General features: G+C 44.1%; 6 protein-coding genes, 4 non-coding genes and 1 pseudogene across 10 annotated transcripts; 7 read left to right on the top strand and 4 right to left on the bottom strand.

Moving 5' to 3' along the window:
• Positions 1-1,920: 1,920 nt before the first annotated feature.
• On the top strand, positions 1,921-2,664 carry LOC134492216 (histone H2B.v3-like). The gene has a single exon (XM_063296403.1). The coding sequence runs from the start codon at positions 1,921-1,923 to the stop codon at positions 2,368-2,370; it is 450 nt and encodes a 149-aa protein (XP_063152473.1). The 3' UTR covers positions 2,371-2,664.
• A 7,806-nt stretch (positions 2,665-10,470) lies between these two features.
• On the top strand, positions 10,471-10,579 carry TRNAL-CAA (transfer RNA leucine (anticodon CAA)). Its single transcript has 2 exons — positions 10,471-10,508; positions 10,534-10,579. It is a non-coding gene; the product is annotated as a tRNA-Leu (tRNA).
• A 492-nt stretch (positions 10,580-11,071) lies between these two features.
• TRNAE-CUC (transfer RNA glutamic acid (anticodon CUC)) lies at positions 11,072-11,143 on the top strand. The gene has a single exon. It is a non-coding gene; the product is annotated as a tRNA-Glu (tRNA).
• A 4,120-nt stretch (positions 11,144-15,263) lies between these two features.
• LOC134492215 (histone H2B.v3-like) lies at positions 15,264-15,778 on the top strand. Its single transcript, XM_063296402.1, has one exon. The coding sequence runs from the start codon at positions 15,264-15,266 to the stop codon at positions 15,711-15,713; it is 450 nt and encodes a 149-aa protein (XP_063152472.1). The 3' UTR covers positions 15,714-15,778.
• Positions 15,779-16,949: 1,171 nt separating this feature from the next.
• On the top strand, positions 16,950-17,021 carry TRNAE-CUC (transfer RNA glutamic acid (anticodon CUC)). Its single transcript has one exon. It is a non-coding gene; the product is annotated as a tRNA-Glu (tRNA).
• A 3,142-nt stretch (positions 17,022-20,163) lies between these two features.
• LOC134492214 (L-amino-acid oxidase-like) lies at positions 20,164-38,277 on the bottom strand. The gene is made up of 7 exons (XM_063296400.1): positions 38,226-38,277; positions 32,542-32,756; positions 28,186-28,298; positions 26,856-27,057; positions 24,474-24,542; positions 22,575-22,711; positions 20,164-21,124 (listed from the first exon to the last, which is right to left on the bottom strand). Exons 1-7 carry the CDS (start codon positions 38,236-38,238, stop codon positions 20,323-20,325), a joined length of 1,551 nt encoding a protein of 516 aa, XP_063152470.1. The 5' UTR covers positions 38,239-38,277; the 3' UTR covers positions 20,164-20,322.
• Positions 38,278-48,210: 9,933 nt separating this feature from the next.
• On the bottom strand, positions 48,211-48,319 carry TRNAL-CAA (transfer RNA leucine (anticodon CAA)). The gene is made up of 2 exons: positions 48,282-48,319; positions 48,211-48,256 (listed from the first exon to the last, which is right to left on the bottom strand). It is a non-coding gene; the product is annotated as a tRNA-Leu (tRNA).
• Positions 48,320-65,418: 17,099 nt separating this feature from the next.
• LOC134489940 (uncharacterized) lies at positions 65,419-86,993 on the bottom strand. The gene is made up of 13 exons (XM_063292816.1): positions 86,040-86,993; positions 85,306-85,432; positions 84,615-84,752; positions 80,894-81,954; positions 79,321-79,534; positions 78,242-78,709; positions 72,939-73,006; positions 72,584-72,806; positions 71,603-71,952; positions 70,870-70,996; positions 70,195-70,332; positions 68,962-68,966; positions 65,419-67,777 (listed from the first exon to the last, which is right to left on the bottom strand). The coding sequence occupies exons 1-13, from the start codon at positions 86,619-86,621 to the stop codon at positions 65,648-65,650; spliced, it is 5,631 nt and encodes a 1,876-aa protein (XP_063148886.1). The 5' UTR covers positions 86,622-86,993; the 3' UTR covers positions 65,419-65,647.
• Positions 86,994-90,651: 3,658 nt separating this feature from the next.
• LOC134488988 (zinc finger protein 773-like) lies at positions 90,652-96,426 on the bottom strand. Its single transcript, XM_063291368.1, has 4 exons — positions 95,835-96,426; positions 95,101-95,227; positions 94,416-94,553; positions 90,652-91,776 (listed from the first exon to the last, which is right to left on the bottom strand). The coding sequence occupies exons 1-4, from the start codon at positions 96,414-96,416 to the stop codon at positions 90,713-90,715; spliced, it is 1,911 nt and encodes a 636-aa protein (XP_063147438.1). The 5' UTR covers positions 96,417-96,426; the 3' UTR covers positions 90,652-90,712.
• Positions 96,427-111,547: 15,121 nt separating this feature from the next.
• Positions 111,548-112,468, top strand: LOC134489939 (olfactory receptor 2T4-like). Its single transcript, XM_063292815.1, has one exon. The coding sequence runs from the start codon at positions 111,548-111,550 to the stop codon at positions 112,466-112,468; it is 921 nt and encodes a 306-aa protein (XP_063148885.1).
• A 480-nt stretch (positions 112,469-112,948) lies between these two features.
• On the top strand, positions 112,949-142,901 carry LOC134489938 (L-amino-acid oxidase-like; annotated as a pseudogene).
• Positions 142,902-143,319: the final 418 nt, after the last annotated feature.

The raw sequence follows: 143,319 nt of genomic DNA, 5'->3' as shown, positions 1-143,319 counted from the left end.
GCAAAGCTCAAAGCCACAGTGGCTTTCTCAGGTGGAAAAAGCTGAAACAACTTGGAGATGATTGGGGCAATGGCTGCTGCTTGCAGATCAAGGCGTCGGACTCGGTTTCCAAGGAGAAAGAGGCAGACCACAGGCAGGAGGAGAGCCCACCGGAAGCTGTTGCCAAGGTACAGAAAGCCACATAGAAGACAAGGGAAGCAGGGACCAAGGGTGGTGAGAAAGCCAGCTGGGCCCCAAAGGCCAGGTCTGAAGCGGCCTTATGATGAGTTTATTTCCAAAGTCCTGCGTCGGCTGCATCGGGACAGAATACCTATATCGACCAAAGCGAAGGGGAAGATGATCTCCTTCATAAGGAGGTTCTACAACAATGTGTCTGAGAAGGCCAAGTCCAGCAAGAAAGTCAGGCGGAGTTGCACCATTGGCTCCAAGGAGTTACAAAACGCGCTGAAGAGAGTGATGCGCAAGAAGCAAGCCATGGATCTGGTCCAGACTGTACGCAAAGAGCCACGACGCCAGTAGAACCGCTCTTTCCTGTTTCCTTTGGCTGGCACTTGTGACATGCAAGAAGTGAGAGGAAGGGAGAGCGAGCCAGCCTTCGAAACCACGTCCCCCCCAGTCCAGCTTCCACCTGATGATACCCTAACAATACTGAGCAACTCTTCTCTTTAGAGGAACATCTCACCTAAACCCAGGAACCAACGACTTTCCATCCCTAAGAGCCTAACAAGGAATCTGACCTGCCAAAAACTCCCCACATCGCTGGAAAAAAAAACTTTGGAAAAGAAACATCTAATTCTTAGGAGTATAATAAAATGGGGTTTTACCAGGTCATGTAATTCTCATATGGTTTTCTTTCTTTTTAAATTATGTCGGCTGTTGGGGTTGCCACAGTGTGAATTGAAAGCAAACCCTCTTTTACACTGAACTTTAGAGGACAGGGAGAGAAAGGTGGATGCAGGATATGTAGCTTATTTCCTTGGGCTGATAACAGCATGTCGGAGAATTGTTATGAGACTTGGAGGTTTCATATGAATCATCTTTAAAGGAGCCCCTTGTGAGTTGTGGGGGTGGTTACCTGAATGGAAGGTTTCTTCCTTGCAACAGAACCTGGATATCTGAGTTTATTCAGAAACAGGAACAGGATTACTAGGTAATTAATGCTATGAGCCCTTCAAACACAGCCTGTATGTGGATGAAAATGATTGGCGTACTAACCCTATCGCTGGCATATGGTCAGTGCTGAAATGCAGCTGTTAATAATTGTGGTCATCTATTGAGAAGAGAAGGGAAAGCATTTCCAAATCCAAGCCACCTCTCTTCCCCAGTTTTCCCTATGAATGATAGCTTTAAAGCAATATTTAACCTTTGATACACTTATGCCATGTTTCCTATTACACTTCCATATGTCTTCATTAGTTACCACTGTATAATCAACACATCCATTCAACCTCTGCGCCAAGGCCATTGTACAAGCTAAGTCACAGACCAGGGGTCTGAAAGGACAAAAATGTTTGGATTGAGGCAGGGCCTGGCAATATGCACGAAACAGAAGGCTTGCTAACAGGGTAGTAATTTGCCACTGTCCGTGTCAGTTCAGTTGCTTCCTGTCTGAGAGCTAGAGAACATCATGGTAGCAACCTACTCATGAATGAATAGCAAAGTATGCTGTAGCTTAGAACGTATTGTAGGACAGCTGATGATGGGGTGATACTGCATGGCATTATATTGTTGTATAGAAATGGCCATCAGGCTTTAGATCACAGACCATTTTAATGTAACAATGACACCCTGGATATAATAAAGACAAAGACAGCCAATCAGGTCTCCCTGTGTAGCTCCATTTGCATGTTATTGTCTATAAGTGATATTGCCTCAAAAGCCTGGCGACATTTCAGGCAGGGGCTTCAGGAGAAAAGAACAATGGCTGCCAAACAGCAGGGCAAAAAGAAAGCCAGAGACACAAAGAGGAAGAAGATCCAGAAGAGGCACCAACTAGCTAAGCGGAAGCAGAAGAAGCTGCAGCCCAGGAAGCAGAAGAAGCACCAGGCTCGTCCCAAACGCCGGGTCAAGCGGTCCTCGGCCGCCAAGTCGGAGAACAGCGGCCCAGAGAGGGTCTGCTCCCCGCGGCTCTTTGCCTCCAAGGCCCTTCGGCAGATGCCCAAGGTGCGGATGGAGGCCAAGGCCAGGAGCCTGATGAAGACCTTGCTGACCGACGTCTACGACCAGGTGGCCACCGAGGTGGAGACCTTGAGCCAGAAGCACGAGCTGTCCGACATCAGCGGGTCGGATGTGCAAGCCGCCTTGAAGGAAGCCATGACGAAGGAGCTGGCCAAGCACTCGGCCGAGCCTACCAGCACTGAATGTGCTTAGAGGAACATGCCTCCCTTCTCCCGCAGGGACCCAAAGGGAGAAGAACAAAGATCGTAAAAAGTATCCGAGAGACTTTAACATATTTTGCTGCCCTTTTAAGTATAAGAAATCCTGCACTCTACATTTCCTAAGGCACCACCTTTCATCTCCCACAATTGTTATTCCCAAACAATATGAAGGAAGTTAAAGTGATGACTGGACAATGGCCTGTATATTCTAAGACATTTTCATCAGTGTCTAAGCCAGAACCTAAATGCTAAGAAAGCCATGATTAAGTAAATATTTGAAATAATTGTTTGTAAGGTGTTTCCAAAAGGCAATCCAATAAACCAGGATTTTAGCAGCTTTATTCAATGAATTGCATGTATGATTTTTTAATGTTTTCTTCTCCCTTTAGGGGATTTGTCTCTGGGTTTTTGTTTTAAACACAGTTACCTACAATTTTGACTTATAGTCATCCCAAAAGGCTAATATTAAGTAGAAACTGGATAATTCACAATACAGCAGTCATTTATTTATTTTCTATCTCACCTTTATTACTTTTTATTATAAATAACTCAAGGCGGCACACATTCCAAATACTCCTTCCTCCTCCTATTTTCCCCACAACAACAACCCTGTGAGGTAGGTTGGGCTGAGAGAGAGGGACTGGCCCAAGATCACCCGGCTGGCTTTCATGCCTAAGGTGGGACTAGAACTCTCAGTCTCCTGGTTTCTAGCCCAGCACCTTAACCACTAGTCCAAACTGAGGAATGTGTCTTTTCTGTCACTGCCCCTGCCCTCTGGAACAGCATCCCCCTCAAGATATGGATGGCGCTCACTCTTCTGGGATCCCAGAAGGCCCTTATGGCCTGGTTCTGTTCCTGGGCCCGGGGTTAATCTGTCTGTGGATCCCTGTCATGTTTTTGATTGCTGTGATTGTTTTTCTCCAGTGTCCTTATCCTTTGTTATATTTTCTGGTTATGCTTTCGTTGTTTTTCATTGTATTTCATTGTAAGCTACCCAGGGTCTTTTGGAATGGGGAGGGTCTAATAAACCTAAATATTTTTGCTATGGTTGCAAATAAACATACTAACAACATGCTTAAAAAATAATAACAACAATAACAACAACAACAATAATTCAACATTTCACAAGTCCAGCAGCCCAGGATAAAATGGCCTTGGAAGGCAGTGACCAGTGACCAGAAGGTGCATTCCTGCTCTGCTGAACAATAGCCCAAATGGGGTGGTTTGCCTCTGATGAAATTGAGCAGAGCAGCCAAACTGGACGGTCTTGCTTGAGCTGGTCCAAGCTGTAAAATACTACTTTTGATGTAAGATGGGCAGGACTTGCCTTCATGGCGAGCTGGGGGCAAGCAAAGGCTATGTTTTTCATTTTTGCCCTTGAGAAACAGACAGTGGCCAGTACTCATGCTGGAGCAACCTGGTTGTGTGGCTCAGCCCTAATTATTTAGGTGCCAGTGAGTCAGGCCTGAGGCCTGGTGATTGTACGGACAAAATGCCTATTAATCTGCAGCTCTTTTAAGGACACTGTGGGGACCTTCTTTACCCCATCCATCCATATTATCCATTGTCTCCCCTTCTATTTTCCTCAGCCTAGCCAAGCATGATCATTTTTTCTAGTCCGTTCATGTCACAGGCCCAAAGGATGTGAGTTTCTGCTTGCCGATCATTGCCTCAAGAGAGAGGCCTGTCTGTTTGATCCAGAACTGGCTTTTCTCACAGTCTACGAATAATTAGACTGCCTAGTTTTGTAATCTAAAGGCATCTACAGGTAGGTCACGATTAGTGTGGTTAATGACTCCCACAGAATGGCTGCATTATTTGAATTTGCACTATTTGGAGTGATATTTCTACGGGAAATAGGGTAATTGGTTCCAGGTCAATGGAAATAGGCAATTAAAATTTTTAAACATAATGCTTATATGATTAGTAATGAAATAACAGTAAAAGAGGATAAAGCCGTATCCAAAGCGTACCTTCTATCTCCTGCATTCTGCTGTGGTTCTTCAAAACGAGCCTCTTCTTTTTTGAGCTTTCCTTGACTGGAACCTTCTTTTTTCTCCATTTTGCACACATGATGATGATTGTCTAAAATCCCAACAGCAGCTGTCCATGCGTTAGCTTCAGCCACACACTAATTGAATTTTGACTCACGTTATACACAACCTGGTATCGATTTATAAGTCACACTAAATCGAATTTTGCACTATAGTATTTGAACTTGACTTACCTGTATTCTCTCTCTTTCTCTCTCTCTCTCTCTGTCCAGCCATACATTCACACTGGAAAACTGTTTAACTATTCTCCTCTTTGTTACAGATCTGTTCTTAGCATTCATGATCTTGTCTATCGGCTTTTTCTCCTGGCCAATCTCCACTCATCCTTGCACTGGCAGAAACTATCCCAGCCCATCAGTGACTCCTTCCTTTCACTGCCAATGGCTATCCTGCCAGTTCAGTATTGCTGCCAAATGATGGTGTCCTTATTTACAGTACAGCACATGGGGTGGAACATACTAAGGAAATGGAATGGTGGAATCCCATGGCGTTCTTGCCCTTCCTACTGAATGCCACCAGCCAGCAGGAAATAGCCATCACTCACTCTCCTTAATGAGAGATGGGGCTGGCCTGGCCTGGGCCTATGAAGGAGCTGAGTTTTGACAGATGGGTAGACTGGGTTAAGGCTGCTTCAGATATGAGATAGGGACTTGACGACAACAGGAGAACAGGACAGGAGAACACGCTTGCTGGAGCATAGGTGCCTGTTCCTAACCACAATGATGGCAAAATGATGCCATGACATAAACTCTGGCCTTTCATACTTAGGTTGCAACATCACATGCAAGTAAAGAAGGGGCAGAGTTTTTGTTGCAACATTGCAATGCAAATTTTGAAAAATGCTCAAGATGGAGTTAGACAGAAGATGAATTTTCAGACATCAAACTATATGTGACACCTTTCTTATTGATCATTTACATGGGAGGAAAAATAAAGACCACAGGAGTGATAAAAGTTGATGTAGAACTTAACAGTAAAAAATTGCTGTCTGGATTTGGGTATTATTGAGAGTCAAGGACTGGTAATGTGAAGGTGAGAGAAGTAAAGAAACTAATCTTGATGTGGAATTCTGCAAGGATGCTGTGGTCAGTCTCAAACTCTTCTCCATAAGTGAAGGAACTTACAAGCTTTTCAAACTAAACCACAGTAGTATTTCAGAAGAAAGCTGTATCAAGTTGGCGCTCAACTTGGAGCTTTTTATTGTATTTGCAAACTCATGCACCAAGTAAAATTGGTATGTAAGACATTTAGTAGATTCATCATGATCTGCTAACAAGGGAAAGATAACTGCAATCAACAACTCTCTCTCTTTCTCTCTCTCTCTCTCTCTCACACACACACACACACAACACACACACACACACAAAGTTATCCTACACAGACACATACCCACCATGTCCCTGAAATATGCAAATCTTGCCAAGAGTCCATTCAGGACACCTGGGGGTGATAAAAATAGGACTGGTTAGTAGTTTCGTATGGTGGCCAAGAAGATCAGCAAATAGAAGAAGTAGGGATGGATTGTATAAGCCTCGTGTGGCGCAGAGGGGTAGGCAGCAGTATTGCAACGGAAACTCCCCACGACCCGAGTTTGATCCCAATTGGAAGCTGGATTCTCGGGTAGCCGGCTCAGGTCGACTCAGCCCTCCATCCTTCCAAGCTTGCTGGGGAAGGTGACGACTGGGAGAGGCAATGGCAAACCACCCCACTATAGTCTGCCAAGAAAACGTCGCAAAAGCAGCATCCCCCCAAAGGGTCAGGCATGACTCAGTGCTTGCACAGGGGACCTTTCACCTTCACCAGGCATGGACTGTGCAGGGTATCAACTCATATAGCACCAACTTTAAACAGCCCCCCTATGCTGCTGGGACTGGCCACCTGCCCCTTGGCAACATGTGCCCATTGATTTTGTAAGGCCATCTGGAGGATGGATGTTTTTGATGCTTGTTGAAGCCTTTGCAAGATGGCAACAGTTTTTTGTATGAAAACCATTACTATCTCCCAGGGAATAGAGATTCATCGAAACTGGTTTGCTAGGACGGGAGTACTCATACAAATTGTGAATGATAATTTACTAATTTATTTTACAAGACTTGTATACCATATTGGAGCCCCCTTCTGAAGACTCTGGATCAGTCATCTTGCATGGGTTTATGGAAACTCAGTTGTGGACTCAGGTCACAAAACACGATATTAGCCAAACATCTATGAACGCTTTGGACTGGAAGATACATCAAGTACAGGTTGTGACTGCCTGGCTGATCAATGTTGTAGATGAAACTACTTGTATTTGCCCCAGGTTTTATGCCTACAAAGCTAGTGCATTACATATACCAGGATGATAATGTCCTTGGATTTATTCTTCACAAAGCAAGAAATAGCCAACTAGGTTGGAATAGGTCAACTATGGCCTATAGGATGTGTGTGTCTCCCCCTCCCCTCCAGTAATTCTGAGATTCTGCTTTCCAACTGTACTGGCACAATGATCAATTTTCTGCATCCCACTGTTCATTTTAAAATCAGTGTTTCTCAACCTTGGCAACTTTAAGATATGTGGACTTCAACTCCCAGAATTCCCCAGCCAGCATGGGTTGGTGACTGGCTGGGGAATTCTGGGAGTGGGAGCCCAAACATTTTAAAGTGGCCAAGGTTAAGAAACCCTGCTTAAAATGCTTAAATAGAGATTATAGTGGGTGCCTGAAATCTCTTTGAGATAAAAGTGACCCATTTCCAACCTTAAAACCTCTCCCCACCCTTGAAAGATTGAAAATGGGTAGAAATGGTTCTGTCCTGCCAGGCCTAGTGTCACTGGAAGGTCTTCTGCAGCCCTCCTGCTGTTGAAAAAGAGAGAGTGCAGACCAAAACAAAGGATTGCTTAGCCTTGATGTCATCTGTAGAGCTAGGAGGTTAAACTCCAAGGGCCATTTGTTGTTGTTGTTGTTGTTGTTGTTCAGTTGTTAAGTCATGTCCGACTCTTCGTGACCCCGTGGACCACAGCATGCCAGGCCTTCCTGTCCTCCACTGTCTCCTGGAGTTTACTCAGATTCATGTTCATTGCATCAGTGATGCTATCTAACCATCTCATCCTCTGCCGTCCCCTTCTCCTTTTGCCTTCAGTCTTTCCCAGCATCAGGGTCTTTTCCAGTGAGTCTCTCTTCGCATTAGGTGGCCAAAGTATCTGAGCTTCAGCTTCAGTATCTGTCCTTCCAATGAACAGTCAGGGTTGATTTCCTGTAGGACCAAGGGCCATTAGATGGCAGCAAAGGCCAGATTTTATGCAGCCCTTTGCTGTAACCAGGCAATCAGCAGGGTTTGCCCAGAAACCAGCCCAAATATAATACTATATACCAGCTTTTCTCAACGTTTTGATCCCAGAGGAACCCTTGAAATATTTTTCAGGCCTGGGGGAACCCCTGCACATTCAGGCTCAAATATAGGCCAGAAGTTACAAAATTATTATATTTGTTTCATGGGTAGTTCTGTACAGTATATATGCATTAATGGTATTCCTAGACTAAAAATAAGGAATGAAACTTACCTCTTTAATGTGAAATTGCCTGAATTTGGAATAATTTTTTAAATAAATTGTGATCTCCCAGGGAATCCCTAGTGACCTCTTGTGGAACCCAATGGTTCCATGACCGCTGTAGGAAGTTTAAAAAAAAATGGATCTGATCACCTGATAAATGTAAATTGTTCCTGTCTTGAACCATTCTGACAATTGGTCCTCTGCTATAGGCCACTGTTCCAGCTAGTAAAAATGTTGAATAATTGACACAAGTTGAATATTTATAACCAATGGGAAAAGGTTGGAGCCCAAAGAAAGAGTGGGGAAACTGGCTGGCTATATATGGATTAATAAAACAGAAATTATTGAAGACAAAATGCTTTAGTTTTTTGTTGCTTAGCTGTTTTGCAAATACTTTAAAATCCATAAACCAGCAGTTTTTTGGGGGGAGGAACAACTGATTAAAAAGTACTTCAATTCGGATAACTGGAGCGTAGCTGATTTTTTTTAATGAATGGAACTTACATGACATGTTGCATGGAAGAGAAGGGTTCTGCATTCATAATTGTGTCATTTACAACTACACAGCTTCAGCTTGGAGGATATTATCTGAAAAGCCTCACATTTCAGAGTATTCTTTCCTACAAAGATTATTGTGATGTTACCTATTGCTCCCTGTTTCATGGCAACAGAGGCATGTACCATTTTTTTCCTTTTAAACATTTAATATTTCTGTTTTGTTATTTAATATAATACACAGTTTGAGAGATTAACAGCATCTTTCAAGAATTGAGAATTTGCCCAGAGTACTGTATGGGCAAAGATGAACGCTAGTCAGAAATGCAATTTGTTGATTATGTAGTTGCAAATCTAGACGAACTTTTTAAATAATACCTAGTGGGGCCGCTTCCTAATTCACTGATATTTATTAGTAGTATTAATAGTAATTAATTTTGCAAGTTTTGCAATTTCATGGTTTCACCATGATTGGTTTATTTATGGAAGCCATCCAGAGTCTTCAGAAGGGGGCTCCAAAATGGTATACAAATAGCATTCGTCTTAGTCTTAGTATATTAGTATTAGGAGTGGACAGTTTGGAGATGTTTGGCCAGAACTAAAGATTATATGGAAAAGTGGGGGTTTCTCCCTGAGGGCAAGGATGTTTGCTGCGAATGCGGCAATATTCAAAGAACTACCCATCTTTTGCAGTGCCCTTTGAATCATTTTGCAATAAATATTCTTGCAAATATCAGAATCATTTTGCAATAAATATTCTTGCACTGTCATATCTGGAAGAAAAATATCATTCTGTGTGTTCTGGAGAGGCCAACCTCAATTATTTGATTACCGCTAGGAAAGCATATGAGATTGGCAAGAGATGTGCCATAAGAGCCGATCACGTATCAAGCATGGTAGTACCCTCTTGAAAATCAGCTTTTCTTTTTTCAAAAAAGTTTTGTTTTGGCAAGTGGTGTGTATTTTGGCTGCAGATGAGAAACAAAGGTGAAGTTCATGGGAAAAAAAAACACAAGGTATTAAAAATCCTATAACTCTGATCAAGCCATCCTTTTTTTCTTTTTGTTTGGTTTTCCATTTTTATTGCACCAATATAGATAATTTAAATAGATGAAACAATGCAATTTAAGACATTTCATTTTAATTTTAAATTAAAATTTTAACTTTAGATGTATAAACTTAGATATTTAATAAATACACTGGAGTTCCACAGCCAATAAATTAATACTAATACTTGTCGTTTCATGTCAGAAGTGCAAGAAATAGAAAGGGGGAGAGTATTAATTAAAAGTTAAAAAGTTAAAAACATTTAATAAAAATATAAAATTTATATAACTAGCCCAATGTTGGGCCACATTGATGGCAGAGGTGTTTCTGATCAATTGAGTCATTCTGTGCGCATGTCGGTCCCAAAGGGCACTGCAAAAGACGGGTAGTTCTTTGAATATTGCCGCATTCGCAGCAAACATCCTTGCCCTCAGGGAGAAACCCCCACTTTTCCATATAATCTTTAGTTCTGGCCAAACATCTCCAAACTGTCCACTCCTAATACTAATATACTAAGACTAAGACGAATGCTATTTGTATACCATTTTGGAGCCCCCTTCTGAAGACTCTGGATGGCTTCCATAAATAAACCATGAAATTGCAAAACCTGCAAAATGAATTACTATTAATACTACTAATAAATATCAGTGAATTAGGAAGCGGCCCCACTAGGTATTATTTAAACAGTTCGTTTTGCAAAAAAAGAACCCAGCTGGAACTGGCACTGTTTGGCTCCAGGAAGTATAAACTTCGTGCAAACGTCTGGCGGCTCGATTGGATGTTTAGCTTTCCGTCTGCGGTGCTGTTACGCTTTATGGCTGCCGATAGTTCCGTATCTAGAGATTTACCGCGGCGCATTAATTTTCTGGGGCTGCGGGAAGGAGTCTGCGTGGGAAGGCGATTGCTGGCTGTTTGCGGAGCGGAATGGAAGGGTAAAGGGCCTTCCTGCAGAGACTCAACCGCGAGTGTCAGGATGGCCGAGTGGTCTAAGGCGCCAGACTCAAGGTTCGCTCCTTCCCCGCGCTGGGTGTTCTGGTCTCCGAATGGAGGCGTGGGTTCAAATCCCACTTCTGACACATCCCTTTTTTCCCCCCGCTCTATATCCCTCCCATAAAAAATGCATCCAGGTTGTATGTCTAGAAAACAAGTGAAAGATACATTTTAAGCATCTAGAAAACAACTGAAAGATACATTTTAAGCATTTTCCTTCCTGGTTATTTTATGGACGCGTTCACGTTCAATTTCACTTTCGACTTCCCTTTGCCACCGAAGAAGTATTTTGCGGGATAGAGAATTTGAGGCCGGATGCAAAGGAGAGAGTCCCGCTCCCCATTCCCCTGTCCCCCATCTTCCCCCCCCTCCCCTCCCCTCCCCTCCCCTCCCCTTTAAGATTCTGTTCGCTGGAGTTTAGAAATGGGAAAAGCCCAATTTTAAAACTTCTGAATTAGTGTAACAGTATATTTAGAACTGAGTCTCACTGCAATTCTACAGAAAACTATTGCGTTTATCACCGGGAAATATGTTCCATTTGGACTCTGTTAAAACTAAAGAAAGCTTTTGGAACAGCTTCCCTGGTGGTCTAGTGGTTAGGATTCGGCGCTCTCACCGCCGCGGCCCGGGTTCGATTCCCGGTCAGGGAATGAGTTTTTTCATCACCCACATTTCAACACGACGGGATAACAATGATGTTTGAAAATTCCTCATTTTAAAATTTGTATTTAAAACTCTGTATTTATATTTCGAACCTCAGGAATAAACCTATATTTTAAAAAGAAACAAAGTTTTAAAATTAAATAAGAAATGAATATGTATGCGTATTTGCGTGCAAAGTAGGATGGAAATAAATGCACACAGATGTTTTAGTAAGAAAATCCTCCTTTAAATATAATTAAAGAAGTAAAAGCTCAACAAAACTATTTAAGAGATTTAATATGATTTTTAAAGTAACATTAAATGCTCTGAGATATTGCTGCCAATCAGATTTGGGTGTGCGTTCCAGTTTCTTCTCAATTATGTCCAATGTCCAATCAGGAAAATGATAAACATGTGAGATCAGACAAGTTTGTTACCACATTGTGTATTTTCTTTTATTTATGTAAGGAGGAGTTATATATAAAATTTATGCTTGTAAGAACTTCTTTTAAAATGACAAGGAAACTGTACAGCAGTGTGATGTACAATAAGAGAAAATTTAAAAAATGATTTCAAGAGGTTTAACCATTTATTTCAGTGTATTGGTTCTGTTGCTTATGTTCATGTTTTCTCTATTTACTTGTACTTCTAACACCCAGACACACAAATAAATAAATAAATAAATAAATATTAACATTAACATTAATATTAATTAATTAATATGGCCACTCAAGCTGAAGATACAAAGTGGGGCAAGTTCCTGCAAATGTAGAAACTGACAGCCCACAAAGAGGATTGCAGATCCTTTTTTTTTTTTTTTTTTAAAGAACATTAGTTTTACTGTAGCTTCAAATACTCCAATGATCAGTTTAGCTCCTGAACAGGCACCGGCATGGGATCATCCAGGTGTGAACTGATTCTGGAATGGGGGCCACACCAGGTATGGATGTGCCCCCAATCAACACTGTTTGTGCTGGTTTACAACTTTTTAAACATGGTGTATAGTCTTGGTACAGTCTGGCAGATGCTTTTGAAGTTCTTCCAAAGTATTCTTTTTGGGTGATTTTATTTTGTCTTCATTGGAAATATATCCTCACCTGTATATCTACTCGCTGGACCCATCATTTGATTAGAATTCAGCTACTTGACAATAGTCACTGCGTGTGAGTTAGGCGACCATATACATTTACTAAATAAGTAAATAATAAGCAGGAAAGGACAAAATTCGTTCGTATTTAAAAGGGCTGGCGCTTAATTTCCTGGACCCCTTATGAGCCGTGCTTCTCTGCGTCACCCAGATTACAATTCCCTGAAAACTGCTGCACATCACGAAGCTCATGAAACTCAGAAGTGGAAACAGGTTGAAAATGCATCCAAACCCCATTTCATTCAGAATGATCCTGCCAACAGAGATCAGTCTGGGATTTTTGGGACTGTTCAGTGAGGGGATGAAAATCATACACACAGCATGACTGTCAAGTTTAAGGTTGATGAAGGGGAATGATGATGATGATGTATATTGCCCAACTCCCAGGACTCTGGGAATGTTTATCTCCTCCAAGTAGGCTGAGGATCATGGTGGTAATTTTACTTAGAGTTGGAACTGTAACATTTATTGCTGTGAGCCGCTGAGCTATGACACCATCAGACCTCATAACTGCCCAGATCATAACCACACCTGGGGCGATAATGGTTTCTTTGTTACAGCGAAGTCTAGTCCTACCCAATCAGCACTTTCAGTGTAATTCCTTCATTTGCATGCTGCTGCCTATAAATGGCCACGCCCACAATGGGTTGGTGACATTTGAAGGCAGAAGCTTGATGAGAGTAGGTCAGGAAAAAAAAAAAGAACAATGGCTGCTAAACAGCAAGGGAAAAGAAAGGCCAGAACTGTGAAGAGACACCAGCTTCGGAAGAAATATCAGCACATCCGGCAAAATCAAAGGACTCAAAAACAGAAGAAACTCCACTCTCACCTAGAACATGGGGTCAAGCATGCCTATGCCACAAATACTGTCAGCAGCAAGGTGGTGAGATTCAGTTCCCCCAAGCTCTTTGCCTCCAAGATGGTACGACAGGTGCTCAAGGCCTATATTGAAGCCAAAGCCAAGGGCCTGGTCAAAACCTTACTAACAGATGTGTACAACCATGTGACCATGGAAGTAGAGGGCTTGAGTCAGAAAACCCAGCCCTCCACCATAAGCTGCACAGATGTGCAGACTGCCTTGAAGGAAGCCATGACGAAGGAACTGGCCAGCCATACAGCTGAGCCCATCAGCAGTGAGTGTGCTTAGAAGAAACCGCCCTCTCCTCTCCTTCGAAGTAGCCCCCGTAGGGACAAGAAGGAAGAGGATCTTTCCAAGAAAGACCCAAGAAACATTAAAATATCTTGCTGCCTTATTATATCCAAGAAATCCTGTGGTCTTCCATTTACTATCAGCTTCACTTCCAACAGTCTTAGTGGCCTAAAAAATGCAGTTTCTGGGATGTGCATTCAGCCAAATTACCTGATGATGAAGCAAATGCTGGACTGCACTGTCTCTACTAGAGATATTCCATACCATAAAGAAGAATCAGAACAACCAGCGTGATTTCAATTATTTGCGAAGTGGTTTTTTGAAAGGAAAAGGAACATCGTATATATCTTGTTTTGCCAATAAATCAGGATTTTAGCAGCTTTATTCACTCTCATGTGTATATTGTATTTATTTAACATCTTGTACACCATTTCCAGTTTAAAAATCAATTGAACTGATTACCATAGATTCAATTAAAGGAGTGAATTAAAACAATAGAATCTAAGGAATTGTGGGCTGGCAGATGGCGGTTACAAACCTAACTGTATCACGCACTGAAGGTACAACTATCTGAAGAGCAAAATATATCTTGAAAAAGGGAATGCTTTAAAGATACATAAAAGCTTAATGGAGTTCTTTTGCTTTTGTCATGAAATGTAAAGGAACATTCATACACAGGCAATACTAACTGGGATAAGCACTGGGAGTCATTCCTAGCACCGACATAGGTTTGCTAGGGGTACTTACTTGGTGTACAACATTTCAAAATGATAGAGAGAAATTGCCAAAATTCTCCAGGAAGCTAATGTGTAGGTAGTGATAAAGCTGGCCCTTGCAGGTGATACAATGAATGTTGTAACTGCACTTTGCATGTAAGTTGCCTGGTGATTTTGGAATTTCTGTAGAGAATGGAATGCTTGTTTAGATCGTTATGATGTAGTTATTGGGAGCCTTGTTACAGCTATTGCCCATCTACAAATCAGAGAGTTAACTCCATCAAATGTGGAGTTGAAGTATGGGAAACTTGCTGTCCATAGTAATTAACAATTGGAAAGAACAGGAGGTGGTTCAAACCTGTTGTTAAGCATATAAGGGTAGCAATTATTCAAAGTCTGGCATATATGTGTCTTGGAATTATTACTGCCTTTTATGTTTATCTTAAAAGTATCTGAATAATCAGCAGCTCCTATTTCTTGTTTTCAGTTTCCCATGAAGGAGGAACAAATGCCTTTCTTGATATTTGCCTGTGTGAAAAATGGTTTTCTGTAGGTTTTATCTCTAATTTCTTTCTAAGGAGATGCTTTGTCTATTGAACAGCTCACTGACTGCTAAATGTAGCAGAGGCACTTGGTAAGATGGTATTCACTCCAAATATCAGGCTACTGCAGACTACCACTTGCAGAAAGCTAAGAATATGGTAAACAAGTTGTAAAGATGCCCATAAACTCAGACACTATTTTGTGCTAAAAAATAAACAGTCACATAGGTTTTGGGAATAACAGCAAGGTTTGGGGTTGAAGATAAAAATCTGGAGGCTCAGGTATTGGGTGAGGATGCTAAAAGTGTATTTTCATTGCAAAATGTAAGTATGGACAGGATATCCTTGGAACCAGGCAATGGTGGCAGAGGTAAACTTCATTTCCTGAAGATTACAAAAATTAGATCACAATCATGTCCCATGTAACAATGGTTCCATGGATACAATGAAGGTAGGGTTACCCAATCAGCACCCTCCATACAGATCTCTCATTTGCATGGTATTGTCTATAAGTGACTTTGTCTGGCGAAAGCCTGGCGACATTTCAGGCAGGGGCTTCAGGAGAAAAGAACAATGGCTGCCAAACAGCAGGGCAAAAAGAAAGCCAGAGACACGAAGAGGAAGAAGATCCAGAAGAGGCACCAACTAGCTAAGCGGAAGCAGAAGAAGCTGCAGCCCAGGAAGCAGAAGAAGCACCAGGCTCGTCCCAAACGCCGGGTCAAGCGGTCCTCGGCCGCCAAGTCGGAGAACAGCGGCCCAGAGAGGGTCTGCTCCCCGCGGCTCTTTGCCTCCAAGGCCCTTCGGCAGATGCCCAAGGTGCGGATGGAGGCCAAGGCCAGGAGCCTGATGAAGACCTTGCTGACCGACGTCTACGACCAGGTGGCCACCGAGGTGGAGACCTTGAGCCAGAAGCACGAGCTGTCCGACATCAGCGGGTCGGATGTGCAAGCCGCCTTGAAGGAAGCCATGACGAAGGAGCTGGCCAAGCACTCGGCCGAGCCTACCAGCACTGAATGTGCTTAGAGGAACATGCCTCCCTTCTCCCGCAGGGACCCAAAGGGAGAAGAACAAAGATCGTAAAAAGTATCCGAGAGACTTTAACATATTTTGCTGCCTTAGGAAATCCATGGAATCCTGTAACCTATCAATATCTAAGATGCTCATCTTCAACCATCTTTGTAGACAACACAGACATCACGTTTAGGTGACACCTTGGGAACAGGCCCAGCAAATTCTCCCCACTGTCGAATGGAAGCGGAGATAGCACAGCTCTGGGCAGAGAGATGTGAAAGATGTTTTTGAGGGAGCTTCCAACAGAAAAGAAATCTAATATTGTTTTTCTGGCCAGCAGGATTTTAGTGGCTTTATTCATGTCTTCCAAATAAATCAGGCTTTTAGCAGCTTTACTTAATTGAATTTGTTTTTTGTTTTTTTCTTAATGGCTGGAAATGTATGCTTCGTGCTGAACAACCAAGATGATCACTGATTAATAGTAATAAATAGGAGCCAGATGACTAAAGTTTCAACTCTAATAAAAATAAACGTCTGCTTCAAGGGGTCCCCGACTCCTGACTACTTCAGGTAGCCTTCTTGGCGACCTCTGCATTCTCCTATTGAGGCATAAAAAGTACGATTTGAAAAAAGGGGAGAAGAAGGAAATTAGTATAGGAAATATAGAAGAGGTATGAAATGGGAATCACAAATGGAAGACATAAAACGCTTTCAAAATATAGCAGTGAGAAAAGGGTGTTCTAAAAAACATTTACTTTTGAAACTTATTTGGAACCTGCCGTTCGACAGGCGGTATCCAGTTTTTTCTTCAAAGACGGCATTTGGAAACGTTAATCGCCATCCCCAGAAAGGGTGGTCGCCAGTTCCACGCCTTGCCCGATGCATTTTTTTCCCAATCAGTCGGTCCATGCGGGAGTGGATGTAGCCGCCTCCGAAGAAACAGGCAAATATCTCCTGAAAGGGAGTGGATGAAAACAGGGCCTCTTCCCACTGAATTCCTTTGTAGGCTGAGGTAATATTCCCCGAACGAAAGACGTAGCGTAAATAGATAATTCGGTGAGTTTATTACACTGGCGATGCCTTGTTTAGAGATTTCTCTCGTTATGTTCTTGTGCTTCAAAATAACTTAGTTGGAGGATAGCGAATTTTAGGGGAATGTTGCTAAAAGAAGGGAGGAACAATTTTCTGAAAGGCAGGTAAAGATTGCAACATTGACTAATAAAGGTTTAAGAAGCTGTTTTCGCAACTTCCCTGGTGGTCTAGTGGTTAGGATTCGGCGCTCTCACCGCCGCGGCCCGGGTTCGATTCCCGGTCAGGGAATTCGTTTTGGAAAGCTGGAATCTTACCTTTTATGACACAGGGGTAATCCTTCAAGATCCTCAGCGTGTTCATTCTGTAAGCGCTGCTTTTCAATTTTCTGTTCAAATAAAGAATAAGAACTTCAACAGAATTCTGGAGACTTAATTAGTTAAATGTGTAAATTTTGTGCGCGTGAGAATGTTTTGACACTATTTGGGGGCTGGGTTATGATTTTTCCTTAGTCAGCAGAATTTTTGTTTTACAAACTTCTATCAGTCCTTCCTTTCAGAGCTCACACCCAAAATGAGGCATCAAGGTAGAGAATGAAACACTTAAAGCAATAGTACTTAATATCTACTTAATGGCACTAAATATCAACTAAAAAAGAAAGGCCAGCTAAAAGAATGGCCAAGTTTGCATGCTCTGCATGGCATTTTTCCTGTAGCAGGTAATTTTGCTAGAGTATACAGGTAGTCCTTGCTTAATGACCACAATTGGGACCAGAATTTTGGTTGCTAAGTGAAGCAGTCATTAAGCAAATCCAACCCAATTTTACAACCTTTTTTGTAGCAGTCATTAAGTGAATAACCACAGTCATTAAGTAAACCACATGGTTGTTAAGCGAATCACACAATCCCTCACTGATTTTGCTTTCCAGAAATGCTGGAAAGGTCAAAAATGGTGATCACATGACCACGGGACTCTGTGACGGTCATAAATTGTCATTCTTGGGGATGGCTGGCACCTTAAAGCGGTCCTCATATATACATGAATTGAATTAGAACTTTTAACTGCCATCTGGATTCTATTTTATATTTTATATTTATATTTATATTTATATTTATATTAATATTAATATTAATATTTATATTTATATTAATATTAATATTAATATTAATATTAATATTAATATTAATATTAATATTAATATTTTGTATTTATATTTATATTTATATTTATATTTATATTTATATTTTATGTATTATTGTGGTTTTATTGTATTCTAATTTTTTAGTTTTATTGTAAACTGCCCAGAGTCCCTGTCTTGGGGGCAGATGGGTGGTGGTGAAATTTGATAGATAGATAGATAGATAGATAAATAAATAAATAAAAAATGCAAAGTGGTTGCCAAGTGCCCACATTGTGATCACATGACCGGGGGGACACTGCGACGGTCATAAGGGTGAGGACTGGTTGTAAGTCATTTTTGCCAGCACCGTTGTAAGTCTGAACCATCACTAAATGAATGATCATTAAGTGAGGACTACCTGTAATTGTAATCTTGCAAGAGTATAATTCCCCTTGTTCAGTAGTTCCAGCCTTTCTGCTCCAATATATGCATGAAAAAAAAGAATAAAATTGCTAAAATCTCAACGTTTTACCTATAAACATTTCAGAATTTTGTATGAGCATTAGATTTTTGGGAATCAGCCTTCAGTTCTTTTTTTATATACCATTAGTGGCATCTCAACCTTGTTATCTAGTGAAGAGAGTAGCAGTAGGTTTTAAGTCTATTCATACTCTCTAAAATACTGGATCTATATGCTAGTCATCCATGCCATTTGTCCATCTAGCCCTTGGTCACCCAAAACATGAATAGTAACAATGATAATGGTAATCTGGGCAGTTTGCAAACTCTGAAAAACATTTAAAACAAGAAAACAACACAACACAGACAAAAAAAGAACAAAGATGTCAGAGGTAACAAACTCAGATGGGAACAAAGAAAAAGAAGGAAAGGGGAGGGGCTTCAGTCATGCCTGCCAAAGGCCTAGGAAAAGAGCCAAGTCTTCAGTGCTCTTTGAAACAGCAGCAGGGTGGGGGCTGTCCAGATCTTGGGGGAACTTCATTCCAGAGGGCAGGCGCAGCTACAGTCTGGATAGGTGGCATTGTTTAATTGAAGGAACTTGGAGCATGCCAAACCTAGCAGATCGGATCGGCCAGGCAGATTCTATGGGAGATAGGCGGTCCCTCAAGTAACCAGGCCCTATACCATGTAGGGATTTACAGGTGGCAACCAGCAGCTGAATTGCACCTGGATGCAAACTGGCAACCAGTGCATCTCACAAAGCAGAGGCATTACATGGGCACACTGAAGCATGCCCATCACTGCCCATGCACTGCCAGTGAATGAATGAATGAATGAATGAATGAATGAATGAATGAATGAATGAATGAATGAATGAAGCTATTAGCTGTCCAAAGTTTGTCCACTTCTTTTTAAACATGTGTCTGGGCAGTAAATTATGTATCATGGTTGCTTTGTCATATAGCACATGGCAGCACCTAGCCAATCTTGGCTAATCTCAGAAAGACTAAGAAGGGTTAGACCTGATGAATGGACATGTCCATGTAGTCATCAGGAGTTGAGATTGACTTGAGGGAGATTGGACTTTACTGTTACATGAAGAACCAAAAACTGCTAAAATAGGATCACGTTTGCATCCCCATGAGCAAAGTGGAACCACAGATAAGGACCATGAAATCATGAGGCTGACTGGAACAATTGTCTTTATTGGCACACAAAGCTTAGTACATGAACAACTGAGAAATAACTTTGTACAATTAACCTAATTGCGCAGGAACGTAAGAGAGTTCCTCCAAAACAAAAGAATTGCTTTATGGGTAGCTGTTTGGCATTCTTCAAATAAGAAGGTCATACAAGTTATCTATTAATAGAGCAAAGGTAGCCATCCTGGGCATACAAAAATCCTAACTGGGCAACAACTTTATCAGAAAAACTCACAATTTCAATAGCACATCAGCTTGTTTAAAAGTTGTTCAGCAGACAAGCTAACATGGTTGAAAGTTAGGATAAAGAAACATGGTTGTGGGGAGAAACCTCAAGGAGGCAGTAGCTTCCCCTATTTTGGCTGTTCATTGCTGTCCACTCGTGGGAATTCTGAAGGCTGGTCTGCATAATTGGACTGTGAAAGTTGACACCATGCAATATTAGCCAAATAACTGTGTCTCTTTGGGGGTATAGTCTCCATTTATTTATTTATTTTTATTTATGATAAAACGTCCTTGAAGAAATGGGGTGCCGTGCCATGCCTTGAATCCTTTTCATTCTGTGGTTTATTTTGGCTTCCTCTGAAATGCTCTTATATAGTTTGACATGTTTTGGCTGATATAGATAACTTTTGATAACTTAGTCAGGCCGAATCAGCTTACTCCACCCTGGTTCCAACCTCCTAGGGCTGTAGTTCCTAGAATTCCCAGCTGGTGTTCTGGGAATTTTAGTCTGAAAAATCTGGAAGTTGCCAGAATGGGGAATGTGGCTCTAGATCTCTGTTTAAATCTCCTTTTGCTGACCTTCTTCTTAAGGTGTATTGTCATTGCGCTGCTGGATTCCGGATGGCTTCTCAGAAGCAAGGTTCACATCCCTTGCTGCCCTCAGCCCTGACTTAATTGTGGTGTCCAACCAACCATGAAGCTTGGCGGTATGCTCCCCTGCAAAGTGGATTCTGCCTTCTGGTTTAGCGAGCGGTTCACTATAATCTTGAGACTGGTAGGGAGTGAAGGAAGTTATGCTACCCATGGAATACTTATCCAGGCTCCATTTTTTTACCACTGAGGGGTAACAGAGGGACTGGATTACTTTTCTGGGCAGCTGATGGATGGCTGAAAGGTCATTCAGGACAATATTAGCAATGTCCTTGTGCTCAAGGGCTTGAAAGAAATGGGAATCATCAGCAATGACGTAGGCCATAATAATCCCAATGCCACTAGTAAAGTTATGGTTGATGTAGTAGATGAATCGTGATGGAAGATCAGTTGTGGACTTTCCACCACTAATGCCCTCATCTTCCCAGAACCTCCTAGTGCAAGTGAGGATGATCTTGGTGGCACTTCTGTAGTGGGTGGACCGCAAAGCATGTGCTTTCTTAGGCGAAAGGGGTGGTTCAAAATAGATGCGACGGGTGGCCCTTGATGTGGAGCACACAATGACGTAGTCAGCTGTCACATATGCCAAGGTCTTTGCTGGTGTTTGATACACCACTGTAACATTCTCAGCATTCTGCTCTATCTTGGTTACTCGAGCATTGAGATGCACCATTTCTGCAATACTTTGATATATGGTGTTAGGTAGCTGATCGAATCCACCAACGATTTCATCAAATCTGCAAGACCAAACGGGACAGAGGAAGTAAAAATCTGCTCTGTTACAACTGGATAAGGATATTAGTGAATAAAACATAGAAAATTGTCCAAGAAAAAGACATTTGGTCCCAGGCCAGTGAAATGAAAACATTTCTGGAAAAAAGTTGGCAGCAGATTTGATAGAAAGCAAACAACATTCTTTATTCTTATTTTGACTTGGCTATCTAGTGATTCCCTATAAGAGGATCTCTCCAGAAAGGGCTGTTAAACAAAAGACATTACCATCGTAATTTTTTCGTTTAATTCTTAGATAAGCCAATCTCTGGAATATGACAGAAGAGTGATTAAGAAAGACATTTCACAGTTAATGGCAATATCGTTTTATCTATGTAAATTTATCCCAGAAAAATATACATTGTTAATGGCATTCTACATTTTTTACATATATTATTTATGTAAAAGGATATTTTACATTTGGGAGAGAAGATGGCGTCATCCCAAGTTGTCTACTTATATGTATCTGTCAAATATGACTAAATAGGAAGAATATAGAAAAGGCACATTTATGCCTGAGCAGCAATGAACGACTTAGTTCCTATTTGGTTGTGTATAGTTTGGATAACCAAGCACTATACAAGCCTTGATGTAGAAGCTGACTGTGTGAATATTTGCAATGCTAAACCAAGTTTGCAAAATTCTGATACTTTTTTGGTCTAGTTTAGCCTGTAACGGAACTGTGTTTTAGTAAAATGAAAGTTACACACTTTGTGCCTCATAGAATGATTTAATATGAAATGCTGTCTTTACAGTCCCACAAGACGAGTCCCAAGGAGTGTTTTACAAGATGCTTCAAAAAGGATATCTGGCAACTGTTAATCTAATGCAGTGTTTCTCAATCTTGGGAACTTTAAGATGTGTGGACTTCAACTCCCAGAATTCTCCAGCCAGCCATGCTGACTGGAGAATTCTGGGAGTTGAAGTCCACACGTCTTAAAGTTCCCAAGGTTGAGAAACACTGACCTAAAGACTAAAGCAGAGGGGATGTTGCATACAGAGCAAGTCCGCACAAATGGGAATCTTCTTCATATGCCATTCCTAGCTGATATAAACACTAAAATGTACTGATAATGTGATTTCATTACCGATAACTCTGCCATTTCTTGCAACTCCAGATAGTATTATCTGAGCTTTGGTTTCTGTTGCTAGCCTGATGTTTGCGTTATTAGAGGCCAGCCTAGCAGTGCCAGATCTCAACTGCAAAAATCCAAAGGACCTTAGTTGGCAGCAAAGAGTTAAGCGTTTGTCTGCATTCCCACACTGGAGGCAGGGGTTTGATTGTGGCCCTGTGCCTGCCCTCTTGCAGATTTTTATCCCCATCCCTTGCAAATTCCCATGGATCTTCAGTGGAAAACCAAGGGATTTCACCCTTCAAATGGGACAAAGGAGAGCAAGAGATATAGGTTTGCCTACCTTTTTTCACGTGAGAAGATAACATGGCTTCTCAAGCTCTCAATAAAAGATATGTAATAGGCAGAATCTTCATTCAGCAAGTCTCCAATCATATCCACAGCTCCACGACTCAGGTTCCCTTCTTTAATTAGGTACTCCTGTTTGGGGAGAAAAATTCTGAACTTCATCTCCAGTGCATGGTCCAAGAACATCCTCCAATATGGCAGGGGCCAAAGCAGCACGGACATGATATTGGCAAGCAAGTGCCACGTTTGCAGCTGAGTATACAACCTAACACCCTGAGCTTCCCAGTTTTCAGGATCTTTTATACAGAGCAAGGAACTTGATTTCAGGTTGAAACTGATGGGCTGCAGACAAGACAAATTTCTTCTAACTCTAAGGTGATGAGGTGTTGAGTTTGGGGATAAAGCTTGCGATGATATAAGCAATGCCTGGGGAAATCTCAGGCAGGGTGAGAATCGGAAGGGATTCTACATTTTGAAGTTGGTTGTGGTGCCTGAACGTATGTGCCTGCATTTTGTTGCTTTAACTTTGCATATATACATTCAATTTAATGATACATATATAAAAGCATATATGTCCATTAAAATCTGCCCACAGGAAAGAAAGGAAGTGATTGGCAGTTGCTTTTCTGGCCCAGAAAGATGGGCAGGCAAAGCAGCAGGGGAACTGTTCAGTGAGAGAATGTGGTAACTTGCTGTCTGGATTAATTCTATTCCATTCAGTTCATTAAATGAATTATGGCCACCCACTCTATCAGACTAAGTACTTTACAAACTGTAGTCAAAGTGTCTCAGTCCAGACAGAATGCTTGTTAGCCAGTTTAGAGACAAGCCAGCATGGGCACAGAATAAGAGCAATTTAAGCATGTAGTGCAGTTACCATATGTCCTAAGAAGAGAATCTGGTACAGGTAGTCCTCACTTAACAACCACGATTGGGACCGGAATTTCAGTTGCTAAGTGAAGTGGTCATTAAGTAAATCAGACCTGATTTTAACGACCTTTTTTGTGGCAGTCATTAAGCGAATCACTGTGAGCATTAAGCAAACCACATGGTTGTTAAGCGAATCATATAGTTCCCCATTGATTTTGCTTGCAAGAAGCCGGCCAAGAAGGTCGTAAATGGCAATCACATGTGACGGTCATAAATGTGAACCAGTTTCCAAACACCCAAATCATGATCACATGACCACAGGGGACACTGCGATGGTCAGAAGCATGAAGACCAGTCACAAGTTGGTTTTTTCAGCACCGTCGTAAGTCTGAACCATCACTAAACAAATGGTTGTTAAGCGAGGACTACCTGTACTTATGTGATACCCCACATGACTTTTTGTTGCACTTTACTGCATATTTCAACAGCAGTCATGCTTTATGGCAAGCTGTTGGGCTCAAGTAGTGTCAGATTCAATTAGTATTCCAACTGATTTTGGGAGTGTAAAATTCTCACTTATCACTTCAAGAAGGAAATTAAAATAGGGCAAACGGGCAGTATTTCTGACTGCATTTGAGTAAGTGTTGGATGCCACATTTTAAGAAGGCTGTTGCAAGGCTTTTGGGGAGACAGAGTCAATTGTCCTGCACCCTGCATGACAAGGAGGCCCCATCCAGCCTATGTTTTGGTACAGGTGTGTTGCGTGTTCACATAAAAACTACATAAAAAACAAGTGGAACTTCAGTCACACCATTGTGGCTGCCGTCTTGCTTTTTGGACCACACCCTGCTTCAGTATTTGAAACTCTCAGATGGATCAGTAAGTTCCATTCAACAATACAACTTGCCCCATATTCTAATAATACTGTAAAAAGAACATGATAATACACTTCAAAGGTTAAACAAACAAAAAAATAATAATTTGCATGGTTTGGAGACATTATTTCAGGGCACAGTCCAAGTACCTTGGTTGAGTAGGTGTCATATTTATTTAGTATATAGCTGCAGTTAGTCCTTTGCAACTCTTCTGTAATCTGAGAATAATTTAGAAAAGAGAAAGGAGACACAGAAGAAAGGAAGAGGAAGCATTTAGTTAAAAACGTATTAAATCAAACAAGAGAAGAAAGACACATACAAAAAAGACAAATATGGAATCAGTATTGATTGATTATTATAGTGTACTGTATGGATTAGAAATAGATTTATGACAGATGGGAAATATTATGGGAGCCAGTATGGTGTAATGAAACTATAGCTCCACATCTTCATCCAAAAATATGGATCCGGTACGTAGACGACACATTCGTCGTCATAAAAAAGGAACAACTACAGGAGACACATGAAACAATCAACAACATCTTCCAAGGAATAGAATTCCCAAGGGAAGAAGAAAACAACAACACACTCCCCTTCCTGGATACTCTCATCAGCAGAGGAAACGACGGCAAATTAGAAATGCAGGTCTATCGAAAAACAAGCCACGTTAACCAAGGGCTCCATTACCAAAGCAACAACCCAACTTCCCACAAGGGGAGCTGCGTAAGAACATTATTCAGACGAGCACAAACGCGCAGCACAGCAACCCAGAACACCAGAAAAAGGAAACAGACCATCTACCCAGCATCTTCCTGCAAAATGGAGGTGCAACTTTATCGGAAAGTGCCTGACTGCTCAGCCCACTCCAGCAGGACCAACCCAAGCCATGAAAAGGAGAACACTGCCATACATCAGAAATGTCATGACCCCCGTTGCAATGCATGCACGCATCACAACAGGGAACATGCCTTTCAGGAAAAGGGGAAGGAAGGAGGAAGGAATCATCCTAATCCCTTAAACACTCAAACACAAATGCAATCATAAGGACAAAGGGGACACACCTTTGCCCTGACCAGAGAAGGCATCAGCATATCACCTGGACATCCATGCATTACCCCGGGGGACACACCTGCACCGGACATGGGAAGGAGACAGAGGAGACCAGCGATAATCTTCCTGATCGCCCATCAAGACCCCGTCCCCCGATCGCCCATCAAGAAACAGGATCCGGACTGTGGGACAATGGGGGGTGGAGAAGGGCCAGGTCCGCGCCAGGGGTATTTACGGGGTACCCCGCACGCCATGTGCTCATTCCCGTCTTTTTGCGTGTATGCACTCTGTTCTCAATAAACAGGTTATCCTTAGCCCCATCTAAGTGAGTCCGTGTCTTTCTGAGAGCAAGGCAGCCATTACAAGAAACATCACAGAAACCACCAACAGACTATTACAACCACACGGCATCACCGTAGCACACAAACCCACCAAAGCCCTCCAGAACATCTTAAGCAAACCAAACCAGTAGTCCAAGGAATAAAAACAGGAGTCACCTACAACAGATGCTGCAAGGACTGTAAGAGCCACTATGCAGGACAGACAGGCAGAAGAGCAGCAGAGCGCATCCAGGACCACCAACTGGCAGTCAGAAGACACAATGAAAACTCCTTCATCTCACAGCACGTGGACAGACTCAACCATAGTTTCAACTGGGAAACTGGGAGCCTCCTAGACCAAGCTAAATCCAAAAATGCTAGGGAATTCCTGGAAACTTGGCACTCAGACGACAAATCAGCCATCAATAGACACATGGAGATAAACCACACTATTCCAACACACTAGTTTTTGTTTATTGTTATATTTATATTCTACCTTTATTTTGTACAACTCAAGGCAGGGTATACAACACTCCCTCCTATTTTCCCCACAGCACCCCTGTGAGGCGGGTTGGGTGGAGAGGGAGAGGGACGGGCCCAAAGTCACCCAGCCAGGTTGTTCCTTCCTTGACTTTTGTTTATGTCTTAAGTGGAAGCAAACAGCCCAGAACACTTCCTTCCTAGCAGTTAACACCCACAGAAGCAGAAAGAGCACCAGATGAACTTGTATCAAAGAAGAAACAGTTGCCTAATCAAGGAGCCATCAAGGAAGAAACCACACCCCAACCCAAGCTGACAGAGCAAACTACTATCTGTCATCAAGCCAGCAAACTCCACACTCTCATGCAGTGATCAGGCTACACTTGTTGGTCACAAAACACCTGCAGGAAAACAAGCAAGAACCCAACAGCTCTCATTTGGTCAAGATGGGATCTCCTCCTACACCCACCCTGCACATTAAAAAACAGGCAGCGCTTCCATCACACCATTGTGGCCTCCATCTTGACTTCTTGGGACCATGCCCTGGATTATAGAGAAACTAGTTCTGGAGAATGCTGGGGTTAAATGGGCTTTTGGTATCTTCTGCCTATGAGATTCACTGTTTGAAACAAGCCATAGCATAATTTCCTGATTAAAAAGAATTTTAGGACTTATCCGAACCTTTCTGAGAGACTCATCATATAGCTGTCCAGCAGTTTTGCCTTCTTCTGAGGGTTTTACAGGATATTTCAAGAGGCTGGGGTCTTTCGTGACCTCCCAGACTCTCTTCCGGATATTTTTAACAAAATACCAGGTGCTGTTATCTTCTTGAATGAATGGGCTTAGCGACAAACCAAGTTTTTTGACATATTCTCGGACAATCCTGGGAAGGGGAAAGGAGAAAACCATGAAAGAAGAAAAATTAGAGCAATGCCATGTCCTGAGCAAAAGACTGTGCTGAAAAATTGCATCTGATTATCAAGAGAATTATGCTATACAGGTGAAGGTGAAGTAATTATTCTGTAATCATTTCTGCAGTATCACTCTCTCTCTCCTTTTGCTTTGCATATAGAAGGAAAAAATGCACACATTCAGCCAGAACTTCCAGTTTCAACACACCTTTTTCCCTCTGTAAAAAAGGGAGGGCTACAACTGAGAATAGGGGGAAAATAGAGTCCCTCTTCTGGGGGAGATGGGCGGTGGCTAAATAATGAGTAATAAATAAATAAAACCAGGGAATCAGCAACTCTTGTGAAATTGCTTGATAATCCCTTATCAGCCTTTGTCTCATCAAAATCTTTCAGGCTTATTTTTCTCTCAGGGCTGATGTGGGACAAAAGGGAAAGATACTTGGAAGAAAGGTTGGATAAATTAGAATGATTTCTATCCAAATTAAACTTGTTTTACCTTGTTCCCAATGGTTTGCCCTGGCTTCTAGGATGTTTTTTCGACTTCCCACTGGAGCCTATAGTCTTGGGATTTCCTAGTAGTCTCTCATCTAAGAACTAAGTAGTACCAGGTTGGTCTCTTTAGCTTTTTCAAAGCCAGCTCGATGTTTCCACCTAACTTGTCCTCTTAATTCTAAAGGAAATTAGCTTAGCCAACCCAATGAATCCTCCATTAGCAATACTCTATTCCAGTGTTTCTCAGCCTTGGCCACTTGAAGATGTGTGGACTTCAACTCCCAGAGTTCCCCAGCCAAGGATTCTGGGAGTTGAAGTTCGCACATCTTCAAGTGGCCAAGATGGAGAAGCACTGCTCTATTCCATTCCTCATCATGTTGGTCCCTCAACATAAATTGTTGTAGGCTCCGTTGCCAAGTTTTAAATGGCTACTGATCCACGCTTACAAATATGTGGCATTTAGTGTTGGCTGGCATTCCCAGAGTCCTAAATATCTTCTCTTGTGCCATCCTGGCATACCCAGCACTGTTGTTACAGGACATACCTCTGTGACCTTCTAGTCTTCTTTGTATGCAAAGAGAAGAGGGAAGCAAACGCAGACAGCTCACCTGTGTTGCCCTGGCAAACGCATGGGCCCCAGATTGGTATACCAGCCTTCTCTCTCATTTCGGTACGTGTTCACTCGTCCTCCCACACGTTCACTGGCTTCAAGAACTGTCACCTGAAGGCAAACAGGAAAGCCATTGTCTCGTTTTGATAACCATTTCTTATTAAAACTTTTCTGCTCAGTTGCTTTGCTGCTTATCATTTTGGGGAAGAAGACTTTTCTTCATAACATGATTGATTTTATTTTATTGATTTTATTTATTATTCAAATTTTGTTACCACACATCTCCCCCAAGAGGGACCCTGGTTTGGCTGTGGGCAGCTCTTCCCTTCCTTAAGGCTCCTTGCAACAAGTTGACATTTTCCTGTGGCACCTGCTCTTCTTGACATTTGTCATCTCCTCCTCCTTACATTCTGAGCCCTTTCTCATTAGTGATCCTTGAGGTACCTTCCCCCAATAGGGTCCCAACCATACAAATAGCCAAACTGTAACATTGAAATGTGTTATGCTTGACAATTATTGGAAGTTCTATCCCATGGATTTGCTTCCCACCCCTTTTTGTGCATATTGTGAATATTTTGTGTGAAACAGCATTTGATCTTCAGATGTCTCACCTGTACACATCATAGAATCTAGGGAGTGGCTTGTTATATTACCTATTCTTTGCCATCAGCAGGATTCAGCCCTTTCTTTTTTTCTGTCTTCATTGCTTTCATCTATTTCAACTTGATTTGGTAACCTGTTCTTTATTCATTCAAAAGTATTCTAAAGAGCATTATAGCAGCCTGCAGTCATTGTGCAATAGCAACTGAGGTGCCTCCTCCTGAGAAGTTCATAGCCCATATCAGGATGGACCATTGCAACCACAAAAAACAGGTTCTGTACTAAAACCCCAAATTCAGTCATAAGCATCTGCTGTGGTCAGATCACTTTCTGGTCAAAATGTGTATCATTGGACCTCTGCTAGGCAGGATGACCTATTAGAACAGTCTATGTCCATCTCAGATGTCTAATGAATCTGCAGGGTTTCCAGAGGATGTTTGGGGATTTTCCTGACAATCTGTTGGACAGCTTGGTTTTGCACCTTGTCAATTTCTGGAATAGAGATGCCAGGGCAATGGATGAGATTGCCTGTCCACAGTCTCTCTCCAGTTACTGAGCCCAAGCAGCCACTTGGTTTTCCAAGTATTTATTTATTTATATTTATCATATTTCTTCACTGCCCATCTCGTATAGCAATGACTCTGGGCAGTTCCTGTAGGAATGAAGCAACTGAAGAGACCTAAAGCATAAACAGCATAAAACTAAAGCTGGACATGATTGAGTGTTTATGAACCCACACTTGAGTTTACCCAATGGCAATATAGCAGCAACTAATTAATACTTCTTTGAGCTCATTGCATCCAGAGTTTTCTGACTGAGAGCCCATTCAGGGTGACCTAGCCCTTTCTAGAAAAAGATGGTTATAACAGGGCACCTGCAGATGGTGCACATGAATTTGCAGGTTTTCTTGCAAATAAAGTTGCTTGGTTTTTTTCTGGTTTGGATGCCATTTGGACAAGGTCAAGGGAGGGCAACATTTTGTGTTATGATCTAGGATACTTTTGAGCTTGTGGGACCCAAGGAAATGAATTGGGTTTTCTGAGGCATGAGTTCTGCCATCTCTCAGCTAGGTCCATGTCCCTCCTAGCTCTTGTGAGCAGCAGGTGGGTATAAGTGGCTGGATTCAGGAGGTCATCTATGATTCCTGGTGGGAAGGTGTTATGCCATTGCCTTTGAAAGAGGTGGTGGTTTGCTCTCTCCTGAAGCAGTTCTCTTTTGATCTGACTAGATGTGATGACTTTTGCACTGTCTGGAATCTTCCCATTGTCAGGCAGGTTGTTGAAAAGGAGAGAGGGATCAGCTACATGGGATCCTAGAGGAAATGGATTATCTAGATCCCTTTCAGCCAGGGTCCAGGCCCAGGCATGGGACAGAAACAGACTTGTTGCTCTACTGGACTTGGAAGGGGAAAGTGCATCTAGAAGGGGAGAGTGAAGCTCTGATAGATCTATTAGACCTCTCATTGGCTTTTGGTGCCACTGATGTTATCCTTCTGGATCACCCAACAGTTGGGAGTAAGAGGCACCATTCTACAGTGTTCTGCTCCTGCCTAAGTAAGTGGTTTCAGTCAGTAGCCATTGGGGATAAACAATCAACCCCTGGCTACATCAATATGTGATGCCACAGGGATCTCCCCTCTCCTCTTATTTAAGATAATCTGTCTTTGGGATGAGGTGCCACCAATATGCAGATGACACTTAATTGTCTATCACCATCCTAGGCTAAGCTGGAGATGCTGTGGAAATCCTGAACTAGTGTTTGGAGACTGGATGGGGAGAAACAAGGACAAATTAAAGCTTACTAGGCCAGAATAGCTGTTCATTAGTAAGCATCTAGGAATATTAACCATGATTGCTTCACTTGATGGGGCTGTGTTTCCCCAAAAGAGGAGACCCATGATCTGGGCCCTTCCTGGATTTGTGGCTGCTGCTACAACAGCAAGTAGAATCTTTGCCCAGCTTCAACTAGTACAGCAGTTGTACTTCTCCTGGACCAGAAAGCCCTTGCAACAGGGACTCATAATGTGATCACCATGTTTGGAGTACTGCAATGCACTTTATAGAGAGGCAGCTTGGTGCAGTGGTTAAGGAACCAGGCTAGAAACCAGGAGACTGAGAGTTCTAGTCCCACCTTAGGCACAAAACCAGCTGGGTGACCTTGGGCCAGCCACTCTCTCTCTGCCCTAGGAAGGAGGCAGTGGAAACCACTTCTGAAATCTTGTCAAGAAAACTGCAGGACTAGTCCAGGCAGTCGCCAGGAGTCAACACTGACTTTAACGCATGTATACACACAATGTCCTTTATTTAGACCTTCCTTTGAGGACAGCTTGGAAGCTGCAGCTGTGTGTAGAATGTTGGGAAAACATGTGTGATCATGTTTGAAGTATGTTGTTAGGGAATGTGAATAAGTGTATACTTTTGTATGCAGATTATGTTGTGTTCTCGGCTAAGAACCAGTTGTTAGACTGTATGATTCAACAAGGACAATGAATTTGAAAATGAATGTATCAAAGATGCAGGTGTTCGATAGGGAAAATGGAGTGAATGATTTTAAATTATGCATAAATCATGAAAAACTATACAAGTGCATGACCTTGGCAAATGCTTACTAATTGTGAAACTGTAGATACACAAATGCTGGCAGACAGGCAGTCTGTAGCAAGTGGTCTGTTGCAAATGAACATTTTCAAAAGAAAGGAAAATGGCTCTGTACAGAAGTGTGCTTCTGCCCACATTGTTACGTGGAAATGAGAGTGGGCTAGGTCAGGAGAGCCACAAAAGTTAAATGAAGCAGGAATGAGAGAGAAAGAGAATGTGGGTGGATCAGGTCAAGATGAATGATTGATGAATGAATATGGATTGTATTCAAAAGGGAATGGAAGAAGTATTTTGAGATGGCTTGATCATGCAGAGAGAAGGAATGAAGACTGACTCCCAAAACCAATATTTGAACCAAGAGTGAATGGGTTGAGAGAGAAGGAGAGACAGAAAATTATGGTAAGGTGGTTTTGGAAAGGTCCTCCAGAGGACAACTTGAAAAGTTTAAATAACAAAAGGTACTGTATGAAGCAGCATATGGACAGGATGAAAACAAGGACAGTTTGTACGGACAGAATGGTAAGGAACGGTGTAGTGGACAATGTTGGAATAAACTGGATTTACCTAAATTTCTTTTTCCTTTCTTATGTCTTGATTTAGTTTACTATTTCATATTGCTTTTCTGCATTTTGAAATCTGAGGAAGAGTGTTATAGAGATTGTCTATACGTAGGTCCCCTATCAGTGCTGCTGGCCACCTAATATATCCTACACTGCAATCAAGGATCTGTTTTTCAAACTACATTAGGATCTCTGCCAAGGCCCAGAATACATTTTCTCTTATGTGTGGATGCTGTCAAATTCCTAGGAAATTGTATACCCAGGAAGTATCTGTTAGAGCAGGTGAGGGTGAGAGAATTCTGCTAGTTGTAAGAATGGGATGGAGGGAGCAAATGCCAAGGTTTGCTGAACCCATAAACTGTTATCTACATACTTTCTCCACGGAGGTGTCCATCGGTGGGACTGGGGGCCAAAAAGTCAAGATGGCGTCCACGACTGTACAGTGAAAATCTGTCCTTTTTTATTTGCATCATGATGGACATAAAAAGGATGGGACTTTTGCCTGACTGTAGATGCCATCTTGATGTTTTCGCTCCCCCAGGTTGTGCTGTTATTTTCTCCAAGCAAAGCGGTGATAGGCAAAGGTCAGTGGCTTACCTTGTGTCCAGCTCCTGCAAGAGTGTAGGCTGCACTAAGCCCGGCCATGCCTGCACCGACAACTATGACATGTCTGGGGTGTGATGTCTTTTTCAGACCATTCCTGGCTACCTCCAGAAATTCTTCATAATCAGCCTCCCGGAAGCACTCTTCTAGGGGGGTTGAATCATTAGCACAGCTTCCCAGGGCAGCAAAGAACAGCAGTGAGAAAATAACTGGATAAAACACATACAAAAAAAGGGAATGCATATCAGAGTGGCATTTTCCTAGTTTTTCCTGTCTGGATTTCTTGCCTCTGGCTCTCTCCATGTGTTCCATTTCTTTATGTGGGCCATCGACCCATCTAACCAAAGTTCCTGAGGTCACTTCCACTACATTTAAACTGCAAGAATGGGGACACAGTCATTTCTTCCACTTCTCCGATCACACAATATATCTCATAAGAAATAAGTAAAGTCTTCTTTAACTCAAGCTCAATTTCTTTTAATTTCAATGCCCATATTGTTTTCTTGGCAGCAGCATGAAAGTGGTGTGGAAGGATTTTTTCCTTCCCAATCTAGTCCACCACCCAAGGATTTTCTTGGTGGACTCTCACCGAAATTCTCACCCTGCTTAGTTTTTTGAGATCATCCTACGTGGCTGGTGTGATGCCTAATAAGAAATTAATCTGGTCTGAAAATGACGGTCAAGTAGAGTAGCCAGATGTTAGTCCTTCACAGGACATGCTTCTGTATGTGGGTGACTCCTCTCTCATCTTTTCTGGCTTTTAGTGGCAGATGAAAGAGGCACTGAGAAAAAAAAAGTACTTCCAAGGTCTTTCCCTCCATCTTACGACACAATATTTTGTTAATCTTTGGGTCACAGAAACAAAATCCAGTCCAGACACTGTAGGACCAGACATTTGCCTCTGGGGGAAGGTTGCCATGGACACCAGAACAAACAGCTCCCTCAGCCATGTTAAGGAATAATGCAGAGAAAAAGTACAAATTCCAACTAGATGGTTGATCAAAATCAACTTTCTACCACCTAGTCCCCTCAGGATGTGTTGGGACTGAATCTCCCAGAACTCCCAGTCAGCCACAGTGGATGATGGGAGTTGTAGTTAAACCCATCTGGAGACTATCAAGCTGGGTAAAGAAGGCTGATATAAAACAAAGAACCACTGCTGATACTGTCATATTCCCAAGGAGAAGAAAGCCATAGATCTCCAATGATCTCTTACAATATATGGAGTATGAACGGTTCTTCAGTTGTAGGGAAGGGTAGAATAAAGCTACTGAGTTGCTCTTTGTAGAGAAAAACACAGTATGGATGAAGAAGCTGCCTGTAGAGTTTTCTGTGCCTGTTTTCTGCAACTTTGTCCCTCCAGAGATGTTAGAAATTAACTCTCATAATTTAATTCCTTACAGGAGCTGAAGTCCAACATATCTGGAGGGTTTCTGATTGGCTAGGTCTCATGGAGCTGTGCCATCCATTTATTTCTAGTGTACAATGCTTGAATGTTGATTGACGGGAGAGTCCTGATTCCCAAATCTCTGTAATGATTGCAAAATTCAAAATATCATTCTACTTGAGTATTTCATCCCAAGTAGATATTTGGCTCCACTGACACTCCTCCAGCACTGTCTTTCAAACTGCCCATGCACTGACATTAATTGATTGTTACACAACGCTTTTCTAGCTCTATGATACCCTTTTTAAGAGGTGGTAGCTAGAACTGTACCTGATATGCCAACTGTGGTTTCTTCATAGATCTGTACAAAGGCATTATTATTGTCAGGCCTAGCTCAAGAACAACAAAGAATCAATCCAGCCAAACTTTAGTTCTTTATTTGCTCACATCATATAGACAGAATCTTGCCAGATTAAAGCTACTGTACTCTGACCCAGGGGGAAATAGCCTGGGAGGCTCTAGGGCGGGGCTCCTCTGAACCTCTCAGTCGCCCCATGTTCCAGCTCCAGGCTGTGTTGTCTCTTATCTCACTCCCCTCCTTGGAACGGGTGCTCCCTCCTTCTTGAGAACCAGCCATGTTACTGTAGTCCACCACATCACCTCCCACTTTGTAGACACATTCCATCACAATGATACTGGCAGTTGTATTTTCAATTCCTTTCCTAACAAATCCCACTCATGGAATTCATCTGGGCTGATATTTTCATTGAGCTGTTCACCATGATCCCTTTTCTGGTCAAACAAATTTGGGAATGTTTGGCTTAAAGCCCTTCCTTACACTGAACACTTGTTGACATCTGTCAGCAGAGATTCAAAGACACCTGATTTGATGTGATCCATCAGACTGCCCCTGCTATCTATCTATCTATCTATCTATCTATCTATCTATCTATCTATCTATCTATCTATCTATCTATCTATCTAGATGTGGATGGCTGTCCAGCTCAGACAGAGCTGAGACTCTGGGAGACGTACAAAAAGCAGAAAGCAGCAAGCAACAAAGAAAACAGCACACACCATCAAAAGCCAATTGGAGCAATCACATGGTAATCAGAACTGAAATATAGTATAGCTCCTCCAATTGGAAATTCTGCTCATTCTGACCCAAAGGCCTGGGGGAAGAGCCAGGTCTTGGTTGCCTTTTTGAAGCCTGTAGGATTGTGACCAACTGTAGCTTCCATTCCAAGGGGTGAGTCAGTTGAACTTCCTTCAGATCAAATCCTTCCTTTGAAGCTTCACAGAAGCCGAAAATATCTATCCATTGTGATGAGTAACTGGTGATATCCTTATTCTGCATTATCTTGCTGTAACATGATACACAAACACAGGGCAACCTGTACTGCTAGGTGTAGGCTGCCATGGAAAGGTGATGCAATGAAATGAGAGTGACATTAGAAGTTTCTAAAATAGAAGGAGCAGACCAATGGCCCTCCAGATGTTGCTGAATGAGGCATTGATTTGGGGTGCTGGGATGCAGCAACAATAAGGCCCACAGAGTTCCTAACTAACTATGGCTCACAATGCTATCTAAAGAAATGGAGCACAGGGCTCATTTTCTAATTGGAGACGTGCCCAGGGCTCCATGCACTGGATGTGAAGACCTTTGGTGCCTCTTGGTCAACATGCCACAGTTGGAAAGCTGACACTTATCTGGTCGTTTGGGAAGTGGAATTATCGAGATGATCCATTTCATACATACATATATGCATATAAAAGGGCTCTGCTAGCTTTGGACTTGAAACGTTCTCTGCTGTTACTTAAATACACACATTCTAAATCCACTCACATGGATGAGAAGCACCTTGTATCTAGATAAAGTGCCATTTTGACCACCTCCATCAAAGCACAGAAACTTTCCCAGAATGTGTCTGAAAGGAGAAGCTTGGTACACACATCCAGCTACGCTATGGTTTAATAATGGTTTGTTGAATAAGCTACAACTGTTTGGGCTCATGTATCACCCTAAATCAGGGTTTCTCAACCAGCGAGAGGTCACTAGGGGTTCCCTGGGAGATCACGATTTATTTTAAAAATTATCTCAATTTCGGGCAACTCACATTAAAGAGGTAAGTTTCATTCTTCATTTTCAGTTTAAGAACCCTGTTCATGCATATACACAGGCCTACCCATGAAACGAATATAGGAATTTTGTAACTTCTGGCCTGTATGTGAGCCTGAATGTGCAGGGGTTCCCCCAGGCCTGAACAATATTTCAAGGGTTCCTCCAGGGTCCAAAGGTTGAGAAAGGCTGCCCTAAATCATGAACTATGTTTTTCAAGTTGCAGTGGCTGTGTTCATACGCTAAGACAGAAGCAAACAAACCACATTTTTATCTTGTTAAAAATTTTATAACATTAAGTACTGGAATCTTGTAGTTATTCACAGTAAAGACAGCTTAATGCCACTACGTGCCTCCTTAGGGTTAGGTATTATTGAAATTGGTGATCAGCTACTTGGCCTCTGGGGTTGGTGGTTTACTTGCAGATATTTCATTACCCAATTAGATAACATCATCACTCCTTTTTCAAGTGGTTTTTCCATGACTGCTTTCCAAATCTTGGTGGGCTAGGCTGTTCCTGGAATTTTCATGGCTGAAGCAATAGGCACTGGTTACATTTGGCTTAGAGCCAGTTTGGTCTAGTGGTTAAGGCACCAGGTTAGAAACCTGGAGGTCACGAGTTCTAGTCTCGCCTTAGGCATGAAGCCAGCTGGGTAACCTTGGGCTAGTGCCTCTCTCTCAGCCCTAGGAAGGAGGCAATGGCAAACCACTTCTGAAATCTCGCCAAGAAAACTGCAGGGACTTGTCCAGGCAACCTTCAAGAATCAGACATGACTGAACAGGTTAAAAAAAAAACCTTTTAAAAATTCCTATTTAAAAACAAGATCCTACTTCTATTCAGTGTTTGAAAAGGACTGGCAGGGGTACCTCGGTTCCAGATTTTCAGTCATTCAGTCATGGAGCTTAGTAGATGACTTTTAGGCCATGCTGTCTTTCACCGAATAATCTACTTTACAGAATAGATGTATGGTTAAACTGGAGGACAGATATGTCAACTGCTACGAGTGACTTCAAATGCAAATGAATGATTAAAAATAGATAATTAAATAAAATCCTTTAAGCTGTGCTTACCCTATAAATCAGTACAATAATGCTATGGGCATTAAAAACTTCCTGCAAGACTGGTTTGATACTTCAGCATAAAAGTGCAAGTGTGGGAAACAGAATCTGAAAACAGAAGGTACTGCATTGTGCAAGATCCTGCACATTTAACCTGCCCGTAGAATGGACCATGGCCCCACTGTTGCTCTTACACTGATGCATGGGCTAAAGTGGATGAGGATTAACTGTGCAGAGGTGTGATACATTCTGGATACCCATTGTGGGCATGTCATAATAAATGGATGCAATCATCCGCAAAAAATTTTTTCCATAAGCCCCATTGAAAAAATGGGAGAGATAGGTTGATGAAGTGGGGAAGTCTCCTACGTCGCTTTAGGGGTGACAACGCATAATAGTTCAGAGCAAAACCACTGTATTTTTTAAAAGGAATCTTTGCAGAACATCAACCTTTTTTTCTGTCAAATGTTGTTTTTCTAACTCAGCTTGATGCATTACTCTTAAAAATTTGATTAATTGTTCGAAATGTAACTTGTGGACAGGCTGCTAGGTCATTTTACTTTTAAGGGCCCCCCTCTTCAGTTGATGCCCATCAAAGAATGCTTGGTTAATCAGCCATTGGCATTTTAACTGTTTAGTATGTACCTTTTATGTATACTAAAGGCTATGTGACAAACCTAATTTTTAGTATTTTCTTCTCAGTCACTGCAAATATTAGAACTGTATCAAGGCCAATTAACTATCACCCATCTCATTCATTTGAATTTAAACACTTGACTAAAATTGGCTTTCAGTAATTAACAGCATCAAGATTTAATTACACTGAACTTTGCAGTTCCTCTCCCTCCGTGCCCTCACCACAAACTGTGGTCCATTGGTTAGAGCCATGAGTTCCAAAAGTTTCACAAGCACAAGCAGTCATTCATGTTAAAATAATGATGATGATGGTGGTGATGATGATAATTCCCAGATAGCAACTCATTTCAAATGATCAAACTTTATGAAATCTTGCAATCTAATCCAGGAATAATAATAATAATAATAATAAATTAAATAATACATTCCATACAAGCCATAATTCAGTTAGTGCTTCTTAGGCAGAAAGGTACTTACAGAAGATGTTCATCTTGTTGGCTTTAAGAACGTGGATGGCAATGCTTGGAAGAAGGTTCTACTGACGCTACACAAAGTGCTCAAAACTCATTAATTCACATGCAGACAGGATGGCATCTGAGAATGCTTTTATACCCTAACCTTGTCACCTACATTTCAATCTTCTCCTCCCATTCTAATTATACATAAAACAAGGAACAGGGAAGTCAGCTTCCCAGAATTCACACCCATGAAGAATCTACATGAAAGGAATGTATCAATTCTGAGAGTTATTCAAGAATTTTAGATGCTGCTTATGCATCTGGACCTAATCGTAAAATAAAAAGATGTTTTAGTCAACTATCCTGTCATTACACCTTCAAATGCCTCTTGCAGTAACCTAAATGGTTTAAAAACTCGACTGAGCAATTAAGTGATCTAAGTATACAGTATTTGGTTAAAACTTGCTCCAGAAATTTTCACTGTATCCAACAAGACCACCACTGATAAATCCACTTTTTTTTTCTGAGTGGGGATCTAAAATATCAGTTCGTATTCTATTATTATCCAAGGCTTGTTGCACTTTTTGAAACTAGACTGCACAGGATGGACAAGGAAAGCCTGGCCAAAATTTTGGCATTCACATTTAGAAGGAAACTGGGAGATAAGCTTGTCCAGGCAGCAGAAACTCTACAGTATGATTTTTGAAACCATACTTATGTAATGCACGTAAAGGAGAGACAGTTTGGTGTGGTGGTTAAGGCACTGGGCTAGAAACTGGGAAGTCATGAGTTCTAGTCCTGCCTTAGGCACAAAGCCAGTTGGGTGACCTTGGGCCAGTCACTTTCTCTCAGCCCTGGGAAGGAGGCAATGGCAAATCACTTCTGGAAAAAAAAAACTTGCCAAGAAAACTGCAGGGACTTGTCCAGAAAATCACCAGGAGTCAGAAATAGACTCGAAGGCGCACACACACACAAAGCATATAAGCATCATAAAGGAAACTTTCATTCAAAATAGCATCATTATGAAACTCCAACAATATTGAAACAACCCCCCCCCCTGCTAAATATACCATTTGATTTATAGCACTTTAGCGGCCAGCCATCAAGACCAGGCCAAGAGTGATCCCTGTTTTAATAGATATAATACTGTAGTACCTATTATCTCCTGAAGAGATAAAGGTGCAAGAAAAACAGCTTGGGCATGTGTAATCCATCAAAAAAACTAAATTATTTAAAAATGATTGCCTCTTCCAATAACCTCTGACTCAATACCATAAAGCAGGGTTTCTCAACCTTGGCAACTTTAAGACCGGTGGATTTCAATTCCCAGAATTCTGGGAGTTGAAGTCCACCTGTCTTAATGTTGCCAAGGTTAAGAAACACCGCCACAGTGTGAAGTATAACAATTAAAGAATGCTGATGTATCAGATCAGAATCATTCTACAATATATTTTGCCCCAAGAATACTTAATCATCACCAAAGCATAGTTAAGGATGCTACTCTCTAGGATTGCCTGTGAATCTCCCATCAAATTACTCATCAGGTGTAACACTGCTTAGCTGTTTGAAGAAAAGCCAAGATCAACTCAATGAACTTTATCTAAGACATACATCTATGGGTGTATAACAAGATGATCATTTGCAAAAGAAGCATTGTGTTGTATCAATCATTTCCTATGACAGTCTCTAGTCCTTTGTCTATCCTTACTCTATTTCCCAAGTAACCGCTGAGTCGCTGGGAGTCAGGCGGCGTATACATTTAATAAATTATTATTATTGACCCTTGATCAGCTACTTGGCCTCTGGGGTTGGTGGTTTACTTGCAGACATTTCATTACCCAATTAGATAACATCATCACTCCTTTTGCAAGTGGTTTTTCCATGACTGCTTTCCAAATCTTGGTGGGCTAGGCTGTTCCTGGAATTTTCATGGCTGAAGCAATAGGCACTGGTTACATTTGGCTTCAGCCTCGTGTGGCGCAGAGTGGTAGGCGGCAGTATTGCAACTGAAACTCTCCCCACAACCCAAGTTCGATCCCAGTGGAAGCTGGATTCTCTCTCGGGTAGCCGGCTCAGGTCGACTCAGTCCTCCATCCTTCAGAGGTCGGTAAAATGGGGAACCAACTTGCTGGGGAAGGTGACAACTGGGGAAGGCAATGGCAAACCACCCCGCTAGAGTCTGCCAAGAAAACGTTGAAAAAGCGGCATCCCCTCAAAGGGTGAGACATGACTCGGTGCTTGCACAGGGGACCTTTCACGTGTTTGGCTTAGAGCCAGTTTGGTGTAGTGGTGAAGGCACCAGGCTAGAAACCCGGAGGCCGTGAGTTCTAGTCCTGCCTTAGGCATGAAGCCAGCTGGGTGACCTTGGGCCTGTCCCTCTCTCTCAGCCCTAGGGAGGAAGCAATGGCAAATCACTTCTCAAAAACCTGCTAAGAAAACTGCAGGGACTTGTCCAGGCAGCCTCCAAGAATCGGACAGATTGAATGGATTAAAAAAAAAAGTTTGGCTTGCTACCCCTACCTCTCTTCTGCTTCTCCCTCATGGAGAATAACTTCCTTCTCTTTAATCAACCCCCCCTCAAGTACTATACCCAGTTTGGGGCATCACTCTTTAAGAAGGATTCAGACGATGGGAACGGATTCCAAAATCCATTCCCAATAAGGACAATCAGGGGATTAGAAAGTGGAACTCAGGGGTGCCCACAAGGTGCAGTCATAAACATCAAGATGGTGGCCGCAGTGGTGCTATTGAAGCTCTGGCTGTTTTTATATGCAGAGCTTCAACTGCGACATTGCGGCTGCCATCTTGACATTTTTGACTGCACCTTGCAGGCACTCCTACTAGGGTTGTACAGGGTGGGATTAAAAAAGAAAAAGGTTCTTTGGAAGGGTAGGTTGGGAACTCCTTACAGCAGCTTTTCTCAACCTTGGCAACTTGAAGATGTGTGGACCAACTTCCAGAATTACCCAGCAAGCCTTGCTGGCTGGAGAATTCTGGGAGTTGAAGTCCACATGCTGTCATGTTCACTGTTTCAATGTGCACTGTACATCGTAACGTTTCACATGCCATGGCGCTGACGCGCATTTCTGTTTGGGAGGGAGCTGCTGTGAAACCTTGTACCAAGCTCTGTATGTGAAATCAGTACAATGGAATGTGTTTGGAAGTATGTTCTCTGTTCAAGGCCTTTTCCTGCAGACCATCAGAAGCCGTTAGGAGCACCTGGGATTGTGAACTTGGGAAGATTCTATGGGGGGAGGGATCTCATTTGCACCGAGGGTTTTTAGTTTGCATTTGGCGCGCTTTTATCATTCTCAGCTTTCTTTGTGATCCTGCATGCTATTCTTTAATAAATCAGATATCTTTGCATTCCTACTCATGAGTCTGAGAGTGTTTTAGAATAGGCATTCATTACATAAAGCTGAGAATCACCAAAGTGTACCGTTAGCTCCTACCAAGATGAGTTTCTTGTGAGGGAAAATAGTTAATGATGGCCGAGTCCAAGCTCACAACCGGGGGACTTGAGGAGCCGGCTAGCTTGATGCCCGAGTCGATGGTCAGGAGTGGAGAACTGAGCCTCCCCCCAGAACCTTCAGATTCGAGTTTCAGCCCTGAGGTGGAGGAATCTAATGATGGGGGAGAACCAGAGCAACTGGCACCCAGCGAATCGCCCACAGAGTTGATCACCTGGGATGCAATGGGAGAATTGCATCGGTTCCCGCTGACCCCAGACGTAGAATTTACCATGGTGTCAACGGAGAGACAGCCTAACATGCGAGGGAGGGAGGAATCTCAAATCCCTGAAAGGCTAAGAGTGGTGGAGTCCAAAATAGAATTGATGGAGTACATGTTAAGAAACCTGTCTCTATCATTGGGGGGGCAAGGGAGGCATGATGGAGGTCCCAACTTCACGCAACCATCCCCCATCCTCCCACCCAGACCGCCGGCGGAGTGGAGCCGGAGACAGCTCCGGGATGAATCTCCACCCCACAGAGTGACAACTACCGTAACCGGGGGCCCAAACACTCAAGCAGCCGCAGGTTCTGCTCCAACAGGAGTGGGGGTGAAAGACTTTTCTGTCAAGTTTGATGGGGATCCAACCAAGTTATCTTTCTTTCTAACCAATGCTAAAAGTTACATGAGGCAGTTTGGAGCATACTTCTGAAGAGGCTAAGATAACTGCCATTGCCACCAAGTTGAAGGGTCGAGCGGCTGACTGGTATGTTCAATTAAGTGAGGCTGACTCCCCTGAACTTGAGTATTTCGAGGACTTTATGGGGGCATTAAAGCTGCATTTTGAGGATCCTCTGGCCAGGGCAAGAGCTAAGAAGGCGCTGAAGGATCTCACCCAGGGCCGGCTGTCTGTAGCTGATTACGCCCTGGAGTTTAAGGCTTTAGCTGGGAAAATCCCCGACTGGTCTCAGTCAACCTTAATAGAATGGTTTAAAGAGGGACTCAACCGGGACGTCCTATGATGGGCGTTGTGTAGAGACGACCCAGAGTCATTGTATGAATGGATCTGTCTGGCCGGCAAGGCTGAGCACGCCCAGCATACCTTCATGCAAACCAGACGACCTGAGAAACCACCAGCCACCATGAGGGGACCCCGAAGTGCTGCAACTGCTGCCCGGCCAGGCTATAGAGCCTGGGAAGAGGAGAGAGATCGGCGCTATGCAAGGGGTCAGTGTCTCCAATGTGTAAAGGAAGGGCATCGAGCAGCGGATTGCCCAAAAGCCAAGGCTGGAGATCGAGTGGGCAAGCTGCCAGCCAAATCGCCCCCCCCTCGCGGTGGATGACAGCAGCCAAGGGGGCATCCGACGCTGAGGAAGTATTCTACTTCCCGGGAGAGGCTGAAGATGACTCTAAGGAGCTGGCAGGAAACGCCAGCCACCTGCCATGAAGGGCGCCTGTGGGCAGGTGGAGGAGGATGGGTGTGAGGATGCTGTGGTGAGTGCTGACTGTCCCACTTTAGCAGTAAAAGTGAAATTGGGCTCCCGCACAAAGACTACAGAAGTCTGGGCTTTAGTTGACTCTGGGTGTTCCAGGTGTCTAATTCACCCTGATCTGGTTGCTGCTTTGGACTTGCCTAGCTTTCCCCTCCAGCAGCCTTTGATCTTTATACAGTTGGATGGTTCAATGGCGGGGGGGGGCAACCCATTTCATTGGAACTGTCGCAATGCAAATGGGCAGCCACCGTGAGACTCTAAAATTCATTGTAGCACCTGTTGGCAATCCCTTGGTAATTCTGGGGATCCCCTGGTTGACCTATCGAAGCCCATATATAAACTGGGAACACAGAACGGTGACTTTTAAGGATGGGTTTTACCAAGCTCCTGCAGTGGAGAGAGCTTCACTTGTGGGGGTTGGAAGGGCTGCAATTGCCAAGCCACACCCTAGTTTGGCACATTTAGAAGGCTTGCCTGACTGATACCAAGACTTTGCAGACGTCTTTGGGGAAATGGAAGCAGATCAGCTAGCCCCCTCCACCCCAATCGGAAAACTGACTGTGCAATAGAGTTGATTCCCAATGCTCAATTGCCCAAGCCAAAAATTTATCCAATGACTCAGAAGGAGCTTGAGGCATTACGGGACTTTATTGACAAAAATCTGTCAAGGGGGTTTATTGAACCTGCAAATTCCCCAGTTGGGGCCCCTGTGCTATTCCAGGAAAAGAAAGTTGGCACGCTTCAACTCTGTACGGACTATCGGGGGTTAAATTCTGTCTCAATTTGCAACAAATACCCTCTGCCCCTCATGAAGGACATGTTAGCTCATTTGTCAAAGGGCAAGATTTTCTCCAAGCTCGATCTTCGCGAAGCCTACTTCCGTATTCACATAAAAGCTGGGGATGAGTGGAAAACTGCTTTTAATTGCCCACTAGGATCATTTCAATACAAAGTCCTCCCTTTTGGGTTGGCAGGGGCGCCCGGAGTCTTCATGCAATTGTTTAATGAAGTGTTACATGATCATTTGTTTAAAGGGGTCCTGGTTTATTTAGATGATGTTCTCATTTACACTGAAACTGAGGAGGAACACAAATGCCTCCTCAAACAGGTGTTAAGCAAGCTTAGAGATGCCAAACTTTATGCCAAGCTTTCCAAATGTGAGTTTCACAAGACCCAACTTGACTATCTGGGCTATAGGGTGTCTGAAAAGGGCACTGAAATGGACCCTGCAAAAATTCAGGCGATTTTAAGTTGGGAACGTCCCAGCACCCGGAGGCAATTGCAAAGTTTCCTCAGGTTCAGTAATTACTACCGCCAATTTATCCAGGGGTTCGCTGAAATTGCTTTGCCCCTCACTGATTTACTCCATACCAAGGGCTTGGGGGAAACACGCAAAGTAAAAAACCCTGGGGCAGTGCTGAATTGGACACCTGAATGCCAGGCAGCATTTGAGAACTTAAAAACCCTCTTCACTGCTGAGCCTATTCTACAGCACCCCGATCCTGAATGCCCCTTTCTGGTCCAAGTGGATGCTTCTGACTCCTCAGTTGGGGCTATATTGTTACAGAGATTCTGAAAATCACTTAAAACCCTGCGCTTATCTGTCCAGAAAATTTTCTGAAACCGAACGCCGGTGGCATGTTTGGGAAGAGGAGGCTTTTGCTGTAAAAGCCACTTTGGAAGCCTGGTGTCACCTCCTGGAAGGCGCTAAATGCCCTTTCGAGATTTGGACTGATCGCAGGAATTTGGAAGCCCTCCGCACCCCCCGACGTCTCACTCCTAAACAAATTCGCTGGGCTCAATTTTTCAGTCGCTTTAACTTCCAGTTAAAATTTATTCCAGGAAAGAAAAACTTTCTGGCCGATGCTCTGTCACGTTTACCTCAGGACCTTGACCATGTGCCAGAGGTGTTTGGGACTGTTCTCACTGAACCACAACTGGGCTTAGTTGCTGTCACCCGGAGCCAGACCTGTGCGCAGGCATCCCCGCCCCCAGCCCAGGCTGGGAAGCAGAAAGTGCAAGTTCCTTGCCAATTACAGAAAGACTTTCTCCGGGTGCTGAAATCTGACACTTGGTTGCTAGCTAATAAAGACACTGTTTCTTTTGAAAATGGTCTGGCATGGGTGCAACACCGCCTTTATGTACCTGAAACTTTACGACCTGACATTTTACAGCATTCCCATGATGATAAACTTGCTGGGAATTTTGGTTTTGTTAAAACATTGCATTTGGTTCGTCGTCAATTCTGGTGGCCCACCTTGAGACGCGATGTAAAAGACTATGTGGCTTCCTGTCCTGTTTGTGCAATGTCAAAGCGAAAAGGGGGGAAACCGCAGGGGTTTCTGCAGCCTGTGGCCAGCTCGTCCCATCCCTGGGATGAGATTTCTATGGATTTTATTGTAGATCTTCCTCCCAGTCAGAAGAAAACTGTCATTTGGGTTGTAAAAGATTTTTTCTCCAAACAAGCCCATTTCATTCCATGTGCGTCCATCCCGTTGGCCCCACAATTGGCGCGCCTATTTCTCATCCACATCTACCGTCTCCACGGTAGCCCCTCCTATTTGGTCACCGACCGCGGGACACAGTTTACTTCCCAGTTTTGGAAATCATTTTTAAAATTGATTGGCACCAAACAGGCGCTGTCCACCTTGTCCCTCCTGAGACTGACGGATCTACTGAGATTTTGAACTCCGCCCTTGAACAATTTCTTAGAGCATACATTAACTACCATCAGGACAATTGGGTGGAGTTGCTGCCTTTTGCTGAAGTGGCTTACAACAATGCTGTCCATCAGAGTACTGGGCAAACCCCTTTTCGTGTGGTTTCTGGTCACAACTTTGTTCCCATCCCTGAACTGTCACAACCCTCTTCCCAAACATGTTCTGCCTCTGATTGGGCTGTAAGCTGGCTGATTCCTGGCTGGTGATTCAACAGGCTTTGGCTGATGCCCAGGCTGCTTACAAGTTTCAAGCCGATAAGCATCGTTCCTTGCAACACGACTTCAAGATTGGGGATCAGGTGTATCTATCTACCATAGATACACCTGATCCCCAAAATTTATCAAATCACCACAACCCTCTAAAAAGCTTGCTCCCAAGTTCATTGGTCCCTTCCCTATTGTTGGTCTTATCAATCCAGTTACTGTTAAATTGGACCTGCCTCACAATTTGAAACGCTTGCACCCTGTTTTCCATTGCAGCTTGCTCAAGCCTGTCCACCACTCCTCCCGCTGGCATCCCCAACCTCCTCCTCCTGCTCCGATCATGATTGACGGCCAACAGCACTTTGAGGTCAAGGAGGTCGTTGATTCTCGCAAGCTTCGAGGCACCCTCCAGTATCTGGTCCGATGGAAACACTTTCCTCATCCTGAATGAGTGTCTGCTCGCCACGTTAATGCTCCCGATTTAGTTCGCCATTTCCACTTGGCTTACCCTTTGAAGCCTGCTGCTTAGTGTTTTCTTTCTTTTGGGGGGCAATATGTCATGTTCACTGTTTCAATGTGCACTGTACATCGTAACGTTTCACATGCCATGGCACTGACGCGCGTTTCGGTTTGGGAGGGAGCTGCTGTGAAACCTTGTACCAAGCTCTGTATCTGTGTTCATTACAATGGAATGTGTTTGGGTTATGTTTTCTGTTCAAGGCCTTTTCCCGCAGACCATCAGAAGCCATTAGGAGCACCTGGGATTGTGAATTTGGGAAGATTATACGGGGGGAGGGATCTCATTTGCACCGAGGGTTTTTAGTTTGCATTTGGCGTGCTTCCATCATTCTCAGCTTTCTTTGTGATCCTGCATACTATTCTTTAATAAATCAGATATCTTTGCATTCCTACTCATGAGTCTGAGAGTGTTTTAGAATAGGCATTCATTACACATGTCTTCAAGTTGCCAAGGTTGAGAAACACTGCCTTACAGTAAACCAAAATATGTCCTGAGAAGATCAGCAGCTGCTTTAAGGAGGGCTGAGAAGTGCCATGCCCTTATAATCCAGAACACTGTTTCCCTGCCAATCAGAAGCACCCCAAAACCTACAAGAAACTAAATGCTGGGGAGAGAGATAGGCAGAACTGCAGATAGGAGTTCTACTGTTCTCCTATCTCTGCAAGGATGGGGTCCAGCAGGTAGAGAGCTACTCTCTGGCCCAGAGTTCAGGCCACGGAATAATGGATTTGAAATGCAAGGAGGCAATTCAGGGAGTCCTAGGAACTGCCCCCACTCACACCCCAGCCAACTTTCTAGCAGTAAGGGCATTTCTGGTGTGGAATCAATTCAGCAGAGACGGGTAGGTGGGGATGTTCAAGCAGAGGCTAGAGCAGTGTTTCTCAACCTTGGGAACTTCAAACTAAGTGGACTTCAACTCCCAGAATTCCCCAGCCAGCATGGCTGGCTGGGGAATTCTGGGAGTTGTCCACACAGCTTAAGTTCCCCAGGTTGAGAAACACTGGGCTAGACAGTCCTCGGTTGCCATCTTTTAATTCTTACATTGGACAGTGGGTTACAGTAGTTACATTATTTGCTTCATAAATCCCGAGCCCGCCTTTTTTCTCTCGTTTTCTTTGGCAGAGGGCGGTGAAGCTCCCAGCGTCATCTACGTTTGGGAATGGAATCGGCGATGGAGCTGTCTCGGGACCCCGCGGCCCCCGTAGAACGCGCTGCTCAGGTCACTTGAGGAGAGGGGCGAACTGACAGCTCGAGAAATCAACCCTCGTCGGAACGGGAGGTGAAGCCCTGCATCTGCAGAGCCGCTGGGTTTGCGTGGCTCCGTGTGCCTCGAGTCGGGGGTTGCTGTTCCGTTCGAGCTTTTTGCTAAATAAAAGAGAGTCACAGTAGGCAGGTATGACCGAGACATAAAAAGAGCCTTTTTTTTTGGAAACATAAAGGCTGCCTCGTTCCAGCCTGTGCAATGGCGCTTGCGAGGGAGTTATGTTTGGGGTGAGAGGGTTGAGGTTGCAGTGTTAAAAATCTCTGCTCGGAAGGGGGAAAACGGCCCCCATCGTTTCTCACGTTTGCTGTAGAAATTTATAGCAGACCCTCAAAGGGAGAATTGCGAAAGGAGTCCTGTCAGAAGTGGGATTTGAACCCACGCCTCCACTCGGAGACCAGAACACCCGCGGCAGGCAAGGAGTGAACCTTGAGTCTGGCGCCTTAGACCACTCGGCCATCCTGACAGTTCGGAAAGTGCGGTTCCTAAAGTTGCTTTTTAATTGTTCCCCTGCTAATTCATGTGCGTGCCTGCCCAGACTCGTTTGTAATTTGGAGGTGTTTCCCTTTTATTTTCCAAGGCGTCACTTTTTGGACGTCACGGGGAAAAAAGCAGCATTCTTTTTATGTTGCACAAACCAAACCCAAGCGTCTTCTTTGTTAGCAGAAGGGGGGGAAAAGCGCTGACCTGGCTAACCGCTCCGTCCTCCTACTCAGTAAAAAAATTATAACGAAAAATGTGCAGAGGCTGCCCTATAACCCAGTGTTCCTCAAGCGAAATGCTGTGTCCATAGACCAGCCTTTCTCAGCTTTTGGACCCTGGAGGAACCCCTGAAATATTTTTCAGGCCTCGGGGAACCCCTGCACATTCAGGCTCAAATAGAGGCCAGAAGCTACAAAATTATTATATTCGTTTCAAGGGTAGGCCTGTCTATATGCATGAACAGGGTTCTTAAACTAAAAATAAAGAATGAAACTGACCTCTTTAATGTGAGGTTGCCTGAAATTGAAATAATTTCTTAAATAAATCTCCCAAGGAACCTCTAGTGGCCTCTTGTGGAACCCTGGTCGAGAAACCCTGGCATATACAGTACGTATTATATGTGCACTCGTGATGCGCTACATCCATGTTCCTTAAACTGTGGTCTGAGGATCTCTAGGGGTCCCCCAAGACCCTCTCAGGAGTCCATGAAATCAAAATTACTTGTCAGATATTGAAGATACTTGCAAAATTTTAAAGTAATGTCACTCTTCTCATTATTATTTTTTATTTGTTAAAAAATGGGCTTTAATATTTTATTTATGTTAATATTTAATGGGTTTAATAGTGTTATTTTTACATGATTCAATAAATATTCTATGAAGGCATTAATTTTAATTTTTAACACAGTAAATATCAGTAAATATAACCCATACAAACACAAGCTCTTTTGGGGTCCTCCATACTTTTTAAAACTGTGGAGGGGTCCTGAGAGAAAAAAGTTTAAGAAATGCTGCTCTACATGAATTGTCTTGGTGCTGTTGGTCTTTGCCAGAACTGAAATGTTTTTTACACACCCTTGAATGGGTAGACAAGTGTGAACATGGGTAAACATGGGTAAACAATGGGTAGACAGACATAAACATGTGATGCAGCTGCTAAAAAACTAAATGCTACTTCTCCAGAATACATAGGGAGGAAGGTCTGGGTAGGAAAATGCAGTGGAGGATGAATGCGTTATAAACTGTTTAGTTACCTGCATCCTACAAGGACAATAGGACTAGTACTTGCTAAAATATATTATCATATCAGTAAGAATCATTAGTTGCTTAGAACTTTAGATCCAATTTTTAAATCTATTTAGCAAAATATGCTTTAGCTGAGATGGAGGATGAGAAAAAAGCCTTTTAAAATTTTAGATAATAGCAATGTTAATTATATTCATAAACTTTGGCTGTGTATTGTATTGTATTGTATTGTATTGTATTGTATTGTACTGTACTGTATTGTATTATTACATTATATTTAGCTCCCTTATATGCTCCATGCACAGAAAGGTGGGAAATAAAGGATCAAAATCGTAAATCATTCATGCAGAAACTCAATGCTTTTGCATTACATACGGAATGACAAATGCAGAAGAAACTGCTAAGATATTGAAGGTATTGGTTTTAAAATCCCACTTTATTAGTATAATTGTTTTATCTTCCCTTGATGGAAACTCTCTTACATGCTGGATATTTGGAAATCCAACATCCTTTGAAACAATAGGATCTTTTCTTCTAGTGGAAACTATGGTTCTTCTGGTGATTGAACAGTTTGTAAAATCCCTTTACCCTAAAGGCTGGCTGTGTTGTTTGACACTAAGAAGTGGGCAAAGTCCTTTTTTTCAGATGCTAGACATCTTGGTCCCCTAGATGCAGTGATGTTCTCCATCAGGTGGAAGGTGGGAAGATCGGGCTGGCCAATTCTTCTCTTATTTAGACCAGCCAGGGAGCCACGTACTGTTAAAAAGGAGAGGTACTGGGATCGTTGGCAAACACGCATGATATCAACTGCCGGGGCACCATCTCATTTCCTTCATATTGGAGATCCTTGGAGCTGAGAGTACAGACATTGCTACCCATTTTGCTACAGAGAGCTGGTGAGGGCATTGTGTTGCTGAGGATGCATTGCTGCCCAGCTTGCCACAATTGGTTGTTGAGGGAACTGGGTTGTTGAGGACACATTGTTGCTGGCCAACTTGCCACGGATGCCTTGCCAGGCCATATAACTGCCGGGGACCCAGCACTGGGGCCCACTGTGGCTTGTGAGGACATATAATTGCTGAGGTAACATTGTTTCTGCCCATCTTGGGTTGTGAGGACACAGCGTTGGGTAAAGATTGCATTCTCGTTGGCCTTGGTTGGCTGGGATGTTTTTCCTTGGCATAGGTTTTGCAGCATCTTCGGCACAAAGGTCTTGGAAGGATGTTTCACTTGCTTCACGTTCATGTTGCTCTGACGTTGCTTTTTTTGCGGCTTCTTTTGCTTCTGTTTCTTTCTTTGCTGAGGCTGCTTCTTCTTCGGATTCTGGGCAGCAGCCATGGTTTCAATTGTCTGCATTCACTCCTGTGTCTTGGTGATGAATGCCCCTGTATCTCCTGTACATTTGTTATCATATACTGGCTTGTATTCAAATGAGGGACCAGCTCTTGGCCCTCTGATTGGTTGGCTAGAACAATACTCTATTTTGAGAGGTAACCATAGTACCTGCACAGACAACAACTCTTCATAATACCCCTCTGTGAGCCATTTCTGCTTGCGAGTAGAGGAGGTGCTGACATCAGATCTGGATGAAAGCAGGAAGAACAAGTTAGAGGCTGATAGGATGCCATTTTGGAAATGTAACTGCTATTAAACCATGGTCTTTCTACATTAAACATGAGGTGTTTTTTCTCTTTCCTGTCTTGCATTAACTGGAAGAAAGTAGATCCCAGGCTCTGCATGGCATAGTTGATCCCGGTGGAAGTAGGTCCCCCCTGTACCTGGTCTAACTTCCGCAGGGTTTGAGAACTAGAAAATGGGATGGAAGCTTCTTTGTTTATAGAATAAGTACTTTTTACCCAGATCATAAAATGCTATGGGTTACTTATTTGGAGAACACCAACAGCTTGAAGAAGCAGTGTCAGCCCCATTAGGTAGACCAGACCAGGAAATCAACTAAATCAGCTCCACAGGAAGGCTAAGACTTCTTATAACAGAATCTTGCAAGCCTGATCATGCTGATCCTCCACCTCCTCCTCCTCCTCCTCCTCCACGTTCAGTGAATTATGGAGGTGTCTGCCTGAGCCACAATGATCGGGCAAATTCTGCAGGAAACCAGGCAAATACAAGAGGAGAACTGTGATAGACTGGGTTGTGCTGGCCATGTGCAACCATGGCCAGGCTCCACAGATGTGCCTGATGAGGGCAGGCCTGGGATATGAGAAATGAAACCATGGCTCAGTTAAGAGAGTTAAGTAAGTTGCCTATGGCACCAATTAGGCGCCCTGATAATGAGGTGTTTATTGTCCTAACAGTCAGAAATCACGCTGAGACGAGGAGTAGGTCTCTAGTGTTTATTACTGCTACATAAAACAGAATCCTACCAAACTGAAGAAGCGTGGGAAAAACCCAGACAGATAAACCCCAAAGTTAAGGTGGGTCTGATCTGTGTCTCTTTGAATGGCTGCTTAATTCCTCAGTACTACGCATGCGTTTTCCCCCCTGGATAGAAGCCCCCTCCTGCTCGCCATCAGTATTCATGACATTTATTCCAGGAATTAGAACAAAGTTAAAAAATGCTGCAAATTTCTTAAAATGTTATTTGCTTGCATCCTTGGGGGCAATTGATAATCAGATGATATGGGATGTGGCTGTGTTACTGGTATAGCTGGAACGAGCAGAAGTGACTCAGTCAAGGGGGTTGGAAATAAAGGAGAAAAAGAAAGAAGATACACTTTCTTGGGTTTCAAGAAAGTAAATGTTCACCAATCTCATTAAGGCAGGATAGTTTGCTCCACTGTGGACCACAAATAAGGCAGAAGGGAAAATACTATCTCAAGCCCTCAGCAGTGTTTCCCAACTTCAGCAACTTTACAGAGTATGGACTGAGGAATTCTGGGAGTTGAAGTCCATACTTCTTAATATTGCTGAGGTTGGGAAACACTGCCTCATTGAATATTCAGATCCTTAGCATAAGACAATACCATTAGTTGTAATAGCTCAGGAAATGGAAATAAAGCTTGCTGAAAAGGTTGCTGAACTGCGTGGGCAGTTATGTGTGATTCTAGAACAAAACGTTGTATCTCTGCTCCACGAGCTGCATTGGTTGCCAGTTTGATTCTGGGTCCAATTCAAGGTGCTGGTTTTGACCTTTAAAGTCCTTCATGGTGTGGGGCCGGGTTATTTGAGGGATCGCATCTCCCCAATTCCATCTGCCCGTCCCATCAGATCTGGCAGAGGGGGCATGCTGCGAGTCCTGTCAGTTAGGGAACTACACCTGGCGGGTCCCAGGAGGTGGGCCTTCTCTGCCGTGGCACCCGCCTTATGGAACATTCTCCCTCCATGAAGTGAGGTTAGCTCCATCCCTGATTTTCCAGAAGTCCCTCAAGACCTGGCTAGGTCATCAGGCCTGGGGGTCCCATGGGGACTGGGAAGATCTTGAGGTGGTTCCATTACTGTGCTTAACATTTAGTGTCTCTTGTGTCTTGTGGTTTTTTAATATTTTTTAGTAATTGTTTTTATGTATGTGTGTACGTTCACACACACACACACACACACACACACATTAGTGGTCAACTGTCTCTAGAAGCCTCAACATTCCATCTCCTTCACAATGGGCTTCTTCAGCTCTGCTGCCCTCCTGAAAGGCCCATTTTGCCTAATAGATATAATCCAGATAACAAGGATTATAGATATAATCTAATAATAGATATAATCCAGATAACAAGGACCTGCTTAGCTGCCCCAAACTGGCCAGCAAATCATATCCCTTGTAGCCCTCAACTATAAAAATCTTTGCTTTCCCATTGTTCAGGATCCCTCTTTCCTGTAAAGCAGGAACCCAACAATCGTTGCAATAAACACGTTTTTTTTCCTCAGTGTTGTGCCCTGTACTTCTGAGCTTTCCATGACACTCTGGGCTCCATAACTTTTTCTCATTGACTTCTGGATTCTAGGCCATTATCATTATTTTGTATCTTCTTAATCGTAATTTTTATAGTACATTACTTTTTCTGTATAACTGTGTTGCCTGTATGCTAGTCTCTAACCTGTATGCCATGATGCCATGCTAATCTAGATCAAGGTAATGGAATGCATGTGAGGGAATTTTCCAGAAGACATTATCATGCAAAAATCAGCTAGTGATCTTGTGTCATTAAAAGTTCATTGGAAGTGATTGCACCATTTGGGATTAAACGTTCTCCTGGATGCAAAGGGAGAACTTGTTCACCTGGAAGGCATTGCATTATTTAGCACTAAAAAGTTACTAGGAAGTCAAGTCTAAATCCTGTCATTGGGAGGGGAAATTATGGTTAATTCTGGGTTGACTGGAAGCTGGCTATTCAAATATTGGTACAAAGAGTGAATGGCCATTACAGAATTTATATGTGTAAGTAGGGCAACTATGTCTTTTAAATAATGACTTAAGATAGTGTTGGATCATGTGGTCTTAATAAGTTTAACCTACAAAATCCTAAACAAATATATGGGACACGGAGATTCACCCATGGACTCCAGAGTGGAATGTGATGCCCACGTAGCCTGCTTTGGCAAGCAACCCAGGTTTTTCTCGCTAAACAAGAGCATGACATTTTTATGTGCAATAAAACACACTTCTTGTCTTCAGTATGTGTGTCTGTCGTCTTGGAATAACGGATTTCTTTTCCCTGGTTTGTTACACCTGCCAGTATCAAAAAGAGAAAAGAGAATTATTACCCCTTTCTCACCTTCTTAACTGTAATCGGAACAAATCACCACTAGCAAATTCATGGTAGAAATTTACAGTATGGCACTGTATGCTGTTGGTTTGTAAATTTAAGACGCAACACTCACATGTGTCAGTCACCTAGAATGCTTGAGAAGATGTGAATTTGGGAAAAGGTGCTAGAACCATAAACAACGTATGCAACCCCCAAATTCCGAAATAAACATGGCCAAGATACATAACACCGTTAAACTGATGGCACTCTTTCTAAAATCCCCTTTTATTTGTATGTCAATAACTAGTTGCTTTTGCTGCTTCTGAAGGGAAATTCTTCACACACAGTCTGAATGTTTGGAAATACAACATCCTGAGGAGCAAGAAGATCTTTTGCTAATGAAAATTAGGTTCTTTGCTTGGCTGATTTTTCTTCTCAAAGCCCTTCTCTGGAAAGATCTGTTATGTTCCTTGATGGTTGTAGGCTGACAAAGTTGCTGTCTTAAGATGGTTGGGTTTGGGTGCTACCTTAGATGCAACAACAGGTCTTCCATCAGGTGGAAGATGGGATTTTTCTCAGACTGGCTGCTTGTACTCTTCCTTCTCCCCTTCAGAGACTAGTTCGGGCCAGCCAGGGAGAAAGGGCATGATGATTCTGCTAATAAGGATTGGTGCTGGGGTCACTGGCAAACAAGCATGGTATCAACTGCCTGGATATCATCTCATTCACTTCATACTGAAGATCTTTAGTGGTAAGAGTGCAGACATTGCTGCCCATCTTGCCACAGATAACTGGCGAGGATATGGCACTGCTGAAGACGAATCGTTGCTGGCCATCTTGGCACAAGTGGCCGGTGAGGGCACTTTGTTGCTGGTGACTCACTGTAATTGGCCATCTCACCACAGGTGGCTTGCACGGCCACACAATTGCTGGATACACCTCGCTGGTGCCCGCGGTGGCTTGGGAGGACATGTAGTTGCTGAGGAAGCACTGTTGCTCCTCATCTTGTGTTGCAAGGAGGTATCGCTGTGCAAAGACTGCCTTTTTATTTCCCTTCATTGATAGAGGCATCTTTCCTTGGGAAAGGAAAAGAGGTGGCAAAATCTTAGGCACAAAACTGTCAGATGGATAGTCACACTTCCTCATTTGACTGATTGCCAAGTTCCTTCGTTGCCGATACCTTCGCTGTTTCCTCTTCTGTTTCTGTCTCATTCTCTTCTGAGGCTGAACCTTCTTCTGAGCTTGGGCAATGGCCATTGTTTCAATCTTCTGTGCTTATGCTCACCTGTAGTTTGTAGTGATAAATGCCTCAGTAATGTCTCTCCCTTTGCTGTCATATACTGGTTTGTATTCAAATGAGGGAGCAGTTCTTTGCCCTTTGATTGGTCAGCTAGAACAATGCTTTACCTTGAGAGGTAACTGTAGTACCTGAAGAGCCCAACACTTCATAATAAGTGTTGTGAGCTCTTCCTCTCCCCCACAGGAGAATAAAGAGGGCTGTGACATCACACATGTCCACTGACCAATAGGAAAGAAGGATAGAACAGACAGGATTTTGAAAGAAGTTTATAATGTTATCTAGTAGCCCTACTTCTAATTAACTTTCTTACTAAATATAACAGGAATTAATTTAGTAATAGTAAAAAAAATACATATGGAAGTTCCTGCCTCTTATCTCTTTGCCTGTCATGAACAAGAAGCATAATGTACATAATATTTTGTGCAGATGAAAGCAGACAGGCAAAATGAAACCCATTCAGTTCTATGGGAAATGATAAATGAAGAAGACTAGCAGCCATCTCATGTTGGCCCTCCTGATATGTTGCACTACAACTTCTTCCCAGACAGACAGTGATGGGAATTGTATATACATCTAGAAGACACCCAGTTGGGGAAATCTGATTTAGGAAGTTCTGAACCAAGGTATGCCATTAATGGCTATTGGGTATCCCTTTGCTATGAACAGAACCGTTCCATTAAATTAACATGAACTAAATCTATTTCCTAAATCAGGTTTAACCAAATTCTTCATGCTGTAGATAAAGATCATCAGGAAGGCTGTGATAGATTGATTTTTAATCATGTCAACGACAATATATTTTGGTCATAGGCCAGCATAAGATAACATAACACTGCAAGGATATAAAAATTACAACCACTTGAACAATAACTGAAGCTTAATATTGGTAGCTTAATGTTCTAAAACATTACTGCTCCAACTTCTATGAATAAAGGAATAATACTATGTGAGTGAGAGAATATAAATGGTATGATACAATGATATAAAATAGTAGAAATTAATAAATTATACATCTAAAACTAATAAGAGATTCTCTAATTATAATAGAAATAATTATAATAAATGAAAGTCTATATAATCACATCTGAAAATTGACAAAAGTTGCTAAATCTTCTTTCCTAATCAATTCTGGATGAGTTTTATAAACTGGAGCACAAAGAGAAGCATTTTGCATGTTACCGAGGAAATATAGTCCATCAATCCAATTTGCAAATGTGCCTGATTGGCACACCCTGCTAGCCTTGCCTATCTATCTATCTATCTATCTATCTATCTATCTATCTATCTATCTATCTATCTATCTATCTATCTATCTATCTATTCATTCAATGTACTGTATATAGCCGCCCATCTCACTTTTACGAGACCCTTGGTGGCTTACAATAAGATAAATAAAATACATAAAATACACAATATCAAAAATAAAACACATACCAGCTGGGCATTATCCAACCAATCAACCACCCACCCAGGAGATGGGCTCTATCCCACGCCCAGGGCCCCAGGTGAATCTGATTTCAGGGGGATGATGTTCCATACTGGGGAACTAACTAAAGGCATGCCTTTATATAGCAGGCATCCGAGAAGGACATGCTCAGCGGTCTCAACGTGCCCAGTCCAGCAAAGGCATAGGCGTTTCATATACAGGATCTTATTATACCTCCCTTTTCAAACAACAGGAGGGAAGGCATTCAGGTGTATTAATGTACAAGTCCTTCTCTGCTTTGGGACTTATAATTACATGAGACATGCTGCTGGTGCTAGTCTGGACCTATGATTCTCAGTAATGGTAGTTTAGGCACCCTAAAAGATAGGACTGTTGCTCCATGTCTGTAATATGATGCAGAGTGAGTTAAGTCCTTTCATATCCCAAAGAGTGTGAGTTAGTTGAAATTCAGCGATAACGCTTTCTTCCAAAATCAATTGAAAACCATTTCCAAGATTTAGTTAGTAGGCAATTTAGCTTGCTTATTGGTTTATTATATAGATTTATCTTAATCAAATATAATAAATATAGTTTATTATCTTAATTATATAGATTTATCTTAACCAAATATAATAAATATAGTTTATTATCTTTATAGATTTATCTTAATCAAATAACTCTGGGTGGCTAACAAACCTATCACACACACATAAAAACAATAGATAAAACAATTCAAGATGCCAGGCAAAAAATAAACTCCATCGGCACCTGGCAAAAATGTAAACTGGGCTCCAGTAATATCCAGGCCCTAAAGCCTGAGAGAAGAACCAGGTTTTTAAGGCTTTCTGAAGGGCCAACAGGGTGTTTCAGAAAACCTAGCCCCATAAGACAGCAGGACAACTCTAGTCAGTGTTTATAGCTATCTATACCTTAGTCTTTTTACTATGCCCATCTCAGGGTGCAAGGTCTCTTTTGAGGCATATCACTGGACTAGAAGCACTGAGCTTAAAACATTTAGCTGAATGTACTCTAGTGGTCTGAAGGCAAGGGACCTCATGGAGCCCCATCAGGGTCAACACCTTTGCTTGAAGTAATTTAAGTGTGACTGTGATACAGTTAGCACCTTTAGATGTTAAGACATTTAAGGATGCTAACTGCTGACCTCTGGGCATTTTGAGCAGATTACATTGCTTATTCCTGCCTGCTGTTGGAAAAACACAATGCAACCTCTTGTTACTTGCTCAGCTAGGTGTTCGTCTATTGGTCAGATATGCAACTTAGATTTCCTGAGGTTAGGTCTTCTCACATAATTTGGGTTTTGATCGTTAATGTTCAAGTCCTCCCCCTTATAGCACTGCATTGGGGTGCCCAGGTTCTTGAAATCAAGTCCAGCAGGCCTTTCTGGAAATAATTATTCCCTTATTGGCATACAGTAAGATGTTAATATTTTTATTCCAATGATTTAAATTATTTATATAGTAGTTAGGTAAAAGTGAAGCCAAAATGAAACCTGCTTGGCTCCATTGTGGATGCTAACAGTTGTTAAATTTATTTATTTTCTATCCTACCTTTATTATTTTTATAAATAACTCAAGGCAGCGAACATAGCTAATGCTCCTTCGTCCTATTTTCCCCACAACCACCACCCTGTGAGGTGAGTTGGGCTGAGAGAGCACGACTGGCCCAAGGTCACCCAGCCAGCTTTCACGCCTAAGACGGGACTAGAACTCACAGTCTCCTGGTTTCTAGCCTGTTGCCTTAACCACTAGACCAAACTGGTTCTCATATCCCTGAGGGTTGCATATAATTTTTAATGTGGCATTTTCATAGAGAGTTGTGATTAAGAATAGTAGGCATTGGTCAACTGTAGGCACAACCAGCTTTTCCCATAATGTATTGGGATAGGTGGAATCAAATGCTGCATTAAAGTCAAGAAAGGCTGCATACAGAGCAAGTACAATCATTCTTTATTCCTAAAATGTGTGCCTAGAATACAATTTACTATGTATGTTAAGAGGTCTATAATTAGCAGGGACATTTTTCATTCTTTTCTTAAAAATAGGGACAATGATGGCATACCAATCCAGGAAAATGCTTCCCCAAAATAGGAATTCTTTATTAACTTGGGGGGATGAAGTCATCTCCTTGACTTCATTGGGACCCTTCCTTGACCTCACTTGGGCAATCAAATCCCTAGGAAAGAAAAGAGGACAACCAGCAGCAAGTGGAGGGAACAAGTTACAGCGGCCATGGATGTACCATTGGGAGACCTGAAAGGCCAGGTTATGGATGGATCGTCATGGAGAAAATCTCATCTATGTGGTTGCTAGGAGTTGACAACTTGATGGTACATAATCAATCAATCAATCAATCAATCAATCAATCACTATCATTACTAATGGCTGGTCTGGAAGGTCCTCACTAGAGACCCAATGTGGGTTTTGCATGCTTCTACACTTCCTCATAATCTCTCTCTCAGACCTCAGTGGAGATATAACTACCCATAAAAGAAAGGCTTTTCAAAAGATGTTTTGCTGTGATATGTTCCCAAAGGGTAAAATCCTTATTTTTCACTCCTAGAATCAGGCGTGTCCAACTTTCTTTTGCTGAGGCATTTTTCTTGTATTTGAGCAATCGATTATAAGGCTGTTTCTGGACGGTAAATTCCTGTAATATAATTGTCATTGTCATTGATTTTGTGTGTCTTACAATTTTCAGTCAGTGCTTATTTTGGCTATTACACATCTAAGTCAGAGCATGGCTTTGATCAGAGCTAGAGATGGTTGCATCACTCATTGTTCATATAAATTAATAATTTCTGTAATTCCTGCACTAATAGGCCATTATCCTCAAGGATTAAACTACCATTCTGCCAATGTAAGGAAGAAGTTGTATCATGACATTGGTCTGTTGCACAGTGTTGCTTCATTATTTGTTCTAACTCAGGGGACCATTTAATATGACAAGCTTTTCCTTAAAGGGGAGCATGGGGCTGGTAATGTTATTCCACATATTCCTCTTATGCAGAATTTAAAATGCAGTAAAATTGGAAAAAGGTCACTTTGAAGCTATCCCAAAATTATTTGCAGAGCAGAAGAGGTAACCAGGACAATGACGCAATCCTTTTAGAGCCTGTCCAGGCTTAGATTCTGCTAGACGATCATTTTCGATAGCACCATTTAGGATATAGAAATTAAATGCATTAACCACCTGGGCCTATATGCGCACACACAAACACTTATATGAATGAACGAATGAACAAATGATTTGACTAGAGGGAACATACTCATTTTAGAGGCAGGATGACATCCAGCATATAGAAAATCATTATTAGGTCATATTCTGATATGAAACGTGAAGGCATCCAGGAAAGCAGACAGGAGATCTGATAAACAGGCTTCCAGCTCAGTCCATAAATTCCTAAGCAGTGAGGATCATCTTACTGGGGACATGTAGACATGAATCATCAACACCCAAAAGAGAATCTCAACATCTTTCATAACCTGCATGGGAATGACTGGAAACTTCTTCCCAAAAATCCTTACAATTGATATAAACAATGGAGGCAAATTTGGGCATTTAAATGTTAGTACAAATTACTTATATCCAGTGCAACTTGGGAGTCACTTGGTTTCCATCAAATCACTTTGATAAATCTGACGTCATAGGAACTGGGTGGGAGAGGATACGATTCCTTATCTATTATGCCATCCACCCCATGTGCAGCAATGCATAATTCTCTGTTGCAATAGAGAAGCACTCATTCAACTTTCAAGGGTTTTATCATCAAGCCAGGAATAGAAGCATCATAGCTGCCTCATCAGAATTCCCTTTTCCAGTCTGTTTCCCTCCACTTTCCTTTCTCTATTTCTGTTTCCTTTAAATCATGCCCCTGCTTTCCGCAAGCATTTTTGTACTGCTTATTTGTATAGCGCATCAGTATTTTCTCTTTCCAGATTCTTTCTCGTCATCTTGTAACGTATTTCCCAAAAAAGAGCTGGTGCTCATGTATTTTCCTTTTAGCTGCCAGGAGCTGATGGCAAATTGAAATAACTGCACAGTCAACACATAATTTGGGGCCACTGCTCAGTATTGGCATGAAGGCAAGGAGGTTCAGTTCTCTCATCTGCCCATCCAATTGGCCACTTCAGTTGCTGGAGCAATTCTAGGTGGCATGTAAGGCACAGAGTCTAAAAGCAGAAGTACAGTAATTCAAAGCAGGAGGTGTCAGATCATGTTAGAAGGGTTACGAAGCATGTTGCCAGGGTCTGCTGGAAAGACAGGTCTTTATGGGTCTTTGAAGGCCAGCAAGGTCAGGCTGTACAGACTACTATTCTCCCAGGGCAGAGGTGGCCACAGAGAAGGTACCCTTCCCACCCAATTACAATCCATGTAAATCTAATTTAAAAGCTCCATATTAAAACCACCAGTTAAAAGTAGCAAAGGCTAAAATAGACAAAACAAAACGAACTAAAATTAGAGAGAGATAAGCTAGGTAAAAACACAACATTCAGCTTCCATTCGCCATCTTGCTTGAACGAATAGCCATTAAAATATTAACTTTTAGTTCATTAACTCAGATGATGGAATGCTTACTGGAACCCTGAATCCTTGGAAATATGAACATACGAAAAGCATTTTATTATCCCCATAGTGCAGAATATATGTAGCTCAAGCCGAATTGTTAGATTCTTGGTGTTGCGTGTGCTTGATTTTCTTCTTGCGGATGTTTCCTAGAAGGTGCAGGTGTTTTTTGCTAGATGTTCTTGCAATGAAATGTCTGCAAGAAGAAAACAAAGCTCAGAGAACACCAAAAATGTAATGTTTTATTATCTTTTGGACAGTTATCCAAAATGTGTTGACTTAGATGTCCTGCTGAGATCAACACGTAACTTTCTAAAAAGTTGTCCTGGCTCTATGTAGTGGTGGCAGGACAAAGTCAAAAGCCTAAGCCCGAGCATGTTTATTCAGAAGTAGGCCCCATTTAATGCAAACATGCCTTACTCTTAGCGTATTGCAAGTCAATCCTCTGCATATTGTCTTTGAGGTAAATGCAGTGCTAGGTTTCTATTTTTGCAATCTTAGATGACAAACGTGAAGAATAGTTGATATGATGGGATCACATACATACATAAGCTGTGTCTCATGAGTGACTGCAGCTAACCACGATGGAAAAACATCCCCAGTGATGTCCTTTTGCAAACTGCACGTTTACATACCTGTGTCCTGACACCAGCCAGAATATAAATCACATTGCATTGTCACGTCAGGTGCATATTTCATCCCTCTCCCCAGGAGGACATCTAGGCAAAGTCTCCTCCTTGGCAACATATTGGAACTTGCAGGTTCCTTTGGGTGCACAAGAGTAGAAGAAACATGGTTTCCTCATACTTAGAAAGATGAAGTTTAAAAGTGAATATAGCCAAAATCCAAAACAGGAAAAACGGATGAAATGCAGGCCAAACTGCTTATCTATGGCGTATGGAAAGGATGATGCAACAGCATCCTGCAGCGTTGCTGCCAAAGTCTGAAAAAAGTGGGTTCAAGTATTATCCTAGTGTTACCATTGCTAGGTGCTTTCTCAGCTTCTCCCCCCATATATGGGTTAACAGGAAACATGGGTAAGGAACTATAATCAATTAGTGGTATATATAAATGCTAAATAGTGCAAATAACAGCTCAGTCACCCAATTAAACTAATGATAGATTAATTAATCAATGACACTGCATATTGCAATATGTATGAAAAATAATTTTAAATGGGGAAGCCTATTTCTAATGTGCGGGTTTCACAGAATGAAACATACATTAACAAAGATATACAGAAATATTTAGGTATAACCCTTCATGTAGCTAACTGGCAGCACTATATTAGTATAGCTTAGCCTAGGACCGTGACCCTGGACTGGAGGCAGCTAACAGAAAACAGACAACTGTTCTTTCTAGGGAGTGGAATGGCATAAAAGGACACCACAATGTAAACAAAGTTGTTTATTGTACATGTTGATAATACCAGGAAGACGTGATTCTAATAGCTTATCAAAGCTTTCCAGCTAAAGGGTCACAACGTAGTCGCATTATTTCTCTTATTTCTGTTTCAAAGACAATTCACCAAATGTATATAATATGTAGAAGCCTTTCAGGTTTTTAATTTAAAGTGAGCAAATTTTCACAACACTTAGTATTTTTAATGATCGGCCTGTTCCTCATTCATACCTAAGAGGGAAGTATTATTTTAAAATATTTGAGTCCGACAGTTTTCGTACTTTTATTACACTTTTCAAAAAATTCCTGGGACTAATTCAAGCCACAATCCAATACACGCTGGGATTGAACTAAACGAGATGTTTTTCGAAGAGGACACGATTAGGGCTGAGCTGCAAAAAGGACCTATTTTCTGTTTATTTTCTGCATTAGTCAACTTTAGGGTTTTTTTAATCAAGTAAAAATTGCACCCCTTCTAATGTTTCAAGGGCCATCTCTGCATGCCTGTAACTATCAGGCTGTTGTCAGCTGTGTATGGCAGTCCTTCTTTCTTGGAACTTTCAGGATTCCACAGCTGAAAAGGCAATCTCTTGCTGTAACAAACTATTAGCAAGGCATCCCCCCAAAAACATGGTAACAAATCAGACTTCTGTGTAGCACAAAAGTTATAACTATATGGCAAAAAGATGCTCTTTCAATACAAGAGATACCTCAAACAGTCTTCATGCCACATCGGAGACCCACAGTATTGCAGGAAATAGCAGAAAATGCAGGTTTAACTGACTTTGTTGTGCTTTAAAAAGATGGCAGTTGATTATTCTTGGGCAAGTTGTTTCTTACAATTTAATCCCATCTTGAAAAGTTGGCTCAAATAAATCAGAAGGGGAAAGCGCATTGTTTCACTGACAAGGGCTGTAGAACTAACAAGTAAATGGAAATAGTTGTGAATGCTCCCTGCTGGACTTCTACGAAAGCAAGCCAGCCTCAACAGGGCGAGGCTTGGTAGGACCCAGTGACCATCTTCATACAACCCAGCTGGCTGGCATGCCTCCCCGTTACTTACCTCCATTCCATGTGCCGCTGGGGTGCACCAACTGCCTGGCAGCTGCACGAACTGTCCTCTCAACTGCTGCCAAAAAGGCGGAGAGGCCAGGACTTCCTGGGCTCCTGTTTTGCTGGAGGGGAGATCCCGCACTGCCATAATCACCACCAATCCACCACGGACAACATTAGGGGACTGGGCCCATTCCTGTCCCCTTTTCACTGCTTCTGTGTGGCTCTGGTATGGAAAGGCAGGAGAGCCACAAAGACAGAATGCCTAGAATGTCCATTTCCTGTAAGTCAACTCCAACACTTGCCCATGAAAGGCAGAGGTACGACGTGACCTCCAGGTTGGCTGTCTAGACAACACAGCTTAGGAGTTGTGCCTGTGTACACTCACACACATGCTACTTTATCTCCAGAAACTTTGGAGAAACTGTTTGGCTTAAAAATGAACTCTCTTAGGGTTAATTGGTGGGGTCAATCAACCCAGTTTTTCTGGTCATACAACACACTACCCCTGAAGTATGTGGTGCGAACCAGGCTGTTACACAGTCATCTGGCTGCATAAATGGCCTGGAACTTAAAATGGGGGGGGGGGAGGAGGAAATGCACTTTCTTTTCCAGCTGATGTTTCTGGAGAAAGCAGTACTATGAAGTGGAAGCTATATTCCTTATCTATCAGCTTTATTTCATCCATTCCAGTTTGAATCCCATCGGGTCTTAAAGGCAAGTCTTATCTGCTTCTGCCTCATAGCTACCGGACTGAGGACATTTTTGTCTGAAGCATCTCATGGTATTGCCAGACAAGTGTCATAAAAATGGCCTGCAAAATACAGTGGGAAATGAGTGGGAAGCCAAATGCAGACTTAACTTAAAAGGTTCCCAAAACAGTCCCAGTTCAGGTTTTCTTAGAGAAGAGTTGAGACTATTATTTAATTCCAGGCCATACTGAGGTGCAGAACTACCTACCTGAAGGTTACGCCACTCGTTCCACTTCCTAGGGAAATCGAAGCCAGCCAGTGTGGCGTAAGTCCCTTCACAGGGAACGACCATTGTTTACTAAGCTGCTTCAGGCCAACCACAAAGGAAGCACCTTAAGCAGCGGGGGACTTAGGGCCGTAGAGGATGGTCGCTTCCATGATCTCAGGGCACGAAATTTAAGTTCCAAATGCGGGCTGCTTCTCTCTGACCCCATAAAAGCATTTGCAACAGTTGAGTTCCCTAGGGAATTCACCGAAGAATAGTTAAATAAAGATTGCACAGAAACATCTCTCAGTGATGTTGCATTTCCAGCGCGTACAGCTTGTATGGATTGTTGTTGTCAGCTGGTGACTGATATACATGCAGATACATACAACTGTTCTGTTGTGAGTCATTCCTGAACGTTTCCCCACAAAGGAGGCCCCCATAAGGCCTTTCTTCCGTATGGATGTTTGGATGCTTCTTTCTGGCAAAAGGAACACGGCCAAGGAACTTCTCCTGTGTGAATTCTTTCCTGCTTCATAAGATCTGATCTGTTGCAAAGGTTTTTCCCCACATTCAGAGCACGTGTAATGTTTCCCTCCAGAGAGACCTGGCGTTTAATTAGGTTAGAGCTGCAGGTGAACGTTTTTCCTCAGGAGAGACATTTATGTAGCTTTTCTCCTGTGTGGACTCGCCGGTGCTTGTTTAGGGAAGATTTCACATAGAATCTCTTCCCACAGTCCTCACATTCATAAGGCCTCTCTCCTGTGTGGACCCTGTAATGTCCATGTAGCTGGGAATTGGTGTTGAATCTTTTGCCACAATCAGGACAGCCAAAAGGTTTCTCTCCAGTATGGAGACGTAAATGGACATTAAGGTTCGACTGCTGATGAAAACGTTTCCCGCATTCAATACATGGATATGGCTTTTCCCCTGTGTGGATCCTCTGGTGTTTAATAAGATGTGAAGGCCAATCAAAATTTTTCCCACACTCAGGACAGGCATAATTTCTGTTTGACACTCTGATTGCTATTGGGGGCTTGCTAATCATAAGTTTAATGACATTTTCAGTTTCAGGAGCTGCATGCACCTGTGTCAGCTCTGGTAATATTGCCCGGGGACCTTCTGATTTGATCTCAGTTGGTTTGGACAGTTTGGGATTTCCTATATGTGTTTGCCGGTGCTTATTTAGGGCAGATTTCACATAGAATCTCTTCCCGCAGTCTTCACATTCATAAGGCCTCTCTCCTGTGTGGACCCTATAATGTCCATGTAGCTGGGATTTGGTGTTGAATCTTATGCCACAATCAGGACAGCCAAAAGGTTTCTCTCCAGTATGGAGACGTAAATGGACATTAAGGTTATACTGCTTACAAAAACATTTCCCACATTGAATACATGGATGTGGCTTTTCCCCTGTATGGATCCTCTTGTGTGTTATAAGGTGTGAAGGCCGATCAAAATTTTTCCCACACTCAGGACAGGCATAATTCCTGTTTGACACTCTGACTGCTATTGGGGGCTTGCAACTCATAAGTTCAATGATATTTTTTGTTTCAGTAGCTGCATGCACCCGTGTCAGCTCTGGTAATATTGCCCGGGGACTGTCTGATCTGATCTCAGTTGGTTTGGACAGGGTGGGATCTCCTGCATGGGTTCGCCGGTGCTTGTTTAGGGAAGATTTCACACGGAAGCTCTTCCCACAGTCCTCACACTCATATGGTTTCTCTCCTGTGTGTATGGTGTAGTGTTCACGTAGCTGGGATTTGACGTTGAATCTTTTGCCACAATCAGGACAGCCAAAAGGTTTCTCTCCAGTATGGAGACGTAAATGGACATTAAGGTTCGACTGCTGATGAAAACGTTTACCGCATTCAATACATGGATATGGCTTTTCTCCCGTGTGGATCCTCTGGTGTTTAATAAGGTGTGAAGGCCGATCAAAACTTTTCCCACACTCAGAACAGGCATAATTCCTGTGGGTTTGCCGGTGTTTATTTAAGACGGATTTCACACGGAAGCTCTTCCCACAGTCCTCACACTCATATGGTTTCTCCCCTGTGTGGATCCTGTAGTGTCCATGTAAATGAGATTTGATACTAAATCTTTTGCCACAATCAGGGCAGCCATATGGTTTCTCTCCAGTATGGACCCTTAGATGGACGTTCAGATTGGACTGCTGGTCAAAGCATTTCCCGCATTCCATACATGGATATGGCTTTTCTCCTGTGTGGATCCTCTGGTGCTTAATTAAGTTGGAACGGCGATCAAAGCTTCTCCCGCACTCAGGACAGGCATAGTTCCTTTTTGACAGAGTAGTACCTCTTTGGGAGCTACTCCTGGGCATTTTCTTGTCAGCCTTAGAAGGTTGTGTCAGCTCCGGTAATAGCCCCTGCTGTCTTACTGACTTGATCTCCACTGCTTCAGACCTTTTGGGATCAAAGAACACATCCCAGCGCAATGGCTCGTGAAGCTGCTCTGCTCCAGGCTCTTCTGGATGAGGATTCCTTCTTGTATCCAGACTTTCTGCAAGAACAACAAGGATATTCTGTTTTGAAGACAGAGGCAAAAGAAGTAACAAGGAACAGGCCGGCAAAGCAAGGGAAAGGAAAACACAGGGTCTCAGTTTCAATAGGAAACTTATTGTTAATCTCCGATGCAAAATTATCCTTGCCAGCAGCATACGCACAAGTGGCATTGGCGCGGGACATATTTTTGGGCAATCATGAGGAAAAAGCACGGCCTGCAGGAGCTGCTGACAAAGGAAGTGAAACAGCCTTTCCTAACTTGAGTTCCAGATCACTCCCAACCAGTGGCCATGGCTTCATGAAAGATTGGGAGGTGCAGTCCAAAAATATCTAAGGAGCCAAGAATGGGAAAGGCTGGTGAGTAATAGTTTCAAACTGTAACTCAGGAAGTTCTAATTGTCTGCCATTCGATTGTGGGAGGACATGTAATGACTAAGGGAGAAGTTGGTTGAAGGACCTACAGTTGGTTGAAGGACCCACAGCCACTCAGTGTTGCTAGGGTTGAGCTTAAGGCTATTTCTACCCATCTAGGCCTGAACAGCCTCCGCTCGTGAGATCAGTGCCTCTTCAGCTGCAACCAGCAACATTCCCTAAAAATGGGAGGTTGGAGATTTGATTAAAATGATTCAGAAAACTTCAGTCCAGAGGTGGCTTCTTCAGAATGGCATACACCACCCCTTCCCTCAAGCAGGCCAAAACACTGCATGGACCCAACCATGTATTACCTCTCAGGTGGCTTTAACTAGTGAAGAGGGACAAGTATCTGACAAGCAGACCATTGGGGTAACAGTCCCAAGGACTGTCTAATAGAGAAACAGTTCTTCTGCCTGACTTCCTTTCAGGAATTTTGATAGTCTTATCATGTTCTCCCTCATAATCTTCTCTTCTGAAGGCTTAAACTTTCTCACCTCAATCCTTTTTAAGGACTTAGTTTCTAATCTCCTGATCAATCCAACTGCCCTTCATTTAATATATTCGAATTTATCAGAATTCTTTCTAAGGGTGGTAACCAGAACTACACAAGTTCTCGAGTGGGGTCTGAAGAGTCTCTCCAATAATGAGGAATGCTATCTCAGTCAATCTAGTCCATGCTGAGGGATGCAACAATCTGCCTTTCAGGAATATCTGGAACAGCAGACTCATCCCTCTCCTAGATCATCCTGGTGACATTATTGGTTGCTCCTTAGCTCAGCAGATTAGAGAACATACCAAGACAGAGGAGAAGATATTACAGATATTAGAAGGGGAACAATATTTCGGTGGATCCCATTTGAAGCATATCTTTTTGAATGTTTGGCCTGAAAGGCTTGCGTAACTCAACTGAACCACCATTCTTTCTTCACCTATTTTTCATTTTCTCTTCTCACAAGAGAACTGAAAGCATGGGGACCTGCCTCACCACACATTTGATAGACCAAAGAGTACTGAAGCGCCTTACTTCCCCTGTGAGAGGAATACAGAGGTAATAACAAGGATGGAGAATGAGTGAGAACAGTGAACTCTTCTGGCACTGGAACTTTCTGAAGAACACTGGAAAACTGCTGGACAACCCCAGGAAGGCCACATTGGCGTGGTCAGGAAGAAAACAGAATGTTCTGGCGTTCCTTGGAATGTTCTGTTCCCAGAAGGGTTACCGTTTGCTCATTCATAATGGAGAAGGAAGCTGGAACTGTCTCAACAGTCTCATCTTTCCCCTCCCTTCTTGGAACAGTCATTCAGCCTCTACCTTCACAGGTTTGTTTCAAAAGGAGTTGATCTAACACCTCAACTGGAGAAAATGCCTCAGATTACTGCTTTCCTTGGACTGCTGGGACTTTCCCTCTGCTGCCATTTGGAAGATCATGTTAGCTTCGGTGTTATTCGAGCTGTCATATAGATGTTGGGATGGCAGTTCTGAATTAAGGAAAGAAGTGAAGCCAGAGGAAATATCGGAAACAATGCAGGAAAATAGAATTTCCCTATAAGTCTAAAAGCCATCAAGACCTAAAGTTCTACCTTGAGTGGCCACCAGCCAGAAGGTTTTTGGCAGGCTTTAATTCAACGTATTACCATGCTGGAACTGGCTCAGGAGGACTTAGGGGCAACCCCCAAGTCCCCCTGGGTTGTGCTGACCATCATACTCTCAATGGGCCTGTCCAATTAAGGTCTTTCCCCAATGATCAGCAGACCTACTCAATCCCATTTTTGGTGAGTGATCCCAATGTGTGGAACTTTCTGTGGTTCTGCAGGCACGAAGAGACTACATTGCTTGGTGGGTTTAGACTCACTGGGACTGAGAGTTACTGCTGCCGCAGGGGGTCAGTTAAAACAGCCATCGTCAGAGAGCTGGTGGATTGGAATGGCTCTTACGGGACGTCCCCCTGATTCTGCTGAGGGCCTGGCTATGTGCTGAAACGGTTGAGTGGTTAACGTGAGCCCTCTGAAACAATTATTTAGCACAGCCAACCCAGCTCCCTGGTAGAGGGAGGTAATGAAATCATCAGGGCAATAGCTATAGCTATGTTGATGCACGTGAGCTAAAACCTATGTACTAAAGTAACAGAGCCTATTACTAGTTGCCTTGGGTCTGGGAGGCAGATTCAAAAGTGTTTGAATAAAAAAAACTATAGCGTAACCCAATAAGACATACAATAGGAAGATTCTTCTGCCACAGAAGGAAAGACCTTCTCACCAAGCACAGCTATGTCCTCACAGTTCACGTCCCCTTCAGCACTCGGGTCCTTTCCTCTGAATGCCTGGAGATCAGCCATCTGTTGCTCTTCTTCCCACTCGGGCTGGTGACATGGGTCGAGGTTGGCTATCAGGAGCTCTAGACCATGAGAAAGAAACACAATACAAGGGAAGTGGATTGTTAGTTTTCTGTAGAGCTATCTAACACAATAAAGTGACTTATCCTGGGCCAGGCTGGTTATTTAGCTAGCTCAGATTTCCAGGACAGGTAGTCCTCACTTAACCACTGCCCAGTTCAGCGACCATTTGAAGTTACAATGGCACTGAAAAAGTAACTTAACGGAGACCTTTCAACAGAGCTTCTGTAGAGAGTAAGGGAGATGACCTTTAGAGAAATATGTCAGAACTGTTATACAAGCAAAGAGGGCTGGAACGTTCCCTAAGTCCTGGGAAGCAAGATAATATTTGGAAGTGGCCGAGGCAGAGGCCTCCGTGATTCACTGAGGGCAGGGAGAGACAAAGCACAATCTGACTTGCAATTGTTGTCTTACTATAGGCGATCTCAATAAAGTATAGTTGTTGTCTTCCTGTGGAGGGGATCTTCTGGTCTGGTCTACCTAGTGGGGCTGACACCTTTGGAAAGGTTTGCACGCTCTGACGGGAACGGGACCCTTACCTAAGGAGGCCACGTTCTCAGAATTTTCTTGCATAACATTGTAATACAAGATCCTTTCTTCCTCATCTAGAAGGTCCCACTCCTCTTGGGTGAAATATACAGCCACTTCCTGGAGAGACACGGGGCGCTAGAAGAGGAGGAAAATGGAGTAAATCAATGCAATTGAGCTGCTCCCATTCCGATGACTGCTAACCATGCCGTTTGGCAAAAGCATAAAGATGCCTGCTGCATCTTGAACTGGTAACTCCTTATTCAAATTTATATAAAGCTCCCTGGTGGTAGAATTCCAAATGTAATGTTGAAGCAGGGCCTCTCCTAACTGACGTTAAGGCAGGAGGACAGAGACTAGAGGTTTAACGGTATACCCATAGATGGAAAACAACTCAAGCGACTTGCGGTTCAGCAAGCTGTAGAAACCCAGCCGGTGACTTATTATGTGAACCACTCCCTTGGGTTATGTTATAATATGGTTTCGGTATTGGATGTTATATGTCTTACGTTAGATCTGTATCTCTCCAAGCAAGAACAGGCTTTCCTAGAAAGGTAGGAACTGTGATCAGGGGAGAGGATTTTTTAGCCCTTCACTTTCCACTGCCCACTCCATTTCTTCCCTGTGGATCAGAAGGCAGCCCGCCCAAGACCCCTTCTTGCTTGTGGCCAGCGGAACAGCAACTTTCCTAGCACTGGGCAGGAATCAGGGAGTCCGTTCCTTATTTCCTATTAGCAAGGATACCTGTTGCTCCAGGTAAGCTTCAGCCAGCTGCGCTGCCTCCTGGCTGTTCCTCGGCTTCCTGGCTCTCACCCAGGCCTGCATCCCCAAAGGAAGCACGTGCAGAAACTGCTCCAGGATGACCACATCCACAAGCTGTCCTTTGCTGCGGTCCTGCGGCCTTAGCCATCTCTCGGCTGCCTCTCCCAGCCGGCACAGAGTCTGCCAGGGAGTTTCTCCCAAAGGAAGCGCATCGGAACGAAACCTCTGTCTCTCGTACTCCTCCGCGTCTTCCCACAGGGCACTCAGGTCCACCCTGACCGCCCCATGGGTGCCAACCGGTTCCTCTTTTCCAAAGCAACAGGCCTCTGCAGCTTTTGTGGAGGCAGACCAAGCGCATCTTCTTCTAGACCAGGCACCGAGCCGATCAACTGGGGCCAAGCAATTCGCTTCTTCGGCCTGGACTTGGGAAAGCAGGAACCTGTGGGAAGCCATCTCTAAGGACACCTTGACATGAGTTTTAGGAGAAAAAGGAAAACGCATCTTACTTTTTGGGCCATGAGCCATACTGGACACAAAACTCGCAAAACGAAACAAAAACTGCATCTAAGAAAAGCAGGACACAGGCCATCTGAAACACTTTCTGTGGGAGAGAGGGGGTGGGCCGACAGAGAGAGAGAGAGGGGTACACTCTTCCTGCTTGGCCTACCCGCCCCTCGCCAAAGAGAAATGCCCCCCAGCCGGCCTCTGACTTCAGCGCTACCAAGCTGTGTTCCCTGCAAAGCAGAAGACCCAGCTGCCTGGAGCTGGCCTGCCTCTAAGGTTTTCCCTGCAGAGGGAAGGAAACCGATTCCGCTCAGCAGAACATCTTTTCTTCCCACGCTCAGCAATAGCCTTCGCCGAGTTCTCGCCTTGCAGGTTGGAGAGAAGAGCGACGCAGCAACGCCGCGGCTCAAACGGCGGACCCCGGGCGGTGGGCGCGCGCGCGCCTCTGAGCTCACTGACCGGCAATCCTCTTCCGCTTCCTCTGTTCTCCCCCCGCGCCCCCCGCCCGCAACCCGGCCAATTGCCCCGCTGGCGGGAGAGCCTCACGAGGCTTAGGAACGGCTGGAGAAAGCTGGAACTGCAGGCAGGTGGGCGGGCGGACGGGGACACCCCCCCCCCCCGCTTTCCACCTGCCCGGCTTCAGCCGGGTGTCCAGACGCCTTTTTAGCCGAAGATCCGGCTGCTGCAGAAGGAAAAGAATTCTTACTTTAGGGGAAAGCAAAAAGGGGGAAGGAGGGTTTCTTCCCCCGTTAGCCCGGCTTGCATCGAAATAGGACGGCCACGCGGTGGAGCAACCACCGCACCTCGACGCAACCCGGAAAACAGAACCGGAATCCCGCCCGCCGCTCGCAGCGGAGAGGGAAGCTCGCAGCTTCTTCGGGTCTGGCAAAGGAGAACCCGGGGGCCCTCTCGTGGGCAAAAGAAAGAAGAGACTTTCCTCGTTTTGCCTCTCCTGAGTTAAACCGCTTTCCATCAGTCATCCTTCAGTTGGCAGGGAGCTTTATTGGCTTGGCATGGAGCGGCACTTCTCAACACTGGCAACTTTAGAATCTGTGGATTGTAAGATCTGTGGACAGAAATCTGGGTGCTGAAGTCCACCCAAGGTATAGTTGCCAAGTTTGAGAAAAACTGGCATAGAGGCACCTGTGCTGTGTGTGTCTCAATCAGAAGCACATGAGAAATGCAGCGTCCCCACCCAGGCTTCACCCTGTCCCATTCTGCAGCTTTGTTGGGAGCCAGGTGCACCTGAAAAAGAGCAGAGCTTATGGTAGGATGCTTGTTGTTTATTTGTTTAGTTGCTTCCGACTCTTCGTGACTTCATGGACTAGCCCATGCCAGTGCTTCCTGTTGGTCGTCAACACCCCCAGCTCCCCCAGGGACGAGTCCATCACCTCTAGAATATCATCCATCCACCTTGCCCTTGGTCGGCCCCTCTTCCTTTTGCCCTCCACTCCCCCTAGCATCAGCATCTTCTCCAGGGTGTCCTGTCTTCTCATTATGTGGCCAAAGTATTTCAGTTTTGCCTTTAATATCATTCCCTCAAGTGAGCAGTCTGGCTTTACTTCCTGGAGGATGGACTGGTTTGATCTTCTTGCAGTCCAAGGCACTCTCAGGATTTTCCTCCAGTTCCAAAGCATTGATCTTCCTTCTCTCAGCCTTCCTTATGGTCCAGCTCTCGCAGCCATATGTTACTACAGGGAACACCATTGCTTTAACTATGCGGGCCTTTGTTGTCAGTGTGATGTCTCTGCTCTTAACTATTTTATCGAGATTGGTCATTGCTCTTATGCCAAGGATTAAGCGTCTTCTGATTTCCTGACTGCAGTCAGCATCTGCAGTAATCTTTGCACCTAGGAATACAAAGTCTTTCACTGCTTCTACATTTTCTCCCTCTATTTGCCAGTTATCAATCAAGCTGGTTGCCATAATCTTGGTTTTTTTGAGGTTTAGCTGCGAGCCAGCTTTTGCACTTTCTTCTTTCACCTTCATCATAAGGCTCCTCCGTTCCTCTTCACTTTCAGCCATCAAAGTGGTATCATCTGCATATCTGAGATTGTTAATGTTTCTTCCAGCAATTTTAACCTCAGCCTTCGATTCCTCAAGCCCAGCATGTTGCATGATGTGTTCTGCGTACAAGTTGAATAGGTAGGGTGAGAGTATACAGCCCTGCCGTACTCCTTTCTCAATCTTAAACCAGTCTGTTGTTCTGTGGTCTGTTCTTACTGTTGCTACTTGGTCGACATACAGATTCTTCAGGAGGCAGACAAGATGACTTGGTATCCCCATACCGCTAAGAACTTGCCACAGTTTGTTGTGGTCCACACAGTCAAAGGGTTTAGAATAGTCAATAAAACAGAAACAGATGTTTTTCTGAACTCCCTGGCTTTTTCCATTATCCAGCGGATAATGGCAATTTGGTCCCTAGTTCCTCTGCCTTTTCTAAACCCAGCTTGTGCATCTGGCAATTCTTGCTCCATGAACTGCTGAAGTCTACCTTGCAGGATCTTGAGCATTACCTTACTGGCATGTGAAATGAGTGCCACTGTTCGATAGTTGGAACATTCTTTAGTGTTTCCCTTTTTTGGTATGGGGATATAAGTTGATTTTTTTCAATCTGATGGCCATTCTTGTGTTTTCCAAATTTGCTGGCATATAGCATGCATTACCTTGACAGCATCATCTTGCAAGATTTTGAACAGTTCAGCTGGGATGCCGTCGTCTCCTGCTGCCTTGTTATTAGCAATGCTTCTTAAGGTCCATTCAACCTCACTCTTCAGGATGTCTGGCTCTAGCTCACTGACCACACTGTCAAAGCTACCCCTGATATTGTTATGCTTCCTATACAGGTCTTCTGTATATTCTTGCCACCTTTTCTTGATCTCTTCTTCTTCTGTTAGGTCCTTGCCATCTTTGTTTTTGATCATGCCCATTTTTGCCTGGAATTTACCTCCGATGTTTCTAATTTTCTGGAAGAGGTCTCCTGTCCTTCCTATTCTATTGTCTTCTGGCACTTCCACGCATTGTTTGTTTAAAAATAATTCCTTATCTCTTCTGGCTAACCTCTGGAATTTTGCATTTAATTGGGCATATCTCCCCCTATCACTGTTGCCTTTTGCTTTCCTTCTTTCTTGGGCTACTTCAGCAGACAGCCATTTTGCCTTCTTGGCTTTCTCTTTCTTTGGGATGTATATTGTTGCCGCCTCCTGAACAATGTTGCGAACTTCTGTCCATAGTTCTTCCGGGACTCTATCTACTAAGTCCAGTCCCTTAAATCGATTCTTCACCTCCACTGCATATTCCTTAGGAATATTAGTGAGCTCATATCTAGCTGATCTGTGGGTCTTCCCTAATCTCTTTAGTCTGATCCTAAATTGTGCAAGAAGAAGTTCGTGATCTGAACTACAGTCAGCTCCAGATCATGTTTTTACCGACTGTATAGATGTCCGCCACCTTTGGCTGCAAAGGATGTAGTCAATCTGATTTCGGTGTTGTCCATCTGGTGAAGTCCATGTATAAAGCCGTCTCTTAGGTTGTTGGAAGAGAGTGTTTGTTATGCAGAGTGAGTTGTCTTGGCAAAATTCTATCAGCCTATGTCCTGCTTTGTTTTGTTCTCCCAGGCCATACTTACCTGTAATTCCAGGTGTCATTTGACTGCCCACATTAGCATTCCAGTCTCCTGTGATGAAAATAACATCTCTTTTAGGCCTGTTGTCCAGTAGGTGCTGCAGATCCTCATAGAACTGCTCTACTTCAGCTTCTTCAGCATCTGTGGTTGGGGCGTATATTTGGATCACTGTGACGTTAGATGGCTTGCCCTGAATTCGAATTGAGATCATTCTATCGTTTTTTGGATTGTATCCAAGCACTGCTTTAGCCACTTGACTATTAATTATGAAGGCTACTCTATTTCTTCTGTGGTCCTCTTGTCCACAGTAGTAGATCTGGTGGTCATTTGATGTGAAGTGGCCCATTCCAATCCATTTCAGTTCACTGACGCCCAAAATGTCTATCTTTAATCTTGACATCTCACCAATAACCACATCCAATTTGCCCTGGCTCCATAGATCTTACATTCCAGGTTCCAATGGTGTGTTGATCCTTAGAACATTGGATCCGCCGTTCACCACCAGCACCGTCGGCGGCTAGCCGTCCTTTCGGCTTTGAGCTAGCTGCGTCTTCACGTCTGGGGCTAGTTGAACTCATCCTCTGTTCCTCCCCAGTAGCATTTTGACCATCTTCCGACCTGGGGGTCTCATCTTCCAATGGTATACCGACATATCTCTGGTTGTACTGATCCATTGAGTTTTCACGGCAAGAATACTGGGGTGGGTTGCCATTACCTTCCCCAGGGATTGCGTTTAGTCTGACCTCTCTGTCATGACCTTCCCGTCTTGGGTGGCCCTTCATCGTTTAGCTCATGGCGTCATTGAGGTGCTCAAGCTCCAGCACCACTACAAGGTAATGATCCTTTGCTGAAAGGTAGGATGCTGTTTTGGTCATTTTGATGAATGCATCAAACCTGCAGACACCTCTGGATTAGAAGCACCCTCAATTTCAGGGAGGCAGGGTGTCCCTGTTGGATACGTTGTCTCCATCCCCCAAATTGTTTCCTGCCAGGTGTGGAATAACGGAGGGATCACCTGGAAGCCTGCTTTCCATCTCCATGTTATGCCATTATTTACATAACAATGTAAAGCTGGAATAGCCAAAGGCCACTCCCTTGGGGACTGCCCATGCTGATTACTTGCAGTCTTGTTTCCAGGGGCTCAGGAAAGTTTTGTGCCTTTTGATGAATATTAATTCTTGCCTGGTGTCGCCTGCCTTTTGTCCTATTTCGCCAGTTCACAGTTTGGGTGTGCTGATGCTTGCTAAATGCCAAGCCGTTTGTTTGCTAGCTGATCTGAGGTCGTGTGTGCTTGTGCTGATCTGGATGCAGGGATTGAGTGGGAGTGTGCTGAGGCCAACCTAAATGGGAAATTGCAGTAATTCCGCAACCCTCCCAAAGTCTCAGGATGGGCACATTTTCCCCACTGTCCCTAAAAGGAGACACAGATCTTGCCAGAAGAGACAGTCCTGTAGGTACCCGGGGCTGAGCCCTGTAGGAATGTCTAGGTGAACTGAACTGAGCAGCAGACTGGTAACCGATGCACTGACCATTGTCGCATTATTATCCCAGGGCTAAATCTGTGCACTGCGTTGGAAGAGCTTTAGAGCGAACACCACTGCCTTGATTCCCTCTGCAGCAGAGGTGGCTGTGTTAATTATGTGAGGAAAGAGGTTTCGTTCACACTGCAGAGCGCCTGGTTAGCTGCTCTACAAAGCCCTACAGGATTCTGTGCCCCCTAATGTTTAAGGGGGTAACTTTAAAGCCCAAGATTCGCCTTCTACCATTGCCTGCGTCGGCAGAGGGAGCTTCTGGAATGGAGGGAATCCAGCTGTTCCTCCTTCTGGAAATGAAATGTGTTCTTTTCTCTCTTTTTTTATAGGCCAGCTCTAAAGTTTAGCACAATCCCCTAGACAAAACAAACTCTAGCCAATTAGCGAGGCATCCAAAAAACAAACATGGTAACAAATCAGACTTCTGCATAGCACAAAAGTTACAGCTATACAGGTAGTCCTTGGTTAAGGATGGTAACTGGGTCTAGGATATCTGTTGCTAAGTGATGCAGTTGTAAAGTGCAATGATACATGACCACATTGCTTAACGACGGAAATCCCGGCAGTCCCTTTGCCATCGTCAACCAAACCCCGCCCTGATCCAAGCCATTCCTAGCTTGGTCCCTCCCAGCCCTCAGCCTCAGTAAGATAAGGGACTGCCTCTTTTTGAACAGTGGTGGCACCAGGGGTGCTGGGGTTGAAGTAGAGGCCCTGGGCCTGCAGCAGCCTCAGCTGGCTGCCGCCACCCCTAGGCCGCTGTTGCCGCCACTGCCAAAGGAATGATGCTTCAAGCTCTGTGCCCCGATACATGACCACATTGATACATGACCACATTGCTCAGTGACACAAATCCCGGCAGTCCCCTTTCCCATTGTTAACCAAATCCTGACTGTTGTTAGGTGAGGACCCACCTCAATCCAAGCCATTCCTGGCTTGGCCCCTCCCAGCCCCGAGCCTCACTAAAGTAAGGGACTGCCTCCTTTTGAATGGTGATGGTGCCAGTGGTGCTGGGGTTGAAGTAGAGGCCCTGGGCCTGCAGCAGCCTCAGCTGGCCACCACCACCCCAGGCCTCTACTTCAGCCCCAGCACCACTGGTGCCACCACCAAGGGGTTCCACCTCAAGCTCCGTGCCATGGCCACCCACTCCAGTGCCACAGTGCAAAACTCCAGGCAGCCCACGCTCTGATGGCCCTGCCACACCCAGCTGACCTTTGCTATCTTCTTCACATGCAAGGCAGCTGCTGGATGCACCAGGCCTTTTTCTCAAGGCCGCACATGCCATTCTCCAAATCACGGGCCCGTTCTTGAGGTTTGGAGAACAGCATGTGCGGCTTGGGAAGAAGGCCCGGCATGGCCAGCAGCTGCCTTGCATAGGGTTAGGCCAGGCGTATCTTGCCAGCAGTTGGAGGAAACCGCCAAGGACTGTCGCTGTGCAGGGTGGCCAAAAGGGCAGAGATCGGGGGAAATAGGTGGGGAGGGGGAGTTGAAGCGCCCCTATGGTTCTACGTGTGGGTGGGCTGCCAAATACCCAAATCTTGATCATGTGGCTGTGGGAGTGCAGCAACAGCTGTAACTTTGGGGACTGGGTGCAAGTGCCATTCATCTGTTACCAACCTAACTTCGGTCGCTGAATGAATGGATGTTAAGCAAGGAGTACCTGTATGGTGAAAAGATCCTCTTTCAATACAAGAGGTGACTTTACTCTGCATCGCAGACCCACAGTATTGCAGGAAATGGTGGAAAATCCAGGTTTAACTGACTTCGTTGTGCTTTAAAATGATGGCAGTTGATTATTCTTGGGCAAGTTGTTTCTTACAATTTAATCCCATCTTGAAAAGTTGGCTCAAATAAATCAGAAGGGGAAAGCGCATTGTTTCACTGACAAGGGCTGTAGAACTAACAAGAAAATGGAAATAGTTGTGAATGCTCCCTGCTGGACTTCTACGAAAGCAAGCCAGCCTCAACAGGGCGAGGCTTGGTAGGACCCAGTGACCATCTTCATACAACCCAGCTGGCTGGCATGCCTCCCTGTTACTTACCTCCATTCCATGTGCCGCTGGGGCGCACCAACTGCCTGGCAGCTGCACGAACTGTCCTCTCAACTGCTGCCAAAAAGGCGGAGAGGCCAGGACTTCCTGGGCTTGTTTTGCTGGAGGGGAGATCCCGCACTGCCATAATCACCACCAATCCACCACGGACAACATTAGGGGACTGGGCCCATTCCTGCCCCCTTTTCACTGCTTCTGTGTGGCTCTGGTATGGAAAGGCAGGAGAGCCACAAAGACAGAATGCCTAGAATGTCCATTTCCTGTAAGTCAACTCCAACACTTGACCATGAAAGGCAGAGGTACGACGTGACCTCCAGGTTGGCTGTCTAGACAACACAGCTTAGGAGTTGTGCCTGTGTACACTCACACACATGCTACTTTATCTCCAGAAACTTTGGAGAAACTGTTTGGCTTAAAAATGAACTCTCTTAGGGTTAATTGGTGGGGTCAATCAACCCAGTTTTTCTGGTCACATAACACACTACCCCAACGACTTAGTGAAGTATGTGGTGCGAACTAGGCTGTTACGCAGTCATCTGGCTGTATAAATGGCCTGGACCTTAAATCATAACTCATGAGGAGGAAGAGGAGGAGGAAATGCACTTTCTTTTTCAGCTGATGTTTCTGGAGAAAGAGGTACCATGAAGAATTTCATCCATCCCAGTTTGAATCCCACCAGACTAAAAAGTAAGTCTTATCTACTTCTGCTTTATAGCTACTGGACTGAGGACTTTTTGTCTGAAGCATCTCATGGTATTGCCAGACAAGCTGCAGTAAAATAGCCATGCATGAGTAGGAAGCCAAATACAGACATAACTTAAAAGGTTGTCTCACAGTCCAATTGAGGTTTTCTTAGAGAAGAGTTGAGACTATTATTTAATTTCAGGCCATACTGAGGTGCAGAACTACCTACCTGAAGGTAATGCCACTTGTTCCACTTCCTAGGGAAATAGAAGCCAGCCAGTGTGGCGTAAGTGCCTTCACAGGGAACGACCATTGTTTACTAAGCTGCTTCAGGCCAACCACAAAGGAAGCACCTTAAGCAGCGGGGGACTTAGGGCCGTAGAGGATGGTCGCTTCCATGATCTCAGGGCACGAAATTTAAGTTCCAAATGCGGGCTGCTTCCCTCTGACCCCATAAAAGCATTTGCAACAGTTGAGTTCCCTAGGGAATTCACTGAAGAATAGTTAAATAAAGATTGCACAGAAACATCTCTCAGTGATGTTGCATTTCCAGCGCGTACAGCTTGTATGGATTGTTGTTGTCAGCTGGTGACTGATATACATGCAGATACATACAACTGTTCTGTTGTGAGTCATTCCTGAACATTTCCCCACAAATGAGGCCCCCATAAGGCCTTTCTTCCGTATGGATGTTTGGATGCTTCTTTCTGGCAAAAGGAACACGGCCAAGGAACTTCTCCTGTGTGAATTCTTTCCTGCTTCATAAGATCTGATCTGTTGCAAAGGTTTTTCCCCACATTCAGAGCACGTGTAATGTTTCCCTCCAGAGAGAGACCTGGCGTTTAATTAGGTTAGAGCTGCAGGTGAACGTTTTTCCTCAGGAGAGACATTTATGTAGCTTTTCTCCTGTGTGGACTCGCCGGTGCTTGTTTAGGGAAGATTTCACACGGAAGCTCTTCCCACAGTCCTCACACTCATATGGTTTCTCTCCTGTGTGTATGCTGTAGTGTTCACGCAGCTGGGATTTGACATTGAATCTTTTGCCACAATCAGGACAGCCAAAAGGTTTCTCTCCAGTATGGAGACGTAAATGGACATTAAGGTTAGACTGCTGATGAAAACGTTTCCCGCATTCAATACATGGATATGGCTTTTCCCCCGTGTGGATCCTCTGGTGTTTAATAAGGTGTGATGGCCGAATAAAACTTTTCCCACACTCAGGACAGGCATAATTCCTATTTGACACTCTGATTGCTATTGGGGGCTTGCTACTCATAAGTTCAATGATATTTTTTGTTTCAGTAGCTGCATGCACCCGTGTCAGCTCTGGTAATATTGCCCGGGGACCTTCTGCTCTGATCTCAGTTGGTCTGGACAGCTTGGGATCTCCTGTATGGGTTCGCCGGTGCTTATTTAGGGAAGATTTCACACGGAAGCTCTTCCTACAGTCTTCACATTCATATGGTTTCTCCCCTGTGTGGACCCTGTAATGTCCACGTAAATGAGATTTGACACTAAATCTTTTGCCACAATCAGGGCAGCCATATGGTTTCTCTCCAGTATGGACCCTTAGATGGACGTTCAGATTGGACTGCTGGTCAAAGCATTTCCCGCATTCCATACATGGATATGGCTTTTCTCCTGTGTGGATCCTCTGGTGTTTGATTAAGTTGGAACGGCGATCAAAGCTTCTCCCGCACTCAGGACAGGCATAGTTCCTTTTTGACAGAGTAGTACCTCTTTGGGAGCTACTCCTGGGCATTTTCTTGTCAGCCTTAGAAGCTTGCGTCAGCTCCGGTAATAGCCCCTGCTGTCTTACTGACTTGATCTCCACTGCTTCAGACCTTTTGGGATCAAAGAACACATCCCAGCGCAATGGCTCGTGAAGCTGCTCTGCTCCAGGCTCTTCTGGATGAGGATTCCTTCTTGTATCCAGACTTTCTGCAAGAACAACAAGGATATTCTGTTTTGAAGACAGAGGCAAAAGAAGTAACAAGGAAGAGGCCGGCAAAGCAAGGGAAAGGAAAACACAGGGTCTCAGTTTCAATAGGAAACTTATTGTTAATCTCCGATGCAAAATTATCCTTGCCAGCAGCATACGCACAAGTGGCATTGGTGCGGGACATATTTTTGGGCAATCATGAGGAAAAAGCACGGCCTGCAGGAGCTGCCGACAAAGGAAGTGAAACAGCCTTTCCTAACTTGAGTTCCAGATCACTCCCAACCAGTGGCCATGGCTTCATGAAAGATTGGGAGGTGCAGTCCAAAAATATCTAAGGAGCCAAGAATGGGAAAGGCTGGTGAGTAATAGTTTCAAACTGTAACTCAGGAAGTTCTAATTGTCTGCCATTCGATTGTGGGAGGACATGTAATGACTAAGGGAGAACTACAGTTGGTTGAAGGACCCACAGCCACTCAGTGTTGCTAGGGTTGAGCTTAAGGCTATTTCTACCCATCTAGGCCTGAACAGCCTCCACTCGTGAGATCAGTGCCTCTTCAGCTGCAACCAGCAACATTCCCTAAAAATGGGAGGTTGGAGATTTGATTAAAACGATTCAGAAAACTTCAGTCCAGAGGTGGCTTCTTCAGAATGGCATACACCACCCCTTCCCTCAAGCAGGCCAAAACACTGCATGGACCCAACCATGTATTACCTCTCAGGTGGCTTTAACTAGTGAAGAGGGACAAGTATCTGACAAGCAGGCCATTGGGGTAACAGTCCCAAGGACTGTCTAATAGAGAAACAGTTCTTCTGCCTGAATTCCTTTCAGGAATTTTGATAGTCTTATCATGTTCTCCCCCATAATCTTCTTTTCTGAAGGCTTAAACTTTCTCACCTCAATCCTTTTTAAGGACTTAGTTTCTAATCTCCTGATCAATCCAACTGCCCTTCATTTAACATATTCCAATTTATCAGAATTGTTTCTAAGGGTGGTAACCAGAACTAGACAAGTTCTCGAGTGGGGTCTGAAGAGTCTCTCCAATAATGAGGAATGCTATCTCAGTCAATCTAGTCCATGCTGAGGGATGCGACGATCTGCCTTTCAGGAATATCTGGAACAGCAGACTCATCCCTCTCCTAGATCATCCTGGTGACATTATTGGTTGCTCCTTAGCTCAGCAGATTAGAGACCATACCAAGACAGAGGAGAAGATATTACAGATATTAGAAGGGGAACAATATTTCGGTGGATCCCATTTGAAGCATATCTTTTTGAATGTTTGGCCTGAAAGGCTTGCGTAACTCAACTGAACCACCATTCTTTCTTCACCTATTTTTCATTTTCTCTTCTCACAAGAGAACTGAAAGCATGGGGACCTGCCTCACCACACATTTGATAGACCAAAGAGTACTGAAGCACCTTACTTCCCCTGTGAGAGGAATACAGAGGTAATAACAAGGATGGAGAATGAGTGAGAACAGTGAACTCTTCTGGCACTGGAACTTTCTGAAGAACACTGGAAAACTGCTGGACAACCCCAGGAAGGCCACATTGGCGTGGTCAGGAAGAAAACAGAATGTTCTGGCGTTCCTTGGAATGTTCTGTTCCCAGAAGGGTTACCGTTTGCTCATTCATAATGGAGAAGGAAGCTGGAACTGTCTCAACAGTCTCATCTTTCCCCTCCCTTCTTGGAACAGTCATTCAGCCTCTACCTTCACAGGTTTGTTTCAAAAGGAGTTGATCTAACACCTCAACTGGAGAAGAATGCCTCAGATTACTGCTTTCCTTGGACTGCTGGGACTTTCCCTCTGCTGCCATTTGGAAGATCATGTTAGCTTCGGTGTTATTCGAGCTGTCATATAGATGTTGGGATGGCAGTTCTGAATTAAGGAAAGAAGTGAAGCCAGAGGAAATATCGGAAACAATGCAGGAAAATAGAATTTCCCTATAAGTCTAAAAGCCATCAAGACCTAAAGTTCTACCTTGAGTGGCCACCAGCCAGAAGGTTTTTGGCAGGCTTTAATTCAACGTATTACCATGCTGGAACTGGCTCAGGAGGACTTAGGGGCAACCCCCAAGTCCCCCTGGGTTGTGCTGACCATCATACTCTCAATGGGCCTGTCCAATTAAGGTCTTTCCCCAATGATCAGCAGACCTACTCAATCCCATTTTTGGTGAGTGATCCCAATGTGTGGAACTTTCTGTGGTTCTGCAGGCACGAAGAGACTACATTGCTTGGTGGGTTTAGACTCACTGGGACTGAGAGTTACTGCTGCCGCAGGGGGTCAGTTAAAACAGCCATCGTCAGAGAGCTGGTGGATTGGAATGGCTCTTACGGGACGTCCCCCTGATTCTGCTGAGGGCCTGGCTACGTGCTGAAACGGTTGAGTGGTTAACGTGAGCCCTCTGAAACACTTATTTAGCACAGCCAACCCAGCTCCCTGGTAGAGGGAGGTAATGAAATCATCAGGGCAATAGCTATAGCTATGTTGATGCACGTGAGCTAAAACCTATGTACTAAAGTAACAGAGCCTATTACTAGTTGCCTTGGGTCTGGGAGGCAGATTCAAAAGTGTTTGAATAAAAAAAACTATGGCGTAACCCAATAAAACATACAATAGGAAGATTCTTCTGCCACAGAAGGAAAGACCTTCTCACCAAGCACAGCTATGTCCTCACAGTTCACGTCCCCTTCAGCAATCGGGTCCTTTCCTCTGAATGCCTGGAGATCAGCCATCTGTTGCTCTTCTTCCCACTCGGGCTGGTGACATGGGTCGAGGTTGGCTATCAGGAGCTCTAGACCATGAGAAAGAAACACAATACAAGGGAAGTGGATTGTTAGTTTTCTGTAGAGCTATCTAACACAATAAAGTGACTTATCCTGGGCCAGGCTGGTTATTTAGCTAGCTCAGATTTCCAGGACAGGTAGTCCTCACTTAACCACTGCCCAGTTCAGCGACCATTTGAAGTTACAATGGCACTGAAAAAGTAACTTAACGGAGACCTTTCAACAGAGCTTGCCTCCAAAAGCCCTTCTGTAGAGAGTAAGGGAGATGACCTTTAGAGAAATATGTCAGAACTGTTATACAAGCAAAGAGGGCTGGAACGTTCCCTAAGTCCTGGGAAGCAAGATAATATTTGGAAGTGGCCGAGGCAGAGGCCTCCGTGATTCACTGAGGGCAGGGAGAGACAAAGCACAATCTGACTTGCAATTGTTGTCTTACTATAGGCGATCTCAATAAAGTATAGTTGTTGTCTTCCTGTGGAGGGGATCTTCTGGTCTGGTCTACCTAGTGAGGCTGACACCTTCGGAAAGGTTTGCACGCTCTGACGGGAACGGGACCCTTACCTAAGGAGGCCACGTTCTCAGAATTTTCTTGCATAACATTGTAATACAAGATCCTTTCTTCCTCATCTAGAAGGTCCCACTCCTCTTGGGTGAAATATACAGCCACTTCCTGGAGAGACACGGGGCGCTAGAAGAGGAGGAAAATGGAGTAAATCAATGCAATTGAGCTGGCTCCCATTCCGATGACTGCTAACCTTGCCGTTTGGCAAAAGCATAAAGATGCCTGCTGCATCTTGAACTGGTAACTCCTTATTCAAATTTATATAAAGCTCCCTGGTGGTAGAATTCCAAATGTAATGTTGAAGCAGGGCCTCTCCTAACTGACGTTAAGGCAGGAGGACAGAGACTAGAGGTTTAACGGTATACCCATAGATGGAAAACAACTCAAGCGACTTGCGGTTCAGCAAGCTGTAGAAACCCAGCCGGTGGCTTATTATGTGAACCACTCCCTTGGGTTATGTTATAATATGGTTTGGGTATTGGATGTTATATGTCTTACGTTAGATCTGTATCTCTCCAAGCAAGAACAGGCTTTCCTAGAAAGGTAGGAACTGTGATCAGGGGAGAGGATTTTTTAGCCCTTCACTTTCCACTGCCCACTCCATTTCTTCCCTGTGGATCAGAAGGCAGCCCGCCCAAGACCCCTTCTTGCTTGCGGCCAGCGGAACAGCAGCTTTCCTAGCACTGGGCAGGAATCAGGGAGTCCGTTTCTTATTTCCTATTAGCAAGGATACCTGTTGCTCCAGGTAAGCTTCAGCCAGCTGCGCTGCCTCCTGGCTGTTCCTCGGCTTCCTGGCTCTCACCCAGGCCTGCATCCCCAAAGGAAGCACGTGCAGAAACTGCTCCAGGATGACCACGTCCACAAGCTGTCCTTTGCTGCGGTCCTGCGGCCTTAGCCATCTCTCGGCTGCCTCTCCCAGCCGGCACAGAGTCTGCCAGGGAGTTTCTCCCAAAGGAAGCGCATCGGAACGAAACCTCTGTCTCTCGTACTCCTCCGCGTCTTCCCACAGGGCACTCAGGTCCACCCTGACCGCCCCACGGGTGCCAACTGGTTCCTCTTTTCCAAAGCAACAGGCCTCTGCAGCTTTTGTGGAGGCAGACCAAGCGCATCTTCTTCTAGACCAGGCACCGAGCCGATCAACTGGGGCCAAGCAATTCGCTTCTTCGGCCTGGACTTGGGAAAGCAGGAACCTGTGGGAAGCCATCTCTAAGGACACCTTGACATGAGTTTTAGGAGAAAAAGGAAAACGCATCTTACTTTTTGGGCCATGAGCCATACTGGACACAAAACTCGCAAAACGAAACAAAAACTGCATCTAAGAAAAGCAGGACACAGGCCATCTGAAACACTTTCTGTGGGAGAGAGGGGGTGGGCCGACAGAGAGAGAGAGAGAGAGAGAGAGAGGTACACTCTTCCTGCTTGGCCTACCCACCCCTCGCCAAAGGGAAATGCCCCCCAGCCGGCCTCTGACTTCAGCGCTACCAAGCTGTGTTCCCTGCAAAGCAGAAGACCCGGCTGCCTGGAGCTGGCCTGCCTCTAAGGTTTTCCCTGCAGAGGGAAGGAAACCGATTCCGCTCAGCAGAACATCTTTTCTTCCCACGCTCAGCAATAGCCTTCGCCGAGTTCTCGCCTTGCAGGTTGGAGAGAAGAGCGACGCAGCAACGCCGCGGCTCAAACGGCGGACCCCGGGCGGTGGGCGCGCGCGCGCCTCTGAGCTCACTGACCGGCAATCCTCTTCCGCTTCCTCTGTTCTCCCCCCGCGCCCCCCGCCCGCAACCCGGCCAATTGCCCCGCTGGCGGGAGAGCCTCACGAGGCTTAGGAACGGCTGGAGAAAGCTGGAACTGCAGGCAGGTTGGTGGGCGGACGGGGACACCCCCCCCCCCGCTTTCCACCTGCCCGGCTTCAGCCGGGTGTCCAGACGCCTTTTTAGCCGAAGATCCGGCTGCTGCAGAAGGAAAAGAATTCTTACTTTAGGGGAAAGCAAAAAGGGGGAAGGAGGGTTTCTTCCCCCGTTAGCCCGGCTTGCATCGAAATAGGACGGCCACGCGGTGGAGCAACCACCGCACCTCGACGCAACCCGGAAAACAGAACCGGAATCCCGCCCGCCGCTCGCAGCGGAGAGGGAAGCTCGCAGCTTCTTCGGGTCTGGCAAAGGAGAACCCGGGGGCCCTCTCGTGGGCAAAAGAAAGAAGAGACTTTCCTCGTTTTGCCTCTCCTGAGTTAAACCGCTTTCCATCAGTCATCCTTCAGTTGGCAGGGAGCTTTATTGGCTTGGCATGGAGCGGCACTTCTCAACACTGGCAACTTTAGAATCTGTGGATTGTAAGATCTGTGGACAGAAATCTGGGCGCTGAAGTCCACCCAAGGTATAGTTGCCAAGTTTGAGAAAAACTGGCATAGAGGCACCTGTGCTGTGTGTGTCTCAATCAGAAGCACATGAGAAATGCAGCGTCCCCGCCCAGGCTTCACCCTGTCCCATTCTGCAGCTTTGTTGGGAGCCAGGTGCACCTGAAAAAGAGCAGAGCTTATGGTAGGATGCTGCTTTGGTTATTTTGATGAATGCATCAAACCTGCAGACACCTCTGGATTAGAAGCACCCTCAATTTCAGGGAGGCAGGGCGTCCCTGTTGGATACGTTGTCTCCATCCCCCAAATTGTTTCCTGCCAGGTGTGGAATAACGGAGGGATCACCTGGAAGCCTGCTTTCCATCTCCATGTTATGCCATTATTTACATAACAATGTAAAGCTGGAATAGCCAAAGGCCACTCCCTTGGGGACTGCCCATGCTGATTACTTGCAGTCTTGTTTCCAGGGGCTCAGGAAAGTTTTGTGCCTTTTGATGAATATTAATTCTTGCCTGGTGTCGCCTGCCTTTTGTCCTATTTCGCCAGTTCACAGTTTGGGTGTGCTGATGCTTGCCAAATGCCAAGCCGTTCATTTGCTAGCTGATCTGAGGTCCTGTGTGCTTGTGCTGATCTGGATGCAGGGATTGAGTGGGAGTGTGCTGAGGCCAACCTAAATGGGAAATTGCAGTAATTCCGCAACCCTCCCAAAGTCTCAGGATGGGCACATTTTCCCCACTGTCCCTAAAAGGAGACACAGATCTTGCCAGAAGAGACAGTCCTGTAGGTACCCGGGGCTGAGCCCTGTAGGAATGTCTAGGTGAACTGAACTGAGCAGCAGACTGGTAACCGATGCACTGACCATTGTCGCATTATTATCCCAGGGCTAAATCTGTGCACTGCGTTGGAAGAGCTTTAGAGCGAGCACCACTGCCTTGATTCCCTCTGCAGCAGAGGTGGCTGCGTTAATTATGTGAGGAAAGAGGTTTCGTTCACACTGCAGAGCGCCTGGTTAGCTGCTCTACAAAGCCCTACAGGATTCGGTGCCCCCTAATGTTTAAGGGGGTAACTTTAAAGCCCAAGATTCGCCTTCTACCATTGCCTGCGTCGGCAGAGGGAGCTTCTGGAATGGAGGGAATCCAGCTGTTCCTCCTTCTGGAAATGAAATGTGTTCTTTTCTCTCTTTTTTTATAGGCCAGCTCTAAAGTTTAGCACAATCCCCTAGACAAAACAAACTCTAATCAATTAGCGAGGCGTCCAAAAAACAAACATGGTAACAAATCAGACTTCTGCATAGCACAAAAGTTACAGCTATACAGGTAGTCCTTGGTTAAGGATGGTAACTGGGTCTAGGATATCTGTTGCTAAGTGATGCAGTTGTAAAGTGCAATGATACATGACCACATTGCTTAACGACGGAAATCCCGGCAGTCCCTTTGCCACCGTCAACCAAACCCCGCCCCGATCCAAGCCATTCCTAGCTTGGTCCCTCCCAGCCCTGAGCCTCAGTAAGATAAGGGACTGCCTCTTTTTGAACAGTGGTGGCACCAGGGGTGCTGGGGTTGAAGTAGAGGCCCTGGGCTTGCAGCAGCCTCAGCTGGCTGCCGCCACCCCTAGGCCTCTACTTCAGCCCCAGTGCCGCTGTTGCAGCCACTGCCAAAGGAATGATGCCTCAAGCTCTGTGCCCTGGCCACCCACCCCAGCACCACAAAGATGGAATGCCTAGAATGTCCGTTTCCTGTAAGTCGACTCCAAGACTTGGCCACAGAAGGCAGAGGTATGACGTGACCTCCAAGTCGGCTGTCTAGACAACACAGCTTAGGAGTTGTGCCTCTGTGCACACACATAAATTTATCGCCAGAAACCAGGGCTGTTTGGCTTAAAAATGAACTTAGGGTTAATTGGTGGGGTCAATCAACCCAGTTTTTCTGGTCATACAACACACTACCCCAACGACTCAGTGAAGTACGTGGTGCGAACTAGGCTGTCACGCAGTCATCTGGCTGCATAAATGGCCTGGAACTTAAAACGGGGGGAGGGAGGAGGAGGAAATGCACGTTCTTTTCCAGCTGATGTTTCTGGAGAAAGCAGTACTATGAAGTGGAAGCTATATTCCTTATCTATCAGCTTTATTTCATCCATCCCAGTTTGAATCCCATCGGGTCTTAAAGGCAAGTCTTATCTGCTTCTGCCTCATAGCTACCGGACTGAGGACATTTTTGTCTGAAGCATCTCATGGTATTGCCAGACAAGCGTCATAAAAATGGCCTGCAAAATACAGTGGGAAATGAGTGGGAAGCCAAATGCAGACATAACTTAAAAGGTTCCCAAAACAGTCCCAGTTGAGGTTTTCTTAGAGAAGAGTTGAGACTATTATTTAATTTCAGGCCATACTGAGGTGCAGAACTACCTACCTGAAGGTAATGCCACTTGTTCCACTTCCTAGGGAAATTGAAGCCAGCCAGTGTGGCGTAAGTCCCTTCACAGGGAACGACCATTGTTTACTAAGCTGCTTCAGGCCAACCACAAAGGAAGCACCTTAAGCAGCGGGGGACTTAGGGCCGTAGAGGATGGTCGCTTCCATGATCTCAGGGCACGAAATTTAAGTTCCAAATGCGGGCTGCTTCCCTCTGACCCCATAAAAGCATTTGCAACAGTTGAGTTCCCTAGGGAATTCACTGAAGAATAGTTAAATAAAGATTGCACAGAAACATCTCTCAGTGATGTTGCATTTCCAGCGCGTACAGCTTGTATGGATTGTTGTTGTCAGCTGGTGACTGATATACATGCAGATACATACAACTGTTCTGTTGTGAGTCATTCCTGAACATTTCCCCACAAATGAGGCCCCCATAAGGCCTTTCTTCCGTATGGATGTTTGGATGCTTCTTTCTGGCAAAAGGAACACGGCCAAGGAACTTCTCCTGTGTGAATTCTTTCCTGCTTCATAAGATCTGATCTGTTGCAAAAGCTTTTCCCCACATTCAGAGCACGTGTAATGTTTCCCTCCAGAGAGAGACCTGGCGTTTAATTAGGTTAGAGCTGCAGGTGAACGTTTTTCCTCAGGAGAGACATTTATGTAGCTTTTCTCCTGTGTGGACTCGCCGGTGCTTATTTAGAGTAGATTTCACATAGAATCTCTTCCCGCAGTCTTCACATTCATAAGGCCTCTCTCCTGTGTGGACCCTGTAATGTCCATGTAGCTGGGAATTGGTGTTGAATCTTTTGCCACAATCAGGACAGCCAAAAGGTTTCTCTCCAGTATGGAGACGTAAATGGACATTAAGGTTAGACTGCTGATGAAAACGTTTCCCGCATTCAATACATGGATATGGCTTTTCCCCTGTGTGGATCCTCTGGTGTTTAATAAGATCTGAAGGCCGATCAAAACTTCTCCCACACTCAGGACAGGCATAATTTCTGTTTGACACTCTGATTGCTATTGGGGGCTTGCTAATCATAAGTTCAATGATATTTTCTGTTTCAGGAGCTGCATGTACCCGTGTCAGCTCTGGTAATATTGCCCGGGGACCTTCTGCTCTGATCTCAGTTGGTCTGGACAGCTTGGGATCTCCTGCATGGGTTCGCTGGTGCTTATTTAGAGAAGATTTCACACGGAAGCTCTTCCCACAGTCCTCACACTCATATGGTTTCTCCCCTGTGTGGATCCTGTAGTGTCCATGTAAATGAGATTTGATACTAAATCTTTTGCCACAATCAGGGCAGCCATATGGTTTCTCTCCGGTATGGACCCTTAGATGGACGTTCAGATTGGACTGCTGGTCAAAGCATTTCCCGCATTCCATACATGGATATGGCTTTTCTCCTGTGTGGATCCTCTGGTGCTTAATTAAGTTGGAACGGCGATCAAAGCTTCTCCCGCACTCAGGACAGGCATAGTTCCTTTTTGACAGAGTAGTACCTCTTTGGGAGCTACTCCTGGGCATTTTCTTGTCAGCCTTAGAAGCTTGCGTCAGCTCCGGTAATAGCCCCTGCTGTCTTACTGACTTGATCTCCACTGCTTCAGACCTTTTGGGATCAAAGAACACATCCCAGCGCAATGGCTCGTGAAGCTGCTCTGCTCCAGGCTCTTCTGGATGAGGATTCCTTCTTGTATCCAGACTTTCTGCAAGAACAACAAGGATATTCTGTTTTGAAGACAGAGGCAAAAGAAGTAACAAGGAAGAGGCCAGCAAAGCAAGGGAAAGGAAAACATAGGGTCTCAGTTTCAATAGGAAACTTATTGTTAATCTCCGATGCAAAATTATCCTTGCCAGCAGCATATGCACAAGTGGCATTGGTGCGGGACATATTTTTGGGCAATCATGAGGAAAAAGCACGGCCTGCAGGAGCTGCTGACAAAGGAAGTGAAACAGCCTTTCCTAACTTGAGTTCCAGATCACTCCCAACCAGTGGCCATGGCTTCATGAAAGATTGGGAGGTGCAGTCCAAAAATATCTAAGGAGCCAAGAATGGGAAAGGCTGGTGAGTAATAGTTTCAAACTGTAACTCAGGAAGTTCTATTTGTCTGCCATTCGATTGTGGGAGGACATGTAATGACTAAGGGAGAACTACAGTTGGTTGAAGGAGCCACAGCCACTCAGTGTTGCTAGGGTTGAGCTTAAGGCTATTTCTACCCATCTAGGCCTGAACAGCCTCCGCTTGTGAGATCAGTGCCTCTTCAGCTGCAACCAGCAACATTCCCTAAAAATGGGAGGTTGGAGATTTGATTAAAACGATTCAGAAAACGTCAGTCCAGAGGTGGCTTCTTCAGAATGGCATACACCACCCCTTCCCTCAAGCAGGCCAAAACACTGCATGGACCCAACCATGTATTACCTCTCAGGTGGCTTTAACTAGTGAAGAGGGACAAGTATCTGACAAGCAGGCCATTGGGGTAACAGTCCCAAGGACTGTCTAATAGAGAAACAGTTCTTCTGCCTGACTTCCTTTCAGGAATTTTGATAGTCTTATCATGTTCTCCCTCATAATCTTCTCTTCTGAAGGCTTAAACTTTCTCACCTCAATCCTTTTTAAGGACTTAGTTTCTAATCTCCTGATCAATCCAACTGCCCTTTATTTAATATATTCGAATTTATCAGAATTCATTCTAAGGGCGGTAACAACTGGACAAGTTCTCGAGTGGGGTCTGAAGAGTCTCTCCAATAATGAGGAATGCTATCTCAGTCAATCTAGCCCATGCTGAGGGATGCAACAATCTGCCTTTCAGGAATATCTGGAACAGCAGACTCATCCCTCTCCTAGATCATCCTGGTGACATTATTGGTTGCTCCTTAGCTCAGCAGATTAGAGAACATACCAAGACAGAGGGAGAAGATATTACAGATATTAGAAGGGGAACAATATTTCGGTGGATCCCATTTGAAGCATATCTTTTTGAATGTTTGGCCTGAAAGGCTTGCGTAACTCAACTGAACCACCATTCTTTCTTCACCTATTTTTCATTTTCTCTTCTCACAAGAGAACTGAAAGCATGGGGACCTGCCTCACCACACATTTGATAGACCAAAGAGTACTGAAGCGCCTTACTTCCCCTGTGAGAGGAATACAGAGGTAATAACAAGGATGGAGAATGAGTGAGAACAGTGGACTCTTCTGGCACTGGAACTTTCTGAAGAACACTGGAAAACTGCTGGACAACCCCAGGAAGGCCACATTGGCGTGGTCAGGAAGAAAACAGAATGTTCTGGCATTCCTTGGAATGTTCTGTTCCCAGAAGGGTTCATTCATAATGGAGAAGGAAGCTGGACCTGTCTCAACAGTCTTACCTTTCCTCTTCCTTCTTGGAACAGTCTTTCCGCCTCTACCTTCACAGGTTTGTTTAAAAAGGAGTTGATCTAACACCTCAACTGGAGAAGAATGCCTCAGATTACTGCTTTCCTTGGACTCCTGGATCATTCCCTCAGCTCCCATCTGGAAGATCATGCTGTTATGGGAACTTTCATATGGATGTTGGGGTGGCAGTTCTGAATTAAGGAAAGAAGTGAAGCCAGAGGAAATATTGGAAACAATACAGGAAAATAGAATTTCCCTATAAGTCTAAAAGCCATCAAGACCTAAAGTTCTACCTTGAGTGGCCACCAGCCAGAAGGTTTTTGGCAGGCTTTAATTCAACGTATTACCATGCTGGAACTGGCTCAGGAGGACTTAGGGGCAACCCCCAAGTCCCCCTGGGTTGTGCTGACCATCATACTCTCAATGGGCCTGTCCAATTAAGGTCTTTCCCCAATGATCAGCAGACCTACTCAATCCCATTTTTGGTGAGTGATCCCAATGTGTGGAACTTTCTGTGGTTCTGCAGGCACGAAGAGACTACATTGCTTGGTGGGTTTAGACTCACTGGGACTGAGAGTTACTGCTGCCGCAGGGGGTCAGTTAAAACAGCCATCGTCAGAGAGCTGGTGAATTGGAATGGCTCTTACGGGACGTCCCCCTGATTCTGCTGAGGGCCTGGCTACGTGCTGAAACAGTTGAGTGGTTAACGTGAGCCCTCTGAAACACTTATTTAGCACAGCCAACCCAGCTCCCTGGTAGAGGGAGGTAATGAAATCATCAGGGCAATAGCTATAGCTATGTTGATGCACGTGAGCTAAAACCTATGTACTAAAGTAACAGAGCCTATTACTAGTTGCCTTGGGTCTGGGAGGCAGATTCAAAAGTGTTTGAATAAAAAAAACTATAGCGTAACCCAATAAGACATACAATAGGAAGATTCTTCTGCCACAGAAGGAAAGACCTTCTCACCAAGCACAGCTATGTCCTCACAGTTCACGTCCCCTTCAGCACTCGGGTCCTTTCCTCTGAATGCCTGGAGATCAGCCATCTGTTGCTCTTCTTCCCACTCGGGCTGGTGACATGGGTCGAGGTTGGCTATCAGGAGCTCTAGACCATGAGAAAGAAACACAATACAAGGGAAGTGGATTGTTAGTTTTCTGTAGAGCTATCTAACACAATAAAGTGACTTATCCTGGGCCAGGCTGGTTATTTAGCTAGCTCAGATTTCCAGGACAGGTAGTCCTCACTTAACGACTGCCCAGTTCAGCGACCATTTGAAGTTACAATGGCACTGAAAAAGTAACGGAGACCTTTCAACAGAGCTTGCCTCCAAAAGCCCTTCTGTAGAGAGTAAGGGAGATGACCTTTAGAGAAATATGTCAGAACTGTTATACAAGCAGAGAGGGCTGGAACGTTCCCTAAGTCCTGGGAAGCAAGATAATATTGGAAGCGGCCGAGGCAGAGGCCTCCGTGATTCACTGAGGGCGGGGAGAGACAAAGCACAATCTGACTTGCAATTGTTGTCTTACTACAGGCGATCTCAATAAAGTATAGTTGTTGTCTTCCTGTGGAGGGTATCTTCTGGTCTGGTCTACCTAGTGGGGCTGACACCTTCGGAAAGGTTTGCACGCTCTGACGGGAACGGGACCCTTACCTAAGGAGGCCACGTTCTCAGAATTTTCTTGCATAACATTGTAATACAAGATCCTTTCTTCCTCATCTAGAAGGTCCCACTCCTCTTGGGTGAAATATACAGTCACTTCCTGGAGAGACACGGGGCGCTAGAAGAGGAGGAAAATGGAGTAAATCAATGCAATTGAGCTGGCTCCCATTCCGATGACTGCTAACCTTGCCGTTTGGCAAAAGCATAAAGATGCCTGCTGCATCTTGAACTGGTAACTCCTTATTCAAATTTATATAAAGCTCCCTGGTGGTAGAATTCCAAATGTAATGTTGAAGCAGGGCCTCTCCTAACTGACGTTAAGGCAGGAGGACAGAGACTAGAGGTTTAACGGTATACCCATAGATGGAAAACAACTCAAGCGACTTGCGGTTCAGCAAGCTGTAGAAACCCAGCCGGTGACTTATTATGTGAACCACTCCCTTGGGTTATGTTATAATATGGTTTGGGTATTGGATGTTATATGTCTTACGTTAGATCTGTATCTCTCCAAGCAAGAACAGGCTTTCCTAGAAAGGTAGGAACTGTGATCAGGGGAGAGGATTTTTTAGCCCTTCACTTTCCACTGCCCACTCCATTTCTTCCCTGTGGATCAGAAGGCAGCCCGCCCAAGACCCCTTCTTGCTTGCGGCCAGCGGAACAGGAACTTTCCTAGCACTGGGCAGGAATCAGGGAGTCCGTTTCTTATTTCCTATTAGCAAGGATACCTGTTGCTCCAGGTAAGCTTCAGCCAGCTGCGCTGCCTCCTGGCTGTTCCTCGGCTTCCTGGCTCTCACCCAGGCCTGCATCCCCAAAGGAAGCACGTGCAGAAACTGCTCCAGGATGACCACGTCCACAAGCTGTCCTTTGCTGCGGTCCTGCGGCCTTAGCCATCTCTCGGCTGCCTCTCCCAGCCGGCACAGAGTCTGCCAGGGAGTTTCTCCCAAAGGAAGCGCATCGGAACGAAACCTCTGTCTCTCGTACTCCTCCGCGTCTTCCCACAGGGCACTCAGGTCCACCCTGACCGCCCCACGGGTGCCAACCGGTTCCTCTTTTCCAAAGCAACAGGCCTCTGCAGCTTTTGTGGAGGCAGACCAAGCGCATCTTCTTCTAGACCAGGCACCGAGCCGATCAACTGGGGCCAAGCAATTCGCTTCTTCGGCCTGGACTTGGGAAAGCAGGAACCTGTGGGAAGCCATCTCTAAGGACACCTTGACATGAGTTTTAGGAGAAAAAGGAAAACGCATCTTACTTTTTGGGCCATGAGCCATACTGGACACAAAACTCGCAAAACGAAACAAAAACTGCATCTAAGAAAAGCAGGACACAGGCCATCTGAAACACTTTCTGTGGGAGAGAGGGGGTGGGCCGACAGAGAGAGAGAGAGGGGTACACTCTTCCTGCTTGGCCTACCCACCCCTCGCCAAAGGGAAATGCCCCCCAGCCGGCCTCTGACTTCAGCGCTACCAAGCTGTGTTCCCTGCAAAGCAGAAGACCCGGCTGCCTGGAGCTGGCCTGCCTCTAAGGTTTTCCCTGCAGAGGGAAGGAAACCGATTCCGCTCAGCAGAACATCTTTTCTTCCCACGCTCAGCAATAGCCTTCGCCGAGTTCTCGCCTTGCAGGTTGGAGAGAAGAGCGACGCAGCAACGCCGCGGCTCAAACGGCGGACCCCGGGCGGTGGGCGCGCGCGCGCGCCTCTGAGCTCACTGACCGGCAATCCTCTTCCGCTTCCTCTGTTCTCCCCCCGCGCCCCCCGCCCGCAACCCGGCCAATTGCCCCGCTGGCGGGAGAGCCTCACGAGGCTTAGGAACGGCTGGAGAAAGCTGGAACTGCAGGCAGGTTGGTGGGCGGACGGGGACACCCCCCCCCCCCGCTTTCCACCTGCCCGGCTTCAGCCGGGTGTCCAGACGCCTTTTTAGCCGAAGATCCGGCTGCTGCAGAAGGAAAAGAATTCTTACTTTAGGGGAAAGCAAAAAGGGGGAAGGAGGGTTTCTTCCCCCGCTAGCCCGGCTTGCATCGAAATAGGACGGCCACGCGGTGGAGCAACCACCGCACCTCGACGTAACCCGGAAAACAGAACCGGAATCCCGCCCGCCGCTCGCAGCGGAGAGGGAAGCTCGCAGCTTCTTCGGGTCTGGCAAAGGAGAACCCGGGGGCCCTCTCGTGGGCAAAAGAAAGAAGAGACTTTCCTCGTTTTGCCTCTCCTGAGATTCTTTGTGGATTGAAAACAGGATATGTCTTTCCACGTGGATTGAAAATCATCATTCATGGAAGGCTGTTGCCCAGCTTCATCTGGTGCACCAGTTGTGCCCTTTCCTAGATCAGGGGCCTTCAGGCAGTGACTCATGCTCTGGTCATTTCATGGCTTGAGTACTGCAGCACACTTTACATGGGGCTGTCCTTGAAGACCACCCAGAAGCTTCAGCTGTCCAGCATGCAGTGGTAGAAACAGTGATGGGCATGCCTTGTTATGCCGATGTAACTCCTCTGCTTTGTGAGCTGCGCTGGTTGCCAGTTTGCTTCCAGGTGTGATTCAAGGTGCTTGCTACCTATAAAGCCCTGCATGGCATAGGGCATGGTTACTGAGGCCTCTCTGCATGTATATTTATATTTATATTATTTCCATTCTCAACGCTCTGGGTGGTATGTGTCTTCCTCAGCCTCAGGTCCTCTGCCAGAGGCCTGGGAGTTTGAGGGTTCTGCGCAGGATCTCAGCTGTTCCTAGCACTGCACTCTTCTGGTCAGAGAGCTCTGAGGTTACTCCTGGGATCTGCTGGAGCCTCTCTTCCAGCTTGGGGGGCACAGCCCCAAGTGCCCCTACCACCACTGGGACCACTTTGGCCTTTTCTCAGTTCTTCTCAGAGGTGAATAAAAATCAGCCATGCTCCAAGTGCCTTTTATTCCAAAATAAACATAAACTAAGATCACAACGCGCGAAGATCAGGCTCAGAAAACATGGAAACAAAGGGCTGATTTTATAAAAATGCATCCTTTGAGAAATAAGTGGTGGTTAACCCAGCATATAATATTTTTTAAAATTTAAAAATGTCACAGATGGGCAAGGCGTAGTAAAGGAAAACCTATTCAAAATGCTTGGCTTCTGCTTTGCTTGACCAAGAAATTAAAATAATGTTTTAATTTTTTTAATATATACATTTGATAAAAGTTCTAAAGAGAACATAAAAACTAACACAAACTAATACAGAATAAAGAAAACAGAGAAAAAAGGTAAAGAAAAGATGTAGAAAGAAAAGAGAAAAAGAAATAGAAAGAAAATACTTCCAATTTCCTTTGCAGCAAACATGATTGCAAAGTTTTCTCTTATTCTATGATTACAAACTTCAGCAAAGGATCGTTACCTCTGTAATGATTATCTATCTCTGTCCAATATGGAGTCCGAGCTTCAGACAAATAGACTGGAACTAATGAATGCTTCAGCAAAGGATCGTTACCTTGTCATGGTGCTGGAGCTTGAGCACCTCAATGATGCCATGAGCTAAACCGTGAAGGGCCACCCAAGACGGGAAGGTCATGACAGAGAGGTCAGACTAAACGCAATCCTTGGGGAAGGTAATGGCAACCCACCCCAGTATTCTTGCCGTGAAAACTAAATGGATCAGTACAACCAGAGATATGTCGGTATACCATCGGAAGATGAGACCCCCAGGTCAGAAGATGGTCAAAATGCTACTGGGGAGGAACAGAGGATGAGTTCAACTAGCCCCAGACGTGATGACACAGCTAGCTCAAAGCCAAAACGACGGCTAGCAGCCGACGGTGCTGGTGGTGAACGGCGAATCCGATGTTCTAAGGATCAACACGCCATTGGAACCTGGAATGTAAGATCTATGAGCCAGGGCAAATTGGGTGTGGTTATTGGTGAGATGTCAAGATTAAAGATAGACATTCTGAGCGTCAGTGAACTGAAATGGACTGGAATGGGCCACTTCACATCAAATGACCACCAGATCTACTACTGCGGACAAGAGGACCACAGAAGAAATGGAGTAGCCTTCATAATTAATAGTAAAGTGGCTAAAGCAGTGCTTGGATACAACCCAAAAAACGACAGAATGATCTCAATTCGAATTCAGGGCAAGCCATCTAACATCACAGTGATCCAAATATACGCCCCAACCACAGATGCTGAAGAAGCTGAAGTAGAGCAGTTCTATGAGGATCTGCAGCACCTACTGGACAACACGCCTAAAAGAGATGTTATTTTAATCACAGGAGACTGGAATGCTAAGGTGGGCAGTCAAATGACACCTGGAATGACAGGTAAGCATGGCCTGGAAGAACAAAATGAAGCAGGACATAGGCTGATAGAATTTTGCCAAGACAACTCACTCTGCATAACAAACACTCTCTTCCAACAACCTAAGAGGTTATACATGGACTTCACCAGATGGACAATACCGAAATCAGATTGACTACATCCTTTGCAGCCAAAGATGGCAGACATCTATACAGTTGGTAAAAACAAGACCTGGAGCTGACTGTAGTTCAGATCACGAACTTCTTCTTGCACAATTTAGGATCAGACTAAAGAGATTAGGGAAGACCCACAGATCAGCTAGATATGAGCTCACTAATATTCCTAAGGAATATGCAGTGGAGGTGAAGAATAGATTTAAGGGACTGGACTTAGTAGATAGGGTCCCGGAAGAACTATGGACAGAATTTCGCAACATTGTTCAGGTGGCGGCAACAAAATACATCCCAAAGAAAGAGAAAGCCAAGAAGGCAAAATGGCTGTCTGCTGAGACACTAGAAATAGCCCAAGAAAGAAGGAAAGCAAAAGGCAACAGTGATAGGGGGAGATATGCCCAATTAAATGCAGAATTCCAGAGGTTAGCCAGAAGAGATAAGGAATTATTTTTAAACAAGCAATGCGCGGAAGTGGAAGAAGACAATAGAATAGGAAGGACAAGAGACCTCTTCCAGAAAATTAGAAACATTGGAGGTAAATTCCAGGCCAAAATGGGTATGATCAAAAACAAACATGGCAAGGACCTAACAGAAGAAGAAGAGATCAAGAAAATGTGGCAAGAATATACAGAAGACCTGTATAGGAAGGATAACAATATCGGGGATAGCTTTGACGGTGTGGTCAGTGAGCTAGAGCCAGACATACTGAAGAGTGAGGTTGAATGGGCCTTAAGAAGCATTGCTAATAACAAGGCAGCAGGAGACGACGGCATCCTGGCTGAACTGTTCAAAATCTTGCAAGATGATGCTGTCAAGGTTATGCATGTTCTATGCCAGCAAATTTGGAAAACACAAGAATGGCCATCAGATTGGAAAAAATCAACTTATATCCCCATACCAAAAAAGGGAAACACTAAAGAATGTTCAAACTATCGAACAGTGGCACTCATTTCACATGCCAGTAAGGTAATGCTCAAGATCCTGCAAGGTAGACTTCAGCAATTCATGGAGCGAGAATTGCCAGATGCACAAGCTGGGTTTAGAAAAGGCAGAGGAACTAGGGACCAAATTGCCAATATCCGCTGGGTAATGGAAAAAGCCAGGGAGTTTCAGAAAAACATCTCTTTCTGTTTTATTGACTATTCCAAAGCCTTTGACTGTGTGGACCATAACAAATTGTGGCAAGTTCTTAGTGGTATGGGGATACCAAGTCATCTTGTCTGCCTCCTGAGGAATCTGTATAACAACCAAGTAGCAACAGTAAGAACAGACCACGGAACAACGGACTGGTTTAAGATTGGGAAAGGAGTACGGCAGGGCTGTATACTCTCACCCTACCTATTCAACTTGTACGCAGAACACATCATGCGACATGCTGGGCTTGAGGAATCCAAGGCTGGAGTTAAAATTGCTGGAAGAAACATTAACAATCTCAGATATGCAGATGATGCCACTTTGATGGCTGAAAGTGAAGAGGAACTGAGGAGCCTTATGATGAAGGTGAAAGAAGAAAGTGCAAATGCTGGCTCGCAGCTAAACCTCAAAAAAACCAAGATTATGGCAACCAGCTTGATTGATAACTGGCAAATAGAGGGAGAAAATGTAGAAGCATTGGAAGACTTTGTATTTCTATGTGCGAAGATTACTGCAGATGCTGAGTGCAGTCAGGAAATCAGAAGACGCTTAATCCTTGGGAGAAGAGCAATGACCAATCTCGATAAAATAGTTAAGAGCAGAGACATCACACTGACAACAAAGGTCCGCATAGTTGAAGCAATGGTGTTCCCTGTAGTAACATATGGCTGCAAGAGCTGGACCATAAGGAAGGCTGAGAGAAGGAAGATCGATGCTTTGGAACTGTGGTGTTGGAGAAAAATTCTGAGAGTGCCTTGGACTGCAAGAAGATCAAATCAGTCCATCCTCCAGGAAGTAAAGCCAGACTGCTCACTTGGGGGAATGATATTAAAGGCAAAACTGAAATACTTTGGCCACATAATGAGAAGACGGGACACCCTGGAGAAGATGCTGATGCTAGGGAGAGTGGAGGGCAAAAGGAAGAGGGGCCGACCAAGGGCAAGGTGGATGGATGATATTCTAGAGGTGACGGACCCGTCCCTGGGGGAGCTGGGGGTGCTGACGACCGACAGGAAGCTCTGGCGTAGGCTAGTCCATGAAGTCAGAAAGAATTGGAAGCGACTAAACGAATAAACAACAACAACACAGTCAACTTCCTTGGCTCTCTATTTGTGGCAGAACAATAACAATGCTTCTTTTAATTTTCCTCTATTCAATCAATTTAGGAATCTCACTTTCCTAGCCTGACATCCCAGTAACTAAAGTGTCTCAGGGAAGTGTCTTGGACTTGGTCTTGTTCATCTTCAGGGAATTGGTCCTATGAGTTTAATTAAAGTGTAGATACAAAAGTGGAAGGTAAAATTTGAACTTGGATTCACTGTTTTGTTTTGTGATACTTTTTCTTACTTACCAAGGCCTTGACAATGGGTAAAAGCAGAGGGGTGGGTTGGCTCAAAACTTTTTGCTATGGCAATGCTGCTGACCTTCCTTCTCTAGGCAAGGTGCACTGTACGAAGTCATACAAATCGCTTTGTTTCATCCAAGATTTCGATGGGGTTATATACCTCTGAAAGACATGGTGGAGCTGCAGGTTAAACTGCTGAGCTGCTAAGCTTGCCGATCGGAAGGTCGGCAGTTCGAATCCGTGTGACGGGGTGAGCTCCCGTTGCTGATCCCAGCTCCTGCCAACCTAGCAGTTCGAAAACATGCAAATGTGAGTGGATTAACAGGTACCGCTTCGGCGGGCAGGTAACGGCATTCCGTTTAGTCATGCCGGCCACATGACCAAGGAGGAAGTGTCTACGGACAAACGCCGGCTCTTCGGCTTAGAAACGGAGATGAGCACCGCCCCCTAGAGTCGGACCCGACTGGACTTAATGTCAAGGGAAACCTTTACCTTTAATATACCTCTGAAAGCTCGTTTGGTATAGTGGTTAGAAACTCTGGCCTAGGAACTAGGAGATTGTACTAGGCCTGCCTTAGGCACAAAACCAGCTGGGGTACTTTGGGCCAGTCTATTTCTCTCAGCCCTAGAAAGGAGACAATGGCAAACTACTTATGGAAAAAAAATTGCCAAGAAGACTGCAGAGACAGGCAGTTGCTAAGAGTGAAGACTGACTTGAAGGCATTAAAGCTCCCACCCTTTGGAACATCCTTCCCCCGGAAGTGAGGTTAGCCCCCTCCCTCTTGGACTTCAGAAAACAGCTGAAGACCTGGTTTTGCCGCCTTGCCTGGAATAGGGAGGGGAAGAGCCATTCTTGGGGCTGGCTGATTCCCTAGTTCTTTGGGGACCAGTTTTATGCCCTTATGGCTTGAATTAGATCTGCCATGGCTTGCATTTTATTGCATGTTATTCTGATTGATTAATGGCTGTATTTATGATTTTATGGAATTTTAATTGTTTTTATTGTGAACCGCCCAGGGTCCCCCATGTGGGGGAGATGGGCGGTGATAAAAATTCGATAAATTAATTAATTAAAAAGTATTTCTGGGGAGTCTCATTGTGCAGGACTACTTTAAGAGCACTTAGAGAGGGTTGAAATAGGATTAGGATCCAGCAGAATGCATCTAAAGCATGACTGGAGGGTTTTGCACCTCAGAATGGTAGGACATTTTGGCACAAGTTTTCAGCAACTGTAGTCAGTGGTGGCTCTGGGATGGAGGGACACACACACACACACATGCACACACGCGCGCACACACACCTGTTTTGGGACAGGCAGCCCTGGGCCTCAGATTGCCTACTTCTGATTTAAAGGAGACACAATTGACTGTTAACTTTATTTATTCAATGTTTTGGCCCTGGAGAATTACTTAATGTTGAGAAGTTCAGGCACTGCAGAGACTTAGAGAAGAAACTCACAACTGATGCAATTAGTTTGTACTCTATTGACTTGAGTCTTGGCCAAATTCTCCTACTGAAGCCTAAATGTTACTAATTAGAAGTAAGGTACCCTGGGCATTGTCTATCCATTTCTAATTATAGTTCTATACTAAAGTAAAACCTCCAATTTCTCCAGGTAATAATAAATATCCTGAATATGTATGCGATAAAATGAAGGCACAGTCATCTGCGAGAGATGCTACTAAACATAAGGGCTGTGCAATACTTCGGATTCAAAGAAAAAATGTACCTCCAGGGATGCTCACACAGCCTCAGCTACAACTTTAAGGAGAACTGCATTGCCAATGTTAACTAACGTACCTGAACTCACAAAGCAAAGCTAGCTTTCACTGTACTGGAATTTAGGGAATTTGAAATTTAATACCATCAGCAACCCTCAGAAACAATGGCCTGCTCTCCTCAAGAAGTTTGAGGACTACAGCTTTCAAGATTTCAGTTCAGTGTGGCCAATGGCTAGGGTGGTTGAGGATTCTGAGAATTTAGTCCCCGCAGCACACTTGGGGATTGCCATGGTGTAGTAGAGGTTTCTACAAGGAGGGTCCCGAGGAAAGGCATTCATATAGGCCCTACCTGAAGAAACGGGGTGCTGAGGATGGAATGCCTGGGCAGAATTGTTTATAATTCATGCTACTGTCCCTCGTGAGGCTGAATTCAAAGATTCTTATATGCCATTTGTAGGGTTTATAAAAAACGGGACGCGGTGGCGCTGCAGGTTAAACCGCTGAGCTGCCGATCGGAAGGTCGGCGGTTCGAAACTGCGCGGCGGGGTGAGCTCCCGTTGCTAGTCCCAGCTCCTGCTCACCTAGCAGTTCGAAAACATGCAAATATGAGTGGATTAACAGGTACCACTTCGGCGGGCAGGTAACGGCGTTCCGTTTAGTCATGCCACATGACCAAGGAGGAAGTGTCTACGGACAAACGCCGGCTCTTTGGCTTAGAAACGGAGATGAGCACCGCCCCCTAGAGTCGGACACGACTGGACTTTACGTCAAGGGAAAACTTTACCTTTACTAGGGTTTATAAACTTATGAAAAGAAAAGTCTTAATGTTCAGAATTTATAAAAACTTTGCAAGCTTAATAAACTCATGCTGGATTTTACCCTGTTCTAGTCCACCTAGCTGTTCCTGCAGTTGCCAAACAAATGTGGATGGGAAGTTCAAGACTATCCTCACAGTCTTTTGCCCTTACTACCTCTCACTTGCTCTATAGCCTATCTCTCTGTGATGCCTCTGTGTGTGCATAATTTTTATTTAAAAAAATGATTATAATAGTAAAATCTAATACAAACTAGAAAGAAGTGACTTCCAACCTTCATCACAAGAAGTATAAACAAATTTAGTGACTCTTCATCCCCTCTCAGGTTATAGACATTTATCTCTTCATCCTATATCCCATCTCTTATCTATAAAAAACTCTATAAAACATAATCTTTTCAGTCCTGATGTCAGCAGAAAGTCTGTAAAGGGTTGCCAGAGGTAATAACCTATCTTGTTTTAACCTTGATCAAATAAACCAACTTTATATTCCTTTCTTTTACTTCTAACAGTCTTAATTTTTAGTTTATGCAAATATTGTCATAGGATTTGATTTCTCTTCATTTCTTCTTTGTCCCATCGCACAGAATTCTTCAAGGCTTTAACAAGCCTGTTTTGTAAATCCAGTAGGAAAAAAATTATCCAGGTCACTCTCTTGGTTTGTCATTGGTGTTTTGGTTTTAAATTTTAAAGCCTCAGTCAGTTTCTTTTGTAGCTCCAGTGAAACATCCTTTCTAAGTCATTCTCTTGGCCTGTCAGTTGAAAATCCACTTTTAATACCATCTCTATCTTGTCAGCTAAAATTTTGTAATTTTTATAATTGTATTTGAAACAAAGATAAAAACTACAGAAAAACAAAAAAACTACAAACAGAAAAAGAAACTAAAAAGTGTGAAACGCAAGAAAAAGAGTACTTTTTCTCGCATTCAATAAAGAAAAGCCTGTACCATGCCAACATCTAATGGTGGGCTTCTCCATCCTCTTAAGCAGTACTCAGCAAAGGGATGAACACCCAGCAGTGGACTTCCCTATCAAAGGATGAGTGAGGGATCTGATTCTGAGGTCACCATGAGGAGGAACCTGATGAAGCTGTGTGAGAAGACATCTGAACAGTGCAACCTGGCCCTGAGGCTGTACCTCAGGCAAAGATTGCTTGTGAATACTCCAAAGAAAGGATCTGCATATTTGACTGGTAGGAAAGATGCATCCTAATTAAAGTCTTGAAGGAAATTTTCCCCAAGGTGCAAAGGATACTCCTTGGAGTAATGAAGCTACTATCTCTAAGTTAATACATTCATCTGTGCTTGCACATTCACTCATTCAGTGGGATGGCCACTGGTTTGGGAAGAAGCTGCTTGGCTTCTTGACAGATAGGATCCTGAAAGATTCCTCAAAAGTTTGAACTGCTTTGACCAGAAATCTCAAGAAAGTAGAAGTTACAGCATGAACCTGTTAAAGGGCAAAAAAGCATTAAGGAAATGCTCCTAAATTGCCTTGCAGCACACGATTCAGGATCAGGTATGTCTTTTTTGCGTTGGATATTTCTCTGAAATTTAATTTTTCTACTGTTTCATTCTGCTGATTCACAGAATGAAAAGAAGACCTGACTGGTAAGCAAAGGGATATCCAGTCCCTTTGAAGAGAATGATGTACCTTATTTGGCTCTGGGAGAGTTTTCAAATTTAATGTGGAGGAACACATGTTTTAGAGTCATTCACAGAACTGTGTTCTTATATATCTATGTCAAAGTCTCAGGGCTAAAAATGTTTTTTGGCTCTGCCAGCATGGACCTGCTGTATTTCATTCCATGTGATCAAGACTTCCTCTCTCTTTCACTTTCAGGCTAACCTTGCACGCCATAATCTAGTAATGATCAAGGGGCTTGGTTTTGCAGCTAGTAGACAAATGGGTTTATTTACTATAAGAAACAAGAATAACTGTAGTTGTTTAAGCTGACTTGAGTGACCTCTTGAGGGATAGAATCATCATCATCATCCACTGTTTTCCAGCTAGCAAAAAGAAGTTGATTTCTCTGTTTTGAGATGTCCAGCAAGCTAATAGCATGAAAACAGGCAGGAGAGCTTTACGTGCTCCCATGACCACAGTAAAAGATGAAATACATACTACTATCATGATTGTTGTTGTTTATTCGTTCAGTCGCTTCCGACTCTCCGTGACTTCATGGACCAGCCCATGCCAGAGCCTCCTGTTGGTCGTCAAAGCCCCCAGCTCCCCCAGGGACGAGTCCATCACCTCTAGAATATCATCCATCCACCTTGCCCTTGGTCGGCCCCTCTTCCTTTTGCCCTCCACTCTCCCTAGCATCAGCATCTTCTCCAGGGTGTCCTGTCTTCTCATTATGTGGCCAAAGTATTTCAGTTTGGCCTTTAATATCATTCCCTCGGGTGAGCAGTCTGGCTTTACTTCCTGGGGGATGGACTGGTTTGATCTTCTTGCAGTCCAAGGCACTCTCAGAATTTTCCTCCAACACCACAGTTCAAAAGCATCTATCTTCCTTCTCTCAGCCTTCCACATGGTCCAGCTCTCGCAGCCATATGTTACTACGGGGAACACCATTGCTTTAACTATGCGGACCTTTGTTGTCAGCGTGATGTCTCTGCTCTTAACTATTTTACTGAGATTTGTCATTGCTCTTCTCCCAAGGATTAAGCGTCTTCTGATTTCCTGACTGCACTCAGCATCTGCAGTAATCTTTGCACCTAGAAATAAAAAGTCTTTCACTGCCTCTACACTTTCTCCCTCTATTTGCCAGTTATCAATCAAGCTGGTTGCCATAATCTTGGTTTTTTTTTTAGGTTTAGCTGCGAGCCAGCTTTTGCACTTTCTTCTTTCACCTTCATCATAAGGCTCCTCAGTTCCTCTTCGCTTTCAGCCATCAAAGTGGTATCATCTGCATATCTGAGATTGTTAATGTTTCTGCCAGAGATTTTAACCTCAGCCTTGGATTCCTCAAGCCCAGCATGTTGCATGATGTGTTCTGCGTACAAGTTGAATAGGTAGGGTGAGAGTATACAGCCCTGCCGTACTCCTTTCCCAATCTTAAACCAGTCCGTTGCTCCGTGGTCTGTTCTTACTGTTGCTACTTGGTCGACATACAGATTCTTCAGGAGGCAGACAAGATGACTTGGTATCCCCATACCACTAAGAACTTGCCACAATTTGTTATGGTCCACGCAGTCAAAGGCTTTGGAATAGTCAATAAAACAGAAATAGATGTTTTTCTGAAACTCCCTGGCTTTTTCCATTATCCAGCGGATATTGGCAATTTGGTCCCTAGTTCCTCTGCCTTTTCTAAACCCAGCTTGATGACAGATCATGATAGATCCCTCTTGAATGCCAGATCAACTTATACAGGAGAGAAGCTGGACAAGGGAACAAAATTTGGCTCCACCTAGGTGGAGGTGAATTTCTTTCAGAAAGTTCATCTGCTGAGTGGAATGACAACTTTGGTAGACACTGTAATCCAAAGTCTCCCATTTCCCTTGTTCTCTTAATCACTGGATGGGCTCCATTAAAAAGACCGTCATACTACAATCATGTTGGGGCTGGGCTGGGATAGAGAGGGAGACCTCATTCTCCAGTAAATATCAGTCTGGAGCAGCCTTTCTCAACCTTCTGACCCTGGAGGAACCCTTGAAATAGTTTTCAGGCCTGGGGGAACCCCTGCACATTGAGGCTCAAATATAGGCCAGAAGCTACAAAATTATTATATTCATTTCATGGGTAGGCCTGTCTATATGCATGGACAGTGTTCTTAAACTAAAAATAAAGAATGAAACTGACCTCTTTAACGTGAAGTTGCCCGAATTTGAAATATTTTTTTAAATGAATCGTGATCTCCCAGGGAACCCCTAGTGACCTTTCACGAAAACCTCGGGTGCTACAGAACCCTGGTTGAGGAACCCTGCTCTGGAATGTTGGGTTGAGCAGTTGGACTGGGTTTCAGAAATGTTTTATGTTAACTCTCTTCAACATGAACTCATCCCTGCCATTTCTATAACATCTGTATCACTCTTTGTCTGCAATCCAGTATCTTACCCATCTTTAGGTTAAGTGCATGGAAGCACATTTTTTTCCAGGGAAGAAAGAATCTTTCCACTGAACAATCAAACTGAAAACATAAGCAAAACCTCAGAGCAGTCAAATAAAGAGCCTATGAAGTGTAGACTGAGCTATGGCTACTGAGTTGTTGGCAAACAGATGTTATACATGCAGGTCTATTCTCCCATCTAGCAGCTGGGCTGCAACAAAGGGCCTTTCCCAGTTGCTGAATTGAAATGCTTGACACCTATCTTGGGTCAGCAGAGAAGTAGGAGGTGATTTGCTGCTCCTTACCAGTCCAATCCAGAGTCTGCTGCATCTCTTCTGGGTTGCTGCTAGATGACCATGTCCTGTTTATGGGTGTGCAGCACATAATAAGAAAAGGGATTAACTGACCCCTCCAGTATTGCTGCCCTGGTGGGAAAAACATCTGCCAATCTTAGCAGTATAGCAAGAATGGAGCAGATAGGGTTGCAGGAGTCTGTCCATCTTCTCTGGGCCCTTTCCTGTGCCTCTCACACACCTGTCCTTATTTCAGCCTTTCATGAGATTTCACTCTTACACCCTCTCATGGTTGTACCATTGCTTTGCATTCTTTGGCTTTGCTATTTGTTTACAAAGCTTTTATGCCACTGCAATAGTTGCTGACTCTGAGAGATTTATATATCCCATCTTCAGAAGTAGGATTAGACCCACGCATTGCCAAAATCAGTAACTACAACAACCAATCAGTTCTACTTATAATAATATAACCTCCCTTAAGCAACAAATATAGCACCACTACAAGAAGGAACACCCTCTGAACCTGGCTACCCACAAGGCCTGTTGGAACAGCCAGGTTTTAACTTAAACCCCACAGGACCAGTGCCTTACAAAACTTGGGGGAAATACTGACCAGAGCAGGGGGACTCCATGTTTCATGTGTCTAGTTCTAGGTAGGGAGTCAACACCAGAACAGTGTGGATAAGCCTGATTGGGACTGGAGGGAAGGGATCCTACCTGTATCAGCCAGAAACAAGCTCACTCTGATCCTACCTGCTGTACCTTATCATCTGTCTTCACCCCTGACATAATGGGGGGCAAGGTGTCACACCTTGAGGTTGCTCTTGGATGCTATCCACTTAAGAGAGAGAAAGAGAGAACACAGAAAAAAAGATGTTGCCAGAACATTTTTGGCTTGTGGTTAGATGCAACTGGGGACAGATGTACTACAAAGAGCTCAATTTAGTATCAAGGCTGAGTTGCATTTCCTTTCAGAACAATTGGGCCTATCTTGACAAACAGGACAGGCTTGCAGAACTTATTTCGTTAGTACCACCCTTTAAAGGGCTCTTGAAACTTTATTTGCTTCAAACTGCTTTTATCTAAAATATTAGACCAAACTTTTGAGATGGCTTTACTGGCTAGTTTGATTGTTGGATGTATTTATCAGAAAGAGAGTAAGGATTTCTAATTGCCCCTTCTCCTCTTTGCAGCAGTGTTCAGGTGGGCATGTCAAAATATGCATGATGGTGGGTGTGTGGTTGCAATAGAAGCCCCACCACTGATTATAGTAGGCATATACTGATCACTGTTCCTAATAAATGCACACTTATTTAACTTCAGTAAGGGTCTGAAGTTCTAAAACGATACAAGGTATTTTAATATGCAGAACTACTGTTAATATGGTACTCTAATTTTTAAAAACCTAATTTTCTAACGCTTGTAAATCTTTTTTCTGTTAGGTTTCGCTTTTGAAAACTTGTTTTTTTTCTTGACTGTATATTTAAACGCTATAAAATATAGACTTAAAAAAACACTCCAGCTTTGGATATACATAGGTATGTGTTGTAGATAAAAAGATATGGCAGCATATGGTGATAACAAGAAAAAAAAATCAAAGCATATTTGGAAAATGCTTTTTTAACTGACATCCATCACCACTAATCCTGTATGAAAGTTGAAGACGCTCAGAAGATAAGCTTAACCCCTTTAAATCAATTGATATATAATTATTTTAAGGATTTTTCTTGGCTTCAAATATAATTGCATTTTCCTAGTTCACAACAGTGGCAGTATTTTCAACTTAAGCATGTTTTGACATTTCAATATGGGCCAGATGCTTTGACTGCTTCCAAGATATTCAAGCGGCTTTCTTATTTGGTGGAACCCCTAACTGAAATTAAACCTACAATATACTTCTACCAAAAGTTAAGGAACACTTCAAAGTTGACATTACTGGGATCGATGAACTATGGACTAAAGAACCGGAATATCCAATAATGTCACATCTGTCATGAGCACTGATGGTGAGCAGGAGGGGGCCCCTATCCAGGGGGGAAAACGCATGCGTAGTTTAGAGACTTTGAGCAGCCATTCAAAGAGACACAGAACAGACCAGCCTTGACTTTTGGGGTTTATCTGTCTGGGTTTTCCCACACTTCTTCAGTTTGGTAGGATTTTCTGTCTACAATAGCAGTAATAAAACACTAGAGACCTATTCCTCATCTCAGCGTGGTTCCTGACTGTTAGGACACATCAATGGTTACAAGTTCTGAAAAATGTTAAATTAGTATCAGTGGATTCATGTTATCATTATGCTTTTTTTTCCTATTTAATAATAATAGTATATTAAAAGGTATTTTTATAAACCAGTGATTTCTGTATCATATATAAATATGATATACAAGTGATATATTTAGATGCTTAATAACCTCTCTTTTTTATTTATTGTGTTTTGCTTAGATTTTTGGTTTATTAGTTGTTTTCTATATTCCATTGTTGGTTTACTTTCTGTAATTTTGCTTTGTAATCTTGTGACAAAATAAAAAAAGACTTTCATTTTCATTTCTTTCTTTTTCTCTTTCATTATGTATACAAAGGGGAAAATACCTAACTTCCATTCTCAGAAGGTATTTCTTGGTTATTAGGTGAAATCCAGACAGTGAAGGAGGGATGGGAGAAGACAACGTAACACTGTGGACAAAGTTTGTTCTTGCCGGACTTCTCCATCAAAAATCACCCTCCATTTTTCTTGGTGTGATTAATTCCATGTTTGTGATTGCTCTGGTAGGAAACGGTCTTCTTCTTTTCCTTATTAAAGCGGATCCTCATCTTCATACCCCAATGTACTTTTTCCTGAGTCAGCTGTCTGTCATGGACCTCTGCCAAGTTCTGGCAATTGTGCCCAAGATGACTTTGAATTTTGTGACCCAAAGGTACACCATTTCACTCTATGGATGTGTCCTCCAAATCTTTGTCACCCTGGCTGTGGGAGGGGCTGAATGCCTCATCCTGGCCGCCATGGCCTATGACAGATATGTGGCTATCTGTAGGCCTCTGCAGTACCCAGTCCTCCTGAGGAGCAAAATATGCTGTATGATGTCAGTCGGTGTCTGGTTCTGGTCTTCTGTGCAGGCACTGACTTGTTCTCTCTATGTCCTGCCTCTTCCCTACTGCAAGACTAATGTGATTATCCATAACCTTTGTGAGTATCCAGCCCTCATACAATTGTCTTGTTCAGACAATTCTGCATTTGAAAAGACCATATATCTTGGAAGTTTTCTGGTTTTTCTCATCCCTGTCTCAGTCATCCTTGCTTCCTATCTGGCCATCCTCTTGCAGGTTCTGAGAATGAAGTCCACAGAAAGGAGCCACAAAGCCTTGGGCACCTGCTTGTCCCACTTGTGCGTGGTGGGGTTCTTCTATGGAGCGGCTATTTTGACCTACATGACACCCACATCCTCCTACTCAGCAGAAAGGGCCAGTATTAGCTCAGTGTTTACAACCATTTTCCCTCCCACTATTAACCCTTTCATATATAGCCTGAGGAACCGGGATGTTTTAGCTGCATTGAGAAAAGTCATTGCAAAATAGATCCAAGGTAAAAAATATGTATGTATGCATGCATGTATATCGAAGTAAAATAAATGAAAATCTCTGGAATCATCTTTGAAAGAGCTCAGTTTGCTTAATCTGCAAGCAGTTAAGAAGGGGACTGACTTGAAGAGCGGTTGTATAAAGAGACAAATAAGGATACTTTCTTTGGAATATTGGGCGATCCAGTATCTTATCATATGTGCCCAAGCCATTTCCTGTCTGTGCTGTGTGCTTTTTTATGATTCTCCAATTGCTGTTTGTTTTATTTCTTATTTTCTATTTTTATATGTTTTTATTTTTTTTAATGTTGTGAGCCACCCCAAGCCCTGTACTGAGATTAATAACTATATAAATCAATCTAAAAAGAAACAAAAAAACAAACAATTAAATTAAAATGAAAGCATTTTGGAAAAGGAAGCCATCTCTATTTTTCAATTATAAGTCCTTTTTATTTGATAGCAATGAAAAAGAGCCGAAATGTCCCTTGTTTTGGTAATGAAAGCAATACTTTTTTAGATAGTGGCAAGGAATAATTGAGATTCACCCACCCACCCACCCACCCATCCATCCATCCATCCATCCAGCTGTCTGGGAATCAAACTAAAATGGAGAATTCCTGATTTGTTAAAGTTTGCAGAGCTCTATATTTAGAAACCACTTTGTGGGGAGGGGGAGCTCACACACAGACTGAAGAGGGCCCCGTGTGATCCTTCTGTGGGCAGTGCGTCCAGCCTGGCTAAAGTGAAAGCTTTACGAAATTTCAAAATTGTGATGGATGATAAATAAGAAGCTGGAACGAACCCTTCCGGAAGAAAATGACAGATATTGGGGTGTAGCACCTTACTTAAATTTGTTTGGAGATCTATATCCCAGATTCGTTGTTTCAGGGCAGTCCTAGCATTATCAAATCCTAATGAGCACAGACTTTCCATAGAGAAGCCCAGCAATTTAATTTTATCTAAGGCTTTTTTTAGCCACAGTGACTTAAAATGATATCTAAATACCAATGGGGCTAAACCTATAGGCAACAGAATTAACTTTAGCCAGAAGGTAAGAAGAAGGATCCATGCTCTGGCATCCAAAGAAACTATACCTATTTCTACCCATAGGATGGCATTTTTGATACTTTTTGGTATCATCAATATGGCTCTAATGAACTTATTCTGAATGGTTTCAATAATATTAAGCTTTGCAAGGTAGCAAATTTGGGAGCCATAGAGAAGCTGAGGGACTACCTTCGCCTGAAAGACCTTGTAAGCTGCAGGAATATAATGGGCTCCTTTTGAATGGTAGAATCTTGCAATAGCTGATGAGGTACGCTGTGCAACACCTGCCTGGTAAAGAAAATGAGCATTCCAGGATAAGGAAGCAGAGAACTGCACTCCAAGGTAATTATAGGTGCACACCTGTTCAGTTGGAGTCCCATTTATTTGCCATTTGTGTATCTTATGATGGTGTCGGGCAAAAACTAAGACTTTAGTTTTCTGATAATTTATTGATAGTTTTTGATCTGTACAAAATAAAGCTAATGCCCTAAGTGCTTTTCTCATTACCACCTGTGAAGTAGACATAATGACTACCTCATCGGCATTCAGTAATGCTGGAATTGCATGATTGGCCAAAATAAGTGGTTCATGGGCTGAAACAGCAAGCGTTTGAACTATTGGATTTAGATCCAAATTGAAAAGTAACAGAGCTAATATGCAACCTTGTCTTACACCGTTATAAGTTGGGACTGCTTTAGATAAATGTCCCCAGGGTGTGCATCTAATTTTCAGGGAGGTGTTTGAAATAAAGCAGCTGAATGAGCTCTAGCAGCCTTTTGCCAATCAGACTATCCCACAATCTCTCCCTTGGCATTAGATCAAAAGCTGACTTAAAAAGAGAAGGGCTGCAAAAAGGGAACCACAAGGGGTGGGGGCTGGAATATTTTTCTGCCAAGTCGTGAAGAACCAAACAATGATCTAGTGTTGAATATTCCTCTCTAAACCCGGCCTGTTCTTCAGCAATAATATTTTCATTTTGTGCCCAATCCACTAACTTTGAATATAAAAACCTGGCATAAAGTTTATTTATTGTGTTTACTAAACTAATAGGCCTATGATTTGTAGGGTCGAGTCTATTTCCTTTATTTTCGTATTTTATATATCAGTACAACGATAGCCTGATTCCAGTCAGATGGAAATTGTCTTGTGTTATTAATGTGTGTAAATAAGGTGGTCAAAACTGGGGCCCACCAGGGAACAGGATTTGACTTTTCCCAGTTCTACTCTAAATTGATTTCTCTAAGGGCAGATCAACGCTCTCTGCTTTGCCCACTGCCAGTACAGGCCATTCACTACTTCCAGAGTGGGTGGCATTGTCCTTCTCCAACAACCAGACCATTGCAAATTCATCCCGCCCCTGTGTTTTTTCACCTTTGATTCAAAATGGTCGTTTTCCAACTCAGTCTGTCAGAGCAGGTAGACTGCAGTTCATTCCATAGCAGCCTCAGCTCCAGGTGGCTGAATGCCCCCTTCCTTCCAGCAGCAGATCCATGCCCTCCACAGCCATTTCATCCTGCACTGTTGAGCTGTTATGTTGTCTCTGGTCTGTGGTGGCTAACGGTTTTTTCCCCCTAATCCTGAGTGATCCAACAATAGCCCATTAACAAACTATCCCCAACCCTAGAAGGTCATGCACCATTCAACCTTTATTACTATTCAATTAATAATCTAAACTGACATTCTTCTGTAGGGGGAGATTGCTTTTTAATCTATTTAAATCTATATTCAATGAGCAGCATCAAGTAGTTTCATCCTTCAAACAAGTGTTGATAATGATGATGATGATGATAATAATAAAAAATGATATTTGCTAGTGGTAACTATTTAGAAAGGGACAAGTTACTACAAAACCTTTCTTCACAGGATGAAAAAAGCAAAGAGCAAAGAAGTATGAGTGACAATGAAGGAAGAATTTGAGTTCTGCTGTCAACGTACTTGATGGCTTGCATCAAGAAAATTTTCCAAAATTTGGATCAGCTGATCCTTGTGGAAGTATATTGCAATAACTATGTTTGGGATTTGCCCTTGGAGGGGAGGAAATTGCTTGAAATATAGAATATAAAATGGGAATGGAGAGCCACAGGGATCATGAAGTGACTCTTGGGAAGCAACAGGGACCATTGGAAGAGAGCTGGTCTAGATGGGTTCAGGAGATCTCTTCAGTTTGCTGTTAATCTGCTTCCTTTGTTCCTCCAATAGAAGCTCTTGTGTCAATTGGTCTACTGTGTCTAAGTAACAGAAACAGATGCTTCAAAAAAGGGTGAAGCTTCAATGGTACCATCATGGCCGCCATCTTGACTTTTCTTGCCATTCTTTGCCATTTCTCAGCACCCCTACCAAGGCTATTACCCCTACCATGCTGGCTAGGGAATTCTGGGAGCTGAAGTCCACACATCTTAAAGTTCCCAAGGTTGAGAAACCCTGGTTTAAAGGTTTCACATTCTCAGGGACAAATGTGATGGGCATCATTCAAACATTATTCAATTTTAAACCGACTAATTACCTTTGATTATAATCCCAGTTCTGTTTTCCCTATCTTCCCATTATTTTCATTGGATGAAAATCTTTTTTTTTAATTCAAAGGAAGCTTTTCTTTCAATACAAACAGCACAGAATGCAGATCTCGAATCTCGATGGGGACCAAAGCAGAAGGAAAGGTTTAAAACTGCCAGATCCTGCTAAGTTCCTGATTTAAAGTCCAGACCCAAGTTTCTGACCCCAATCTCCCCATCCCACCTGCATCATTTACTTGAAAAAGGTCATTATGCAACCGTGGTGTCTTGCCTCATTTTAACTTTGAGAACAACAGACCTGTCCTTCATGGAAAAGATATCATGGGTGACCAGGAATTGGAACCCAGCACTGCTGCAACCACTGATTTGATTATATTTTACAATTTCCCCCACATAGTTTAAATGAAAATGCTGATAGATAGAGCAGTCTGGAAGCAAAGACACCACATTGCTGTTCTTATTTGAGATGAATCCACAAAATATTCCATTGACAGCTTTAAATGTCACTGACATCTTTAAACATGAATCATACATAACTCTTGTTCTCTAGTTCCCTCAGCCACTGTACACAGACAGGGTATTTATGCCATTTTCATCATGATGCACTCCAGGGCTGACCCGCCCTTCCTTCCTCCCTTCCTCCCTTCCTCCATTCCCTCCCTTTCCTCCCTCCCTCCCTCCCTCCCTCAGAACAAAGAGAAAAAAAAGATAATAGAAACATATATAAGGGTATTTCATGCATATTTAGGTATACAGAGTTTTACACAAAATGTTCAACAAAGGATGAGCATATTTCATTATAATCATACATAGTCTACAGCTGTAAGCAACTTGCTCATGAGTAGCAAGTAATATCCAGCCTTCAGCCCATTGAGAAAGTGGGCCATATATTTATCTTCCCAGTGCTGAAGAACAAGTTCCATAACAATAAGAAGAGCACGGAGAATCTATTTCCATTGTTCAGCTGTCAACTTCACATGTAGATATGTAATTAAAAAATACTGACATTTGAAAATACTAACACCTGTCTCGAAGTCAAATTAATATACTGTATGTAATGACTTTTCCCCAGAATATTTAAGATGTTTCAAAAACATTATTGATGGAAGCATTATTCTCATAGCATCACCAACAATATAATGGTTTACTCATTTGGTGACCAGTTTCTGAGGAAGATATTTTAATTACTTTTTGGTTATCAATTAATGCTATGCAGACTTTTTAAAAAATAAATTTCACTATGGTAAACTACTTAACAGAAAAAAATATATAAACACAAACAGTATTAAGAACATACTATAACTTGAAAATTGATGATGATGATAACAATAATAAAAAGAGGAGAAGGGCCTGGAAAATGTGTGACCATATTGCTTGATCATCTTTTGAATTGTTGCTTTGTCAAAACAAAGCAAAATAACAATAAAGCAAATCTTGACAAGACATTTCAACAACTGAGTTGTAGATTGCTCCTGTTGTACAATTATTTTAGCCAATTCTTAATGTTTTCTTGACAGATGCCAAATATTGGGGATACAGTCAAGAAGATATGCCTCTGTAGCATGGAGAGTTTAATCAAGAGTCATAATAACAATCCTGTTGATGTCAGCCCAAACTATAACAATAATAGGACAAGACCAAACTATATAAGTTCATGTTCCAATCCTTAACACAAGGCAAAGGTAAATAACACTTATTAAACATTCTATGAAGTAATTAATATAGACAAAGCAAAACTATACGGAATGCAGCTACTATGATTCTTCTAGAAGATCCATGTGTGCAGGACATAATATAATCTTGCTTAGCTAATCATAATTACATGAATATTATATGAATATGCTGGAGCAGTCAGATGGGGGTGACATAAGGCCTCCCAGTGCCCACGCCCAATGAGGAGAGGAGAGTAGAGCAGAGCAGAGACAGTCTATGAGGCTTCTTGACAAGCAAGGGAGTATATCTCTTGATGAGTGCCAGCTGGCTGCAGCCTGATTTAAGAGGCAGCCCTGACCCACGTTCCCTTTGCTGGAAACAACTGTCTGATCTCTGGCTCTTGTGTGACGCTCATGTGTGGATTCTGCCTGTGAAATTCTGACCTCTGGACCAGCTGACAATCCTGACCCAGCTCTCTGAATCTTGGCCTGATTTTGGACTATTCTTCTCATGCTCCTGTTAAAAAGCAAATCATTCAGGCAAGGGTCTGAGACTCTGTTTTGGTTTGCATGCTTTGACTGTTATCTCTTGACTGTAAACTGTGAACTACCCTAGCAACTTTGTGTGAGCCAGTATTTGAAATCTGAAGCAGGACACTCTCCACAATCTCTCACAATAGCGACAGTGAAGAATCCTTGCTAACTGCCATCTGTAATACCTCTGTCATGTTCACTGTTTCAATGTTAAACGTACATCGTAACGTTTCGCATGTCATTTTGCTGATGTGTGTTTAGGTTGGGAGGGGAGGAGGATTCTGTCTCCTGGGATGTTATCTGTATTCAGCTGGATTGGAATGTGTTTGGGTTATTTCGTGTGTTCAAGGTTTTCTTCCCAGGACATCAGCAGAAATTGTCACCAGCATCTGCGGTGGGGAATTTGAAACGGTTTGGGCGAGGGGAGGGATTACGTTCACACCAAGGGTTTTTAGTTTGTATTTGGCCCGCTTTTGCTCATTCTCAGCTTTCTCTGTATTTGCACACTATTCTTTAATAAATCAGATATCATTAAGCTTCTACTTGTGAGTCTGGTTTTATTAGGGTAGGCAATCATTACATAATGCTGAGAATTCTAAAAATTTACCGTTAGCCCCTTTCCGGATTTATCTTGTGAGGGAGTAGTGCTAGCGATGACCGAACCAAAACCCCAAACCGGGGAAAGTGAGGACACGAGCGATGGGGAACCCAACTCCACGGTGAGGAGAACGGAGAGGGTCCCTACCCGGGAACTATCTGAGGTACAGGAGATTTCATGTTCCAGTCCGGAGGAAGAGGAGGTTGGAGGAAAAGGAGCCCCTGAGCCTATCAAAGAGTCGCCCGGCGAGCTGATCACTTGGGATGAAGCATGGGGACCTCTGCCAGGGATGTCCAGGACATCGTGGAAGCAGCAGTACCTGATGCCCCCAATCGTTGTGAGGCCGGACGGGGGAGGGAAAGAGGATTCTCAACCCCCTGAAAGAATAAGACTGTTGGAGGCCAAATTTGAGTCGATGGAATATATGTTAAAGAAACTGTCAATGGACTGGGGGCCCTGGGAGAGGGGGAGAGGAGAATCAAGCACCAGGTATTCGTCCCCTTCTCCTCCTCCTCGCTCGGTGGAAAGAGACAGGAGAAGGCACAGGGCTGAGCCACAACCTCACAGCCCCAGGTATTCCTCCCCTTCTTCTCCTCCTCGATCGGCGGAAAGAGGAAGGAGATGGCACAGGGCTGAGCCAAAATCTCACAGAGTGAGAATTTCAAGGTCCCCTCTTCGAGAGCGGAGATCTCCAGTATCCAAAAGAAAGACCAACCACCCAGATGTGGCGAGGGGCCCGCCTGGAGCGGGGGTTAAAGACTTTCCAGTCAAATTTGATGGGGATCCAACTAAGCTAAGCTGTCATTCTTTCTTACCAACGCAAGTAGTTATATGGATGAATTCGGACCGTATTTCCGTTCCGAAAGGGCCAAGATAAATGCCATTGCCACCAAGCTAAAGGGGCGGGCTGCTGACTGGTTTGTCCAGTTAAATGAGGTGGACGCTCCTGAGTTGGAGGATTTTGAAGAATTCCTGTGGGCATTAAAGCTGCACTTTGTAGACCCATTAGCCAAAGAACAGGCGAAGAGGGCTCTAAAAGAACTCAGCCAGGGGCAAAGATCCATAGCCGACTACGCTTTGGAATTCAAGGCTTTGGCTGGGAAGGTTGAGGACTGGTCCCAGGCCACCTTAATAGAGCTGTTTAAGGACAGCCTGAACATGGAGGTCCTGTGGTGGTCGTTGGGCAGAGACGACCCAGATACTTTGCATGAATGGATACAGTTGGCAGGGAAGGCTGAACATGCCCATGAGGCTTTCACACACAGTAGGAAGGCGTTGAGACACGCGGCGCTCAGCAAGGGATCCCGACCCACTGCCATGACTGGGAAACCCGGGCAATGTGCCTGGGAGGAGGAGAGGGAGCGCCGTTATGCCAAAGGGCAGTGCCTTCGGTGCAGGAAGGAGGGCCACCAGGCGGCTGCTTGCCCAAAACCCAGGCCAGACGATCGGTCTGGAAAAGCGGCGGGCAAATCGCCCTCACTGCCCAGGAAAATGAAGGCAGCCAAGGCGGAAACCGAAGTGGAGGAGGTTCCCTACTTTGGGGGAGAGGAGGAAAATGATCTAAAAGAGCTGGCGGGAAACGCCAGCCACCTGCTCTGAAAAGCGCCTGTGGGCAGGTGGTGGATGACAGGCGCGAAGATGTTTTGGTGAGTGCAAATTGTCCCACGCTGAATGTGAAAGTGAAGTTAGGCTCCCGCACTAAGACCATTGAGGTTTGGGCATTAATCGACTCGGGGTGTTCGAGATGTCTAATGTACCCTGACGTGGTGGCTGCTTTGGACTTACCCAGCTTCCCATTGCATCGGCCCATGATTTTCACCCAGCTGAATGGTTCAACAGCGGGAGGGAAACCGGTGACTCATTTCACGGGAACAGTGGCATTGCAATTGGGCAGCCACCATGAGGGGTTACAATTTGTGGTAGCACCTGTGGGTCATCCCCTCGTCATCTTGGGGATTCCCTGGCTAGTCCAGCAAAACCCCTACGTAAATTGGGAGCACAGGACTTTGACTTTTTCTGATGGCTTTTACCAAGCTCCTGCAGCGGAACAAGTACCGTCTGCTGCGGTGGGGAGGGCTGCGGCAGCAACTCCACATTTCAATGTGACACCCCTGGAGGGCTTGCTGGAGAAATACCAGGACTTTGCAGATGTGTTTGGTGAGATGGAAGTGGACCAACTCCCGCCCCATCAAAAAACTGACTGTGCAATAGAGTTGGTCCCCAACGCTCAACTGCCTAAGCTGAAGATTTATGCCATGACTCAGAAGGAGCTTGCGGCACTGAGGGAGTTTGTGGACAAAAACTTGTCCAGGGGGTTTATTGAACCAGCAAATTCACCAGTTGGCGCCCCCGTGCTGTTCCGGGGTAAGAAGGATGGGACACTGAGACTCTGTACAGATTACCGCGGATTAAATGCGGTCTCAGTCATTACACCTCCCGCCCGCAAAGTGTTGGTTTTAATACATAGATTTCCTTGTGCAGCACTTCAGAAATAATTCAGAAAATGCACCTTAGTGCCTGAAGGAAGGTGTAATAACATAGAATATTAAAAATCCATATAGTCAAATAAATAAATATATAAATATACTTTAACTTGTGTCATTTTCTATCGCCTGGTTTGGAAATGGCTGAAAAGCTTGGATTTGTTCCTAGTGATTTAATTCAATCTTCAAATCTTATTTAGTCTCCCACCCTCAGTGACTGTTTGCTTTTAAATAATAAATACTTTTAAATATATGTATTCTCATATAGAATATGCCTTGTGCAATTTTTTTTAACAAAACCGCCCTAAAATCAGAGATCAGTCATTCTAATTTAAAGAGGTGTTTTGGTTGACTGAAATATTTTTCTAGTAAATGTATCTAAAACTAAAACCCAAACTGTCTGACATTAATGTTCTTGTAAAAGCAATTCATGTTGGAATTATCAGGGATCAACTCAGTACTGTCTCATAAGCATAAGGGGGTCACACTAGCAAATCGCATCTCTATTGTGCTTGTGGGATGTCATGTGGGTCACCTGACTTCCTCTTCCTCCTCCTTCTTGGGCTTGGGGATTAACAATCTCCATTACCTCGTGGGCAGACATGCAAGCAGGAAGAGATGTGTGCAATATGCATGTGCAGCAAAGGTTGTCTTCAGCAAAGGATCGTTACCTTGTCATGGTGCTGGAGCTTGAGCACCTCAATGATGCCATGAGCTAAACCGTGAAGGGCCACCCAAGACGGGAAGGTCATGACAGAGAGGTCAGACTAAATGCGATCCCTGGGGAAGGTAATGGCAACCCACCCCAGTATTCTTGCCGTGAAAACTCAATGGATCAGTACAATCAGAGATATGTCGGTATACCATCGGAAGATGAGACCCCCAGGTCGGAAGATGGTCAAAATGCTACTGGGGAGGAACAGAGGATGTGTTCAACTAGCCCCAGACATGATGACGCAGCTAGCTCAAAGCCGAAAGGACGGCTAGCAGCCGACGGTGCTGGTGGTGAATGGCGAATCCGATGGTCTAAGGATCAACACACCATTGGAACCTTGAATGTAAGATCTATGAGCCAGGGCAAATTGGATGTGGTTATTGGTGAGATGTCAAGATTAAAGATAGACATTCTGGGCGTCAGTGAACTGAAATGGACTGGAATGGGCCACTTCACATCAAATGACCACCAGATTTACTACTGTGGACAAGAGGACCACAGAAGAAATGGAGTAGCCTTCATAATTAATAGTCAAGTGGCTAAAGCAGTGCTTGGATACAACCCAAAAAACGACAGAATGATCTCAATTCGAATTCAGGGCAAGCCATCTAACATCACAGTGATCCAAATATACGCCCCAACCACAAACGCTGAAGAAGCTGAAGTAGAGCAGTTCTATGAGGATCTGCAGCACCTACTGGACAACACGCCTAAAAGTGATGTTATTTTCATCACAGGAGACTGGAATGCTAAGGTGGGCAGTCAAATGACACCTGGAATGACAGGTAAGTATGGCCTGGGAGAACAAAACGAAGCAGGACACAGGCTGATAGAATTTTGCCAAGACAATTCACTCTGCATAACAAACACTCTCTTCCAACAACCTAAGAGACGGCTTTATACATGGACTTCACCAGATGGACAACACCGAAATCAGATTGATTACATTCTTTGCAGCCAAAGGTGGCGGACATCTGTACAGTCGGTAAAAACAAGGCCTGGAGCTGACTGTAGTTCAGATCACGAACTTCTTGCACAATTTAGGATCAGACTCAAGAGATTAGGGAAGACCCACAGATCAGCTAGATATGAGCTCACTAATATTCCTAAGGAATATGCAGTGGAGGTGAAGAATCGATTTAAGGGACTGGACTTAGTAGATAGGGTCCCGGAAGAACTCTGGACAGAAGTTGGCAGCATTGTTCAGGAGGCGGCAATAAAATACATCCCAAAGAAAGAGAAAACCAAGAAGGCAAAATGGCTGTCTGCTGAGACACTAGAAGTAGCCCAAGAAAGAAGGAAAGCAAAAGGCAACAGTGATAGGGGGAGATATGCCCAATTAAATGCAAAATTCCAGAGGTTAGCCAGAAGAGATAAGGAATTATTTTTAAACAAGCAATGCGCGGAAGTGGAAGAACACAATAGAATAGGAAGGACAAGAGACCTCTTCCAGAAAATTAGAAACATTGGAGGTAAATTCCAGGCTAAAATGGGTATGATCAAAACAAAGATGGCAAGGACCTAACAGAAGAAGAAGAGATCAAGAAAAGGTGGCAAGAATATACAGAAGACCTGTATAGGAAGGATAACAATATCGGGGATAGCTTTGACGGTGTGGTCAGTGAGCTAGAGCCAGACATCCTGAAGAGTGAGGTTGAGTGGGCCTTAAGAAGCATTGCTAATAACAAGGCAGCAGGAGATGACGGCATCCCAGCTGAACTGTTCAAAATCTTGCAAGATGATGCTGTCAAGGTAATGCATGCTATATGCCAGCAAATTTGGAAAACACAAGAATGGCCATCAGATTGGAAAAAATCAACTTATATCCCCATACCAAAAAAGGGAAACAATAAAGAATGTTCAAACTATCGAACAGTGGCACTCATCTCACATGCCAGTAAGGTAATGCTCAAGATCCTGCAAGGTAGACTTCAGCAGTTCATGGAGCGAGAATTGCCAGATGCACAAGCTGGGTTTAGAAAAGGCAGAGGAACTAGGGACCAAATTGCCAATATCCGCTGGGTAATGGAAAAAGCCAGGGAGTTTCAGAAAAACATCTCTTTCTGTTTTATTGACTATTCTAAAGCCTTTGACTGTGGACCATAACAAATTGTGGCAAGTTCTTAGTGGTATGGGGATACCAAGTCATCTTGTCTGCCTCCTGAGGAATCTGTATAACGACCAAGTAGCAACAGTAAGAACAGACCACGGAACAACGGACTGGTTTAAGATTGGGAAAGGAGTACGGCAGGGCTGTATACTCTCACCCTACCTATTCAACTTGTATACAGAACACATCATGTGACATCCTGGCCTTGAGGAATCCAAGGCTGGAGTTAAAAACGCTGGAAGAAACATTAACAATCTCAGATATGCAGATGATACCACTTTGATGGCTGAAAGTGAAGAGGAACTGAGGAGCCTTATGATGAAGGTGAAAGAAGAAAGTGCAAAAGCTGGCTTGCAGCTAAACCTCAAAAAAACCAAGATTATGGCAACCAGCTTGATTGATAACTGGCAAATAGAGGGAGAAAATGTAGAAGCAGTGAAAGACTTTGTATTTCTAGGTGCAAAGATTACTGCAGATGCTGACTGCAGTCAGGAAATCAGAAGACGCTTAATCCTTGGGAGAAGAGCAATGACAAATCTCGATAAAATAGTTAAGAGCAGAGACATCACATTGACAACAAAGGTCCGCATAGTTAAAGCAATGGTGTTCCCCGTAGTAACATATGGCTGCAAGAGCTGGACCATAAGGAAGGCTGAGCGAAGGAAGATCGATGCTTTTGAACTGTGACGTTGGAGGAAAATTCTGAGAGTGCCTTGGACTGCCAGAAAATCAAACCAGTCCATCCTCCAGGAAATAAAGCCAGACTGCTCACTTGAGGGAATGATATTAAAGGCAAAACTGAAATACTTTGGCCACATAATGAGAAGACAGGACACCCTGGAGAAGACGCTGATGCTAGGGAGAGTGGAGGGCAAAAGGAAGAGGGGCTGACCAAGGACAAGATGGATGGATGATATTCTAGAGGTGACAGACTCGTCCCTGGGGGAGCTGGGGGTGTTGACGACCGACAGGAAGCTCTGGCGTGGGCTGGTCCATGAAGTCACGAAGAGTCGGAAGCGACTAAACGAATAAACAACAAAAAAGCAAAGGTTGTACTTCAACCACAGTGCCACACCTGCCAACTTGCATACCTTGTGGGCCCTACTGAGTAGCCATTGTGTAAACAATCTCCAGGTGCAGGGTGGTCTATCTTCTCAGAAGATCCTCTGCCTTACACTGAAACATTGGGGGAAAGGAGTCAGTGTCAGAGCCTACCATCCTAATTTTTTATACGCAGGTTGCTCATTGAAAAAAGAACAATTGCCGGAATTCTCGCAAAGCTACTTTCTTAATACATCTGACTAATTGGTATCTGAGAAATGTCAGCTTAAGTGTTCCAGTCCAGGCACCTGCCAGAGAAGCTTGCTTTGATCCTATTACCGACCTCTGCATTATCAAAGGTTTAATATTTAGTTGTTTGAGAATGGAAAGATCTTGACTCATCTGACATTGTGACCTTGGATAAATAATTTTTAAAAATTGTTATTATGTATGTACATTTGAGCATAGCAGAACTCTAAACTGGAGCCCAGTGATGTAAGTTGTTTCAGATTTAATACTCCCCCCACCCCAATTCATAGAGGGAGGTAGATTATGCTGAGAGATAATTGACTCAAATTGACATTTTAGAAAATGTTGATTACTAAGGAGTGGTACAACCAGAATGCTTAGTTATTGGGTTATTGAGCTACCTGTATATAAATCATGAGTAGAAAGTCAGGAGGTCCAAACAAATAATCACTTCCCAACCTTAGCTGATTTTTCAGAATCACCTTTGCACTACTGTTTGTTTAACAAAGAATAGCTCATAATTGCCTTCTCTTACAATAACAGAAGGAAATACTTTTTTTAAGGTAAAAGAAAGTTGAGAAAGTTTAGCATGTGTTTTTCAGAGATAAGATGAATAATAAGGAAGATTTAATTTTGTCATTGTGTTCTAAGATTTACAATACATTTCCATTATATTCTGCATGACTTCTCAGACAAAATCCAGTCAGATAAAGGAGGAATGAACAGAGATTGCTTTTTGACCTTCAGCATCAAAAACTGCTCACAGTTTTTATCAGTAAGGTTTTCTTCATGTTTGTCATAGCTCTGTTTGGAATCAGCCTCTTTCTTTTTCTAATCAAAGTAGACCCAGGTCTTTAGACCCTAATATACTTCTTCCTCAGTCAGTTCCTCAGACTTCGGCCAGGTTCTTGCAGATGTTCCCAAGATTTCTCATATGTTCATGAGAATTAGGCCTGAAAGCCTGTGGGCAGCTAATTCAGCTGAGGAACAGGTGTTGTTCTGATAATGTGGCTAACACTGGACAGCAAGTAGGCCCCCACGTTCTGTGACAGCTGCACAGAATGTGAAGTCTTCTTCAAGGGCAACCCCATTCAAAGGGAGCTGCAATAGTCTGAGAGATGAAAAGGGTGTTTCTGTCTTCACTGCCTCCTGTTCCAGGAAAGGATGCAACCGGTAGATCCACCAAAGATGGCCAAAGTATTTCGTTCCAGCAGAAGCCAGGAATTGAGGAGAAACCCCAGACTGCACAATGATTCCTTTAGGAAATGAGGGGTTTGCAAGAGAGAAAAGCTTTTTGTCATGGTCACCGTTTCAATGTCTTTGATACATCGTAACGTTTCGCATGTCATTAGCAGGATGCGTGTTTCATCTTTCTCGGGAGGATGGGAGTACTTATCTTTTGGCTTTGCTCTGGAATGTATTTGCATTATCTACTGCGCTCAAGGTTACTTTCCCAGGCTAGCAACTCTGACGATTGCTAGCACCTGTGCCGGGCGGGGCTGTTACGAGGGAGGCGGGAGACGTTTGCACCAAGGGTTTAAGTTTGTATTTGGCGCGCTTTTGCTCATTCTCAGCTTTCTCTGTATTTGCCTTTAGTTCCTTAATAAATCAGATTTCATATAGCAGCCTCTTGTGAGTCTGAGTATTTGGGCTAGGGCAATCATTACATAAAGCTGAGAATCTAAGATCCCAACTCCGCTGGCCCCTGTCCAGGAAAAGACAAGTTGTCTAACCCTGTGAGGGAGAGCACCAGCGATGACCGAACCCGACATCGTGATGATGGAGGAAGGGGAACCGGACTCGACCGTGCGGCAGCCCGACCGACCGTCCCAGGGGGGGGAGCTGTCGGCCATCCTAGAAGAGACAAGCTCCGAGTCGGAGGGTGAAGCCGGGGGTCTGAAAACCGCCCCGGAGACTACCGTAAATTCTCCGGGCGAGCTGGTCACCTGGGACGAGACCCAAGGGGATGTCACAGTGGCGGGGGGCCCATCCTGGAGGCAGAGATACCCATTATCCCCCACCGTGGTACAGGTGCCGCCAACGGAGGGCTCCCCCACCCCGGATCGTATCCGAGTACTGGAGTCAAAAATGGACTCGTTAGAAACTATACTGAAGCAGCTGAGCCTAGATGTGACCTCGTTGAGAGAAGTCCGGGAAGGATCAAGCCAGCGGCATTCAATTCCTTCGTCCCATGGGCGGTCCCCGGAGCAGCGACGGCCGGCGCGGAGGCGCGAGGGGGACCAGTCGGTCCAGATGGAAACAGCAGCATCGCCGGTGCGGCTGCCCCCGGGCCCCGTGCCGCCGCGAGGCCGGGAGGTACCAACCCCTGCAGCCCCGGTGGCGGGGCGCAGCCCGGCGGGGGGCGGGATGAGAGACTTCCCTGTCAAGTTTGATGGGGACCCAACCAAACTCTCATTTTTCCTGACGAATGCTAAAGCCTACATGGAGGAATGGGGGTCACTTTTTCAGTCGGAAAAGGCAAAGATCATCACCATTGCCACCAAACTGAAAGGGAGGGCGGCAGACTGGTATGTCCAGATGTGCCAGTCGGAAGCGCCTGAACTGGAGAAATTCGATGAGTTCCTCTGGGCATTGAGACAACACTTCGAGGATCCCTTGGCGAAAGAGAGGGCAAAGCGAGCTCTGAAGGAACTTAAGCAGGGGTCAAGATCCATGGCTGATTATGCCCTGGAGTTTAAAGCGCTTGCTGGGAAGGTGGATGACTGGTCTCAAGCCACCATTATCGAGCTATTCAAGGATGGCCTGAATACAGAGGTGCTGCGCTGGTCCTTGGGGAGGGACGACCCCTATACGCTGTACGAATGGATCCAGCTGGCTGGGAGGGCTGAACATGCCCATGAAATCTTCGCCCATCGAAAGACCGCCAAATTGGGGCGGGAGGTGAAGCCCAGCCGCCCAGCGAGCACCGGGGGGAGACCAGGACAACGACCCTGGGATGAGGAGCGAGAGAAGCGCTATGCAAAAGGTCTGTGCCTGAGATGTGGTAAAGAGGGGCATTGAGTGGCGGCGTGCCCGAAGGCAAAGGGAGAGGAACGGCTTGGCAAGCCGCCGACGAAGTCCCCTGCCCTGCCGAGGAAGCAGAAAGCCGCGGTGGCTGAAACCGCGGGAGATGATGCGATGTTCTACGAGGATGAGGGTGAGCCCGAAATCCGGCAGCCGGCGGGAAACGCCAGCCACCTGCTTTAAAGGGTGCCGCAGGGCAGGTGGTGGAAGAAGGGCGCGAGCCTTCATCGGTGAGTGGCAGTTACCGCATTCTCATGGTGAAGTTGAAGTTGGGCTCCCAATCCAAGACTGTAGAAGTATGGGCCATGATTGATTCGGGATGTTCCCGATGTCTAATGCACCCCGATGTGGTAGCGGCTTTGGAGCTACCTACTTTCCCTTTACAGCGACCCATCGCCTTTACACAGCTGGATGGGTCCATGGCAGGGGGCAAACCGGTCACCCATTTCACAGGGCGGGTAGCCTTGCAGCTGGGCAGCCATCGGGAAGGTTTGTCTTTTGTCGTGGCTCCAGTAGGGGGTCCCTTGGTGGTGTTGGGGGTGCCCTGGTTGGTGCAGCAAAATCCCCAAATAAACTGGGTTTACCGGACTATCACGTTTAGGGATGGGTTCTACCAAGCGACGGAGGGGAAGGGTGCCCCAGAGGAGATGGTGGGGGTTGCGGCAGCTGCGACTCCGCATTGCCCGGCCCCTCCTCTGGAAGGCTTGCCGGCAGAGTACAGGATGTTTGCTGATGTGTTTGGCAAAAAGGAAGCCGACCAATTGCCCCCCCATAGAAAGACGGACTGTGCCATTGAACTGGTGCCCAACACCCAATTGCCCAAGCCAAAGATTTATTCCATGACACAAAAAGAACTGACTCTGTTGAGAGACTTTGTGGACAAAAATTTGGTGCGCGGATTCATCGAGCCGGCGAATTCACCGGTGGGGGCGCCGGTTCTCTTCCACCCAAAAAAGGATGGGACATTGAGACTTTGTACCGATTTCCGCGGATTAAATGCCGTCTCAATTTCCAATAAATATCCCTTGCCATTGATCAAGGACATGTTGTCACATCTGGCTAAGGGAAAGATCGTCTCTAAACTTGATTTAAGAGAAGCCTACTATCGTGTACGGATCAAGGAGGGCGATGAGTGGAAAACTGCCTTCAATTGCCCGTTGGGAGCCTTCCAGTATAAGGTGTTACCTTTTGGTTTGGCTGGGGCCCCTGGGGTATTTATGCAATTGATCAATGAAGTACTGCATGAACATCTGTTTAAAGGGGTATTGGTGTATTTGGATGATGTATTGATTTATACTGAAACCATGGAAGAGCATGTGTCTCTGGTGAAAAGAGTGCTGAGTAAACTCAGATCAGCAGAATTGTATGCCAAACTGTCTAAATGTGCATTTCACCAGACACAAATTGACTATTTGGGGTATAGAATTTCAGATAAAGGCATAGAAATGGACCCTGCTAAGGTGCAGGCTATCATGGACTGGGAAAGCCCCCGCACCCACAGGCAACTTCAAAGTTTCCTGGGGTTCAGCAACTACTATAGATTATTCATAAGGGGATTCGCTGAAATTGCCTTGCCACTAACGGAACTGCTCCGAACCAAGGGTGTGGGAGGTACTCGGAGAGTAAAGAATCCAGGGGCGCTGTTGCGCTGGACGCCTGCTTGTCAAACGGCGTTTGAGCGGCTTAAAGCAGCTTTTGTCAAAGAGCCCATTTTGCAACATCCTGATCCCTCAAAACCTTTTGTGGTGCAGGCGGATGCCTCCGATTATTCCATCGGGGCATTGTTGATGCAACAAGACGGGACAGGATGCCTCAAGCCATGTGCCTACTTGTCCCGCAAGTTCTCCGAGACTGAGCGACGTTGGCATGTATGGGAAAAGGAGGCATTTGCAGTAAAAGCCGCGTTAGAAGCCTGGCGGCATCTGTTAGAGGGGGCGAATCATCCCTTTGAAGTGTGGACTGATCATAAAAACTTGGAAGCTCTTAGTACCCCGCGAAAACTGAGCCCCAAACAGGTCCGTTGGGCTCAATTTTTTAATCGGTTCAATTTTCAATTGAAGTTTATTCCGGGGAAAAGGAATTTCCTGGCTGATGCGTTGTCAAGGCAACCTCAGGACTCTGGGGCAGCGCCAGAAGTGGTTAGCACCCTGTGGATGGCGCCCCAATTGGGTATGCAGGCTGTGACGCGTAGCCAAACACGCGCGCAGCAGCCACCCGCTGCGGACGCCGCCCAGCCGAGCGCTTTGTCAATTCCTTCCCAGTTGCAACAAAAGTTTCTAAAAGAACTGAAAACTGATACTTGGTTGCTTGCGAATAAAAACAATGTTACTTTTGACTGAGGCTTCGCTTGGAAATCTAACCGCCTCTACGTCCCTGAAAGCCTCAGGAAAGAGGTGTTACTACGCTCACACGACGACAAACTGGCAGGTCACTTCGGGTTTGTAAAAACCTTGCACCTTGTTAGGAGGCAGTTCTGGTGGCCCACATTACGAAAGGATGTCAAAGACTATATTGCCTCCTGCACTGTTTGTGCGATGTCTAAACGCAAGGTGGGGAAGCCTCAAGGACTGCTGCAGCCAGTGGCTGCCCCTTCTTGCCCCTGGGATGAAATCTCCATGGACTTTATTGTTGAATTACCACCCAGTCAACGCAAAACTGTCATTTGGGTGGTTAAAGATTATTTCTCAAAACAAGCCCACGTGTCCATTCCGTCAGCACGTCAATTGGCCCGCCTGTTCCTGGTACACGTGTACAGGTTACACGGATGCCCCTCCCGCTTAATTTCGGACAGGGGCACACAATTTACCTCACAATTTTGGCGGGCATTCCTTAAATTGTTGGGAACGAAGCAAGCCCTGTCCACGGCTTGGCACCCCCAGACGGACGGGGCCACAGAGGCTTTAAATTCTACTCTGGAGCAGTACCTTCGAGCTTTTGTAAATTACCAGCAGGACAATTGGGTAGACCTCCTCCCTTTTGCAGAAGTGGCTTACAACAATGCAGTGCATCAAAGCACCGGCCAAACCCCATTTCGGGTGGCCCAAGGCAAAGACTTTGTACCTATCCCTGATCTACCGCAGCCTTCAGGCGGATCGGCCACTCCAGGTGATTGGGTATCACAACTGGCAGACTCCTGGCCAATGATTCAAAAGGCACTAGCTGAGGCACAATTAGATTACAAACAGTATGCTGATCGGAAGCGTGCTCCTCAGCCGGCGTTTCAAGTAGGGGACTCGGTTTACCTTTCCACCAAGTTCATAAAGTCCTCACAACCTTCAAAGAAACTGGCCCCTAAATTTGTGGGACCTTTCCCAATTACCGCTCAAATTAACCCTGTGACTTTTAAACTTGACTTGCCTCATAACCTCAAGCGTTTACACCCTGTTTTTCATTGCAGTTTGCTCAAACCGACTATTCCTTCTGACCGCTGGCATCGCCAACCTCCACCTCCAACCCCCATCATGATTGACGGTCAGCAACACTTTGAAGTTAAAGAAATTTTGGACTCTAGACGCCTTCGCAATACTCTGCAATATTTAGTTCGTTGGAAACATTTCCCTCATCCGGAGTGGGTCGCGGCATCAGATGTGGCTTCCCCTGTCCTGGTCGCCCGTTTCCACTCTGCTTATCCCTCTAAGCCGGGTCCCTAAGAATATTTTTTGGGGGGCGGTATGTCATGGTCACCGTTTCAATGTCTTTGATACATCGTAACGTTTCGCATGTCATTAGCAGGATGCGTGTTTCATCTTTCTCGGGAGGATGGGAGTACTTATCTTTTGGCTTTGCTCTGGAATGTATTTGCATTATCTACTGCGCTCAAGGTTACTTTCCCAGGCTAGCAACTCTGACGATTGCTAGCACCTGTGCCGGGCGGGGCTGTTACGAGGGAGGCGGGAGATGTTTGCACCAAGGGTTTAAGTTTGTATTTGGCGCGCTTTTGCTCATTCTCAGCTTTCTCTGTATTTGCCTTTAGTTCCTTAATAAATCAGATTTCATATAGCAGCCTCTTGTGAGTCTGAGTATTTGGGCTAGGGCAATCATTACACTTTTGTATAGTTTGAATGGCCTTTGCAAGTACACTAAAATTAAGCAGTTGGGGATTTAATTTTGGGCACATTTTAATTCAAGAAACAAGGATCAAGAAAACATAGGTTGTACATCCTTTCACTCCAACTGTAAATATTGACATACTGAATGACTCTTACTAGAATAAGATTTTTCAGCCAAAATATCTCGTTAATTTAGAATGACAGATGTATGATTTTAGATGTTTTCCTAAAAAAAAGAACATTGCACAAGGCATATTCTATACATATCTTCAAATACTTTTAAACAATGATTGTGGGTGGGAGACTAAATAATATTTGAAGATTGAATTAAATCAATAGGAACAATTACATTTTCAGCCATTTCCAGACCAGGGGATAGAAAACCACACCAGTTAAGATTTATTTATTTATTTATTTATCAAATTTGTCACCGCCCATCTCCTCTGACCGGAGGGACTCTGGGTGGTTTACAACACAGAATAAATATACAATAAAAACTCAAATAAATACACGATAAAATTCCCATAAAATCCCATTAAAACCAAAACCAACAAATAAAACCAATTATTATACTTTGTGTGCAGAAAGAAAAGGCAAGAAGAATATCCAGAAAGCATTTTAGGCCATCTCGAAAGTCACTAATTCAGAGTCTCTTAACTATCAAAAAACTGAACATCATTATGCTGAAAAATCAGAAGTTGCATGAATTTTCAAGGTGAAAAGGCTGTGATTCTAACACACACCACCCATGTTGTATATGTGATAAAATTTAGTTGGCAAGGTTGTCACTGCATTTTTCCTTGGATGGCAGAGTGTTAATGATGACACATTAACAATCACAGAAGCTAAGTGCTTCTATGCCTTCAGAATAGAACTTCCTTTACGAATATTAATTGACTAAAATTAAGCAGAGTGCTAAATGCAAAAAGCTTTCCTGAACGAGAAAGGCAGATGCCTCATTTTGGCTTATTTTTGCAAGGCAAAACATGGAGGGACGCAGGAAAATCTAAAGCTGGGGGCTGGCGCACACAATGTGCTGCTTCTTGGGTTATACCCAAATGCCAGTTATGCTTACACAGTTTCATTAGCAGATTGCAAAAGGGAGGCACCATCTGCAGTAATTGTTTTGGCTTTCTGGATAAATTTAAGAATTTTCAGAGTCTAGAAGCTTAAGGAAAAAAGTCAGGGCAGAGACATATCTTTTCTGCATTCTTCTCTTTTGAAGCATAATTTGACTTCCCTGCAAGCATCATTTGAAGGATGTTTTGCTAATATGTTCCTCCAGCCTGTCTCAAAACTTGTGGGTTTATTATTTTTTTTCCTTCCATGCACAGCAGGTCAAAAGTTTTCCTCTGGGCGGTTCCTTTCGGACTCCCTGAAGCCTTAGGCTGAATAAGGATCTCTAAAATAATACTAGATCCCTTCTATCCAAAATATAAACACCGTCCCTCTGCCAAACTTCAAAAATCATTTCAGCAACTCCTCAAAAGAACGTCTCTTTGCAAAGCCTTGGATATTTTAAACAACATTTCTGTCTGCCCAAGAAATAAATGTTACATAGTGAGGAACAGTGATCATTTATATTGCATTTCAGTGTTGTTCAAAGCTTCAAAGCAATATTAAAAAAGCCGCCCAGAGTCACTCGCTGAGATGGGTGGCTACAGAAATCAATCAATCAATCAATCAATCAAATAAATAAATAAATAAATAAATAAATAAATACATATCTTTATAGAAAGGTAATGTTCCTGTCTCTATATGATGCTGGGGCAATGCCCAAGAAAGATTTTGATCTACTAGATGTCCTACTATATATTGAAATTAACTATCTATTAAGATTGGCCTAAGAACAAGTCAATTAACTATGGCCCAGGAACCAACATTTATACTCTTACCGAAATCTCACTTCCCTGAATTCTTCAGAACTGAAAACTTTCAGTCCTAAAACAATGTACCTCTAAGATGCATATGGTTACACATATAGCACCTGTCAGGAACACTTGAAAACATCTGCATCTTTTTCTGGACTCCTGTGGCCATCCTTCACAGCTGCAACATCCTGACAAAAGATGGGATGCTGGAAGATGCTCCATGCATCCTATGGGAGCTCTTAATCACATTCTTCCCTGCAAATCTGAAGTGCTCTATAGCCCTAACATCCGCAGTGTACAGCTGGGAGGCAAATTCTAAATGGATCCAGGATAACGATAACACAAGCCCATGAGGATTAGCTTGGCAGAGATTTCATTATAGACACTATGATAGAAAAGCAGGGTGACATCCCTTTTTCATGCCATCGAGTGCCCTGGTTTAGCAACAGGGCAGATTCCTTGTCAGTGTGCAGAACATCATGCTGAGCTTGATTGATGCTGAGAATCTACAAGGAATCTCCAGTGCTTTCCTTTAATACATTCCTTAGTCTGCTTGGACTTTGAAGAAGCAAGACAGAAAGGGTTTTTGTCACTTTTGATCTTTGGAGTTGGAGAAGATGAATGGCCCAGAAAACAAGCAAATAGATCATGGAACAAATCAACCCCGAGTTCTCACTTGAGCCACAAATGACCAGGCTAAAATTATTGTATTTGGGACATCTTATGTGAGGGCCCAGCTCTCTTCAGAAGTCCAGAATGCAAGGAAAAGTAGAAGAAAAGAAGAGAGCAATCAGCAGGACCAGGTTGGGGGCAGATAACCCTGGAGCAGCTGTATCTATGTGGTTGCTAAGAGTTGAGAATGACTTGGTGGCACATAATCAGTCAATCAGATCTGCTTATGTTCTACCATCCAACTTAGCCATGTACAAAGCAGGCTTTTAGCACTAGCATTGAGTGATGTAAATAGAAGGGATAAAATGTAAAAGAAATGGGTGAAGAATGACCTGCCAGACACCCAGAAAAATTGGTCACAGGACAGATAAAGGGGAAATTATTAATTAATGGAACTGGTTCCCACAGCAATGTCTCCATGTTCAGTGATTTTCAATAGCTCAGCCATACTCTTCATTGGTTGTGGGTACTTTTTCATTTCAACAACGCTGCAACCAAGTTACATTTTGTAGTCTTTGATAGAGCTTCTGAATGTTGCTATATAAATGCAGCAAATTATGCACAGTAATATGCATACAGCTGAATGAATGGTTATAGGATGCATTATTAAACTTAAAAACCTTGTAGTGGAAAGGAGCACTTGGTAAATATATAAACCAGTTAATTCTGGGGTCAGCCCTGTTGGTATTGGTTTGTTTGCAAGGACCAAGCCACTAAGTATGGTAACAAATCACGCTGGCAGGATAAGAAGGTCAAACTTAAGTATCCTCAGGCTGGGGTGTGAAAAGTATGGCCATATAAGGAAAAGCTACTGGATTAACACCAGATGAACCATCAAATAGCACAACACACCCTAACCAAGGAACTATCAACTCAGTCAGTCAACCAAGCAGCAAACAACAGCCCAATCAAGGAGCTCCCAAGGAGAGAACAACACCCCCATCAACACAAGCAGGGCGAGCCACAGTGTATAAACTGAGAGCAAGGCCCACTCCCTTTTCGCACTGCAGATGTTGTCTAGTCAGGCAATGAAACATCTGCAAGAAAACAACAAGGCTCAGAGAGCACCAAGGACTCCACAGGTTTATCTTCTTTTGGATCATGTGGTGGCCTTCTGCAGTGGCAGTGCACTTCCTGGAAAAGACCTTAAATTGTGGAGTCCTTGGTCCTTGGTCCACAGTTCAGCCCTGAGCTACAGATATTCTCTTCTATTGGTGACCTTAAATTGATTGGGGCTACGAGCATATTGTCAGGCTCCCCGATCAAACATTCCAAGAACATCTGATTGGATTCGCATGCATGAGTGGAGTTAACACATGTTGGGACTTGCGAGTTAGTAGAGTTGGGAGGGGGACTTGCCAGGAGTGTGAAAACATCTTGTTTGGACATCTCTGGTGTCCAAGGTCAAGCTGCCGAGCTGTTGAGACATCTGCATCGAACTGAACTGACTGACGTGAAGGGGGGAGCTGCATGCCTGAGAAGAGGAGGGGGATTTGAACTCATTGGGTTGGTTAACTTGGGGAAAGCGCGGGAACTTTCATTCACAACTTTTTCATTGTTCTGTATACTACTCTCCATTAGAGAGATTTCTACTACAGTCACATATGAATCGAACTTAATGGCAGATTGAGTATTACAGTCATTACACATATCTTTGCATGCTCCAAAGCATCTTATTGCCTTGGAATCCAAAGTTATGATTCCCACGAGTCACTGCTATTTATTTGATTAACTTTCTAGTGCAAAAATAATTTGCCCAAGGCATGGCTGAAAAGCCTCTGAGAGAGGTTTAGAAGGAAAAAAAATTGGCTGTACTTAATGTCCATGACTTGACAAAAGAACAGTTTGTCAAATCATGGACATTTGATTCCCTAGGTTCTCCATAATGCATAACATTCATTTCTACATTCTTCTTGACATTTTTTTTCCTCAGAATTGGGAAAGGGGAGAGTATTAGTAGAAGGTTGTTTTTGTTGTTGTTTATTCATTCAGTCGCTTCCGACTCTTCGTGACTTCATGGACCAGCCCACGCCAGAGCATCCTGTTGGTCGTCAACACCCCCAGCTCCCCCAGGGACGAGTCCGTCACCTCTAGAATATCATCCATCCACCTTGCCCTTGGTCAGCCCCTCTTCCTTTTGCCTTCCACTCTCCCTAGCATCAGCATCTTCTCCAGGGTGTCCTGTCTTCTCATTATGTGGCCAAAGTATTTCAGTTTTGCCTTTAATATCGTTCCCTCAAGTGAGCAGCCTGGCTTTATTTCCTGGAGGATGGACTGGTTGGATCTTCTTGCAGTCCAAGGCACTCTCAGAATTTTCCTCCAACACCACAGTTCAAAAGCATCGATCTTCCTTCTCTCAGCCTTCCTTATGGTCCAGCTCTTGCAGCCATATGTTACTACGGGGAACACCATTGCTTTAACTATGTGGGCCTTTGTTGTCAGTGTGATGTCTCTGCTCTTAACTATTTTATTGAGTTTTGTCATTGCTCTTCTCCCAAGGATTAAGCGTCTTCTGATTTCCTGACTGCACTCAGCATCTGCAGTAATCTTCGCACCTAGAAATACGAAGTCTTTCACTGCTCCTACATTTTCTCCCTCTATTTGCCAGTTATCAATCAAGCTGGTTGCCATAATCTTGGTTTTTTTGAGGTTTAGCTACAAGCCAGCTTTTGCACTTTCTTCTTTCACCTTCATCATCAGGCTCCTCAGTTCCTCTTCGCTTTCAGCCATCAAAGTGGTATCATCTGCATATCTGAGATTGTTAATGTTTCTTCCAGCGATTTTAACTCCAGCCTTGGATTCCTCAAGCTCAGCTTGTCGCATGATGTGTTCTGCATACAAGTTGAATAGGTAGGGTGAGAGTATACAGCCCTGCCATACTCCTTTCCCAATCTTAAACCAGTCCGTTGTTCCATGGTCTGTTCTTACTGTTGCTACTTGGTCGTTATACAGATTCTTCAGGAGGCGGACAAGATGACTTGGTATCCCCATACTGCTAAGAACTTGCCAGAATTTGTTATGGTCCACACAGTCAAAGGCTTTGGAATAGTCAATAAAACAGAAATAGATGTTTTTCTGAATCTCCCTGGCTTTTTCCATTATCCAGTGGATATTGGCAATTTGGTCCCTAGTTCCTCTGCCTCTTCTAAACCCAGCTTGTACATCTGGCAATTCTCGCTCCATGAACTGCTGAAGTCTACCTTGCAGGATCTTGAGCATTACCTTACTGGCATGTGAAATGAGTGCCACTGTTCGATAGTTTGAACATTCTTTAGTGTTCCCCTTTTTTGGTATGGGGATGTAAGTTGATTTTTTCCAATCTGATGGCCATTCCTGTGTTTTCCAAATTTGCTGGCATATAGCATGCATTACCTTGACAGCATCATCTTGCAAGATTTTGAACAGTTCAGCTGGGATGCCGTCGTCTCCTGCTGCCTTGTTATTAGCAATGCTTCTTAAGGCCAATTCAACCTCACTCTTCAGGATGTCTGGCTCTAGCTCACTGACCACACCGTCAAAGCTATCCCTGATATTGTTATCCTTGCTATACAGGTCTTCTGTATATTCTTGCCACCTTTTCTTGATCTCTTCTTCTTCTGTTAGGTCCTTGCCATCTTTGTTTTTGATCATACCCATTTTGGCCTGGAATTTACCTCCCATGTTTCTAATTTTCTGGAAGAGGTCTCTTGTCCTTCCTATTCTATTGTCTTCTTCCACTTCCGCACATTGCTTGTTTAAAAATAATTCCTTATCTCTTCTGGCTAACCTCTGGAATTTTGCATTTAATTGGGCATATCTCCCCCTATCACTGTTGCCTTTTGCTTTCCTTCTTTCTTGGGCTACTTCTAGTGTCTCAGCAGACAGCCATTTTGCCTTCTTGGTTTTCTCTTTCTTTGGGATGTATTTTGTTGCCACCGCCTGAACAATGTTGCGAACTTCTGTCCATAGTTCTTCCGGGACCCTATCTACTAAGTCCAGTCCCTTAAATCTATTCTTCACCTCCACTGCATATTCCTTAGGAATATTAGTGAGCTCATATCTAGCTGATCTGTGGGTCTTCCCTAATCTCTTGAGTCTGATCCTAAATTGTGCAAGAAGAAGTTCGTGATCTGAACTACAGTCAGCTCCAGGTCTTGTTTTTACCAACTGTATAGATGTCCACCACCTTTGGCTGCAAAGGATATAGTCAATCTGATTTCGGTGTTGTCCATCTGGTGAAGTCCATGTATAAAGCCATCTCTTAGGTTGTTGGAAGAGAGTGTTTGTTATGCAGAGTGAGTTGTCTTGGCAAAATTCTATCAGCCTATGTCCTGCTTTGTTTTGTTCTCCCAGGCCATGCTTACCTGTAGTTCCAGGTGTCATTTGACTGCCCACCTTAGCATTCCAGTCTCCCGTGATGAAAATAACATCTCTTTTAGGCGTGTTTTCCAGTAGGTGCTGCAGATCCTCATAGAACTGCTCTACTTCAGCTTCTTCAGCGTTTGTGGTTGGGGCGTATATTTGGATCACTGTGATGTTAGATGGCTTGCCCTGAATTCGAATTGAGATCATTCTATCGTTTTTTGGATTGTATCCAAGCACTGCTTTTGCCACTTTACGATTAATTATGAAGGCTACTCCATTTCTTCTGTGGTCCTCTTGTCCACAGTAGTAGATCTGGTGGTCATTTGATGTGAAGTGGCCCATTCCAGTCCATTTCAGTTCACTGATGCCCAGAATGCCTATCTTTAATCTTGACATCTCACCAATAACCAGATCCAATTTGCCCTGGCTTATAGATCTTACATTCCAGGTTCCAATGGTGTGTTGATCCTTAGAGTAACGGATTCGCCGTTCACCACCAGCACCGTCGGCCGCTAGCCGTCCTTTCGGCTTTGAGCTAGCTGCGTCATCACGTCTGGGGCTAGTTGAACTCATCCTCTGTTCCTCCCCAGTAGCATTTTGACCACCTTCCGACCTGGGGGTCTCATCTTCCGATGGTATACTGACATATCTCTGGTTGTACTGATCCACTGAGTTTTCACGGCAAGAATACTGGGGTGGGTTGCCATTACCTTCCCCAGGGATCGCATTTAGTCTGACCTCTCTGTCATGACCTTCCCATCTTGGGTGGCCCTTCATGGTTTAGCTCATGGCATCATTGAGGTGCTCAAGCTCCAGCACCACGACAAGGTAACGATCCTTTGCTGAAGAGTTTGCATGTATATATGTATGCATATATGTAAGCTGAATGCAATGTTCTTCTTTTTAGTAGCTAAAATCAGATCCCGCCCATCTCTAGTACTTTATTTTACATTATACTGGGTTGGATCCAGGTTTTCTTCCACTGGAAGCACCATGCCCTGAACATTCCAAAAATCTCTGCTTTTGGAAAGTGTATCCCAACCTTTATAAGGAAATTTAGAGAAGGGAGTGTTGCTGTAATGGGAGAGAGAGATTCATAAAGATTATGCACCCATCTTTTACCAGCAGGAGTTTGTTGCTGACATTTCCCGTAGATGGAAAGACCCTTTTATATATAGGAGGCAGATTCTGGGATCAAGCCTTGTATTTGCTTTGAGCTAGTTGAAAATGAAATTTAAAACAAATTAGATTCAAAAAGGAAGCATTTGTACTTTTTTTCCTCCACCATTTCCCATTTTTCTTCAACAGGAATATTTAATTAAAGGAGGAAATCTGAGCAGAGGAGCAGTAGAGATGATTGGAGATTTTTTGAATGAAGATGCTGGATACTATATATCATTTCTTACCTCTGTCTGGTCCTATATAACCCTCTTAGATGACAGTGGGTAGGGTTTTGTATTTTCTTGATTGTTTTGAAAAAGATATCTCATTGATCAGGCCTCAATCAGGACACTGCAATTTAGAAAGGACATTGACAAACTTGAGAATGTCCAGGAGAACAACCAGGATGACAAGTGGCCTGAAAGGGACCTTATGAGGAATGGCTGGGAAGTGTTGGGTATGTTTGGCCTTGAGAAGAGACAGCTATGAAGAGACATGATAGCTTCATTCTGCACAGCTGGAAGGTAGAAGATGGAGCAGAACTGTTGAGAGTTGCTTCAGAAAATAAGACATGGTTTTCACAGGGCTTCCTAAATAATGAACAGAGTTCAATTCCTAATAGAGGGTTTGAACCCTACAGGGTAAGATCTGGCTATGTACATCTGATGATTCTCAGCAAGGATGAAACTGGTCACATATTGCCTCCTGGTGGTTAATGTAACTAAAATATCATGCAGGATATATACTGTGTATATATCACCATTGCAAGCCTTGTGCTTGTTAAGAATATTGTGAGCCAATCAGTGTTCAACCTCTTTTCCTCCAGCTGACCACAGGAGAGTGCAAAGAACAGTAGCACTATCCCCTGAGATTGCTGGTCATAAAGTAACAACAATCTCTCCCACCCACTCCACAGAGGAAGGAAATCAAATGAATTGCTAGTATTCCCTCTGTCCTCCCATTTTCAGGTCTTATATTTGTATGCATTTTTCTAGTGGTTTGAAAAAAAAAAGGTGAGATTGCTAAGGTTAAGGTAGATGGAAATAGATCCAGTGAAAATCTCTGAAAGCCTACCCAATCACTGTGATGCTAGTTTACGGTTCAACCAATGACTATGTTAGTTCATTGATGCGAGTTCAACCAATGACTGATAAAGGACAGGCTCCAGGGCTAGTTTTCCCCATAATTGCTATTAACTAGAGCAGTGTTTTAGCTGGCTGGGGAATTCTGGGAGTCCACACATCTTAAAGTTGCCAAAGTTGAAAAACACTGGACTAGAGCAAAGCCTGAGATAAATCAACTCAAAAACAAACAATGTTGTGGAAACAAATCTATCTACAGCCAATCCTGAAATGAATCAATGCACCCACCTAGAAGTATCCTGAACTGCCTGTTCTGGATGCATCCTAATATAGCTCAGTAAATAAAGTAAAAACAAAAAAGAGTTATCCTACTGTTTTTGAAAGCACTGCTGGCATTACGACTATGGTTATAAATAACTCTTTTACATCTTTCTTTAATTTCTTCCTCCTCCTTCTACCTCAACCTCTTCAGTTTTGAGGAAATCACAGGTGGATTTGACCAGCTGCCCAACAGCTTCTATCAGGAAATGTCCGGGATAATCCATTTAAACAGCAGAGTAGAAAAGATCATTCGCTTGGGCAAGAAAGTGCGGGTGTTTTTCCACAAGAAAGGCAAAGATGACTCGTCATTTCTGATTGCTGACTATGTCCTTGTCACAGCGACAGCAAAAGCCACACGACTCATCAAATTCCAGCCCCCTCTTTCCCATTTAAAGGTGCACGCTCTGCATTCATTCCATTATACAAGTGCTACTAAAATTGCCTTGGTTTGCACAGACAGATTTTGGGAGAGGGAAGGAATCCGAGGTGGGAAGTCCATCACAGATCACCCAACATGAATAGTCTACTATCCAAATCATGACTTCCCTAGTGGCCTTGGGGTGCTCCTGGTCTCATACACACTGAGCGATGATGCTGACTTCTTCGTTCCACTCAGTGACGAAAAGTGTCTTGATGTAGTTATGGATGATCTTTCAGAAATTCACAGCATCTCCAAGAATTACCTTGCAAGTGTGTGCAACAGGCACGTGATTCAAAAATGGGCCCTGGACAAGTTTTCCATGGGGTCGTTTGCTTTTCCCACTCCATACCAGTTTAGCCATTTTTCCAAGGCTTTGTCTCAGAATGAAGGTAGAGTCTACTTTGCAGGGGAACACACAGCCTACCCCTATGGATGGATTGACAGTGCAATGGTATCTGCTATAAGAGTTGCAAGTAGCATTCATCTACCCCGTATGGTGAGCATCAGAACAGCATGGGGCAGTTCTTCTAGTGCCCTGTTCTAAGCCTTGGGCTAAATCTCCTCCTTAGGAGCCTAATGGACATGGATTATATAAGAGTCTTCATTTGTCTACAGAACTCAGAGCTATAGGAAATATGGAGTCTTCCGCTGCGTAAGATTCTACTGGATATTACATTCATTTCTGGAATATTTTGCATAAAAACTATACATTGTAGAAAACACTACGGCCTCCTGCTGATTATCACCAGAAGCATACCAAATCTGGTGAAGACTAGTTAAGATTTGAGCAAAATATGGACCTTAAAAATGGGCAACTTTGCCAATATTCACAATCAATTTGGGGAAGGTCAAACATATCTACTGTATGTGAAGATAGCTATCGTGGCTTCCCGTCTTCTCTTTTCCAGGCTAACTATGTCCATTGCTTCCAACAGTTGCTCATAGGTGCTCCTACGGAACAC

The sequence above is a fragment of the Candoia aspera genome, chromosome 2 (genome assembly GCF_035149785.1).
Source record: "Candoia aspera isolate rCanAsp1 chromosome 2, rCanAsp1.hap2, whole genome shotgun sequence".
Classification (NCBI taxonomy): domain Eukaryota; kingdom Metazoa; phylum Chordata; class Lepidosauria; order Squamata; family Boidae; genus Candoia; species Candoia aspera.
Note: the sequence above shows the minus strand (reverse complement) of the source record. Positions and strands in the feature narration are given on the sequence as shown.

Excerpts from the sequence above, each read along its gene's own strand:
- LOC134492216 (XM_063296403.1), top strand. The coding sequence starts at position 1,921 with ATGGCTGCCAAACAGCAGGGCAAAAAGAAAGCCAGAGACACAAAGAGG.
- LOC134492215 (XM_063296402.1), top strand. The coding sequence starts at position 15,264 with ATGGCTGCCAAACAGCAGGGCAAAAAGAAAGCCAGAGACACGAAGAGG.
- LOC134492214 (XM_063296400.1), bottom strand. Across the intron at positions 28,299-32,541 it reads TTGCAGGAGCTGGACACAAG|GTGACAGTTCTTGAAGCCAG; the intron begins GTAAGCCACTGA and ends GTTTGCCTTCAG. Across the intron at positions 27,058-28,185 it reads CGTTTGCCAGGGCAACACAG|GATTGTCCGAGAATATGTCA; the intron begins GTGAGCTGTCTG and ends TCCCCTTCCCAG.
- LOC134489940 (XM_063292816.1), bottom strand. The coding sequence starts at position 86,621 with ATGCAGTTTTTGTTTCGTTTTGCGAGTTTTGTGTCCAGTATGGCTCAT. Across the intron at positions 84,753-85,305 it reads TGAGAACGTGGCCTCCTTAG|AGCTCCTGATAGCCAACCTC; the intron begins GTAAGGGTCCCG and ends CTCATGGTCTAG. Across the intron at positions 79,535-80,893 it reads AGCTACATAAATGTCTCTCC|AGCCACACAGAAGCAGTGAA; the intron begins TGAGGAAAAACG and ends TTTCCATACCAG.
- LOC134488988 (XM_063291368.1), bottom strand. The coding sequence starts at position 96,416 with ATGCAGTTTTTGTTTCGTTTTGCGAGTTTTGTGTCCAGTATGGCTCAT. Across the intron at positions 94,554-95,100 it reads TGAGAACGTGGCCTCCTTAG|AGCTCCTGATAGCCAACCTC; the intron begins GTAAGGGTCCCG and ends CTCATGGTCTAG. Across the intron at positions 91,777-94,415 it reads TGAGGACATAGCTGTGCTTG|AAAGTCTGGATACAAGAAGG; the intron begins GTGAGAAGGTCT and ends TTGTTCTTGCAG.
- LOC134489939 (XM_063292815.1), top strand. The coding sequence starts at position 111,548 with ATGGGAGAAGACAACGTAACACTGTGGACAAAGTTTGTTCTTGCCGGA.